Genomic DNA, 144,179 nt, shown 5'->3' with positions numbered 1-144,179 from the left:
TCTGCCCATTCTCCTCTGACCTCTGACATCAACAAGACATTTTGATCCAGACAACTGCTGCTCACTGGATATTTTCACTTCTTCAGGCCATTCTCTGTAAACCCTAGAGATGGTTGTGTGTGAAAATCCCAGTAGATCAAGAGCAAATTCTTGATAGTTACTGTGTTTTTTTAAATTATTTTTAGAGATAAGCAGCTTGTTCATTTATGCTTTTGAAGAGCTTATGAACCTTTGTTCTTGTCTCTAAAGCCTTTTATTGTGTTAACTGTAAAAGGTCATTTATTAAACTGTGTCAAAGAGATGTGCTCAAATATATCCTCACATTTCTGGCTTAACGGAACGTGCACCAGACCATGTAAATTAAATGATTGTGTTTAATTTTTATTTGAGGTCAGCAGTGAAACCAGACAAGGAGGGATTTTGTCTGTTTAATCTGCGTCTGAAATGAATGACCTGTTGAAACTGTTTAAAGCAAGTCAAACTGGGTGAATGGTTTGTCATTTAATGGTGAACCACATTATGTTCGCAGATTATCTTTTGGTCTTTGGAGGTCAGAACGAACACCAGAAGATGTAGATAATTAAAGACAACACTGCATGGTCTGAGCACAGACTGTGTGTTTAAGTTTAGTATAGAGATGTACGGAGGATATCTGTGTTTAGGGCAGATTGTGCAATCTTGAGGTCAAATTACAGAACAGCCTGTAGTCAGAGATTAAAGCAGTTTAAAATGATGTTATGAGGACTTACTGAACAGACTTAGACAGGAGAGTGCAAGCCAAATCACTTTTTATACTGAATTTGTTGGGATTTTAATGGGACTGGGATTTTAAGATATCTTTAGTTAGTGGTTTTATGTATCCTAAGTAATGTCTTGTGTTTTTCTAAAATGTTTGCAATGAAGTTTGAATGTAATTCAAACTTGACTTCTAGCCTCTCCAGCCTATGTATCGAAGTATTCATGGGCAACTTACTAAACTCCATGAAAAAACTACAGATGAAGATGATCTGTATTAAAGTGTGCGAGCGGTTTGAAGAACAATCTATTTGATTGTTCTAAAAAATTTCTGTTTAATTCATGGAGGCGCCATCTCACAGAGTCTGAAACCATGAAATCATCTCACCAACCACCTCCAGACATTTTTAAACTCACCATGTTTTTTTTTAGTCCTGCAGTGGCTCCCAGAGAACTCCAGGAGTTGCATGCACCGTTATGGTACTGTGTTGCTTACAGGCAACAAAATCCCGGAAATGTTAGTCTATTTTAAGATGTTTGCAATAGTGGGTTAATAAATCTTTGTTTGCAAAACAAAAACAAGCATGCATTAAATCTTGCATTAAAAAACTACCAGCAGCCACAACCATTAAAGATTCAAATAAATATGACTACAAATATACATTTAAATTACGTAAATGTAAGTAAATGCCTCCACTTGCTTTGAATGTAGTTAGAAAAGAAAACTTTTTATTAAGTTTTATTTGATAACTACTAATAAATAAATCAAACTCAGTAGGATTGTTAATTTAACTGTGTTGCAGGGCCTAGTCATCATTTCTCTGTGTCACAGACGTCTCCATCTGGACCTGAAAGCAGGGCAATAAAAGGCAGAGCAGCAGTGGTTGGATTGTTCTGTTGGCGTCCTCACCTGTGTCAGCCCACTCTCTCTGTAACATTAAGTCAGACCATCATTTTAATTCACGCCTCCCTGACTCAAGGGCTGCGTCACCGCAGCAGACTGCTATTCTGCAGGCGAAGGAATTAGTCCCAGAGGAGACGGAAGACGTATAAAAGCAGCTGTGTTGATGAAAAACACATTGATCTGTTTCCTTCTTGTTCCTGCCAAATTAATTGGAGAGTTGATTATGAGCATGTTTGCTCTGTATCTGTTTGGAAGCCTCATTTAGTAGCCCAGATATTGAATCACCCATAACACCTTAAATGCTGTTTTCTAAGAAGAAGTGGTCCTCCTGACACCTGAGATGGGGAGCTTCTTCACTAACTGATGAGCTGACAACACCTTACATCAGACTGCAAATCCCAGAAGAAAAGAAGGGGAAATTTCTCCTGGGACATGGTTCCTAGCTGTTAGTAATTACAGGAGAGTGTATGACAGAGGACACAGGAACAAAGGACACCAAGATATTAAAGGAACATGAGTGGGATTATTTCTTAAATTTATCAGTATATGGTAAAAAGCACATCTAAATTGTAACATATTAGAAAAGTCAACATTTAACACTTATTAAAACTTAAAAATGAGGCAGGCTTTTGCAGGCTCACATACTTTCAGTAAACAAAGTGGTGGGGATATTTTCAAGTTTTAGTTACAAGTTCACATACTAGATACTAGAAGAGTTGGCATATAGATCACATATAGGTTATCCAAGATATATTTAAGTTTTGATTAGGATAAATTCTTCTCTATCATGACCAGGCAGTGAATAAAAAGTTACTGTAAAGATTAGGTCCATTTTGAACAGGCAAAGGCAAAATGTTTATTTTGAGATTTTCTTTTTTTTACATATACAGCTGAAAACTCCTTGATTTAGCCTTAAAGCTGCAGAGCTGCTTTTGTTTCAGGTAAGAAACTGAAAAAGTTTAGTCTAACTGGACCATCAGAAACATATTAAGGGGTCCACGAAATGTCTCTTTAATCCAGCTGATCTCTTGCTGACTGAAATGTCTCAGTTGTTGTCCAGGTCTTCCTTCCTTTACTTCATGACATCATTGTGTACCACATTTGCTTAATAGGCGAGCCAACTTCAATATACAGATTGGGAGAAGTCTTTGTTTGTTTGTTTGCTTTCTTTTACTATTCTTCTTTAAAAAACAAACAAAAAAAAAAAGAAAGAAAAAAAAGAAAGCTTTTTAAGTTATTCCAGTGGACAGCAAGAGCTTCATCAGCCTGGAAAAAGATCTGTCTTATGGTTCTCTAAGTAATAGAAAAAATGACTAAACAAGCCATCTTATCCATTTTCCCCAACTGAATTTATACCCTGATCGATTTGCTAAAAAATTGAAAGAAGAAAAACAAAAAAAAAAAAACACTCAAAAAGGCCAGTAAGCTAAATAAACAGTCATTATCAATCTTACCATGTCAGTGGTGCTTTACCTTCCTGGTCTTCGGGGTTGTGTTGGTTCTGAATTTGAGAGCTGGTTGCTGCTCTGCTTATGTCTCTTACCCTCAGCTTACCTTGGCAGCATGTCTTTTAACCATGCTGCCGGTGGTTCCCCCACACTTTCCTCTCCATTACTGTTGTAGTGCCAAAATAAACACATATTTTTTTAACCCTCAGCTTTCTGGCTCTACCTTTATAGTTTTTTTTTTTTTTTTAAATTAAACTTTTAATGTTTAAGCATCCATTTTGCATTCATTTGATGAAATGACTGCATGTACCCCAATTAACCTGAATTAAATGGCCAGAGATATATTAAATTATTTGCTGGCCAAACCTGATCATAATATGATGGTTTACTTATCTAATTCTATGTCTAATATTCCACACTATGCGCCTGTTAATCAAAGAGCATACAAGTTAATTATACCAAACATTTTTCTTTCATATTTTAATGCTTTGTTTAATGCCCCTTTTTGATTTTACATCATATATATATATATATATATATATATATATATATATATATATATATATATATATATATATATATATATATATTTATTCATTCATCTCATACAATATGAGTTTTGTTTAATGACCTCAAAATATTTAAACTACTTATGTTCTGCCCGATAAAATTTGTTTAGGGATTTATTACTGCTATATCTTTCACAACTTGCTTAAAATCTTTAGGCTGAAATTTTTAAAAGGTGGAATTTTGGATGCTTTAGTTGATTAAATCAGTGATGGATTCAAAGATTCAAATGATCATTTATTGCAGATAAATCACATTAAAATATGATGCAATTCACTTATATCAAATCAAATCAAACTTTTTACAAACTATTTATAATGCACTTTCACATACCAAGAAGTACACAAAGAGCTGCACAGGTAAAATAATAATACAAAATAAAACATCAAACAACAATAAAACAAATAATAAAAGACAAAATATAAAGCTATACTGGTATGGATGCTAAACCAAAGTAAGCTAAGCTAAGCTAAGCTAAGCTAGTTAAGTTTTTGAAGAGCTTGTCTAACTAAAAAGAAAATTTAATTGTATAGCTTTAACTTTCCTTTTTTTCTAGCTATTGGTCAGACCTTCATTAAAAATTAAGTCAAAGGGGTACTCTGCTAATAAATCCTAAACTAAGCTAACATAAGCTAGTTAGCTTTTAGAAGAGCTTGTCTTTAAGTCAAATAAGGAACTAATCTGTGGATTTCACTTCTGTTTTCTCCAAATTCTTGGGTTGACTTTCTTGAAAACTGAATTGAAAAGCTCCTCTGATAAGAAATGCTAAGCTAAGCTAACTTAGTTAAGCTAATCTAAGCTAGTTAGCTTTTAGAAAAGCTTGTCTTTAAAAACTAAAAAGTAAATTGAACTACAGGCTAGCTTTCAATTCCCTTTACTCTAGATTATATTAGTCAGACATCCTTATAAATTATTTTTATGGTCTTAAATCTACTTTCATTTTCAGTGCTGGCTGTTTAGTTATATAAAAAGTCTGCAGGTGATCTCAGTTTGTGCTTCTCTTCTGGACAGTAGAATACAATTCATAGCTGTTGGCTGACAAACACAAACTGAGCTGTAGGACACTGAGGATCAGCCAACTGAGGTGGTTTTCCTGTAGGAGGTCTAAGAGCAGATAATTAGCTGGCTGTTGGCTCATTATCGCAGTGTCATGTTTGATCAGCTCTCTTCAGGGCAGAATAATGAGATCCCTGTGCTGGGCATAGACACTGGGAGGATGTAGCTGCCCCAAATCCGCAAACACACAATCTAACAGCAGGTGAAACTTACCTTTTTTGGTTTGTTTGTTTTACAATGGATTATATTTTTACAGAAAAGTGCAGCATTAATGATCCCTGAGGGATTTATGCCTCACGTTTTCCCCCACTCCCGCCTTGTTTACCACCAGACAAAATAAAAATCCACTGAACAGCTGGGGCTTCTTCAATCAAGGTTACAGCGGCAATCTCCCAGAATGCCATGCTGCGACATGAATCCTCCTCCCGGCTGACTTTCAGTGGTTTTAATCTCGCCAGGAGTCAGACACAGGGGAGCTAGTTATAGTCCTGTCTACTGAAGCTTCTCCTTAGATAACCAGACTCAATTTCCAAGCCTGATGACAATCTCTCTGAGCATGTCGGCAGGCCGAAGTAGAAGCAAAGATCAGGTGAAAGATTGCTGCTGTTGAGCAATTACTCTAAATGTTGTGTTTGCATACAGGAATTACTGCTGTCACTGCACCCTCATGCTGCAGTAGAGAGCCTATGCTATCATGACTGATTTCAGAAAAACACTACACTTTAAAGCAGAATCATCATACAGACTTAAAATGTTCATAATGACTTGTCTTTTCCTTTCTTTCTTAATGCTTATCAGGATAGTTTCCTGTGCCTAAACTAATTTAATGCCAAATTATTTGTGCTATTATACATATATATAAATAAATAAGGCCCAGACTAGGATTATATTTCAAAATAGACATGAGGCGGTAATGGATGATGATTTTTTAAAATTCTTAGCCTCATATTCATCATGTCCTCTCTCTCTGACATAGGTCATTTATTAGTATCCCAGTGGGATTATAAAATAAAGCCAGTGGGAAAACTGATCTTTCTTCTCATCCCTGCCTCATGTTGTTGCACATGTACAGGACTGAAGAGAAATCAGGTGAAGGGTGTCTGGATCTGCAGCAGTGAACATCTGCCAAATGGCATGTGTGCTTTTCACCAGCAGAGAAAGCGACCACCCCCACACAGGACACAGCACTCCAGCAAATGAGAGCAACTCACACAGCAGACACAACACCGTAAGGACACGTGCACTGAAGGAAAATAAATTGTACACTGACATCGCTCTAACTCTGCCATCATTTTCTTTTTGAGTGCTTCCTTGACAACAGCACTATGAAGAGAAAATGTTTTTCCATCACTGCTCTTTTCCACCAAAGGCACCTAGGCCTTTGTCTAAAACCAAAATACTAATTAAAGCAAGTGTTTTATAATTACCAGTAAAGGAACAAAATCATAAATATCTCAGCCTGTTTACATGTTGCAGGATGTTGACAAGAAGGATTATAATGACTGAAAACGTCTCCTGGCTGCAACAAATGCCATGGCCGTGGACAATAAATTAACCTACAATCACACACTAAGCTTGTAGCTGTTGTACGAGCTGATCAATTAAAGTAAATCAGCATCGATTGATTTTCAGAGACATTCACGCATATAGCTGTAGCTGCTCCTCTTCCTCTTTAACAATAATTCAAAATATATCTAAGTAAGTAGAAATTATATATAAAAATATCTAAATAAAATGTAGACATAAAAATGTATATAGATGAATAGAAATGGGAAAAAAGTTAAAAAGTAAAAAGAGCAGAAGATTGCAGCTGCATGCATAAAACTTCTGAAAACAAAAAACAGGGTTATCTCCTGAGGGAACTTAAAATGAAAAGAATTCCAATAAGCAAAATAAATGGAAGAAAACAGCAGTGGCCATCTGGTCGCTTACAAAAGGCAGGGCTCGGCGCCCACACTCCAGTCAGCAACCTTTTGATACACTAACGATGTAAAACCCATATAGGAGGTTTTTAAAGCAACTAGACTTTGAGGTTGTACGACACGCTGATGCAAAGCCCCAACAGACCAAAACAACGTGAAAACAGCTGTTTGGTGAGACTTATATGAACCAGAATCATAAGGAGTAAGAATGGTGACCTACTTCTTGCTACGGTAGCCATGAAGGGACACCCAACTTCCGGTTACATAACTATGCTCCCTCCTCCTCAGTTTTAGATGCTCAGGGAAAAGAGGAGTTGCACAAACAATAAATTTATCCCAGGAAACAAGTACAGGGTGGAAAATTAATCTAGAAATCCAGGAGATGTAGGATGTAAAGAGTGGCTACAGTCTTTCAAGAGTTATAAGACATCTATTTTAAAAAACTGGTGGAAAATTCTGATTTTAAATGTGGATAGAAATCTTGCCTCTGCATGTGTGAAAGACACAGAAGCTTTTTCACAAACTCTAGGATTGACATTAAAACGGTAAGTGGCTAAACTAGTTTTAGCTTGAATCTACATATTCCCAAATCCATGCTGACGATTCCAACGCTCCCTGTTTGTGGAATAAACTTTCCATCAATCAGCAAAGATGCTGGCAGCTTGTAAAACCTTATTCAAGACTTATTTTTATTCATTAGCACTGTGTCCTTCTTTGTTAAATGCTTTATTGTTTTTCTAATGTTATTTTAGACTGCCACAGACTGCTACAGATAGTGTGTTTGAAACATGGATGTAGGGTGTAATACCTGCTTGATCCATGTAAGGAAAGTTTTGAGTCTCCATTAAATCATTTGTGAGGTTGCAGATGTTGACTTGAGCTAAATAGCTTTTACCAAGCAGTAGGGAAACATTTGGAAACCTTTTAGTTGTTGTTTGCACCCTGCAGTGTACTTCTTTACTTGATCTTCAGCCATGCAGAGTTTGGAGTGTATTCAGAAATGCAAACCTACTTATGGGTAAGATGTGTTACAATCTTTCAACCATTTCAACTCTTTAGAGGGAGATTCATCCTATAAATAAAGGCAGCTGGAAAAGATTAATTGAGCTAAAGACTGACAAACAAGCCTATGTCATTAATTCTTGTATATATTAACATTTATAAAACAAAACAGGACATCTTTCTGCCTCACAGCAGCTGTAGTTTGAGACTACGAGGCACATGGCTGATAGCTACCCTCAAGTAGATGATTATAATATTCTGCCTTTGCGTTGCAGTATGTAATTAATGCATGTGCATGAGCACGCTCGTGTGATTTTCCTCTTTAACGTGGATTCTCATGAATTTGTTGAGGCGTGCATGGCAAGATATTCAGGATGTTTGCAGCTTTTCTGACTCTGTAGCTCGCTGGTTGGAATATTAACACATCTGATTATCAGCAGCCTGCACAGAAACAAAGACTCAACAATCCAGCTTGTTTCCAGACTGCTGCTGTTTCAAGTGCCCAAACAATTCCTCTCAGACTGGATTCACACATTAACAAGTACACCAAACTCCAGAGAGAATTTTTCACCAGGATATAAAAAAGGAAGCAGTTTGAGAGACACACATGCAGATATATATATATATATATATATATATATATATATATATATGCACTTTACAGCAGGTTTGCTTTATGAAGTATCACTATGAAAATGTCGCTGAATAAAAACAGTATACTGCAGAGATGAACCCAATAAATCCTCAGTTTTTAAAGATTGCACCAGCTGAGGAACCTAAAACAAGAGTGAAGAGAAAACTATAAAAATAAAGGAGTAATGTGTATGTAGACTCAAACCATATGATTTGGTTGGGTTATATAATCAGTTAAATTGAGTTTACCTGTGGGCAATCTAAAAGTCACATGATCTCATTGTCTCTACACCTGCGAAAGGCCCCAGAGTCTGACACATGATGAAGATCATGGAGACGTCCAAACAGGTCAGGATAAAGTCACAGAGAAGATAATTATTATTATTATCATTATTATTATTATTATTATTATTATTATTATTATTATTGTTAAAGTTTATTGATTGGTTAGCTATTATGAAATACAACAGACAAAATATTAAAAAACAAGATCAACTAAATGAACTGAAAAGGTGTAGGCTGAGGGAAAACACCTTTTAACAACAGAAATACATGTCAGCCGCCATATTTGTGCCATCGTTTTTACTACAGCTTCTCTGTAAACTTTGTACTGGTTTGTTTGATAGGAGATAGAGCACCGTTTGGGATAAGTAACACTTTTATATGACCATAGAAGAAGACACATGTACACATTGTTGAAGTATTTACCTGTAGTCATTGCTGCAACTGAGGCTCATAGATGAAAACTTGTTTGGAAAAATTTTGGCCACTGATGGCCACCATCCATTCATGTCCGTGTTTGGCATTTGAAAATATTTCTATGCTCATCTTTAGCATTTAGATGTAAGTAATTCTTACACATTGTACATCTAGCTGAGTAGACATTACAATGAGTGTACAATAGCTTTTACCATTTTGTCTCCTTTATCTACCGTTGCCTTTATTCAATTTTAAATTAGTCTAGTTATGCTTAAGTACTAACCCCTAATGTCAGTTACTAACCTTTAATGTATGTATATGCTACTGGATACTTGAATTTCTCTCAGGATCAATAAAGGCAAGGCAAGGCAAGGCAGTTTATTTGTATAGCACATTTCATGTACAGGACAATTCAAAGTGCTTTACATAAAACAAAGATATTACAGATATTTAGAATCAACACATAATCACAATAAAATAATAAATTACATTAAAATGATTAAAAGCAAGATAAGTTAAAAGAAAAAAAAAAAAAAAAAAAAAAAAAAGTTACCGTGCAGATTTCATGCATAGGCACATGAAAAAAGAAATGTTTTTAACCTGGATTTAAAAATGTCTACATTTGGGGAAAGTTTAATCTCCACTGGCAGTTTGTTCCATTTGTTTGCAGCATAACAGCTAAATGCTGCTTCTCCATGTTTAGTCTGGACTCTGGTCTGGACTAGTTGACCAGAGTCTTTGGACCTAAGAGCTCTGCTAGGTTAAAGTATCTATCTATCTATCTATGTATCTATCTATTTTAGCCATTGACTCCACAAAAACATAATAAAGATACAGTATATTCAACCTTAAATAAAAGGTGCATTTATGTTTTGGAGGACAGGAACAATAAATACCAGGTCCGTTAATGTCTTCTTTGCTGGTCAGAGTTAAAGTTAAATTCATATAGTTAACTATAATTTTCATTAAATCTCTTGTTAGTTTATGCATGATGGGTTTAAATTGTGGTTTCATAAAGTTGGTCCAACAGAAAGCTCAGTTTGTGTGTGTTGTGGATGACAATCCGGTCTTATGATTATGATGGAATATGTTTGTCAATTTTTGTTTTATAATTGTGTTACTTAAATGCAATTATGAGCTTGCCAAATTAATTCCCACAGCTTCATTTGTTTGTAATGTTGTGTGGTGCAGTAACTGATGAAACAAAGTCACAGCTTATTAAAAACTGAAGAGATGCAGGTTCTGTTTATTATTCCACATGTAATGGATGAAAATTAATTGGCTTGCCCTAAATAAACCTAAACAAAAGCAGACTGCCTCTGTCTTTAAGCAATGACCTTCTAAGACTTTTTAAAATAATTCTGCAGATTAAGAATTTCATCTCCAGAGCCAGTCAGGTAGAAGCTGTATCTGCTTTGAGGACACAATATCAGCGAGTTCATCCAATTTCCTCTTTAGAGGACACTGGTTGAGAACTGAGCATCACATGTTCACCACATTCAATCCTATCATGAAGGGTTTCTTCAAAGTTGCCGAGCAGATGATGGTTGCCGGCTTTATTCACACAGTGTGGTAAGTAGAGGAGCGTCTTTGTGCTGCAGCCGGTGACTCAGAATGCAGCTCTATGAAAACAAACGCTGAGTGAAAGGCCACTCGCATTTTAAAAAAAAATAACCGAGTTCAACAGCTTTAAAACTAATCTGCGGCCTCATGTGGTGGTGTAACAGGGACATGAGTCAGATCTTAAATGTTAATACTGAAAGATAATGTGAATTTTTAATGCTTTTTGCTGAGAATGTGGGGACAGTGTGTCCTCGTAAAACAGATTGGTTCATGCTCAACTAGATTAATTTTAGTTTTTCAGTATCAGTAAGACGGGGAAGCCAATCAGGACTGAACTGATAATAAGGTAAACATCAAATAAAAGAATGATGTGAATAAAGATGAGAACTTATATAAGAGAGAAATTATGAGGCTATCATTTTAATGATGGACTGTGATGGACTGGTGACCTGTTCAGGGTGTACCCGGCCTCTCGTCTGCTAATAGCTGGGATGGGCTCCAGCTTCTCGGTGACCATGAATTGGGCTAAACAGTACAGAAAATGATAAATGGATCATTTTATTAATGTCTGAATTGACACCTACTGCCCACTTTCTTCAAGTTAACTCTAAATTTGAATCTTGGGGGATAGAGATTGGTCCCAGACTGAGGAGATATGGGATTGCCACTGGTTGCAGAATCTCCTCTTCATATCACTCTGCATTAACATTTTCCTCTAGTGATGATTAGCCTTGTTTTTCCAGCGAGGGGATGCCGCCCCATCATCACACTGCCTTAATCAAAAGCTGCAATTAAAACCAAAGGAATCTGACAAGGATAATTTAAGGTGCATGACACCAACTCTTTTGATTTGAAAGTCCGCTTTGTTTGGGGAGGTGAATGTGCAACTGAACTCTGATTCGGATCAAAGGTCTGCCTACAAATGCAGGTCTTGGTCAGCTTCAAGTGAACCAAATACAGAAAGTGGACTACAAAGCAAACAGAGGGCATTGTGGGTAAACATAACCAAAAGATACACACATATAGGACGGCATGTGTAGGACGGGAGATAAGATCCTTTATTGATCCCACAGTGGGGAATTTTCACTGTGAGATCAATAAAGGATCTCAAGAAATGTCTTGTGGTCAGATGTAGAGAAATTCAGTAAAATTTTGATAGAAATCAAACCAATGTCTTGAATCTGATGCAGCTCCTTGTTTTGTTCCTACATTAACCAATAAATGAACAAGTTTTCTTCTCTGGAGGAGAAAACGTTTAAAAGAAGAAAAGAAAAATTATATGCAGCGCCTCTAGCACTACATGACAGCACCTGGGTCCAACTGGACTCACAGCAGCCTGACTACCACTTAATCATGACGTCCCATCTTGTTTGAATTCTTGCTTGTTGGTCTTACTCTCAAATGTAAGTCGCTTTGGATAAAAGCGTCTGCTAAATGACTGCAGAATAGAAGATTGGGTTTATTTAAGTATGTGTAGTAATAAAGCAAACTCAGGCTGGAAGAATGTTGCAGCCCCCAGCTGAACCGAGTCTCTAGTCGTACAGAGTCCAGCAGATTATCCTGGTGTGTATGCAGCTGTTATCTGTTTATTAGTTTCCTTTAACTCTGCATGAACTTTTTACTAAACTGGCTTTCTGAAATAAACCCAGAGTCCAAAAAGCTAGCCACACCTATTAACAACAATCACAGGACGAAGCGGAGGGAGAAAGAGGTCGGCAGGTGCCGTCTCTAACTGAGGGGTGTATCCAGCTCTTAAACTACATTTAAGGGTGTGTCCTGTGTGGTAGTCAACAGGTGTGTTCACCATTGTACTAGCCTGTCAGTGAAGCTAACTAGAGATGTGTCTAGCTTGTCCCTGATTACTTCAGAATGATACTTAAATCCCTGTACTCATGAATCTTTAATTTTCATATTTAATGTTCCACTAGTTCTTCCTGTTTCCAGATTATTTTCTTTTTTTACTTGGTACTCTGTTTCAAAGAGGACATTTTAACATGTACATATTGTGAAAAGGTACATTTTTTCCTGTCCTGATATTTCTCAACCTAAACCAAGTAGTTTCTAATTCCTAAACCAGGTGATTTGTTTGTTTGTGTACCATAATGACATCAGAAGCTAAAGTAGTAAAACTGAAGTAATAGTAGAAATGACAGGTTGGACAGGAGATAAACTTAAATCTCAGCTAGCTACATCAGCAACAAATGTGTAAGTAAATTCCCAGCGAAACTTCTCCAGCATCCGGTGATGGACGGAAATCTTCAACTTTTTAAGTCGATAGCTGCTGGTTTAGTTAAACTTTTTAAATCTAAATCTTTACAATAGAAATGGATAATGCAAAGTTAGCACTGATCTGTACAGACATGAAATCCTTATGATTGTAAGAAACCAGAAAGATTTTTTTTTTTCTTTTACAATTTGGCTCTTGTATTTCTGGCTTTTAAGAGACGGGGGTTAAACGTTAGTGGTGTGAAACTCAGCTGGGTTGTCTTTCTGTAAGCAAACCTGCAGATTGTGGACAGGCATTTTCAAATAACTGGTCATTTTAAATTGACTACAGGTGCAAGTTTGGATATCTGTCTCTCTGTAATGGTCATGTGACCTGAATGGGATGAAGCAGGTGTGTAAAACAAATGGAATAAAGTGAAAAAAACAAAAAAACAAAACAAAAACATTTTGAGCATCTTAATAAGATTTTTGCAGAACTGCACACATAACCAGTCCTGGTGGACAAATGTCAGCGCAGCCCCAACTTTTCTTTAATGAGGCATAAAATATAATTGTTTTCCACAAATTACATTCTGGTATTCAAATAAGGACACGGTTGACCAATCTTCCCCCAACAGCAAGTGATGATTGGAAAAGACTGCACTCAGTGCACCATTTGTAACCTTTCTTGTCCTTTTTTCTTTTTTTCTTTTTAAATAAAAACCAGCATGCCAAGTGCATTTTTCAGGCATCAAACTAGAAGCTTTCTGAGCTTTCTGAAACATTTCACAGCTTCTCTGAACTATTTAAGGCTACCAGCATGCACATTTGTCAAGGCCAGTCTGAGATTTTCCTCCTGTGGACCTCAGACCAGAAAAGTCTATTTATTTATCAACTTCATTAGCGGACTGATGACTAGAAGCTGCTGCAGTGCAGTCCTCTGTAAACAAACAGCTAATCTAGCTTGGCTGTGAGCAAATTCAGTTGTATTTATGAAGCAAGAAAAATACTGTCATTAGTCTCTGCTGTCAGGAATAATTCAGCCTTTTATCTCGGCCCTGCTGCTGTACAGCTGCAGGCATTAATTCATGCAGAAATAGAATGGCCTCATGAAATACAGGATGCTCTCTGAGCACATAAACAAGACAGGGAATGAATTTGCATCAGTTTCCATCACTGCTGAAAAGGAATAAAGATATCCTGACAGGTTGCTTCATTGGGCAGGGAGGTTATTCTTGATGAAAAAAGGACTGAAATAATTAATCCTGCAGTCTTCATGTCTAACCGAAAACCTCCAGCATAACAGTGTTCGATGTGTAAAACTGAATAATTTGCAGTTTAAATGTATTACTGCATCTGATTACATCAAATTTCAAATGTGGTTTTAATTCCAATTTGGTCTGAAAAATATCTGTTTTATTGTAAGCAGCTCTCAGCTCCATAACAAACTGAAATATCCATCCATCCATTTTCTATCCTCATATCCCAAAGCAGGGTCACAGGGGGCTGGAGTCTATATCAGCAGCTACCCGCTGAGAGACAAGATACACCCTGGACAGGTTGCCAGTTCGTCTCACTGAAATAAAATGACACGAAAGTGGTGCTGAAGTGCAAAATCCAAATGATTTAGATACTAAGGAGATGAGCTGCAATGCTGTTTTATCTCCTTTAACATTGGAGACGGTGGCTCAGTCATCACAGAAGGAAGGATATACTTTGGTCTCACAACTCCTTTCAAGCACAACTTTCAAAGTGATTTTCAATTATGTTTATCTAGTCGTACCAACTGTGATTCATTGTAGATAAATATAAGGAATATGTGCAGCATGTGATGTGTCTTTTCCCTTTTCTTTCCCTTTTTAACTATGAATCTTTATAATAAAGTCACATATTTTCTATTATATCTCAAGACATGATGTACAGCCTCCGTGTAGCATTGTGATGAGCTTGTATGCAGAATATTTATTGAAGATCTGTAGTTTCAGTGCTGCAGACCTGAATCATAGCATAGTGTTTGTGGTTGATCTCTCATAGCAGAGTGGTCGTCTTTCTTACGTCCTAAATTTCTTCTGTCCCCTTTTCTTATCACCGTGTTGTTTTCCCTCGAGCTCAAGGCAAAAAGCTTAGGAAAGACAATCAGAGCTCATATTTTTACTATTCGACTATACCTCAAGTCCTTTGCAACATCCTCCCTGTGGTGTGTACCGCCATAACCAGTCCCCTTAAACTAAAAACATGAAAGCAACTTCAATGGGAGGTTTTTGCCACCACCCACAACATAATATAACATATTAAAATTAGATTCCTGACTGGAAGTTAAGAGGAAAAGCAGAAAAGGGTGATTATACCTCTTGTTTGGGATTCAGATCACTTTAGTTCAGATGGACTTGGACTGGCCAGATCTGGACTACCACTACCATGGATCTACCTTGGATCAAAACGTGAGCCATAATCCATGTCAAACAACTTATTTGTAAATCTGGACTTCTTTAAAAACACAGAAATCCAAATTGCACCAGTTTTGTACTTAATCTGGTCTGAAGTGCTATTTAGTTAAAGAAAAATAAAAAAAAGTGGCAAAAGGTTGTTTTCATAGATCTTTGCTTTAGCATGTTTACACATTAAAAGTAAGACATTAACCAAACTTTTAAAAATCATGTAAATTATCTCAGTAATATGAAATCAAAACTTTTAAAACCACACTAACACACCCAGATAAAATGGCTGGGGGGGTCTTACACATACACTACACTTACAGTACCCACCCCAGCTTTGACCCAGAAGATGCTGGCACAGAGAGAGCCCTTAAAAACAAAGTAACTGGAAGGTACAGCATACATCTTTTTGTAAACAAAGTATACAGCATATATAAAATGCCCCCCCTCCCCTCCTTAAAACAGAACAGCGTACCACCTGGCATCATACTGATTTGGTACAGACTTGCTACTAGCTAATTTGTTTGGTTGGTGGTGAAATAGGTCAAACAAAAAGACCACTACAGACGAAAACCACCTTTTGTCACATACTGCAATCAATAACACTGATTTCTAGAATCTCCAACCACATCATACCATATTTCAAGCCTCTCACGTAATAATGTTCTTCATCTACTTTTCCACTTAACTTTGACTGTGAAGGGACTTGTCCCAGACTCATCTCAGTGTCCTTCTATCTGGCTTTATAATGCAGACAGTACCAGTGTACTATGTCTCATAAGTGGGCAGCGTAGTAATATTCACGAAGATTTTGTGTTGTCCTTGTCTAGTTGAGTTATGTCTTATCCTGGGCTTTTATTACTAATTAGATTGTAGTTTTTTTTTCATAAATTCTGTCAAATTCCTGAGTTATCACTCCTAGGTATTTTACTGACTTATCAAAAGGCCAAAAATGAGGGGACGTGGATGTAGAAATTTTAGAGATGGAGTTTATCATAACTGCACTGAGCTGTAAACAAAGAAAAGGATTAATATTGTAAAAGTGGTGAGGTGGAGAGGCTGACGGTGGATCAGCAGTGTGGCGCTTTGCCAGCGGCGGGACACCCTCGGCGGCCTGCTCACCAGTCCAACCACGCAGGACCAGGAACACCCAGCGAGGCCAGACCGGGTCAGACAAAAAAACACCTCACAGCAGAAAACAAACAGGAAGGCAGGACAGGAATACAAACAAGTCTCAGAGTTTGAGGCCTGAAGCTACAGAAAGAACAACAACAAAAAAAAAGTGTTCTGTTTATGGCCACAAACTAAAATCTATTGTTCAAATATTTGTGTCCATAAACGACTTTTTCTCCTTTTTATGTCCTTTATTAAACAAAGAGACTACAAAACTGGATCAGAACCATGATTCAAGCATTATTCGGTAAAAATAAGGTTTCACATCATAAATCCGCTGATATTTTCATTTAATTTCATTAACACGCAGATGAGTCAGTTTGCATTTTTAATTAAGCCTAAGAGAAGAAAAAAGGAAACTGTGAATGCAGCATGAAATAGAAATTAATAATCAGGAAAAGAATTGCATAAGCAGGAAAGAAGTAGAATCATGTAAATATAAAAAGTGGCAAATCCTGCAATAGAAAAGTATTCAAGTGAATTTGGTGAAGAAATGTGTGCTAACGATTCAAAGAAAGAAGCATCTTATTATCTAACCTAACAACACATGTCTAATTATACAGAAACATGCAAACATCATGGCAGTATGATAAATATAGTTTCCAGGAGGCCCCACATGAAGAGGACACACACTGGCATGTAACAGAATGCATACATGCACTGTGATCTATCATTTAGATAAGTATGAAACACATTTAAGAGTTAAGAGTCATTTTCAGGACTCTGAGGACAAAAAACATGAAATAGCTTCAGTGTGAAAAGTCCTACGTGACCTCCTGTCATAGTCCTGTTTCCGGAAGAGAAGAGAACGAAGCACACACCTCGGACGCGTGAAGACCCTGTTAAGAAAATGATCCAGAAATAAAACCAGCTGAGAGACGTGACTCAGTGCATGCAGCATGCTAACACTTGTAATGATGCTTCAGATGTGTGTGTGTGTGTTTCTGTGCTGTGTGATGCATTCAGGGTTTGAATATTTATGTCGACACTTCATACACAACAATTTTACAGGTTTTTCAAGCACAAATTACAACCACACAGTTAAGGTTAATGCAGCTCTAAAATAAGAGTCATCTCCAGGAGGAGATAGTTAAATCACAAATATTTGTAAACTCAAGCAGCTGATGAAGATGATGCTGCAGCGTCTGAAGCATGAGTCCTGTAGTAGGTGATTCATGACATCTAGTGGACAAATTCTTTATTCATCACCACAGTTTAGTTTTGCTGCTGTTGACCTACAACCAAAGACAAACATCCATCCTCTGCTTTGAGTCTGCTTTTTATGTGTCTGCCACTCATTCAGCTTTCCCTAGTAACTGGTTGCCATGACGACAGGTCAACACTGTAAGCAAGGAAACAATAAATTGAAACAGAAGAAGAAGAAGGAGAAGCAGTAAGGATTAAACGTGAGTCTTTTATAAGGTTTGAAAATAATTAAGAATAATAATCATAGATGAAACTACTTCCCAAAACACACCACATATATGATTTAGATTTAGTGATTAAAGCCGGTGTAACAGATTCTGTTTGTTCTAAAGAAATGAAATGGACTTATTGCTGATTATTTGTGCATTTACTTGTATATTTTCACCAGGTAATTTCAATTTAATGTCACATTCATGAGTATTTTTTCCTCACTTTTCAGAATAGATGTATTTATTCTTTTACAATGAAAACATTGAGGTCTACCAGGAGACGGTGACACGTATGAGTATTGTTCATTCCCAGTTTTTCCTGCAGTTTAGTTTCTTCCATTTATGGTGTGAATACCACGCCACAGAGAGAAACTGATCTTACTCGAGTCAGAATAATCATTTGAGCACCCTTGTCTCATTTTATTCAGTATTTTGATGTTTATTAAACTAGCAAAGTTTAGCAGAGGACACTTTAAAAATTTAAAATTAGATTTTATTTTATTTTAATATGATTCAGTGTATTTTAATTTTATTTGATTTCTGTTAAAATAAAATGTTTACATTTATTGTATTTCTAGATATTATTGATATTGATATTTTTCCTGATCAGTCACAACTGGTACCAAAAACTTCACATTCTGCTGCTGGTTTTTGGCCCAGTGGTTGAGGAATTTAATGGTGGGCTCATTTTAAAGGGGACCTGACATGAGAAAATCTATCAGTTAATATGAACTCTAGTGAGCTGCACCTTCCTCCTGCCTCCACTTCTTATTGTAACCACCAGAGGGCGCTCAGACCAAATATACTGTTTGGATTGAGGCTCTGAACATACCCCAACTCGCTCTGTGCACTTCCCTGGCTGTAGAAACTTTTCCTGCAGCCACAGTAAGTATGAAGTGACTGAACCGGCCGGTGTGATGAGTTGAAGCGTCTGGGACGTCCCTCAGACACCGTCAAGGGGATTTGGAAACTCTCAGGAGCTCAGCGGGAGTCTGTTCAGTAGACATGACCTGTGTGTTCGCCATAAGCAGGGATTACACACCTCATGTCAGACAGCACTCACACAGCTCCCTGGTGGCTTAACGTAAACAACTTAACAGCAATTTTTGATCAATGAGGCATGTTTACTCCAGTAATGGGCCTTGACATTCTTTTGTTTTAAATTTCATGCCTCAACTGCTTGTCTATTCAGCATTGTCTTTCAATTTTAGGTATTTTTGAACAATACAGTGTGACAGTTTCATAGTTGTCTTATGGTTACCAACCTCTGGGTCGAGGCCCTACAGAAGGCCACAGTATAAATCAGCAATTTACACCCAGTGTTTGAACTTTTAGTTGTGGTTGTTTGCTAGATGTTGAGAAATTCGATCCTGTTGTCCCTGAAACTTACTGACTGAAAATTCTGGAGAGAAAGAAATAAAACTTTCTTTGGGTGTCAGATATTTCCTAAATGAAAGCTGTAAGAAACCCAAATGTTAAGGAAAAAACAACAACAACAAAAAAAAAGACTTTTTATCCAGCTAGGGCTGTAAACCATGTTTCCAGAAAAGTTGGGGAATTTTTCAAAAGGAAACAAAACCTTAAATCGCCCATTTAATTATTTAACCTGTATTTAACAGATGTGAAACTTCTTTACTGGCGAGGGTTTCAGGATTTGATATAAAACCATTATCCACCAAAGTTCGTGTTTCCAAGCAATGGTGGTGGTGGCTCATGCCTTTGTACCAAATAATCCTGAATAAGTTCCAATAAGATACAAGATATCACTGAACTTTTGGCATTAATAGAGAAGAATATTGTAGTTTGGGGAAAATCTCAGCGTGTATGTGCAGAAATGGCACTGAGTTTTCTGGACACCAGCTCATCTCAGATGGACAGAAAGACAGTGGACACATGTCCTCTGCACAGATGAGTCCATGTCTCAGGTGCTATTAGAGTGCTAAAGATGAGAAGGATCATCCATGCTATCAGAGAAAGATGTGATGGCATGACGGAGCAACAGTATCTACAACATGGATGAATTCATATTCGTGCAAAGGTGGATGCAGGAATGTTGGATATATATATATATATATATATATATATATATATATATATACTGTCTTTAACCAGGAGGTCTGTAGTTATTTCAGCAGGATGTCAGACCTCATGGGCTTCACTTGGAAAAATGACCACCACGGATCACAGACCAGAACCACTGGTGCAGAAGGAGCACATGCTGCGGGATTTCCTCCAGCTGAATCGAGTTCTCGCGGGATCAACAAACTTGTCTTTCAGAGTCTTGCTGGCTTCTGATCGCATTGAGAAATGTTCCCTGATTTCAATTCTCTGGCTGAAGTGGCACTTTCCAGTCATCAGTATGGAAGCACAGTCCAGATGCCTCCAGAACAGCATCAAAACAGAGAAGAAGTTCAATGTATTCATCTGCTTGATGTGTGATGTGAAGATGGAACACTGTGGATTTTCTGTTCAGCTTGTTTGGACTGACAAATAATTTAAAATGAATGAAAATTAAATACTATTGAATATGACATTATCATATAAAAAATAAATAATAGATTATGAAGGATGAGCCTGTCAGTCAAAATGACAGACAACGAAAAAGTCTAGCACCACCTCTGGTTAAGTGGTGTATTAATGTTGTCAAGGTAGCTTATGCAACGGAACATGAATCCAAGACAAATTTCCCTATCATTTGTGTTTTGTATCACATTGTATCGTACCATACCCTACCATACTGTATCATACTGTATCGTACTGTATCGTACTGTATCGTACTGTATCGTATCATGCTGCATTATGTTGTACTAAATGGAAATGTATTGTTTCGTACCGTATCATATATTGTACTGTATTGTATCAATAAAAAGTATATATTTTAACTATAACACCTTGAATGTTTCTTTTCTTTTCTTTTGTTTTCCACTTTCACTCAGCATTGCTCCCACACTCAGATCCTCCTCCATGTCCCTCAGCTCCGTCTTTCCTCACACACCTTTGCCTCTGGACAGGATTTCCTGTCTATGTCTGACATTTAGGACTGGATCTTAGGACCCCCTCCCCAGGTCCCAGTCCTGACACTGATAATGGGACACTGACTGGTGCTGTGAGTGAGGAAGCTGGGACAGCTCAGTGTTTAACTGGCCACCGTAGCTTTGTTTCCTGCCGTCATTGTTTAAGATGAGCAGGAAGGATGAGCCATCACAAAACCATCCTGGCTTTTCTGTCCCTTTGTTGCTGTGATGCAGCCTCAACTCCCTTTGAGCCATTTACCCACTCTGTAAATCAGGAACCCTGAGCTTTTTAATGGTGTCTGCTCTGTCCCAGAGGAGCAATTCTCAGCTCAGAGTCTCATTTATTGTCAGTGTTTGCTTGTTCTAGTTGTTCAGGAACAGAATAAGCAATGCAACAAAAATGAAGAGAGGAGTTAAAAGTTTTAACAAGTTGAAAGAGTAAAAGAAACTGACAGGTAAGCAGATGAAATGTTTTCTGATATTTATCTTTACCTTCAGTCCAACTTGCAGTGATTTTTCCTCGATGATTTCTTCTCTCACATTTTCCACACAGTGACGGCCTCAGTGACATCACATTTTTCTTCATGCTGTCACGTGACCACATGGCCAGCATGAAGAAGAAGAAGCAAACAAAAGTCACCAAAAAGAAGCTTAAAAATGTGGGTAAAAACAAACCAGCCACTTTATTTGTCATGTAATGAAATTTTTAAACCACCATGAAGTACTGTACTCATGGTTTCTGGTTTGTTGAATGTAAACACAAAAATGTCACATTATTGACAATACGTGTATTAAGAAGGTCAACATCACTGCCATGTTTCTACAGATGAGAAGCAGACGCTGACTTAAACAGCTACCCTGCCATGTCTGTGCCAGTAATTTGTTTTTCTAGTTATTTTTGGGTAGAAAATGTAGAACTGTAATCACAGGTCGGAGTCATACGTTTAGAGCAAACATCTGGATCTAAATAGATGAGATGGAACTTTATATAATCAGTAGATCCAGCAGGAGGAGCTGGGGGTGAAGACGCAGCTTTCATTTTAGAGGGGAGGCTTCACCTCTCAAGTTCTGCTTAATTTAATGGCTAAGATTTCTTCTGTGTTAAAGCAGATTATAACTCCTCCCTAGCTTAGGAACTTAACCTGTTAAAACCTGAGCTACACCAACAGCTGCATCATTCCAAAGAGATATTCAGACTCATCCTAAAATGAGTTGTTTTTTTAAGGCAAGCTTTTTTTTGTGCTATGAGCCATCTTCATTTATTCTTTACCAATAACTCATATAAGGATATTAATAAATCTCACAAGAGTTCCTTTATTCTGACTCCAAAAGCATTCAAACAGACCTTGTGGCTGCAGAGATTTACTCATTTAATTATATGTTTGTAATATTGGCACAAACAATACTTTATATTGTCAGTCAGTATGTAGAGCATCTTTGTATTAAATATGACCATTCACAAACATTTATAGGAACTAAAATTCAGCTAAAGTTAAGTTTCCCTCAAAGTTTGAGATGTTGAAAATAAAGATTGAAGATTAAACCACATCTTCTGTAGAGGTTTTTGGAGTTTGGTGACACAAAACCACAACTTTTAGTTGTTTTTGTTCAGTTCAAGTTAAAATAATTGTAAATTTAATCTGAACGGCTGACCATTCTGACTGTTTATGACCATTTAAATATTTATAATAACGCAAACGAGTGTCATTGTAATGTAAGATTGATCTAAAATGCGGTTAAAGGTTTTTGTGGACCGACGCGAGCTGGAAGCTGAGAGTTCCTGGCAGAGATGATTCGGTGGTTTTCTGATCGCCAGCAGCAGACTGATCAGCTGCTCAGCAGCGGTGACGCAGACAGAGGTGGATCAGTCAACATGGAGGATTCTGAGCTGGGTAATCCATCTCTGCTCTGCAGGAAAGACGTCCCACTGCCCTTTCGTTCTGTTAGCAACCAGTACAGCACTTTCTAGGATGATGTCTCTGTCAAATTTGGGTCTTGAATCCTGTTTTTTAAGCTGCTCTGCATGTCAGACACAAATTATCCTGAAGGAGAGACAGATGTGACCCAACATGCCACAGGTTGTACTCAGGTATTTATGGAGGTGAATCATATTTTGGTAACGTGAGCTGAGCCTTGTTTCCTCTCATAAGCCTCCTCCCTTCCTGATACGAGTGGCTGACTCTGGGAAACAAATCCAGCACAATGTTCCTTTTGTGAGTGACAGTAAACTGTTCCTTTGTTCTGAGTTTTCAGCTCAGACCTGCAGCTTGAACTCAGGAAAATGAAAGAGCAAAACGTTTTTGTTTTTTTTTAAATATCATCTCCTTTGTATTTAAACTTTCATTATTAAAGTTTCTTGGTCATCTGGGCTCAGAGGTCCATCACAACGATGACTTGGCAGCTGTTGTTTGTCTTCCAGGTAGTTGTGAGCTAGTTTAGACAGTAACAAAGCATTTATAAGATGATCCGATGACGTCATGGAGCCATGTTTTTTTTTTTACTATCTGTAGAATAAGGAACTTTCTGAAGAAAAAGATTAATGATCGATTCTACCATCACAAACCATTAAAAATGAGTATTGCTGCAGGTTTGATGAAGCTGGGCATCCCCCGTCAGCCGTCTCAGCTCCACATGCTGACTCAGCAGCTGCAGATCTCCAACAACATCAATTATCACGACTTCATCAGAAAAATTCAGACACTGAGGTAAAACATGTCGTTTCACATCATCTGATCCTCAGTGTTTGGGTTTTATTATTTTATTATCCTGTCGTTTTTGTTTTGTTTTGTTTTTGTCATATCTGCCAGGACGGAGGGCCGCACTCAGATGTCAGAGGACTTTATAAAAACACGAGGAGCAGCTGAAGCTGAGAGCGAGTCCTGTTTGGGAAGTCAACACCAGCCAAACCCTGAAAACCACAGGTATGCAGCGTCCATCAACACACGGCCGAAAACAGATCAAAAGTGGCAGCGTCTGTATTTGTTTCTATAAACGGAATATAAACAGAATTAACTTAATTCTTTTATTTATTCAATTTTCATATAATTTATTGTTTTTTTTTTATATATATAAGTTTCAGTTTTACTTCTTTAAACAGAAAAACTATGTTTTTTAAAAAACTAAAATTAGTATATCACTGGTTTTACAGTGGTTACGTTCATTTATTTTATTTTTTTATCATACAGGTGAAACTCAAAAAATAGAATATTGGGCAAATTTTTTTTCAATAATTCAACTTAAAAGGGAAAACTAACATATTAGTTCAGACTCGTTGTATGTAAAAACTGCGATATTTGAAACATTTATTTGTTATAACTTTGATGATTATGGCTTACAGTTTAAGAAAACCCAAAAATCTAAAATTAGAATATTACATGAAATCAATAAAAAAAAAAAAGGATTTTGAATACAGAAATGTTGACCATCTGAAGAGCAGTCATGCAAATGAACTCAGTACTTTGTTTGAGCCTTTTCTGCATGAATTCCTGCCTCAGTGCTGTGTGGCATGGATGTTATCAGCATGTGGTCCTGCTGGGGTGAAATGGAAGACCAGGATGCTTCAATAGCGGCCTTTAACTCTTCTGCGTTACTCGGTCCCACGTCTCATCTTTCTCTTGGCAATGCTTCATAGATTTCTTATGGAGTTCAGGTCAGGAGAGTTTGTTGGCCAATCAAGCACAGTAATCCGTGGTCATTGAACCAGGTTCTGGTTCTTGTGGCAGTGTGTGCAGGTGCCAAGTCCTGCTGGAAAATAAAGTCAGCATCTCCAAATAGCTTTTCTGCTGAAGGAAGTATGAAGTGCTCTAAAATCTCCTGGTAGACGGCTGCATTGACTCTGGACTTAATAAAGCCCAGTGGACCAACAGCAGCAGATGACATGGCTCCCACATCAACAGACTGTGGAAACTTCACGCTGCTCTTTAAGTGTCTTGGATTGTTGCCTCTCTGTTCTTCCTCCAGACTCTGGGAGCTTGTTTTCCAAATATGATGCAAAATCAGCCTCATCAGTAAAGAGCACTTTGGACCGATGTCTCAACAGACCGGTTTAATTTTTTTCTTTAGTCCAGGTAAGACACGTCTGACATTGTGTTTTGTTCAGGAGCGTCTTGACAAGAGGGATACGATGTGAAGCCCACCTCCAGGATCCGTCTGTGTAGTGGCTCTGGAAGCACTAACTCCAGCCTCAGTCCACTCCTTGTGAAGCTCCCCCACATTTCCAAACAGTCTTTTCCTGATGATCCTCTCCAGGCTGCCATCATCCCTGCTAGCTGTTCCACATTTTTCTTCAACACTTTTCCATTAAACACAATTTTTATTGATGTGCTTTGATGCAGCACTTTGAGAGCATCCAGCTTCTTTTACCTTCTGAGCTTTCCCTCCTTGTGGAGGGAGTCAGTGATGGTTTTCCGCACAACGGTCAGGTCAGCAACCTTCCCCATGATGGTGAATTCTACTGAAATAGACTGAAAGACAGTTTAAATGCTCAGCAGTCCTTTGCAGGTGTTTTAGATTAATTAGCTGGTTAGAGTATGGCTCTTAGAGGCTACAATATGGAACTTTTTGACACTATTCTCATTTTCTGAGATTTAGATGTTTGGGTTTTCATAAGCTGTAAGCCATAATCATCAAAATTATGACAAATAAATGCTTGAAATATCTCACTTTGAATATTATGAGTCTATATAATATTTACTTTTCTAAGCTGAATTACTCAAATAAATTAAGTTTTGTGCGATATTCAAATCTTTTGTTTTACCTGAATATACAGTATATTATTGTAAAAATAAAAAAATGTAAATGAACAAAATAGTAAAATTATGAAAAGATGTAGCTATAAGAAATATTGCTGAAACTGTGCTTATTTGTATCAAGAAATTTTACGTTGTCCACGACACTTTCTAAAATAATTTATTAAAAGTGAACATCTTCTTAATATAATTGTACTTTTTTGCATTAAAGCAAAAGAAAAAATGAGGAGTTTTCATTATTTATAAGTTATTATGCTGTTATTCTTTTGGCCCAGCCCAGTCATGATCAGATTGCTCTGCATGTGGCCACCGAGCCTAAATATAATTTGACACCCCTGATTTAGGGGGTACTTGGTTGGAAAATTATTCCAAATTGAATAAAATGTTGGAAAAAAAGAAGTTTGAGAACCACTGAGTTTTACTATTATACTATTTATATTGTCCCCATTTTACAACAGGGGAATATAGTATTCTGTGTAATAATAATATAATAAAACTACTATTTTATGCTGAAGTACATTTAAATTGCTGGTGTTTTGCTCATGAAGGAATATTTTGCCATTCCTCTGATTCTACTTTTAATCCTCTGAATGCTTTGTCGCTGTTAAGCACAGACATCACATTTAATGGTTTTTAGAGTTAAAAAAGGAGTAACAGCTGGTGTTTACTTCATATACGATATAATAAAGCCAGACAAACAGGTCGCGAAGCACGGCGGTTTCAACTGAACTGGAATAAACTGGGAACCCCATGACAAACTCAATCAGGCCACAATGACATTCAAAACAGAACCTCCAGGAGTGAGGTTAACCAGGCAGTTATTCCTGACCTCTCGGCAGTAAATCAAGCTGTGACTCGCCTACTGGAAGTCTGCTGCACTCAGACACCCAAAATTACATCTCCAGGGTAAAAGAAGACACAACAGCTCAGCTAACAGGTGGAGCTGCTGTTTGTTGCATACTGTTACCCTGCAGCACAAAGCAAAACAATTCTATGTGAAGAAATGTGGGTTTTTTTTTTTGCATAAAATACAATCATGTGGTTTAATTTAACATTTTTATTATCGCCAACCAGCAGCTTCATCCGTCTGAACGTCAAGCTGATCCCCTTCGATGCAGCCGTGGCCCACCCAGGAAACTTTGAGGTGGTTTTATTGAGCAGAAGCAGAGTTTTCAGTCTGGTCCGGATCATCCAGGACAAGATCCCTACCTGCAGGCTGGAGGTTTTCAGGAGCAAGGTCCCCACTGAGGAGGTCCGCCTGAATCCAGAGAGCTCACTGGAGGAGTGTGGCTTGAAAGAAGGACCAGAGAAGAGCCCTCCAGAGGCCACGGTGTACTACAACTACACCCTGCTGTTTACAGACTGTCCCATCCTCAACTGTGACCACTACTTTAGGTCAAAATTAAAATCCTCTACATAAAGATGAAGATAAAGACACTCCAGTAATATGTTAAAGGAATATTTACAGGTCTTAAAGGAGAATTTAGGTCAGAGAGCAGCAGGGGAGCTTCACAATCAGCATCTTACGACCTGCTTACACTTTAAATTTCCCACACGGGTGTAATTCAATTCAGAATGTGCAAGTCTTTACACCGTCATTAAGCAGCACTTTAAAATCGATGCCTCATGGGGGCCACAGAGGGTGAGCTGTGCCCTGCTGGAGTCAGTGGAAAGTGCTTGGCTGGTGGAAACCACAGAGCAGCTATAAACAGCAGCCTCTAAAGTGTGCCATGCAGCCGACACACCCAGCAGCTTTCATGCTGCTCCACCCCGACCAGCTTGCAAAGTGTCACACCGACAGTTGTCAGAGACAAAATGTATTTATTCCACAGCTTCAAAAATACGGAGCCATATAAATATAACAAAACAGAATACTTAGTGGGAAGTTTAACACTGTTTACACAGACAGACTTTAGATTATCGCTGCAGCAGGTTTGGTTACATCAGCTGCTTCCAGATCAGTGAGATGTTTAATGATGACGGCAGCTTCGGCTGCTCAGGTTAAAGGCCTGCATGTGTGCGCAGCTGACACTCCGAAGAGGATTTTCATATGTACAATGGAATATATTTCATCTAAAGCTAAATAAATGGGTTTTCTGTTGTTGGTTTTATCTACAGGTGTAATCTTTAAGGTATTCATGAAAAAATACATCAGTTTTCAGCATCTTTCTGTTTATTTTGCAGATCAGTTTAAACCTTCTAAAACCCGAGGTCGTTAAATTAGGAGACGTTGAGACGAAAGTGACGAAGTCAGACCTGTTTGCACTAAAACCCCCTCACTTTAGAGCTACAGCTGCATCATTCTAAAGAGCTTTTCATACTCATCCTGAATGTGGTTGTTTTAAGTTTTTTTTTTTTTGTATCATACTTCATCTTTATTTCTTCTTTACCAGTCAGGCCTAAAAACAGGTACAAGTCTCAAAGGGTTAAATATAACAGAGAGAGGGCGGAGGACTACTTCTGGTTGTAATATGTGTTCATTCGAGCAATTAAAAATAAAAAATGTATAACTTAACCCCTTGATGCCTGAAACACTTGCCTTATTTATTTATAAACGTATCTATATGTTATTTATTTCTATATATTGTTATTATATTTTATTTTACTCCAGCAGTTTTTTTCATTTAATTTTTTTTTGTTTTTCTTTTATCTAGTTTTTATATAACTGAACATAAATTCAGGTGTTAAGGGGTTAACATGCTTGAATATGAGAAACTGGAGCTTTTCTTTGGTTTTGGGTTCAAACTTCTCCTGTATTGCTGTCATGTGTTTAAAACATACTGACAGGTTTTTTCACAGTATTAACGAATAATAAGGAAATAAACAAGCAGTTACCATGGTAACCACCGACATAAGTATTGTGACTCCTCTGAAGTCATTCATTAGTCTTTTTTGTTGAAGAAATTCAGATTATGCTTTACTGTAACCTTCTGAGTCCTAATCACAGATGTATGATTTGTTATTAGACACATATTTATGATTATGCATATTTTATAATATATGATGTAGATATAAATATAATTTTAAATTAAATAACAAAGTCTCTTTTTACACCAACAAATGGCAGTGTGAGTGTTCAAGGGGTTCCAGTTTTACAGAATTTAATATTATGGTCTAGACAACCAAATATGTGATGTCTTTGAACTATTTATTGGTTTTTCCTAACCCCAAAAAACTAGAAGAAATCTCTAACGCAAGTCAGGCTAAAGCTCAGGTCTCAGGAGGTTAAGACTATTTATAAAGTGTTTTGGTATGACAGCTGTGCACAGATGCTGAGTTGTTTTCTTAAATATTAACTGAGGCAGTAGGAAAATTAAGAGTGGCCCAAAGAATAAAACGATCCGACACCTCTAAGGAAAACACACATGAATCCTATGTTTTGTCTTTGACTAAATAAATGGATAAGTAGCTTTTCTTGGTAAAATATAAAGTTTCACAGTCTTTTTAAAATGATCTTTTTTAAAGTAGAGATTTAAAAATGAGTTCAGAATAATTCCAGTGAAAGCCAGGCAAGACTGATCCCAGAGTCCACGTTTCACAAGTGTAATGCTGGTTTTTGTCCTCGTTGTTTACGAGTACGGGAGCAGAGCTTGCTAGACAGAAGCTGGAACAGCAGAAAGGAGCTTCTAAAAATGTTGCCCTCAGTCTGCCAGCAGAACGCCTGCAGTCTGTTCGGTTTTAGAGATTTGGTTTTATGGAGATCACAGTGACTTTGGTTGATTGCCTCAATTCGCTTTACACACACAAAAAAAAAACATCTCTATTCCACCACGGGTTGGAAAAGAAAGCGTAGGGAGTGCGTTTCCTTTGGTCGGGGAATCCATCCTGTGGCAAATACTGACTGGATGTTGCAGGAAGGAGGAACCTCAACTCCTCCAGTATTCACTTGATTGTTCACCAGCTCTTCCCTCAGCATTTGGTTGTGGTTGACGGCTTGCTGCTTGTTTTGGAGTCCATCTTGGCAACGAGCAGCCTGAGAGAGTCTCCAGATGATCGAATCAGCTCTCTTCCACTGAAATAAATATGGATGCAACAAGCTGTGAGATGGGTGCTTTAGTTATAGAGTGACACTTCCTGTTTCCACTGTTGGCATTAAAGAAAGTAAAGCTGATAAAAGGCTTTTAAATCTTAAAATTTGTCATGTTTTTTGCTGATTTTTTGCAGATCTTTCATTACTCACATGCTATAATCCATCCCAACCAGGCTGATGCCGTTCACTGCCAGGATGCGATCGCCTGTCCTCAGTTTCTGACACTCAGCAGCCGGAGAGTTGGGAACCACCGACTTCACATAAATGCCACTCATTCTCAGCAGAGTTTTCTACATGAACAGAAAACACACAAAAAAATGTTATTGAGAACCACTACTGTTAGCTCTAATTTGGTGACATAGCATAAAGAATCGGGTGTTGTACCGTTCCATCCACCAGCGCCAGCCCGAGACCATGAGGCCCTCTGTGGATCTCCACGGTGAACACTTCCTCTCTGTCTTCTGCTGTTTCCACAGTTTCTGGCTTCCTCTCTGTGCCTCCAGTCACTGAACAAACAGAAAACACATCAAAAAAGGAGTTTGACAGATGATGGGACGACAATGTTTAGAAGTCTGTTCCCACATTGGAGCAACTAAATCGGCTAAAACTGTGGTCTTAAATGCGTTGAGTGCAATAAGTAAATGTTACGGCTGTCACCTGTGCAGCTAATCAATCATCTGCTATGCATGTGTTTGAAGTGTGAATCCGCCCAAGCTGCTGTGACATATTTGGGAAAGCAAGTAGGTCGGGGACAGGTACGTCATCACGACGCTAAAGTCACTGTGATCAGTCAGAGTACTGTACTACAGATACTCAGAGTATCCCACACCAACGACACAACGTGAGGTTTTTAGGCAAGGTTGGCTACTATAGAAACCTGTACGTAACTTTTCTGCTATTGTCCACCCGTTAACCGATCTGCTCAGTCTGAAGAATGACTTCCTGACAGATAAGTGCCAACTAATTATTTTGAATCTGAATCATCAGATGAGCCTGAAATCATGACAGGTTGTCTGTTTGTTGTGTCATTCATTCACATCCACAGCAACTACAGCCACAAAAAACCTGTTCCCAGCCCTGCAGCCCCACCCTTCCTCCCCCCACACAGCTCCCTCCACCTTTTCCCAACATGCAGCCCGTCTGCCCCCCACGCAGGACCTGCCCCGAACAATGCCACTGCCGATTAAGATTCCACACGCCAACCCAGCTGTAAATTCCCATGATGGATCGGCCACTGCTCTTTTCTCTCCTGACATCACCACCTCTCTGTAACTCCTCTGACCAGATTAAAGGATTACCAAACTTTGAAAATAACATTCACCCGCCACTCAGAACCACCAGAAGCAGATGCTTCGGAGGCCGAAGTGCGGCTCGATCTGCCGAGCTGATGATGCTACAAAGCTCCGGATGAGTCTGTTCCAAAGATGTAAACATGATGGACAGCATTTATTTCCTCTTAAGAAAAATGTGTTGATGCTAACTTACATGGATTATGAATTTCGTCGTTGAGGAAAAATGAAGACACGTGGCAGATCTGACTGCTAAGAAGTTCATGACTAGTGTTTTAATGGTTTAATCTATAAAACAATCACAAATCACAGAAAATTAAGAAAGTGACTCCCTTTATGTTTGATCGCATTAAATAAATATCTTCAAATCAATGTATTCTGATTTTCTTCTCATTAGCTAATTAACCAGTTTTTCAACAGCAGTTTTTCCAGTGTATAACAGCATTAACTGTCCAGATTTAACTCTACCTGCCAGAGAGGACTGAGACTGTGCCAGATGGCTTGGTTTTAAGTAATCCTTGAGGCATTTAGGCAAATTGCTTTTAATAAAATCACTGAGAGAAAACACAAAACAGCAAGAGCCAATGAGAGTAAAGACACCTGATTAAGATCAACCAAATCCTGCAGCTTACACCCATGCAAGAGCACACAACCATACAGGGGGTCTGTCATGTAGCACATTAGAACGGATTGAACCGAGATCACATGAGGCTGGAGGTCTGGTTCAGATCTACATACCAGGGTCTCCTTGCTCCTGAATCCAGCTCTAATCAGCCTGGAGGGGCTTGTTTTTCACTTTTGCGTGTACAGATTTGGTCAGTTGTCTGCTAAAGTTTCATTATTGCTTTGAGATGGACTTTTATTTATTAACGGGCGACCTTCTTGCTGTGAGGCTGCGGTGCTAACCACCACACCACCGTGCAGCCCTTATGAACCATATCTGTGTTTAATTATTTTTTAATCATAATCACAGATATCTCATTTGTCTACACAAGCTTCCTTTTTTACCTGCCATCAGGCTAAATGAAATTTTCTGTTTTAAATGATGTACGATTCATCTATGTTTCCACTAATGACACATTAATAAGATCGGTTCATGTTGACTCATATTAGAAGCTACTAAAGGATAAAAAGAGGATTTACATAAAGAAATATTTGACCGTGGAGGTGAAGTGATGGCGAAAAGTTTGACATGGAGGAGCAAAGTGTGTAACTGTGTGGACACTACTCAGCACACTCTTAATTTTAAGTCTTTAAAACATAGAAGGAAAGTTAAATTCTTCATTTTTTTCCAAACCATCTTTTCTTCTGCTTATGTTGACGCGTATGTGGAAACTGGAAAAGCTGGATCCAGATATTGTCAGTTGCTTCTGTTATGATGGGATAACAAATCAATTTGTTCAGCTGATTCCTGATCCATTTAAGTTACGTCTCACCTGCTAACTACAACCAACCAGCAGGAGGTGATTGATGTATTTTAGCTTCACCTCTCTAGGAAGCTGTGATGTTGCTCATCTTTATTTATAGATGGGTGTTAACACATGTCATCAGGTCAAATTGTGTAGTTTCCATAGAAATGACCAACAATGCCTCAAACATGACTTCAGCTCAGGCTGCAGTATTTTAGTTTAGCACAGAACATTCAAAAATTTCTTTTAAAGCAGGTCTTTTGGTGACTCCCTCTCACTCCTACAGATGACCTCATGACTGAGGCGTCCATTAACAATGGGGCTGGGAGAGGAAGCAGTCTTTCCTTTGCGCAGAAACCCACCCTGCACAGCCTTCCACTTGAAATTCCTGACCTCCAGAGTCAGTAAGAGATGAAGGCAGGGTGAAGCCACTCCATTGCTTTTATGTTCGGGCACCTTTATGTGGACCTGATGGAGACAAAGCGTGCAGCTGCTCCTCAAGGTCAAGTCTCTATAGACTTAACAGCTTCAGTGAGAAAGAGGACGTAGGAGAGTTTTTAGGAGGAATGAGTCCTGGTAACTTCATTCCGGACAGGGTTGGTGTTAAAATAGCAGAGCTGTTAGTCATTTGAATCAAAACCTGCTGCGTTCTGAAGCCATGAATGAGCCTTTCTGTTGCTGTTGGTGTCTCATCATGTGCGGTGCCAGTGTGGTTCATTCTCCCTTTCATGGTTTCTGCTCTTACTCTCTGTCTGCATGACGTCAGATCTCAGTTAATGGCTTTCAGCTTTACTTCAGCGTTAAAAAATCTGTGATGTTATAAGCTTTTACTTTGGTGGAAACTTCAAATTTGTCAGAGTAGATATTATCTATTTAATTTATCCATCTCAGCTTGTAATTTCCCCAAATTTTTGGTGTGATTTTTTTGTTACCTTTCTGTAGCTGGCGTGCGCCCTCCTGCAGATCAGCCTCCAGTTCAGCCAGCTCCATCCCTTGTGGGGTGTTGGGTGGGGTGAGGAGGCATGACGGGTCCAGCGCCAGGCTCTTGTGGTAGCCCATGTCAGCCCGTCCGGGGAGGGTGTTCTGCAGCTCTAGGCTCTTCAGCTTCTGAGCAAGGACTTCTTCGCAGCTGCTCAGGTCACCATGAGATCCTCGGGTTTGAGCTGGTTCTGCAGGGGAGTTACAGTCTGAGTCTTGCCCAGGTTCAGAGACCACCTGATGAGGAGGCTCCTGGAGGACTCTTATTGAAGATGATGTTGCAGACTGGCTGTCTGTGCTTGTCCCATTAAAAACCTGAGTTTGGGTAAAATAAAGTCAATCAATAACAGATGTTGAAACATGAAAGCATCTCATTTCTTGAAGTCCACCAGCCTCTACTTGTGCTGTTGGGTCAGAGAGCTCGTTACCTGTTGCTCCACATTGTTTTCGACTTGTGTTTCACTGCAGGAGGGCCGGCAAATGAACTCTTGCAGATGAGCGAGCTGTTCAAAAAGGGCCGCCTCCACGATGGGTTTACCCAGCTCCAGGTAAAACGTGCTGCTGGGCAGGATGAGCGGCGGGTGGTTGTCAAAGCTCTCCAAGATGTCTGCTGCAGAGAAAAGAACAACCCTGATCTTCAGTTTGGCTTTCTAATGAAATTCAATCCTCTACGTTTAACTAAGCTGCTGCTTTTAGCCTAATGGCCAATTAAAAGCAGTAAATTGAGGCTTTTCAAAAGTAATTTTTATCTTTTTTTATTATTTGAATTATTTTAAAGGGATATTGCATTTGTACATAGTCACAAAGGTTTGTAGCTGATGCCATGCAAAGAGAGTTGTAGCCAGAGCTAATTCTCAACTCCCATCCCTGGTTGGGCCTTTTTACACTACAAAGTAGAACGCCCCAACTAGTGAAGCTGATTGGTGGAGGCAGGCTGACAACAAAGGATAAGAGGAACACTCTCTGTACATCCACATTAATCCGATTCATTTGCAAAGAATTTCTTCTCAGTTTTTGCTCTGTATTTACATCAAGAAGCACAGTTTTGTTTGGTGAGCCAAACAAAAATAAACAAAGCCTCTTAAATCCTGCAGCACAGCCTTTATTCTATCAGCTGATGTTGTGACAGCACAGAGCTTTCCTCAGTGTTTGAGTTCAGCTCTTTATCTCTTTATTTCATGATGTCGAGAAACTTATTGGAGCTCCTGTTATTTATGTACAGGTCTTGTGCAGGCACGCATGACGATGGTCAAGTTAGAACATGCGTGCTAGACAATAGGTAATTCTAAGTCCTGCTGAATAAAGAGTCTGGTTATCGGAGTTTACTGTAAACAATATCATCCTGAGGAAAGAAAACAACACTTTTAGTGGCAGAAAAAGGTGCAGCAGGTAATTTTCTTCCAATAATTTACATGGATGTTGCTCCGACTGCTATACAGCTTTATCATATTTATATTACCAAATATAAGTTTTGATAAATTCAGTCCAGCACTAACTCATATAAAATTATACAATTATTTTCTCCATCAGATGAGCCGCTCAAATTACCCGAACATTTATTTTTCTGATAAATTAACTGCTCTTTCTGCCACTCACCCGTCCTGATGGCTTCCTTCGTATCGTCCGGTGTTGGGCTCCACCCACTGGGGCAGGCCTTACCGGCGCTGTACTCCCTCAGCATGTGGTGAAGCTGGGCAGGTTTCAGAGCAGCGAACTCGGCTCTGAGAGAAGCCCAGGACGCCTGGATGAACATCAAACAAAAAACAGAGAACACAGAGCCCTGAGAAAACGAGGCCAAGCTTATTCTGAACTTAAAATGTGAGGCTGTGAAAACACTTCAGTGATGGTTTAGTGTTAGGAATGAGGCGCTGAAGCTCTTTGTAGTCACTGTGAGAAAAAAAAGTAAGTTCCCAGCATGTTTTTTTTTCATATAAGCACATATTGATTGCTACTTTCATTTGCATGTATAGGATTTAAACAGTTGTTTGTCCCTGTCTGATGTGGTAACAAAGCCCCGTGGGAAAAGTCTTGGTGAGGGAAAAAGTGGCACTTTAAGTGTCTTGTGCCCCCCCCTCACTGTAATAAAAGTTAAGTGCGGGATTTCACTTAAGTATTGCTAATTAGCTAATTTTCCTTGTGTGCCCTGTGAGAAGTGCCAACTTTTCATGAACCCTTAGCTCAGGTTCCTGTGGAATTCCTTATCATGATATGATTATTGTCTTACAGCAGCTCTCACTCAGCCACAGATGAGGAAGACCATATTTGAACTTTTGATGACTGTGAAAAGTAGCTTGAGCATGAGGAAACAGGTGAGTCATCATGTGATTACTGCAACATAAACATTACAAGCACTATATAGTTCATTCAGCCCGTTTCCAGTTGAATTGGAGGAAGTCAGGCTTTACCCAGACATGTCGGGGCCACTGCACAAAAAAACTATGAATAAAAACCCTCACTTACAATCCAGACGCCACACTAAGCCCAGCAGCAGGTGAAGTTTCGATTTTGCTCATAAACAACAGAAACCTAACAACATATGTCTTTGTTATGTCTGAGATTTAATGTTTGGCAGCTATAGTCTCCAAAAATAACCCCCCCCCCCCCCTCCTCTCTACATGTTGTGTTTTGCAAACTGCTGCCACATCCCTCTGGTGTAATTTACAACCCTGCCAGTCAGTCATTTCAGTTACTGAAAACCAGGAGCCACAGATGGAAAAATAAAAATCTGGCGAGGGTGTGTGCTGTTTTGTAGCAACCACAACGTGACCTCATGCCAGGGCAGGGATATATAAAAAAACTAAAAAAAATACAAAAAACAGCAGCCTCCTTGCAGCCGTCTAATCGTACAGAGCCTTTGGAAGCTGAGCTGGCGGGTGTTTTGATGATGTAGTCATACAGTGAAAACAGGTGTCAAACTCAGTGTATGTAAAGCCTCAAGCTTAACCCAGTTCCTCAAAATATAGACGATCCCTCTGACATTTACACTCAACCAGCTTAAGCGATCATCTGTTTAACACCGTAGTTAAAGTAACAAACAGAAGTGAAATAGCTTTTTTCTATTCATACAAACCCCTAACCCACTCAGCCTTCCTGATTAAAATACCTTTCTATCCTTAAGTAATGTCCCTCCGACTTAAAGTAATCCCTCGGTACGGTATGCCCCACATCAGCAAGTTAGATACTTTACCCTTAACCCATCTGTCTCTAAGTCTGACAAAGAATCAAACATAAGAGTTGATCTTAAAATCTTACTTGGAATGACACAAGAGATAAAGTAGGTTACTTTTAAATACATGGGGTTATATAAAGCGCATGACTATGTCACCAAAAATACACTCAGCACTTTTCATGTTGTCACATTTCAAGTGCTGTAAAGCTGTGACTCAGTAAGAAGCTTTGCAGGTCTAGATGGCCAATTATAAAAGCTCTATACTTCATACCTCAGTTATCTTATGTGCTTGTCTGACTCAGTGATCAGTAAGAAGTGGAGTGTGAGCTGCCTCTGTCTGTTGTGTAAAGTGTAAATTAGATCGGGTAACTAAGAGAACAGTGTGTTTAAGAAGGGATTAAGCTAACAAGCTTCTGCTGCGAGCTCAGGCAAACATCTATTTGTTCTTTTATGTACGGTGTTGTTAAAGTGGTGAGAGGTGTAATTGTTGAACACAGGGCCTGAACTGCAGGATTTAAAAAAACTTGAACATTCAAGCTCTTGAGCTAGTAATAGGTTATTTATTAATGTGGTTAACAGAATCTCAGTATATGATCTGAAGTAATGACCTTGCCTTTGGAAGCACAGTAATGCCATTTTAATGTGTTGACTAACTGTTCCTGCAGGCTACTTCCTTGTTCTCAAGGATACTATGACAATAAACTGTAACTTACCTCATCATTGCAATACTTTCTCAGCATTTATGGCATTAATAAACACAATGTTTGACAACAGCAAAGCTGGTGAAAACAGTTATTTTGCTGCATTGGTTTAAAAAGAAGTCTAAAGCTAGATCAGTTGTACTGACACCTCTCAGACAATGGAAACACTTGAGCTGACGTAAGGCTGACTTGGCTGCTGAGGCAACACCCGGCAATGGTAAGACAAACAGGAAAGGAGAAACGGATGTCCCCTGACCTGCAGCAGGGTTTCCTTGGGCGTGGCCAGTAGATTGACAGCAGCAGAGAGCTTCTGGAAGAACTCGGTGGCCAGATCACCCAGCCCAATGCTCTGGATCCAGTCCATCAGCAGGTCCAGGTTGGCTCGGATCTGCACACCACGGGACCACTGATAGAACCCGGCAACAGATCCTGACACACAAGAAAATCTTAATTTAGAGACGTGTATTGCATGCTTGATGTTTTTTTAGGTCACTTTTTCAGGCATTAAGACACAATAACAATCCTTTCTAACTAACTAAGACTCATGGGAATGTCTGCTTTGCAGAAACATTAACATGGGTATCTGAACCACATCCAAGAACAATCCATCCATTAGCTGTTGAGAAACCTCAACCAAATTTTATGGTTGAGTTAGATGAAAAGGTTAGCCAAACATAATCAGCATTCATCCCCTGAAGACGACAAATATCTGTACATTATTTCCTGCAGGATGCTGGACGATGAGCTGGGATTTTACCTCTCTCCATGAGGGCGTTGAACAGCGACGCATTGATGAAGAAGAACAGGTATGCGCAAAGCTGTAATGAGATATCCGGATGCACCTGGAAGGCTGTGAGCAGCTTCAGCGCCTCCTTCAGCACCTCCAGGATGCCGCTGAGCCCGTCGGGAACTCGCAGCTGACCATTCTCTGAGAAGGGGTTTCCATCCAGCAGACCGGACAGGGCTGAATACATACTCTGAAGGGAGAAGAAGTCACTTTTAGCCTCTTCTACAACCTCCACTGTGAACGCACCATGGAGATTAAACAGTGAAAGGCTGATGCCGGCTTGCATGAGTACATATGCAACATGTGGTGTCCAGAGACACAAAGTTCCCTTCAGGATTCCTGTTTATATTAAAAAAAAAGTTAGAGGGACAGAAATGGTTGTGATGAGAGCAGAGTAAATGACACAATGACTAAAAGAGAATGAGTATTTTATGAGGAGTACAGAAAACCTGTTTTGCAACACAGTGGATGAATAACACTGTCATAGTTACAATGAAGTTTGTTTCACTTTAGCTGCCAAGAATGAAGTAGATTACAGTGTATGCTCAAAACATAAGCAATGATGTTATTTTGAGCATCAATCGCTTGCTCAGTTGTACAATTACTAACACAAACAGCTAATCTGCCATTTACATGGAAACAACTTATTGCATTTAGTCATGTAGTCATGGTCAAGACAACTTAATCAAGTTCAATCTGAGCATCAGAAAGAGGAAGAAAGAGGATTTAAGTGAGTCTCCATTTCAGCTCCACATTCAGATGATAGGCTCAGAATTTGGTGGAAACATCATGAAAACATGGATCCCTTCTGCTTTGTACCAAACGTTCAGGTTGCTGTTGGTGTAATGGTGTGGGGGATATTTTCTTGACACACTTTGGTCCCCTTAGTATCAACATGACCTGGTTTAACCACCACAGTCTACCTCAGTATTGTTTCTGACCATGTCCATCCCTTTATGACCACAGTGTAGCATCTTCTGATGCTACTTCCAGCAGGATAATGCACTATATCACAAAGCTCAGATCATCTCCAAATGCTTTCTTTAAAATGACAATGAGCTTACTGGTCTTCAGTCACCAGATCCCAGTCCAGTAGAGCAGCTTTGGGATGTGGTGGAACGGGAGATTCTCATCATGGATGCAGCCGACAAACCTGCAGCAACTGTGTGATGCTGTCATGTCAATATGGAGCAAAACCTCTGAGGAATGTTTACAACATGTTTTTGAATCTATGACAAGAAGAATTATGGCAGAGACAAAGTAGGTCCAACCTGGCACTAGCACGTATATGCTAATTTAAGCTAGCTTTGTAACATTACTGATAGTTTTTACAGAGCTGATGGTTACTGGTTAACAGTATTAGTTACTGGTCAACAAAGATTATGTAATGTAATGTCACTTAAATATGTCGCGTTAGTGGTTACTTTTAATAGCAAGTATCTGTGTTGTAACATAATAAAACAATTCAGCACCTGCTAGCAATTGTTTTATTGAACATCAGCTCTTATCACTACTTCTTCTGCCTCAGCTCTGCAGCTGTTTCACATCTATGACATTAGCCACGATTCACACACACCAACACACTGTCACTCACACACCTTTATCAAATAATGACTTCAGACAAGCTGAAAGAGGCCATAAGGTCACAGTACTGCTGCATGCCTAAGGCAGCAGGTCAGCAGGTGTTATCACGGAGACAGAAGAGGACAGAGGATTTTTATCAGCAGAGGCTGTAAATGGTTGAAACGCTTTCACATGAGAGATTGTCCTTCTTTTTTATTGTTTTTGATAAAATATCAGTAAAATGATCCAACTCTTTCTCTAGCATAATCATAAATTGTCTAAGTAGGATGAAAAGGAAGAAGTTAAGGAATGGTGTCTGTATGAACATTCAGTCAAAGACAGGAAATTAACAGAAAGATTTTTTTTTTTCTCTGATGACAGTTTGTCCTCTGCAGGAAACAGAGCTGGGAATCCTCCCTTTCGTTTTTACAAAAAGTTACCATCAGAAACATTTGTATAACAGAGAAACAGCAAAGCATAATTAACAAAAAACGCACACATCGCTGCTGCGACTACAGCTGAGCCATGAAAGCAACAGCCATTTTTGAAACAGTCAACAGATTTATGAGACTGGATGACGCATGAATTATATGCCTTGCAGCAAAATCATTAGAAAAATCTGTGAGTATTCACAACAACAGAACAGACTGTTCCTGCTTCCTTCCCCACCTTCCTTCAACAGTCACTGTGCAGGGTGGTGGTGTTTCTGTAGCTATATATGCTGCCACTTCACAAACAAACAACTAATAAAAGCCCTCTGCAGTCTGGTTTGAGTTATCTCCACAGACACAATTATTTACGGTTAAAAAAAATCCTTCAATTATTTAAAATCCTTCTTTGATCACTGACATCACTTTTTAAGCTGCTTCCAAACTGGTTGTAGATTTATGCTAAATGCAGAGAAATGTTCCTCCTTTATTCCTTTGTTGACAATATGAACCTTAATCATTTTTTCAATGCAAAGATCAAACATCTAAGTCAAGGGATCTTAAGTTAAATGCGTTTTGGGGGCTTGAAATGTCTGAGCTGTTACGTTAACAGGATTTGGCATAAGACAGATGGTTTTAATGAGCGACTTCAGCGTTGGAAAGTCATATAAATTCAGCCTAGGAGCCTCCTGTTGGGCTGTAAAACATCAGACATCCATGTGTGCCAAAGCAAAGTCTTTAAGTTACTATGAAAGTACAGTAAGTGTCCTTTATTCTCAGGAGTTTCTCCATCTTAGTCATATTTTCACTACGAATGGAGATTTCCTCTGTTGTGGTGGAAACTACGTCCCTTTTCATACTCAAAACAACAACTAACATGTAGATGTCAGATGTTTTTAAGGATAAAGCTCTGTAGTAAAATACAGACTTTTACTACTTCATGTGTTCACATTGTTGATCTCATCAAATGAAGTATTTTATTATTCCAGCCACTTGTAACCTTGAGATAGAAGACTGCCAGTGTTTATATTTCAGGGAGTGGAAAAGACATCTCGTTCACTATCTCACAGGCCTTTCCTGACCGAGAGTTTGTGTTTCCATTCTGTTGCCGTGTTTTATGTCTGGAATACATTCAATGAAAACAGAATATTGTGTTTACACAGCCCGATTTCCTGCTTCATGTTTGAGAGACGCTCAGGTTTCACAGGTTAAAAGGATGTCATTATTATGCGAAGGCTTAACTCTCGGTGTGTGAGAGCTGACCTTTGTTAGATAGTAGACGGACTGCTGGAAGGTAAACATGATGACTTCCTCCAGGACTGTCATGGCTTCCTCGCAGGCTGTTTGAGTGGATGTCATCTCAGAGGCCAGCAGATCTGAGAAAACACACAAAGCATGTCTTGATAATCCAAACACACACCGCAGTTCTGTGAGCTGTGGGCCTGGTGGACACAGTAGCTACCTTCATCGTCCTGGTCCTGCCTCCAGGGCAGCAGCTGAGGGACCTCATGCTGGATGAAATGCAGCAGCTCGATGGAGTTGGCCATCCACAGCACCAGCGGCTGCAGACCTGGGATCAGCTCCTCTGTGCTGAGCAGCTGAAGCTGCTCCGGCTGTGTGTCACCACAGCTCCTGTAGAGTAAGAAAATGCAGTGAGATATTTCTTTCTGGAAGACCTTTCACCTGTTAGAGTCCCTGACGGCTATGAAATCCCTGATCCCACCTCGGACATCTTTCTGAGCTCTGTGGTAGGCTTTAATGAAATCATCATCTGAGTAAAATCCTCTGTGACTTCTTTGGTAATCAATTATTTCTGTCATTCTGTCATATTAATTTAAAACAAACAAATATCACCACATTTTAATGTCTCAGAGAAGTTTGGTTTTATGGTTGACATCTAGTGATTTCAACCATCAAATGAACAAGCCGGCTCTAAGAGACGATTCTTTGTATTAAGTGAGAAGAGCTTCTGTCAGGGAGAACTAAATCTTTAGAAGACGCTGGACTTTATTTTGATAGTCACACCACCCGGCCAATCACATGTGAGGAACGACTAGGATCGTACCATTCTGTGAAAGAAGGAAGGGGTCAGAAGGTAAAGGTCAGGTACACAGCGACAGAGAAAGGAAGCAAGATTTAAATTATAGCTGCGTTTGGGAAAAAATTAAGAAATGAATAGAACAAAAGTGTCATAATTTTCAAACTTTAGCCTTTATTTATTTGATTTGTTTGTTGAAGTTCTGTGTTCAGTTCATTTAAAAGTTTGATGAAAATGGTTATTAGTGATTGTGGTTTTTTTTATGGAAAATGAGGCATTAATGAAAAAAACTAAATAAAAAATTACTTGCTAACATATTTGCTAAATTAAAGGAGAAGCTGAGTGATACAAAAAAAAGAAAAAAAAAGAAGCTATTTGGGAGCCGGAAAAGAACAGGCTCTGGACTTCCCATCACTACTAACATCCAAAAATATGTCAACAATTTATGAACCGAACAAACGAGAAAGTTGGGCTTTGCTCCTTTTATATACACACAACAATCTTTTGGTGTTATCTCTGTCAGTGTATACTTGGATTCATGTATTTTGATTTAACTTCTTTTCATATTTTAGCAAATCAGCTAACTGCTAAACAGTCCGTCCTATAATTTCATGATTTTTACACTGGCAGCTGTTTTCAGTAGAAGTTGTAAGGTTGAATAACTTTGCTTCCCTGCTGACACCAATAAAATGTAATCCAGTGATGATACAGCAAACTTCGTAAGCTTTGTGACTGTGTGCTGCATCTAATCTTCTGGAAAAGACAGACTGAGAAGGTCTGTTTGCAGAATCTGGATTAAAGGAAGATTGTTTTGTGTTGGAGCAAATCATAACAGGTGTGGTGTCATACATATCAGTAGTATCATCTTAGATAGCAGCTGATCATCATCACGTATTTCTGGGACGTTGTGGAAACAATTTCTGGACTCACGTTTCTGGCTGGATTGATGCAAGTTCTTTGGTCTTCTCCTGAAAAGTTAGAAGCCATAAATAAAATTCCACTGCATTCACTATTTTATCATTATATAATTACTTTCTATTTGTTGTCACACTCTGAATACAGTGTTTATTACAGAGATGATTTTTATTTGAGATTTCTTGAAGCAAAAATTCAGTTATCTGATGAAAGCGTAGTTTCATCCTTACCCATGTAATGAGCTGGATCTGACTGGCTATCCTGAGCAGCAGCTGCCTGAAGTGTGTCAGCTCAAACGTGGAGGCCGAGTGTTGGATGCAGAGGCTCAGCAGGAAAGCAGGCGTCAGCTTTGGTTCATCCCCGATGGGTTCCACCATGTCCAGAATCTCCTGCAAGACTCTTTCCTCCTGCTCCAGCTCGTAGCTCACCGAAGCCTCCGTGCCCTCCAGGTCTCTCCAGCGAGGAGCTAACAGACTCCTCTGGAACTTTTTTATGGTGACAGAAGAGCCACACGACAAACAAGAGGATAAATTCTTTGAGTCAGAGTTCGGGCAGAGTCTTGTCACCCAAGGAGGGGTGTCCAGGGACCCCGACACATTGGTGGGATCCTTAAACATGAACAAGTAGTGTTTCCCTAAGCCCACCAAGTCTCCCGGATTCAGTTCCACCTCCTCTTTAAGAAGGAAACCGTTTCGTGTCACGGGGGCGCCATGGAGGGGCTTCAGCATCGTCAGTGTCTTTTTGTGCTCTCCTGCCGAGGTCTGGCCGTTAGATTCCAGGCGTCTGACGCAGCAGTGCTGTGGCAACACATCAGGAGCAAAAAGAAGGATGTCCACCTTCAACCTCTCCTCGTCTTCGCCGTTGGAGTGCTCCCTGCAGCAGCCAAAGATGGTGGTGGTCCCGCTCATCAGGTAGATGACAAAATCCTGCAAATATCAACAATTATACAGAAATAAAACCTGTAGAAAATATTCTAAATGTTGACTGAGGGACTGTTTTTTATGTATGATTATATTTGAAGTTTTCATAGACATCTTTTGTTCGGTATATACACCTAAAAACTGTATACAGGAAAAGAACACGGTACTGTATATTAAATAGGTATATGGATATATAGTTTATTGTATATGTAGTAAATTGTATAAATGAGTAAAACATAATTGTTTATTAAACATGTGTAGGACTAGATAAGAATTAGCTTTCTCCTATATTAAACATGACATTTTAATGCAGAGACAGTCCACAGGAATTGGATGTAAGCTGTAAACTATTTATACTGTCTGTATGATAGCTTTTCTTTTATTTGAATAATTTTATTTATTTATTTTTTCTTGCTTTGTTTTAATGTTTGAAATAAAGAGTTCATTCTTTAATTTACTTTTTAAATTGAACCATGAGTTTGGTTTGAGTTAAAACTAAAAGTATTCAGTTTATTACCACAAACTTTCATTTTTTTACTTATTTTTTATTCACTTATCTAATATTTAATAGTATTTTATTCTATTACAATCTTTTTTTCCCCAGATTTTTTAATATTGTTTGTTGTTTTTTTTTTGTTTGTCTGTTTTTTTTAATAATTAAATTCAGGTGCCAATGGGTCACAGTCACTATTAACTGTCTGTCAAATCCACAACCAAACACCTCCTGTCCACTTTCTTTTAATCCCATATCCTTGAAGGAAACACTGTTTGTTGGACGAGATTGAAACTGTTATGTAACATGTTGGAAATTAACCAGTATTGGGATCAGCTGATAAAAATACAACCTGCTCAGGCGACACAAGGTGAGACGTTAATGGAAGGACTTACTGGTGCAGGTAAAGTCCATGACATTAACGTCACCACGTTAAGACTATTAGTCGGGCCATGATAGCATATCATCTGAGCTGGTTGCTTACAATACCTTGTTTACACAAAAAGCCATTGGATAAGTTACAGAAATGCTGTTATGATATAAAGTGATTGGACTAATGCTATTTTATAGGTATCCTTTATGTCCACTCAAGCAACAATTAAAATAATACTTTGGAGCGTCCTGAGTTACGTTCCTTCTGTCAAACTGACATTTTTCAATAACAAGCCCAAACTTCAGCTTTCAGTTCCTGTTTCTTGACCACTGAAACATCCCAGCCCCGTCCTGTCTCTTTGCTTGGCTTTGCTTTGACCTGTTGTTAATGCTCTCAGTTAGCTGCAATGATTCCAGCATCCTGCACAGTCAGCGATCTCCACCAGCAGGGATAAAAAACATTGCGAGAAAGAACTTCCTATCCTTGAGAAAGAGCTGGACGAAAGCCACACCCTCTGTCTCTGCTCTTCTATGAAATATGAGCTATATAAACAAGTGATTTAACAGTGATGTCCAGGAAACAAACCTTCATTTAAACTCCCATTTACTGTACTGATACGTTGATTACAGTACACTGGAAGTTTCCGTAGTGCTGTCCCCTCACTGGCACTAATAACAAACCAGCTTATCTTGTCTCTTGTATGGAAGACTTAGCAGATCACCTGGTCCTAACACACCTCTGCACCTCAGCTCTGAGAAATATACACTGATACCCAGTGATTCCTCTTTTTAAGTCCTTTTATAACACACAAAGCCTGATTCTCTCACTCTGGGATTTTCTCCTTAAAGTTCTTAACATAATACGATCAATCCAGCACTGTCATGCACTTGTTTCCACCCTGCTGTTTCTGTTAAGCCTGAGTGTCCTCTGTTTGTTAGCGCACTACCAGAGGAGATCTGATGAGGTCTGAACCGAGGGTCCGCCCTTCTACAGGGTAAGATCTCCATTCAGATCTACACATATTTAGATATGAGAAAAATATTCTAAGAGTACCAAGAGTTACTCAGCTACTACCATGTTAGTGTTTCCGCTATGAATACACATCATCTTTCAGTAATAAACATTTAATAACCAATTGAAGTTGCTGTGGTGAATTAAAAAGCACTTGAGCCGCATCTTATTCATTATTATTTTGCTTCCAAGCAAACTTTGTAAGGTAATCACGAGCAAAACTTTCTGAAGGTCTTTCTCAAAGTTTTTTTTGGCATCTGTAAAAAACAGCAACACAGCTGAAAACTTGGCACATCTCAGCATGGTGTGCAGTGTGTCTGAGAAAACTGGACAAGTGAAGGACCAAAGAAGAAGTGTCTGGACTATGAAAACGATCTACAGCAGATGAACAGGATCTAAAACGGTTTAGAGCCAAAATTCAGGATCACCTGGCTCGTTACAAACCAACCAGATTCCTCAGGTCACCAGGGTCAAGTTTACTTTCTGTTCCCAGAGTCAGAAATGAACATGGAGAGACAGCGTTCAGCTTTTATGCTCCTCGCATGTGGAACAAACTCCCAGAAAACTGCAGGTCTGCCCAAGCTTTTAGCTGCTTTATACAAGATTAAAAACTTTTCTATTTGCTGCTGCCTTTTATCAAAACAACTGTTAATACTTTACACTGTAACTTTTAATTCTTGCATTTCATCTGTCTTATTCCAGTTTAGCTTTACTTTTGATTAAATTTCTTTTATTCTTTTTAAGTTTGTTTAAATGCTTCTTTTGCACCCTGTTGCAGTGATTTAATGTTTATGTAAAGCACTTTGAATTGTCTTGTACATGAAATGTGCTATACAAATCCATCCTTGCCTTGAAAGTGATGTCTTTTAGAAATAAGAACCAATCCAGCATAGACCTGACACAGCACCTGAGAGACGCATCTGGACCTTCAGTTGATCCATATGCTGTTCATCATCAGAAATCATCTAAAAGAAGGGGTGGCTGTCAAGAAACCATTCTTAAGGGAGTGAAACAGGTAGAAAAGACTGAGGTATGCCACATGACACAACAACCGGACTGAAAATCAATATCGACAGGTCTGATAGAGGGATGACAGAGTCAGGACTTAAACATTATTGAAGCAGTGTGGGATCATCTGGACAGAGAACGGAACAAAAGACAGACAACATCCAAAGAAGAGCTTTAAAAAGTCCTTTATGAAGCCTTGAGAACTCTTCCTGAAGACTATTGAAGGAAATCACATTAAAGCTTGTCTAAGAAGGTTCAGACTCTTATAAAGAATGAAGCTGCTCAGACCAAATATTGACTTTTTTGTCTTATATACTGTATTTCTTCTTATGTTTGTGATTCAATAACTTGTCACACCTATTTCATGCTCCGTTGACAATATAAAGTAGAGGCCAACATAAAAAGCAGAGATGAAACCCTGAGGTTCTAAAACCAGACACCCCCCTCTTCCTGCATGTGCCTCAAGGTCCTGTCCAGGACCACAACAAACAAAACTGTGGACAAGAAGAAGACCTGTTGGAATCCAGCATGCACCATAAACAAGCTCAACTCTCTATTATTTAGCTTAGAGACTTATAAGGTTTGAAAGTCTCCAGGATGACAAAGTCCCACCTGCTGATTATACTGAGGTATGCCAGTTAATGTGACATAGATTAAAAAGGGATTATAAATCAGGATATTTAAATATCTGCTACTTCTAGTTTGGGAATTCTTTATATGTTGTTGCAAAGACACAAATTACAATAAGTTGTCTGTGCCTCACCTGTCTGTGGCTGTAGCCCTGCAGCAGGAGGAAGTAAGGGAAGTCAAAGGGTGGGTGGATGGAGTATTGGGTGGTGTTGTCGTCGCTGCTCTCCGTCTCTTCCTTTTCCATGCCAAGCCGCAGTACTTCCTTATCAGCCTCCGCCTCCGGATCCTCTCTGAGCGCGCTCTGCTGGGCTCGGTTGGCCTCCTTCCCCATGGCCGACAGATCCATCTCACTCAGGCTCCTCCAGAACCCGATTCCATCCACATCCTCCCCGCTGCTGTCCACGAAAAGGGAGGCCACTCTGGAGCGGCTCTTCTGCAGCTTACGAGCCTGAGCATTGATGCCTGGATGAACAAAGAAGATGCCGTGTTACTGACTGCATCCATAGTGCATTCATCACCTAATTGTCTAATGTAAAATGTCAAACAAATACAATAAATCATTGAAACTGAACAGTAAGAAAGTTTGGTATTTTTCACTGAACACTTTCAGCTCTGGATCATCTGACTTCAATGGCTGGGAAAACATAAACACAAGGAAAACATTTGTTTATAAAAAATTATGTTAGCAGTGACCAGAATTCCCCCTGAAATCACCCTGCTCAACTAAACTGACTCCAAACATAAGGCCTAACTCCAATGGCACCAACTCAAATGCAACATAACCAGAGGAAGACGAAGGAGTAAATGTGCAGGGGAAAATGAGGCATTTTCCTCCTCTATCTGATACCAGCGGCCGCTCAGTCGGTCTGACGTAACACAAACACTATTCAGCTCATTTGGAGCCATTAAGCGCAGTGGAATGTCCAGAGAGCCGGGCTTCACACCCGCTGCTCTGCTGCTCTTATCAGCTGTGGAAATGGGTGTTTTCCACATTGTTCAGAGCTGCTCTGACAGACTGGGCTCAGTGCCTAAAAACCCACGGAGGTAAAGGGCAGCTTTCCCTGTCAATGAGAGGAGGTCGAGGAGGAGGGTGGACCATGGACAACAGTGCCATGAGAACTGACTGATGGAAGTGTCTGCAGCCCTCGCTGCAGCTACAGTGTAAAGTATTTGATAAAAAAAATACTCTTTTGATGATGGTATAAATCCTTTAATGCAACTTTAGCCCCATATGAAACACTAAAACTCTCAGACTCATGACATAAATTTAAAGTACAATCTTTTTTTATGTGTTCCCTTAACCTTTTTTTATGATTTAGATGAAAGGATCTGTTGTCATCACATATCATCCTGAGTATGAAGCTGCAGCCAGTCAGCAGTTAGCTTAGCCTGCCACAGACTGTCAATAGGGGGAAAAAAAGTCCTGGTTCTGTTTAAAGGGAAAAGGAGTCAATTACTAACTAAAACATTACAAATCTAAAAAGTGAACCATAGAAGGAATTACAGGAAATTTGTTGTTTTTTTTGTTGTCTTCCAAGTAAGAGCAAATACACCGGGATTTGAACGTGGAGTTGGGTGGATACTGGATAGTTCTACTGTGAGTTGGGTGTGTGGAAAGGAAATCCCCAGAAAACCTGAAACACTCACTGAATGATGTCTTTTCAAACATCAAGCATCAAAGAAAATGTCAGGGTTGTGATTTTGTTTGGGGGGTAGGGGTTTGAGCTGGCATTAACCTCAAGCTTCAAGTCTTTTTTTCATCATATGCCCCCTTAAAAACTAGGTTATATCAATCAAAAGTGAAAGCTGTGTATCAGCAGAATGTCAGTAAGTTGACCAAAAGAACTTTTTCCAGGGAATAGGATGTTTTGACCCAACTCTTCTCTGGGAAGATACCTTCCCCCTTCCAAAAAGGGGTCTGTTTGGGAAAAATATATTTATTACAGTACCCAGTACTTTCAGGGTGAGGCCTGCAGAGCTGAGTCTTTTTTTGACTCCCACCATTTATTGTTGCCTCTTTGTCTCAATTAATTCTAAAGATAGTGGACTTTAAGCAACTTTAAGTACATCAATCTCAGCAATTTCCATTATTAAGCACACAGAGAATATTCATCCATAATTACTACCCTGCTATTATGAGTTCAGTTTTTTTTCAATTCAATCAAATGAGTGAAAAAAATATGCAAAATAAAACTTTTCCAGTTATTTTTTCCTATCGCAGCTCTGACCTCGATAAAGTGAATCATCAGTACAAAGTCAAGACCTGATGAGAGCCGCAGCCACAGCGCTCGGTGTGCAGGAAGCGAGCTGTGATAGAAAATACGACTCAGCAGTGAGACGACACATTCTGGCAGCCACCAGCTACGTGGGGGGAACTGCCCGGTGCCTTGAAGATTTGCAGGGACCTGATGGGCCCTTGAAATAAAACAAAGATAAGAGCGGGGCTGCTCCGACCCCCTCAATCCCTAACTGCACCTTTTGTTTCCTCCTGACCTCTCTCACATGCTTCCCATCTCCTCCGCTCTAACTGGTGATAAGCAGGACAATGAAAGCTGTTAGCTCGCAATAAGAGACACGGATAAAGCCTCCCCATGCAGACGGAGTGATTGATTACCCAGGCGTAAGGATGTTAGTCTCTGAGTGTCTGAGAAGACATGTATACCTGCTGTGACTGTGTCTCTATCCTTCAAACTCTGCTCTTCAACATTCGCTCGCAGCTGCATTTCAAATCTTCTGGAGAAGCCTTCCTTGGGTTTCCACAGTGACTGCAGCATGAGGGGCCTCTCGTTGTCGCCAACAACTCTGAAGCACTCCCTCTTCCACTGATTATCAGCATCAGTCTGACCAATCACGTCACACAGCACATAGTCTTTGGCATCTTCTTTTTCCAGACAGTACCTGAACAACAAAGGCGGATATTCAGGCAGAGGGATTATGAGTGGAGGGATGGAGGGACTTATGGAGTTTACTTATTGTGTTTGAGTCATAAATAGCTACTCTGACACAGTTTGTGGTTTATGTATGTATATATGTATGTATTTATGTATGTATATATATATATATATATATATATATATATATATATATAAAAGAAATTTTTCATCACTATATTTTTTCAAAGCTTTTGCATTTTGCTTTTGAACAAATTGGAGCCTGTAAACATGCTGTGCCTTTGTGAAAGCATGCTTTTATAAATGAAAGTTGGTGGTTGTATGACATGCTTCACATGCATCTTCTGCAAACTGATCCCATGCATACTCATCAGTCCAAACTTTTATCTTGTTTTAGGGAGTTTGCCTCACATGTTTTAGCACCATCTGAAGCCTCTCACCTCTCTAAAGCTTCTTTCACCAGCTCCTTTGCGCTGGACTGTGTGGTAGCCAGCACACTCTTGTAGTGGGTCCCATGACAGATATCACTGCCAAAAATTTTTAGGATCCCAGGGACAGACATTTGGCTGGACAGCTCGGCTGGATCGTCCGCAGACTGGAGGTCTCCAACCAAGCTCCCGCCACTGCTTGTCTGGCCACGACGGCTGCTGTCCCGCAGGTTGGGACTGTGGTTGAAAACAGTCGAGAACCTGTTGTTGTGGCGGCGGATTTTGCTCTTGGCCGGCTGCCGGACACCCACGCTCTCAGTGGAGCGGACAGTGCTGTCCGATTTGTTGGACCTGAGGGGAGACAAGATATAATCAGCCATTCAGCACATGCACCATGCATGTGGCTCCTGTTTATCTAGAGTGGCCCTACACTTTCAAATATTGTCAAAAACTGACCATTATTTTCATCTTTCTCTTAAATGAGAAACTGAGTTTGGTTTGACACTTCACACTTACAGATACAAAAATAACTTCTTCTGAATTATCAGTGTCCTTTATGCCATCTGATTCACCACATCAGACATAAAACATGAATGGGAAGGGAAGAAAACTAATTTTCCAGTTGTTAAACCCAGTCTCCTCTTCACTACAAATAACATTATGCTTAAGCCTGTGCCTTTTCAGTCACTACCTAATGTTAAGACTGTTGACTAGTTTATATTGTCTAGAATGTTTATATTTATTGTATTGTGTGTGATGACTGAATAAATACTACTACTACTACTACTACTACTAATAAAAAGCAAAGAGACGTGTTGGTTAATAAGATTAGTAAGCCATAACAAAACAGACATAAAAAAGGTACAAATTGACAAAAGTGAGCTTAAATACTCCTGAAATAATATTGTAACTTGTGTTTATTGCTCACTGTTTAACTTTCTGGATATATGTTTTATTACAACAGCAGATGGCGAATATTGTGACAGTTAAACAGAAAAGGATTATTCTAACTTTGAAGCATATATTTGTTGCTTTTGAGCTTGTGAGGTGCAATTATAACGAATAAACGTGTAAAATGGTAATTAACGCACTTTATCATAAAGAAAAGTTGCTGAATAAATATTGCTATGAAGACTGACAATGTACAGCAACAAAATTGACTAAATTGTCACTGCTTGTGTTTGTCAATTATATATATATATCTATATATATATAGATATATATATATATCTATATATATATAAAATGTTAATGGTGTTAAATCAAAGCTTTCCCTCCGTCACAGACTTACTGGAGAGATCCATTGCTGGGTTTCCTCCCCAGTTTAGCCAAGCGCCTCTTCGGAGAGCGGATGAGTAAACCCACAGGAAAGTTCAGGGCTTGTTTGTTGGCGTGGCTGCTTCTTTCCTCTGAAATCATTTTGTTATTTGTTTGTTTTTAGCCTTTACATGAACATGACCAAACTACACAGAGAGGCGAGGTGACCGGGACGTAGCATTCTGCGCAGCTTGCTAACGAACTTTGAGGAAGGTGAGAAGTTTCCCGGACAAGAAGCGCTTTTCAAGAGGAAATGTCCACATTTAGTTTCCTCCTAAAAGAAATAAACAAAGGGGAAAAATAGAAGAAGAAATCCCATGTAAAAGAGAAACCCCTATGGCAGCGCCTCGGCGTCCATTAGAAACCATATAAGACCGTTATTCCAAGTGTTCGCTCAACATTGCTCATTGAAAACCTAAGAAGTCTAAATCAGATTTTCTTTTTAGAATAAAATTCCAAAGGACATGAAAGTTCCGCGGGAAAATGGTGAAAAGAAGCCCAGTCAAACGCGGTTTTATCCATTTCTGAGTGAGGGCTGCAGCAGAAGCAGAGAAGTTCCAGCCCGGTCCATGAGATCTGTTGACTTCGACGAGGAGCGCTGAGGGACTGAATGAAACGAATCAACCTGCTGCGGAGCACGAGCTCACTGGAGCTACCCCAGCGACGTCACGCGCCTAGCCGTTGAGGAGGCGGGGCGAATCACACACACATGCGAAAAGATGTACTGCTATATTTGTGAGGACACACGCTGATTTAACATATTAAGTTTATTTATCTACCTTGAATTCCATCATACGTTTTCTACAATAAACGAGACCTAAACTAAATCCTAAAATATACTTTAAAACTAGATCTGAACTCTCAAAAGGGACATATTTTAAACATACAGTTTCTGAGACATTTTGCATTACTTTATGGTAAAAAACTTAGCTCAAAATCCTGTTAAACACAATCTGATACTTGTTTTCTGCCCTCTGATAGATACCAGGACACAGAAGATAATAATTTTAACATGTCACATGGTAGAAAATGTTAAATATCCCTCAAAAAGTTTTTAATTTTGTTTTGTTATATTTTAAAGGTCAAATAAAGATCTCATATTTTACAAAATAGACTTATCCTAGCATTTTTTTAAGGATTAGACCTTGTAGGGTTAAAAAGTGAAATCTTGCGGACCAGCCAAGAGGGCCATACAATGCAGAAATGTAAAATAAGAATCATTATCTTTTAAGACTGATCCAAACCAAAACTTGATTTGTACTCCCAAACCTGTGATGATGTAATGAGCCAAATTGTCCCTTGCTTTGTCAAAAGCAAAAAGAGTTCAGATAACCAACCAACTTCTCACTGAACTGAAAATACTTAAATTCAAAGTTCTAGGTGACCTAAAGCAGCACAATTTATGTACAGTGAAATTAATCACAAGGTAGCACACAGTATCCAGGGGTTGTTTCAGTTTGGGGAAAACAAATATGATCTATAATGAGGATTTACGTTTTATAAAAAAGAAACAAAAGGTAAGAACAAATAAAAAAAAGTTCCATTGCTTTACAGCCCATTCATTTAACCCATGGAATAACTTGAGCAATGAAATTAAATCATCAACACAAATGTTCATCTATAAAGTCCTTGGGACTGTATTATTTTAATTGTAAATGAACCTATATAAATGAATGTATCGCTCATAAGTAACACTGCTCTGATATACTAACATAAAAATAATAAATGTGGGTAGGTCTTGAAAAGTTCTTACTTTTGCCAACTCTTTTTATTTTCTGCTGGAAGTTTTCATTATGTGTTTTGTTTTCTTTGTTAGTGATTATAAAGTTCTGTTTGATTTATTACACCTTCTTCTGTTTTATTATATTTTTGCATTGTTTTCTTTTTATTATATTTAAATAAATAAACAAATAAAACTGAAACTGAACCAATTTAAAGACCTCTTTTTTATATGTAAAGTGCTAATCAGTTGATGAACTGTATGTTTGGTAATTACATTTGGTCAATGAGTTTCACACTAAACAGATTTTTACATTTATTCATATTTTAAAGTGACTGTTTAGTCCTCCAGATGAAAACCTGCAAACAACTGTGAGCCACCTCATCCACTTAGAGACATGAAGCAATATTATAAATAGATAAACATAAACTTATATAATGATATGTCTTCACAACATTTTCCATCCAAATGGAAAAAAAAAAAAAATCAGTCCATATGCTTGTTGTCATTTTTCAGATTTCTATGTTCACCAATCATATTGTCCATTTTTCTTTTTTTTTTTTTGCTCCACGTTCCTAAAAGTTAAACTAATAACAGAAAAAATAAAGTATGAAAAAGGTGAGGATAATTGAAGAATTCTCTTAAATTTGGTGAGATTGAGGTAAAAATGAGGTACAAAATAATTTTCAAGCACAGTATTTAGTCCATCTGACAAAAATATGAAAACACTTAAGTAATAATTTCAGAGGCAAAAGCTCTGAGCCTTTGATTAATTTAACATTCATTCTTTTTTGAATGCAATTAGACTATGCAATAAAAAACAAACAGGTGATTAAAACTCACTTTAAAAAAAATATAAACTACTATTCTCACGCTGAACATAAATCTTTCTTTCTTCTTTTTTATGTTATAGTAGCAGTTTATATTAAGGACAATAAAAAGTTCCCTACAACCTGTACAAGCTGCAGCGCTGAGGGTGAGGCGGAACTAGAGCACCACCTGGTGGTAGGAGAATGTCCTGCAGCAGCAACAGACCCTCATGACAATAATAGCGTTTAATTCATGTTGTTTTACTCAGCAGGTGTCTACACCATTGACCTTTAGAAGATGAAATAAACACTGAACATTTAATGTGTTTATTTTATTTAAACACCGCAGTCAGTAAAGCTTTGTTACAAGTATAATTTAAATAGTAAAATACAACTAAGAGCCAACTCGTTCTCTAGATGCAGTGAAGGTCTTCTTGCAGTTAATCCTTTCCCATGTGTCATGTTTGGATAAAATACTGTGGAATATTCTGCTCTTTAAAAATTTTACACTATTTCAGACTCCTCTGGTGTTGAATATTTTGGTGTTTATTTGCTCAATATATTCTATCAGATCCGCAAGAATATCATCTGAATGAGATTGTACCACACATGTTACCACTCTGTGTCTGGGCAATCAGCATCCTCTCTAACAGACATCTATAGAAAAACTCACCAGCTGACATGAGTTGCAGTTCTGTTGGTATTTTAATAACAAAGTTAAAAATTCTTCTGTTAAAAATCTCTGTCTTCACTTTCACATTGTGACATGCTTTATTTTACATGCAAATCCACCTTGATATATTTTTATGACTTTTAGATAAACTGTAAGACTTAATATCCAGAAACACTGCAGAACTGGAACAGGGTTTTGTTAGTTGCTACATTAGGGTGCTACATTTAGTCTCCTTTAAAGATATATATATAACTTAGTAATTTATTAGCAGAAATGCTAAAAAATGCATCAGTTGCTGCTTGTTATTGATTTATGTTATTCCAGACTAAATATGTGGGGTTAAAAGACTGCTGATGCAACATACTGAGACATTTGACTTCTTTATGTGAATCTGTAGTGTTCAAGACACTTATCCAAGTAGATGTCTCGGGTATTTAGTCTTTGTTTCCATTGTCTGAATATTTTTCATTCAAGTGTCAGTATCAGGCCTCGAGTTTAAGTTTTTTCAACAAGTTGTCTCATGTATGCTCCATCTCTTTCAATTCTGAACCATTTGACTGTTATTTCCATGCAGAATGAATTCCTTCTCTCTAAACCAGAACCAGTCATCAGAGTTTCTGTGCTTAACCTGCATACACTGATTTCAAGCTTGAGGTGCATCACTATTGATAAGTAGACAAGGCTGCAGAGGGTTGTGTGTGAATTGATGCTGCCATCTGCTGGTCATATCTGGAAGTTTTAAAATTATTATTATTATTATTAATAATAATAATAACAATAATAAAATATTTGATTAAATTTGGTTTTGCTGTTTATTTAGTTCATATCTAATCTTGAGTGATCATTGATTATATTTAAACTTAGAGCACCTGGGATTATTTTTGAATATGCCATAGAAACACTTATCAGTGACATCGGACACACATTGCTAACATGTTTTCAGACACAACCTAAGTTTGGAGTAAGTGTTCAACATGAGAGCCTTAGAGAAAGACCATCCATATTTATGTTCTTTCACAGTACTTGACATGGATCAAGTGGTTTAACTTTTGTGTGAAATAAACTTAACAAAGTTATTCAACCATGAATGTAGATAAAGAACTTCAGTGTGGCTGACGGTGTAAGTTAATACGTCAGTAGCTGGCTTCCAGCTCCACCTGCAGAGCTTCTTTACAAGCCCAGGTTCACTCTGTCAGTCTTTCACACACAGATAAGTGTGTGTTTATCTTGTGGTATTGAGTAACAGGGCAAGGGGCGGATGTGAGATATCCACCTGCAGCTGCTGCACGCAGCAAGCGGTTTAGAGATTCAGGGCAGACACACATCTTCACACTTTCCTGCAAGCTGGCTGAGCTGTCACACAGAGTGCAGATCAGGGTGCGTTCACTCTGATTATCTACAATCTGTCAGACTAGCTAGACTCTTGCACTGAGGAGCTTCTGTCATGTTGCAGCCTTTATGGAGGTGACTAACCTTTTCTTATGTGATGCAGTTCTTATCTGCAGATATGAAGCATAAATGAGCAAAAACACTAAAAATATCCTCAAATCTTACAATCTAGAAGATCATTTAACAGAAAAGATCTTCTGTGTAACAGGAAAAGAACGAGCAAGTCAAAATAAATAAATGACATTTTCTTGTTTTTCAAATGCTAAATATATTTCCAGAAGGGAGAAACACTGATCATCTTTGGATATATTGTCCAGCAAATGAACAGAAACAGAAAGAAAAAGACTGCAAATGATTTTAACTTTGACAAGAACTGAATTGAATGATTTATAAAATAAATAATAATTAATTCATTTGAACCAAGATTAGGAAACTACTAAAGAATTTCCATAACTGCAGCTGTTATTGGATGTTCCCAGTCTGCAGAGGTCTGTTACCAGTCATAGAGAAAACTGAGCAAGGCCACGCCAACCATTGAACTCCCACGGCTGGTTTAGGGCAGATTAATAACCTTTAGCAGAATAAGCTAACAGCAGAGATATGTTTCCATCTCCAGGAAGAAACCTTTGAGTTTTCATAAACTGACTAACCTTTCGGGAGCTATGACGTCACAGTGGGCTCAGACAGACATCATAGAGGTGCTTTTCCACACAACGTTGCTCTCTACGTAAGAATTTGAGAAATCTGATTGGTTCTTGAGTAGATGTGGAAAGAGTGTGGCAAATGTTTTTCACATGTAAAACTGAAATAACCCACACTCGAAAAGTCCATTTATTCCTGTACTTGTTACAGTTTCAGATATGGAGATACAAGTTACAAACCTAATGTCCCCGTCTCAGCTCCATACAGCTGTTAATCTATGTTATTTCTGATAGAAAGATGTCAGGACACACAGTACACCTCGACTGCAGATCTGCAGAACAGTCAGGGTGCTGATGCTAGCCCATGATCACCACTGGAGGACTTCTCTTTCAGATCTGTGCAATGCCGACCTGGTGAAGTCATGAAACCCAAATACCTTGTAGGAAGAAGACAAACTGAGAAACTTCGGTCCTGCCATTCATGCACCACCTACTAAAGCACATAGTAACTGTATTCTCTGGTGGCAACAGCCTCTTTCAGCAGGATGACACTGAAAAAATAGTTCAAAAGTGAGTTTAAGATGTTGAGCTGGCCTTTATATTTTTCAGATATCAGTCTGATTTAGAATCTATTGATATGCACGACTAACAAATCCCCTCCATGGAGGCTTTGCAATAAAACTCACAAGACTTACAGGATCTGTTGCTTCAGTCGGTACCAGAAACCACAGCAGACCTTCAGAGGTTTAGTAACGCCCACATCTTAAAAGGGTCAGAGGGATCGGTGTGTATATAGATCTTATCAGGAAGCATGAAGAGACTCATGCTCATCAAGCTACGTATGCTGCATCATCACTTTTGTTTTTGCTTCAGTTCTTTCTAGTTTAGTTATTTCCTCATGTTGGTCTATGATTCTCAAGTTTTAAGAATCTGGTTTAGTCTTGTTTATCAAAACTTTCATGTGTTCAGTTTGATTTGCTCCCTCCTCCTTCGTCATTACCACCCTCTGCATAAATACTCCATTTCTTTTCTTCATCATCACATCCTTGTCTCTGCTGTCCCAGTTTGTCTCCATGTCTTCCCAGCTTTACTCTGTCTGTCTTTTAGCTCATCAGAAGTTTTATTTCAGTTTGGTTTAAATATTTCTTATCTTATCATTGCAGCACCTTTTTGTTTCCTTTCATAAATCCGTCTGCCTTTTCATCCCTCAGCTGGATCCAACCTCCGTCTATAATGTGATCACATGCTTACTGTGTTTAACCAAGAATAAAACATCTGAAAAAGTAGAAACTGTTTTAGTAAATCCACTTATTTTTTTTCTTTATTATACCTATTTCTCTTTATGTTTTTATTGTTTTGTGTGTCTTTTACATCTTTTAACATTTTTCATCACATTAAAAAACCTGAATTTTCAGGCCAGTGAACATCTGTGGCAACTTGTTCATTTTCATGTAAAAAAAAAAAAAAAAAAAATCTCCAAAATGGCCGCTTGGACACAGTTTGGGACCATTTGTTCTAAACGTTTCCCTACTGCGGGGACCTCAGGTTTTAAAGGGTTGATGGATGCAGGCTTTCTTTATCTTAGGTGAAGAAAATTGATATGTTCTATGTATAAGTTTTGTATAAACTTGCTGTATTTTCATAACTGATGCAGCAGCATCGTGTCTGATCTAAAAATGAGTAACAAACAGATCAGAGTTGCAATATGTTCAGGTTTGTTTATTTTATTGGATTGCACATTTGTTTAAGGGAATTCTAATGATAATTTGATTAAAAAAAAGACATCTGTCATGGCTTGTGTAAGACTGCTGTTAGCTGTAACTGACAGCAAATATATTCATTGGAGATCCAAAAAAGGAAGAAACTAAGAGTTAAACAGAATTTCTGAGTACAATAAACTAAGAAAGTGAAACTGTAAAAAAGATGCAAAATATAAGTATTTTTCCCTCAGTAACCCATGATGATGACGTAAACGTTTGTCAGGGCAGAAATGAGCTTTGTCATGCGTAAATGTGAACCACCCTGCTGGTTATAGAGTTTTCATGGGCTACATCCCTGCTTTGCTCCATGACATGTTGCTGATAATCGTTGTTGTTTCATAAAATTATTAAAATTTCTCCTACTTGACATTTCCTGAAAACTATATAAAACATTTACTCTAAAATATTATGCAGGTGTTTTATGGTACTTTTCTTTATACAACATCTAAATCTATTCATAAATAATAAGAAATTAGTTTCCAAGTCTGAAACATTCAGGTGTGTTGAGCTAATGCTGAGGAGGAAAGACATCAGCAATGATCTTAGAAAAGCAATTGCTGCTGATAATATATATATATATATATATATATATATATATATATATATATATATATATATATATATATATAAAAGTTTATTTCTAGCCATTTAAGGTATTTTCCTGCTGTAACAGACAAAAAGAAGGATCTGATTCTCAGTACTGAAGGAGGAACTGATGTTTCATGAATGATAATGATCTCTAACTTGTGCAAATATTCAGTTTCTGAATCACCCAGACAAGGGTAATCACCGCGGCAACAACCCAGCAAATCAATCAGGTACAGCCCCACGGCATGAATGATCCCCATGGGAAACATATTAATGTTAAACAATCAGACCAAATAAAATCAACAGTTATAAAATATAAATAAAGGAGTTCATAAAAACAACACACCTTGATAAAACAATACAATAAAAAACAGAAAGCCACATAAATAGGTGGTATTTAAAATAAATAGAAAAGCATATAATAGTAATAATTAAAAAATCCATAAAATAATGATAAAATAAATAAAATAAAATAAAAAATAGGCTAAAATGAAATCAAATATAAGGTCTTGAGCCTCTTTTTAAAAACATTAACAGTCTCTGCAGTCCTGAGGTTCTCTGGCAGGCCGTTCCACAGACGAGGGCTGAAATACTGGAACGAGGCCTTACCAGAGGTTTTGGTTCTGACTTTGGGAACAATTAAAAGGCCGGTACCAAAGGACCTCAGAAGGGTTCATATTCTAAAAGCAGGTCATATAAATAAGAAGGCCCAAGTGAGACGTTTATAAACCACTAAAAATCAATGAAATGGTTGGGGAGCCAATGCAGCGATTCTAAAACTGGTGTAATGTTTCTCTGGTCCTCATCATAAGATTGGTATTAGTATATAAATGAGTACAACAATGTGTTCCACCTTTACATGACACACACATCAAAACTTAACACATTTCCTCATGTCTCCCCTTGTTTTGATGCTCCATCGCTTGTCTGCCGTCTGTATTTCATCACCCATGTTCTAGTATTGTTGCATTGTTGTTTATTTATGTTTTCTAATAAAAATAAGATGAAATAAAATAAAATCCCTGTAGGCCAAGTAGAAATATAAGCAGTAAGAGAAAAAGGATTTGGGGCATTACACTTTTCATATTAATTCCTTGAAGTGAGAGCAGTACATCAGGTTTGAGTTTCCACCAAATGCACAAGGGTGGAAGAGGGACTTTAAATAACTGTTAACACACTAAATAATTTGTTGGTATTAGTTCATTAATAATAATAAAAAAAAATAAAATAAAATAAAAAAAAAGTGTCATTTTCACGTGCCACCCTTTTCCCAGCCTGCCTGGCCCCCTCATCTAAAATTTTCTAGACCCGCCCCTGGTTGTTGGGGAAGAAGAGGACTCTGATGGACAGGAGATGGCAGATGGGGGAGAATAAGATCACATGACTATGGTGGAGTTGAAGGAGCCATGCCAGGAGGATGTTGTGGAAAGAACTGGACAAACTGGTATAGTTATTGCTGCCAAATGTGCTTCTTCAAGCTGTTGAATCAAAGAATGTATTTAATTTTTCACACTCTGTTTCTTTGGTTTAATTTTTGTTGAATACATAATAATAACAGTATCAAAACCCTATGCTGTTGTTCCAACAGTAGGGGGCGCTGTGCAGAGCTGCCAATCAGCAGCTTTCTGGCGTTAAGCGCACAGACGGAAGTTAAATGCTTCATTTTGGAGATAGCCGGTTCAGTTCGAGTAGCGGCAGCATCTTACCGCAGACACTGGGAACATTTTCATCATCTTCTGTCTTCAGTCGACTTCTGCCTTTCGCCGCTTCCTCAGGACGCCTTCTTCCACTTCAAACCTAGACTCTGATTTGAGTTGCGGACATTTATGCGCTGTCAGGTATGCCGCTGCGCTCACATTGCGGAGGGAGAAGCTGCGAGGCTTAGAATAAACTTCATCCAAGAGCGACTGAAAGCCACAGAGGAGAAAAGGTGAGCTGGATAATGATCATATCAGGAAATATAAGTAAATAAAAAAAGTTCAGTAGAACAAAATCTCCAGGTCAGAATAACTTGTTTAAACAGTTAACTTCTCTTCCTCTTTCTATTTCTCTCTGTTTCTCACTTCTCCGTCCTCCATCTCAACTCTACACACAAAAGCAGCACTTATTATTATTCATAGCCAATAATCAGGATATTTTTAGGTTAATGAAGTGCTTTCAGAAACCTTTCCTCTCATTATAAGCACCATCAAAGTTTATGAGCTTTCTGAGTAAATCCTTACTGATTTTTTAAGGTTGCACCGCAATCAGGGCTCTAACAACTTTATTTTAAAAAACGCTGCAAATAATTAATCGGGAATGTTATTTAATAATATTCTACTGAATACTGCTATTTAAATAGGGTTTGTTTGCTCCTGGGCTGCATGCTTTCCCACCCTTCACTTTGGGGAAGTGGTTTTAAGAGTTTATTATAGAGACAGCAGAGCGGCTCATCTCTCGTGCCTGAGCTGCGGGCATCCATGCAAGCAATCTGCACCCTGTGGAGGAGGAAGTGAGGGCTTGGGTGGTCCATCATCTGCTGCACAGCTCACAATCAGGATCCTTATTTTCTTCTGTAACCTCATGACATGTTAGAGCTCCTGAAAGGTTTCATATTTCTAAGTTAGGGTTCAGTTTTATGGATTTTCCTGGGTTGTAAGAGGAGATTTAATTCATGGGTACATGACACTGAGGAAAAATAAGACGATGTTGGAATGTTTGGCTGAAAAGTATTAAAAAAATTAATAAAAAAATAAAAAAATGAATAAAATTGTTTCTCTAATCTGGTGCTTTCTTTTTGGCACCATGTTTCATTAAGACTGTCTCTTGGTCAGTTTATTAGCCGGGATCTGCTTTTCTTTTAGATGACTCTTCTCAATTTGTGTGCTTTCTTTTGTTTCAGAGGGTCACATTAAAGAGAAACAAAATGTTAAAAGTGGGTATATTGTTCTGCATTGAGCCTTATTAAATGCAAACTACAGATAAGTGGATTTAAATACACAATTTGTTTTCAGTAAAGATTTAAATATTTCCAGAAAAGCCTCCCAAAGAACTAAAGCTGTTTGTGTTGCAAAACTTTCCAGACAGTAAGTTGCTCTTCTAGTTAAGATGCATCAATATAAATAATCCATTAATATCAGTAAGAGGGAACGTCATGTACTTTTACTCACATGAGTTTGAGTATTTTGGTATGTTTTTGCCACTGGGGCTGGTTTTGACAGAGTTGAAGGAACAGGTCTCAAACATGAGAAACTTTGACTCATTGATTCATACTTGTTGCTAATTTATGTTTATTATAATGATATATTTTTGTCCAGGGCTGCTACTGAGGATCAGTTCAGTATGCAGTTATAACCTTAAGTAATGGTTCTACTGTATTATTTGTTTGGCTTGAGTTTCTCCAGACATGGTGTCTTTGAATGCCACATTTTGGTCAACCAACCTTCCAAATTAAATATCACAAAGAAGTTGACTAAATACTCATATTTAGGAGATAAATTTGTTTTAGTCACTGTTTTGCATTAAAATATAGATTTTAAATAAAGCTAATTTATAAACGATTGACTAAAATATGTTTAGGGTTGTAATAAAACTTGAATATCTTTAAACTCTTGTAATAAATAAAAAGGTGTCAGTATTTTTCTGACAGCTGCTGAGGACCATCAAGTGTGAAATACGCTCCAGTCTGAACTCATGCATTTGCATGTGTCTCTGCACACGAGGCAGATAATGATGCAGGTGCATCACTATGAGATAGTAAAATAAAAAAAAAAAAAAAATGAAACCTGCATGCAGCACTGTACAGCTGCTATAGTGCACAATCTGTTATAGAAACTACAGCAGTGGTTCTGAGGAATTTAACTTAGTTTTGTACCCTGCATCCCGTCTGATAATTACTGGGATAGACTTCAGCCGCGACTCTGGACTGAGCGGTATAGAAAATGGATGGATGGATAGTTTTATACAAAGTTTTATGCTCGCCATATTACTTAAAACTTTTGTTGAGAGAAGTAGAGGAGAGTTGGATTATTTTCTAGCAAGACAAAAGCCAAATATTCACTGGAGAAACTGTCAGTCATAAATAAATTATATGTTTTAGTGGCAGCTTTTGACATTATAAATACATAAAAAGAGAAAGAGAGAGATGGAAAATGGAAAATGTACATAATTATATAAAATATTCTTTAATTGTCCAAGATATTTAGACGTTTTTAGCCAAAAACAACTTGTTAATGGAAAAAAAACTAAATAATTGTTGAGCTTAACATCAAGTTCTCTTAAGCAAAACAGTGACATTTGAGTTTAAAGCTGCAAACTCAGGAAGCTGTCTTGGTTTATGTTCTTCTGCTGAGACGCTGACCAGCTTAAAACCAACATTTGTGGTTTGAACTTGTTTGAAAAACCAAGACAGGCTGTTGTAGCTGCAGGTTTGTTATTTAACATAACACAAAGAGAAAAGGACGCGAGAGAGAAATAAAGCTGCCCCATTTATAACCACAGCCAAATCACAGATTCAGGTCTTCTATCGAGACCATTCCATCCATTATCTTTGTTCTTTATATGTGCGATTTTTATGCTTTTTTTTCTTTTTTCTTTATTCTACAGCACTTTGGTCAGTTGTTATGTTGTTTTTAAAGTGCTTTAGAAATAAAATGGTACGGTTTGGTATCAGTGAGATCCAGAATGGACTCACTAATGTGCTAATGCACTACTAACAAATAAAAAAAGTGCATCAGCTTGGAGAACATTAACAGTGTAAATGTCTGAACTTTGCTTTATATTAAATGGGAGCACGCTTAAGATCTTTATAATGTTCTTTTACGGTAAATGGAAGGGTTATAAATCAGATATGAAGAACCAAAAGAAAAAGTCCTCAAAGTGTAATGAACTAAAATTAAACTAGATTCACTTCTGCAATAAAACATGAAACATGTCCACATTATCTGTGAGAAAGTAAAAAGCAACATGCAGTCAGCAGAGATTAGTGTGAAGTAGCAGCTCTTTTTCTGGAGGACTAAATACTCCAGAAGCTAACATTCATAAAACAACACACTTTATGAACTTCCCGAGACTTTAAACTGACTAGAAGAAGACAAAAAGGAAGTATGGACGGGAACGCTGTGGATGTTTATGTTCTCACATGATGTCTCTTCAATGTATCTGCAACATTTCAAATCTGCAAAGCTCCTCATTGCTTTTGGGCTCCTTCTTTTTATTTGGATTCCAAGTAGTGTGTGAGTCTATGTCATCCTCCACCTGATCTTGGACCCCCAACAGGGTCCCCCAAAGAGCACAGGGACTCCCCGAGGCTTTGACTGTTCAGAGCCAGTGTGATTTAAATTATGTCCACACATAGTTGAGTTGAGTTGTAATTGCTTAAGTTTTTTTTTTTATCTATTTTTTTCTCACAGTAAAGGAATCAGCCAGAATGCATCATTTATGTTAAGAAGCCGCTAATAAAAACATAAAACCAAGTATGGTTTCAACACAAAGCGGGCAGGCGTCCACAGCTTTTTGATAGTTTGATGCAGGGAGCCCTTTAGGGAAAATAGGTTGGGAACCACTGTTTTAGCTGAATCCAAAACATCAAGCATGACAGGGAACATTTAGAAATAGGGGTCACTTGAACTTAAAAAAGCCCCCTCTGTCATGACTATACGTTCAGTTGCCTTTAACCACAGAAGAAGAAGGTGATGGCTTTGTAAGAGGAACCTCAAACAGTTGACATGAACTTTAAAATCGTGATAAAACGGTTTTGTTTGTGTCATTCTTATGATTTTATACGAGCATTTGAAGGAAATTTGAACAATTATGCAACATGATCAGTTCAAATAATTGGAATCAGGTGATTATGTAATAATTATGATATATATTTAAGAAATGAATTCAGTGAATTTTTTTATTTACTTTCTTTCAATAAATATTTTTATCTGTCATATATATATATATATATATATATATATATATATATATATATATATATATATGCATATATGCATGTATTAAAAAAAGTTAAAAAAAAATTTTAACTTTTTTTTTTGTCACAGCATACAATTAAACGTATACTTGAATTAACTGAATATACAATTAAATTAAATCTGCTGCTCCACTCAATGCATTGGTCAATCAATATCAATACTATTGACAGTAAAAAGAAGGAAATGTCAATAAAATGATTATATATGAAAAGAAGTATACATGTAAGTCAGAAATGAGCTATATGCATTTGGCAGAGGTCACTTTATATTTAGGAGGTTGCATAATTGGGAGGAAGTTTATCTCAGAACATTGGAAAAGAAAATTCCCCTTGCTTAGAGGAACTGGTTAGCAGTAAAAAAAAAAAAAAAAAAGCATGCAAGAGAGAGAGAAAAAAAATCTCTTTAAAATCTCTTGTTTGTTACCAGTTTTAAAATGCACATGTTGCTTTTAGTCAGTGTCTACAATGTTGTGATTATGATCACCATATTGTGTCATTGCATAAGCAAATTGTGACTTCTTAAGGTAATTTATCTTCTTTGAGTTGTTGTGGGTCCTGCTGTCACACGCTTTTCAGTCTGGCATTCTGACAGTGGAGTTGCATGACCAGCCCAAAACAAAACACATCAGGGATTGTCAAGTCCTATAATGCATCTTGTGGTAACATGATGGGTTATGGTAATTGTTTTAAGGGCTGTTTCTTCAAATGACTTCTCTTAGACATTTTCTCAGTTATATGAGATATTTACAATAACTTATGGGTACATCTGGGAACAATAAAAGTAATATTCCTAACCTGTAAAGGCAGGTGGAAGTTTTTACCTGAGTGTGATTCTGCTGAAAGTCTGTTGCCTACCATCTCATGCACACTCAGAAATGGGGGCCTGAATCAGAAAGAAGTTTTAATGCAATCTGTTAGCTTCTTAGCTAGGCAACCTTTCTATGAATGTAAAAGACATAAATACCATTATAAAGAATTGGACTTGGATTTTATTGGGTTAAGTTGATTTTGACTGAACTGGAATGATTCTAATTTGGGATGTGCTTTGAGCTGACTTAATATTTGCTAGCCTATTCATTTTAGCATTAACGGCTAGGCTAGCATAAGTTAGCTAGTTTTAGCTAACGTTAGAAAGTTGTTGAAGAGTAGCCTAGGGACAGGCAATACTAACATTTTTCCCGTTAATACAATACCATTGGTTTATCATACCTTTTTCATCAATACCGGTACCAATGTCAATATTAATACTTCTTGGCCCTTAAAGGAAAATCATGATTGTACACTGCATTAATATCTTTATTGCCAGGTCAGTATAAAATATGAACTCAAGAACATCAGTACTGTACAAGCCTGTGGGGGAAGTCTATGATCTGGGGTTGCTGCAGTTTGTCAGGTCTAGGTTCAGCAACTTTATGTGTCCAAAGATTGAGATCAGCTGACACCTAAATATATTGAATGAGCAGGTAACTCCATCTTTCCTGATGGCACGGCCATATTTCAAGATGACAATGCCGAATTCACGAGGCTCAGATTGTGAGAGTGGTTCAGGGAGCAGGAGACTTTTTTTTTTTTGGTCAGGCAGTGTATAATTATGAAATATTCTTTAAGAAACATGCAGGTCATCTTGAACATTTTATCCGTTAAAGAGCAGTTTCGACCTATTAAGAGAAAATTTAAAGGAAAAACATGCTTTTGTGATGATCACATATGCTTTTGCACATTTTGGTTTCTTTCTTCTTGTTAGAGGAACATCCGTTGATTGCATCTCTCTGGAGAAACTCTGGTTGGCTCAGGTCCAGACTTTGGGTGGTCTCTAGGACTTAAACAAAGTTTTGTGTTGTGTTTCAGTTCCTTGTCATGTTTAAATGTTAACCTTTGCTACAGCCTATGATCTTTACTTCTTTGGAGGTTTTCTTTCACTCCATTCACATTAATATCAACAGAAAATACAGGTACATCTAAAAAGAATTAAAATATCATGAATAAGGTCAATATTTGTTGTCACTCATTTTAAAAAGTGAAAATTATGTATTTTATAGATTCATGAGATGGAGTAAAATATTAAAGTCCCTTTTTTAATTGTGATGACTATGGCTTATAGTGAAAAACAAAATTCAGTGTCTCAGAAAATGTGAATGTTGTGAAATGTTTAATTTTGGAAAGTTGTGGTGTCACACACTAATCAGCTAATTACATCAAAACACCTGCAGAGCCTTTAAATGGTCTCTCAGTCTAGGTCAGTAAACTACACAATCATGAGAGTTCACAGATGTCCAGCCACAAAAAGTTAATTGCTAAAGAAGCTGGTTGTTCAAAGTGCTATATTTAAGCATATTCGTAGAAAGTTGATGACTGCAGCCTTAAAAGGCTAAATCCATACAAGAAATTGCGGGAGAAATTTTTATCCATACAAACAGAAAGGTGTAACCAAGTATTGAGTGCATAGGAATGAACAAAATTTTCAGAAGTCTGACATTTCTGTTTAAAATATCCTTTTTGAATTGATCTTATGTAATATTTTAATTTTGTGAGATTGAATTTTGGGTCATAATCATCAAAATAATAAAAAAAAATAATAATAATGCTCAAAATATTTCACTCTGTGTCATGAATCTAAATTATTTATGGGTTTCACTTTCTGAAATGAGTGACAAAAATATTGACTTTTTCATGATATTCAAATTTTTTGAGACGCACCTTTAGTGTGTGCCTCATCGATGCTCTGCCCGTCATTTGTATGAAATTTGATTCCAAACATGGCCTAGGGTTTGGCCCAGCTTTCCTTTATTGAAGCTAGTAATAAAGACTTAGTTAACTCTAGCTATTTAACTTTTTTTTATGTTGTTGGGTGATGAGCATTCTCAGGTTACAGCTCAAAGAAGAAAGCTGCAAGTTTGCAAAGTGCTCCACAGCTGCATGAATGCAGCAAAGCCCTTTCTCTTTTTTATGTTTCTCACTATAAATTAACCACATCCTCCATGCTATCACCACAATATGAGCAAAGCTTTGTGGGAAAATGAAACGCCCATGATACAGCAACTGCTGTCATGGGATTCAGATCCTTCAGATCCCCCTTTGATAACTGCAGCAGAGCTTTTATTGGAGAATTAAATTTTCTGTAATGATAGCGTGACCTCCTTCCTGTGCTTTTTGTGCAGCAAATGGCTGTGAATGGAGAAGTATTTAGCATCTCTTCCCAATTCAGAAAAACATTACAAATGAATTTTTCCAGTTCCTTTTACCGTTGGCTTGTTGACTCTGTTATCTCTCATTCATACTGCGTCACATGATGGCCCATTGCGTGGATCTGAGATTTTAATAGTTTCCTGGAAGAGCACAGACAGATTTATTATGTTCCCTGCCATTGTTTTGCTTCTTAAAAGCAGGAAATTCTGAAAGACTGATAGATTTTGGTGAAAAGAGAGAGTTTTATATCAACACCAAATCATGAAAGACTTCTCTGTCCAGAAATAATCAGACTAAAATGAATCACAGAGATCTTTATTATCTATTTTATTGCTTTGTGGTGATGTGGTGGTTAGCTCAGTTGCTTAATAGAGAAAAGGATCCTGGTTTTGGGGCTCTTCTTTGTGAAGTTCACCTGTTCTCCCTATGCATGCATGGATACTCTGGCTTTCTCCTACCATCCAAAGACCCACAAATCAGGTTAATTGGTCTCTCTAAAATGGTTGCTTGTCTCTCTGTGTTGGTCCTGTGGTGGACTGGAGACCTGTCCAGGGTGTACCCTGCCTCTCACCTAGTAGCTACTAGAATATGCTCCAGCCCCTCCAGCAACCCTGCATTGGGAAAAGTGGGTATAGATCATAGATGGATGTTCTAAATGTTCAGTATGTTAAGTCTCAAGTTCTAAAATTTGTAAATAGCTGAAAGTTTGTTTCATAAATTAACCATATCCTCCATGTTATTTTACTTTTTCAGCTTTGGTTTGTGTTTAAGTGCTTTACATATATATATATATAAAGTGATGATGATGATGATTATAAAATGTAGCCACTAATTCTTGTTCCTGTTAGTTCTTGCTGTGAATTATCATTAATTCAGATCCACTATAAGACATGAAAGACAGTAAACAAACAAGATAATTAAATCATGGCCATGCATCACACATACTGCACATTGCCTAATGTTCACATAATGTGTTCATTTCAAAACATGCACATTAAGCCCCTGAATTTATCATCTCTTATCAAGCATAAAGACCTAAAAGATAGCAGAATATAATAACAGGCCATCTTGTTCTATAATATATTGGATCCTGTGCCCATAATAAAATTAACATGTCTCTGCAACCACAATGTCTTATGAACATGTTAAATATTTGTATCTTACAGATGAGGAGTGAATGAAGATGGCACATAGCACAAATAAAAGAAGATTCAGGCTTCCTTTAAAAACAATAAAAGAAAAGAAAAAAATTCTGGAATAATTTCCAAAATGCCCACTTTGACACAGTTTGGTAGAGTTTAGTGCCATTAGCTCACAAAGTCCACAAATAGGGGACCTCAAGTTTTAAGGGGTTAATAGTTTGTGGGTTTTGAATTGTGTGCATGTCCTCTCCAGGGTTGTCACAGACTAAGGCAGCTTGTCTGCACCTTGCAACTCTTGACCCACATGTAGCTCCTCAGATACGTGGACAGATTCATATGCATTCCTTGACAACGATACCAACCATATGTTTAATTTGTGCTAAGAAATGAGCAAAAACATTTGCTAAAGAGTACCAAGATGAAGACGATTTAAAGAAAAAAGAAAACATTTCAGAACTTCTGTGAGAAGCTGAATAACGCAGACATGCTTTAAAGAAGCAGATCATGTCCAGGTTTTGTTGCAACTCAGGAGATAGTGAGGCCGTTTAAAAATGGAGAATATACTAAAGGATCAATCATTATAATATTGGAGCATCTATTCTTGGACTTTAGAGACATTTTTCTCTACAAAAGACCATCAAGGACTGGACCATTAAGATGATGACAAGAATCTAGATTCAGCAAACGGATTCACCTTCAGCAGACTCAATAATTTATTTATGAGTTGAGCAATGTTGAAGATATTGAGCAGATGCTGTTGCTGTCTTCAGTATGTGAACTCTGAAGGTGCACAGGTTTGGCGTTTTCTATTGTCGTGACTACTGTAACGCCATTACTTTTGTCAGTGACTAATACTCTAATGCATTACTCTTTAAATAAAGTAAGTTAGTTACCGTTACTCTATGGTGCGTTATTTCGTTACTAGCAAAATTAATACATTTTGGCCAGCAGGTGTGAGCTTCTTCCTGTTTATGTGACACTGCCTCACCTAACATGGGCTGTTTTCTGTTAAGTTGTGTGTAAATATCATCAGTCGTGGGTTTTTGGATTTTTCTTAAGTGTAGCTGCTTACTTTGGCTTCCTCTGCTCCCTTTGTGAAGCCCTCCTGATTCTTTTCAACCCCTGGATGTGGAATGGGAAACATGAACGCAACAGTCCTTTTTTCAGAAACTTTGTTAACAACCCTGTTTCCTTGGTTACGACAAGCATCCGAAACCAGCACACCCATACCCACACAAACACACAACTTCACTTGACAAAGAAACAGTGACAATGTCCATGCAAATATATTAATATATAAATAAAAAATATATAATAAAGAGTAGTAAAAAGATGGTGCATGTAGGGCTCAACATGTAGCATAGATTTGATTTTTAAACAGCTGTCACATTACTTTCAATTTCTATTTATTTATTTATTTCAAATAATCTGCTGGCTTGACTTAAACAAATTAGTGTTGAAAAATTACTTAGTGTTTGTTTTATATTTCGTACAAGTCTTAAGATATAAGGATATTAAGAAGAGGATTTTTAAGAATGTTCTTTTACAAAAGTAACTAAAAAGTTACTTTTAACAGTAATGAATTACTTTTTGAAGTATGTAATCAACAAAATAACTGAGTTACTTTTTGAATAAAGTAACTAACAAGTTTAGTAACTAACTTTTTTCATTAACTTTTCATGACACATAAAAAGCAATCAAATATGAAGAGTTAAGTTATTCTTAAGAGTGAAACAGGTTTTGTGGCTGTAAACTATGTTTACTTAGTGGGGAAGGTGGAACAATGGCTCTTTTATTAGAAAACGTTGCAGACTCCTGGACTAGGCAGACTCTAGCCTGTTTTTGTTGAATTTTGTTGAGTTTGTTGGGTTAGTTATCTATTAATTTCTTGTTTATCCAGGTTATTTCTTAGTCCACAAAAATCTGAAAGAAGTTATTTTTCTGATCAACATTTTAAATGCTAAATAGTGTTTTATTGTGGACAAAATAAGAGGAGATTAGGCTTTTAGATTGAGAATGAGACTTTAGAATAATCTGAAATGCATTAATCTGCAGGAAATACACTATAATAAATAACAGGAATGAACAAGTTTCTTTTTGTTACTCACTTATTACATCACATCATAGACTTTATGTTGAAAATAAAGCTTCAAAAATCTTTTCTTTTCTCTCTCTCTCTCTCAGGGTAGACTTTTAGAAAAATGTTAGCCTCACAATTTAAGTCTGGACCTTTTATCTGTGGACTTAAAGATGAAGCCAGTTGATAGGTTTCAGTCTAAAATGATCATCAGATGGAAATGACAAGCTGCTTCTAACTTTATGTAAAATGCATTTTATTTCTCTTCCTTCCTGCAGAGAGGTCCCTGTCGTTGACACTCATCTGATCACCTTACTCCTTTTCTAAACCACTCTGTAACCTCCACTCTTCCTAATGGAAGCCAGAGGAAAGTACGAGTTTGCTGCAACAGGAGACGATGAGCTCAGCTTCAGAAAAGGCGATATACTAAAGGTTAGTGCAGGATTAAATCATGAAATCATCCTCTGTGCTCATTTATGACTATGTGACACCTCTTCTCTCTGTGTTTCTGTTTTTGGACAGATATTAAGCCTCGAGGATGATTGGTGTAAGGCTGAGATGGATGGACGGGAAGGATTCGTACCTAAAAACTACATTGAAATGCAAACACCAGAGTAAGAAACAGCTGCACTAAAGCTCAGTGAAAGCATAGAGGCTTATGATGCTACTGATGCATACCATTTAAACTCATTTTAAGTTTGGATAAAACACAGTTTTAGTGATAAGATGTTGTAAAAGGGGGGGGGGGGGGGGGGGGGGGGGGGGGGGGGGGGGGGGGGGGGGGGGGGGGGGGGGGGCACACCTAAATCATGTTTGCAAATGTTAGCTAGCGTGAGAAACAGGAAGACTTTATTTGAGGTTTTGCATCTAACACTGTCAAACAGCTTGTGTGGTTTACAGTAGATCATAAGAAAGCTTCTTTCTTCAGGTGGTTTCAGGAGAACGCTAGTCGCAGCAATGCAGAGGATATCCTGAGGCACAAAGACGTGGGATACTTTGTGATCCGAGGATGCCAAAGCTCCCCTGGAGACTTCTCCATCTCTGTCAAGTAGGTGGAACAATGTCGTGAACTCTGAGCTACATGCAAGCTTTAGCATGCAACAAGCTGGTGTGCAGTGGTGCTAAGATTAATGGAGATTTGTTACTATATTTATGTCAAGTGAGAACGACAGTGGTTTTATATTCTGCAGCTCTTTACAGAACATCATGGCAACGTGAGGCACATGAAGGGAAGAGGAGCATCTCTGGTTGCTTAAAATGCCCTCATCCATTGTGAGGAGGCTGCCGGAGTGGCTCCCTAGTTCTAGTTCTGCTTAATAGCTTAATATATATATATATATATATATATATATATATAAAAAATCTACATTTGAAATGTTTGGAGCAATGGAATAACTGAATTCCTGCTGAGTTAGAAAAAGGAAAATAAATAAAACCCCACAATACACATTGTAGGAGCTGCAATTATAAATATGAGCCAACACTTCTCATTTTTAAACTCTTTTTATGAATATAAGAACGCTTAAAGGCAAAGAACTGTTTGAATCCTTTGACTGTATATGATAGATTAACATGCAAAGCCACCTTTTGGGGGGGGGGGGGGGGTGCTTTGTTGTATTTGAGCGTATACTGTATATATTTAGATGTCTAAAGCCATATCAACCCAAAAACTTAAACAAATCAAAATCCTTCTCTGGTGTTTCATTTTCAGCCCCTGAAATCTGAAAGTTTGACACTGTTTTGGTTTGATGTGTAAAATAATGTCACTCCACATGTTCCTCTCTCTGTTATCTCCTCTAAGTTTAACTACAGATGATGACTGCCATTTACTTAAAGTCTAAGCACAGCTGAAACCGTATTGTTGTTGTTTGAAAGGAAGCAAAAAATACTAACAAGAGTTTATAAATCTCATTTCTGAGGTACAGTGAATGCAGCATCATCGGAAGGGCCTTAAACAAAACACAAGGGTTGTGTTTTTTATTGCTTTAATTCATGGGTGGCCAACTATGGTCCTCGAGATCTACCATCCTGCAACTTTTAGATGCAACCCTTCACCAACACACCTGAATCAAATGACTGGCTCGTTACCAGGCCTCTGCAGAGCTGAATGACATGCAGATGACACCTGCATATATATATATATATATGTATATATATATATATATATATATATATGTGTGTGTGTGTGTGTGTGTGTGTGTGTGTGTGTGTGTGTGTGTGTGTGTGTGTGTGTGTGTGTGTGTGTGTAATTTATATTGTGTCCTCTTTAAAAAGTCTGTCTGCAAACTGAAAGGTGATCTCAAAGCACTGTTTTGTTACAAAGTCAACATAAAAAATATGCAATCAATGTTTTATGCCTTTTCATTTATATTTTGTAATTTTTTACCATCTGGAAGTTCCATTTCCCAATTTGTCTTTGAATGCACAGTTGTACAGTAGTAATCAGTAGAGAAAAACAACAATGAGACATCTGTTTCTGAGAGTTATGAGACCCCCTAAAAAAATCATTTTGGCATTTCTGCACATGATCAGTGATCAATCAGATGGAGGTTGTACAGTCTTGGACCACAGTAGACCAGATCCAGATCCAGAACCACTGCATTTTGCACATGTGGATCGAGGATTCTTTAAAACACAGTTCATGGTTAGTTAAACATAAATGACAATTATTCTGTTTTGTATTACAGCAGGTTAGCTATTCAAAATAAGTCCATCTTAGTCACAGGGTAACCATGGCAACATGGTTTATTGATTTTAAAAAAAGGAGCAGACAAAGGGGTTTATTTATCTGCTATGGTGTTTTGAGACCTTCAGACTAATATGAGACATCACGATCGCTAATTAAATCTGATAAGGAAGCACTTTTGGCATGTGGATCTGAAATATATTCAAAGTAAATTTGGGATGGTGAAAATGAGGTGGACCAGGTCCAGGATGTAGTTTAGTTTTCTGTGGTTCGTTTACAAGCTCATTAGTTAGACACATACTGGAGCAGATTCATGTGTCACTGCACAGTAAAAACATATTTATGGCAAGTTTAATCCAAAAGGTCATCTCTGCTCACTGTTTGAAGATGACATGACACAAATCTTTTAATAAGGCCACATTTCCTTAAAACCCAAATTCAAAGTTCCCCCAAATTAGGTTTCACATCCAATTTAAGTAATGAGTCAAACAGGAAGAAGTTTAGTTTCTGTTAATGAGTAATTAGGCATTATTTGTACAGGTAATGTTACAGTGAGGACACTGAGTCAGCAGGGTAAGCTGATGTCGTGTGAAGCTTTATTTGTTCTCTGCTAATTAATAACTGAGTTCCTTCAAGTCATGGCCGAGTTAAGCTCTTAGCGGTAGGAATTTATCATGTCAATCCTGAAAATACAAAAACGCTTGAAACAAAATAGAAATAGCTGAAAAACAAAGTTGCATTTATTCATGTATTTTCCATCCAGCTTAGTCCAGTTCAGGGCCGTGGAGCCTATCCCAGCCGTTATGAATGTTAATGAACAATTATTACACTGATCAGAAACATGTTTGATTAATCTTTTACAGTGTATTTCTTATCAGGCTGTTGATTTGGTTGTTTTTAAGTCAAAAGTGTGACTAAAGTCTGTTAAGTTAGTGGTCTGATGTAACTGTCAGTATTATATTTCCCCTTCACGCCCATCAGTTTACAGAGTATTGCATCAAAAATAAAACAAAAAGCCCTACTCTGACTCATCTTCTCACTCTTTTAGCTTCTTCCATGAGCTGCAAACTCTGCACGGCTTGTATTTGCAACCAGAGGCAGCTGCAGTGTAAACAGCAAAACAGACTTTTCAGCCAGTTTACTTTAACATGGCGGCAATCTGCGAGACCACCAGCTTAGTTCACTCTCAAAAAACTCTTCAATATGTCTCAGGGGCTGTAAAATGACAAACACTGATAGCTTAAATCATCATACCTTCATGATTTTGGTTCTATACACAGTAACATTTGTGAAAAATGTCTCTTCCCTAATATTTACAGTCCAGTCTTTCACCAAACCTTCTTTGCATGTTTTTGTGGTTTTTAGGGTCAGAATTGCTTGGTTTCTTACATGTAAGGGCATAAAACTGCATTCATAATTGATTAATTTTCTTTGTTTTCATTCAGAGTGAATGAAAAAATTCAGTCATCATCATCGTCATCTGTATGATCATCAGAATCAGTGTATCAGTATCCACTGATACTGATGATGGCGTATCATCAGTATCAGTGATTACGCAATGTTCACACAATGATCAGGTTATCTCTGACGTCCATTATGATTCACCGCAACAACTGGTTTTAGCTCCAGTTAACTGTGATGATGTAGTTTTGTATGTTGACCAGCAGAGGACAATCCAGCTGAGGAAACAAATGAAGGTCTGGGATAAAAGCAAAGGAGTCTTTAAAGAGTTTTTTCGTTTTTTCCCCAATGTGAGGAGTCTTAAGGATAACCACGCATCCACTGATGGGTATGAAACTGCTTTCATACCAGCACAGACTGGATTACTGTCCAGATGGCCTCAAATCAGCTGCGTCTCTGTCATCATTTGTTTGCTGTTTGTGCACAGACGAGCCAGACTGACAGAAATCCTTATACTGAGTCTCCACAGACAATGGAATTAATAAAGGAGAAATAAGCGGATAAACAAAACTAAAGTAGGCAGAAAAAAGCTGAGCTATAAATACATGAAGTAAAATGATAAGTAGAATTAAAGCTTAACTTTGAGAGTGACATTTTTGTCTCAAAATAGTTTTGCAGCATCCAGTGTAAAAGAATAATTTGCTTCAGACGAACGAGACAATACTTCATTTGTTTTATGTTTGATGGTCTAATTATAATGAGTAATTACCCTGGACAATACCTCACTGAAATTCAACAGGTCATTTTAATGATATATCAATAAATATATTTAGCAATATTTAAGAATATGTATAAAAATGTCTACAAACACATTTTTAGATAGTTTAGGTAAATGTTGGAAAAATAGCACAATATTGGAAAATCCCTGTAAATATATAAAAAAAAAAACGTAAGTTTTTCAAAAGTTCTAAAATCAGTATTTTTGAAACCTGTCACAAAAAGTAAAAAATATAATAGAAAATATTTTTAACGCGTTTTTATTTTCATTTTTTTTTTGTGTGTGTGAAAATAAGCTTTCTAACAAAGGTTAAAAAAAAAACTACAAAACATCTCTCCAAATGTTGCAAAAGACATTTAGAATATTTTTAGTTTGGCTGTATTATCCCTAAAATAAGTAATAAACCATTATTAAAACAATAAATAAATAAATAAGTGGAGAAGTTGTGGCTCAAGTGTGCAACATCAGGTTTAAATAAGTTGGGAACAAGCTTCCTCTTGGGTATAAATGAATCATTTGGACAGCCTTAAAGCTTTTTAAGAAGAATAAAGTAAAATTTTACATGATAGTAGAGCAACAAAGGAATCACCGTTTCTGTCCAACAAAAACTGGATTTACAAAATGCCTGTATGCATGTTAGTCTGATCAAAATCATGGAGCTCTGCGAAGCTCCTGCATGTAGAAGCTTCAGAGTGGAAACTTGCACACAGACTGGCTGTGTATGTATATATATATATGTTATTTCAATGCAATTTTTAGTTATTGCATATTCATCTGACATTTGATCTTCCTCAGACACGAAACTGACGTCCAGCACTTCAAAGTGATGCGGGACAACAAAAGCCAGTACTTCCTGTGGTCCGAGAAGTTTGTCTCCCTGAACAAGCTGGTGGAGTTCTACAAGACCACCTCCATCTCCAAAACCAGACAGATCTTCCTCAACGACGGCAGCTCGGAAAGCAGGGGCCGCTGCCTGAGCCAGGTGGAAGATTACGTCTTTGTTTAATCTTGTTTTATGAAAGAAAGAAAAAAGAAAGAAAGAAAGAAAGAAACCTAAAAAAGTTTGATATTCACTAAAAAGAGTGGTTAAGTATAGAGACCTTTGTGTCCATAAAATGTTAAAATGCAGGTACCAGCTCATGTTTGGAGCACCTGGAGTTGTGTAAAACATATTCTGGAAATTTTAAACTGTTAAACATAAATAAGTCCTCAGATTTTTACAAAGAAACAAATAATTTTTTTCTATTTCAGATGTTTTACAGAATGATTACAGCTGTAATCGACCGTGTATAGACAGGTTTAAAGTGCTTAAAATCAGCCGTGGGAGGATCTCCCAGATCACCAAAATGATCAGAAACAAACAGCGATGAGAGGGGGAGTCGCCAACGATGTTCACTCGATTGATCGTATGCACGGGGAGGGGAGGGCAGGAAGTGAAAGCAAGACGATACGCTTCGATGAGGAAGCATCGAAGTGATGAAAGGAAGGCGTGGGGGAGGAGTACCATCTGTTTCTGAGAGAAAACACATCAGATCAGACAGAGTTGTAGGTTTGTTGATGAAACAGCAGCATCACAGTATAAAAAAAATCTCTTTACTAGTTCTCTGCTTTTCTTTGGTTCGGCGTCAAAACATCATATAGAATGACTTGTATGTGCAAACCTGCTCGGCAGTAACAAGAATCCTGGCTCTGAATCTTTGGTATTCATTTTGCTTAAACTTATCTTAAAGTTTAAGTTATTAGTTATCTTAAAGTTTGGACTTGTGTTTGTTTTAAAGATGATATCAGATTACATTTAGCACATAAGAAATACCAACTTTGGCAAAACAGGAGCTAATTTAGTTAATGGGTGATTAAACTTAAAAAATTAATTATTATTATTATTATTATTATTATTATTATTATATAACTTATAACAAAAACATCTCAATTTAACAAAATTGCCTAAAATAAAGTTGAATCAAATAAATAAAATTGAACTGAATTGAATTGAACTAAAGGTACTTTACAGATAGTGCAATTCAATACAATTTATTGTCGTCCAATTTAAGTCCACTTAAATCCACATTAGTCCAGTTTATAATAACTGTGTTCATGTAAATCAATTCATCAAAGAATTGCCCAGATAAAACTACTAAGCAGTCGTGTGGTTTTTCTCGTAATCATGTGTTCTGCTTCTTTAATCTTGGGGTTTCCTCATAATTTTGAGTCTTTTTTCCCCTGAATTTTTTTTCTTGACCACATGAACATTTCTCATAATTCTAAACTTTTAAACCTCAATTCTGACGCATTATCTCTGACTTTAGATTTTTCTCGTGTAAAATGTCTGATGGTTTCTTGTTTTGTGTTTTTCTCTTTTTTTTTCTATTTTTTGCTCCCATGATACTAATCTCATAGTTTAAACTAACTTGTAAAAGACACGTTTTCATGTCTGGGCTGAGTTTTGTCAGATTAACTCGAGCAGGAACAACAGAAATGTGTTTTTGAGAATCTTTCATGCACAGTAATGTGCAGGATTTTCACACCATCGGTTCCAGTAACTTCCACCTCCTTTCCTCGCTGCACCTCTTTCTGCTTCGGTTGATTCGACTTGTTTGTTTTCTCTCAGCCGTGCATTGTAGGAAATTCACCCTTCTGCTGCACATGCACCAGAAAAAAATGACACATTGTGTGTCTTGGTATTTGGAGGGAAACTCACCCAAGTAGACACACAATGAGCTTAGCATACAGTTTATAAGCTTAGACACACAAATGGATGCAAAACAACTAGAAATACTGCAGACAGAGACGAGTAAAATGGTTGTAGAATAATATGAGCACAGAGCAAGATTTTCCTTCTTTTATATTACAAGAATGTTTAATGTAAATACAGTTTGCTTGTTACATCCTAACATTATGTTAAAGTTTGCATTCAAGCCTAATTTTGTCAGTTTTAGTCTATTTTTAGGGGCTGAAATGAAAACTGCAAATCCTTTTAATTGTGTTGATTTACTATCTAGTGGAGGGGTGCCCAAAGTTGGTCCTCGAGTGCCGCTGACCTGCTGATTTTCCAATGTTTCCTGCTTCAAAAGACCAGACTTAAATGAAATATATCCAACAGCCTATTAAATTCTGCACAATGACTCATCAATTGAGTCAGGTGGTTTTGGAGCAGGGACATATCAAAAACCTGCAGGATTGTGGCCCTTGAGGACCGGAGCTGCACACCCCTAATCTAGTGCTTTTCTCAGCAGGTTTAATTCAGTTATATGAATTAATTTAAAGTTCTTTCTTTCCTGTTCTGTACTTTAAAACCCGCAAGCCTAACATGAAAACCTGTTTGATTTTTGAACATATAAATAGTCGAGAGCTGCCTTGTTCGTGATGCACATCGACGTTATCTGCATCCTGTATGCTTCCTTCCTGCAGGTGAAGAGGGGAAGTTTGCCTGAACAGTCTAACTCGGCTGCATCCATCGCTGCATCGCCCCGTAGAGCTTCAGACCAGACTCACAGCCAGATGGTACACGTCACTGTGTTTATATTATTTTATGCTGACTCCTGATAAGTCCTGATCATATAAATACCAAATACTTTGTAGATAAAGTCACCAGAAAAGCTTTTGGCCTTTAATATTTACAGTTAAAACTGCAGAGTTCAAGCCTCAGTATGAGGAAGCAGAGGACACACTTTGTTGTCAGTAACAGCAGCATAAAGTGTTGCTTTCTTTTGTCCTCCAGGCTAAAAAAATTGGTCTGGAAGAGCGAGCTCACACCATAGGCCACACAGGAAGAAGCAGCCCTGTTAGCTCTGCATGTCCTCCTCGCCGCAACTTCGACACCATGCCTCTGCCTCAGGTGAGCTCTCCATCAGTTAGGACAAAGTACAGAAAGGTGGTTACCATGGTCACCATCCAGACTGCTAATATCAGCAGTGTGTCAGCTGCTGAGTATCACTGTCTAATAATATCACCTTAAGGAAGCATGTACAATGTGAAAAATATTGGTCCAAGAACAGAACCCTGAGGAACTCCATGACAATATAAAGCACTAATGATTACTTAGTGTCATGTTCATTTCAGAGGTGGATGAACCGAAAATGTAATGAATCAGACTTCATTTTTAAAGTATCGGGAATGAAGATTGCAGATCTTCTGGTGCTTACAGAACCATTTAGATTTTTAAAGCACTTCCTGTCAGTCACATTGTAGATACTTAGAGAAATACATTTGAAGCTGGGCTTCCCCCAATCTGTCAAAGCAGGAAGTTGTTGCATAAAAATAAATTTGACTAGAAAGCATGCATCCATTTGCACAATGGCTTGCATCATAAGTCAGGGGGTTGCACCAAATATTCTGCCTTAGATGTCTCTTACAGATGTGTAGGTTATTAGCTTAAATGTGATGTGCACCTGCATGTAGTTCAAGTGGGATTTCCAAAGTGCCCTCCACTAGGCAACCGCCTCTCAGGTATTGACCAGTCCTTGTTTTCCTCCCACAGAGGGCCTCCACCATGCAGGTGAGGGCACTGTATAACTTCAATGCAGAGGAAGAAGATGAGCTCGCCTTCTCCGCCGGTGACATCATCGAGGTTATAGACCGCTCTGACCCATCTTGGTGGAAAGGGAGGCTTCAGGGAAGGAGTGGGTTGTTTCCTGCAAACTACACAATACAGCTGTGAGGAAACACCCCTTGGCAATGCCTTTACCTTACACCTGGGCATATTCACACACTCAGTCTATAGGTGTGCCGGTTCTCTGCGTGTTTCTGAAAGTTAACACAGTGCCAAGCTTCTAACCTGCTCTGCAGAGGACTGAGTCATAGTGTTCATACATGCACTGCCAACAAGTGTGACTCCTTCAGGGTTTGTTGAACATTTGTTTGCAGAGGAGCAAAAACACACCTGCAGGAACTTTTGAAACAGGAAGTGCTGCGCATGCATCTGGCCCTGAAGAGTGTTATCACTGTTTGTCTTATGACATGTTTGTCAGCAGGTATTTATTAGCTGAATGCTTGTTGTCCAGGCTGCTGATCATTCCGCTCATGTTTAATCTCAGTTTTTACAGCAACGATGGCATAAAAGTTTAATTTTCTTCCAGCTTTCTTACCAGGAAATAAAATGCTTTTCTTACATTTTTCAACCCAGTAGTGAGGGATTTCTGTGGAAATTCAACTTGATCTACTTTATATTTGTCTTTCTACAGACAGGGTTCGTCATCCTTCATGTTTAAACTTCTGACATTTCCTGATATATGTTTACTTTGGTACAGTCAAGTAAAAAAAATATAATTTAAACTGCATTCACTTCTGAGGTTTTATAAAATGGTCTTTAGGATGATACCTGATGGTGGCATTGTATTAACACAACTGAATGATGCAAAAACTGATTTTATAAAGGTGTTCACACAGATACTGATCAGGATGTCATGTGGATTCAATCTAACCTGATTTATTTTTACCTTTTTAATAGCTGAGGGAGCAGTAAGGATGGACGTAGCTTTTCACATATTGACTGTAGTTTGGTTCATGTAAATGTTTTTTGTGTGTGTGACCGGTATAAAACCTTAGAACTGAAGGAGGTTAGACTTTTTTTTCCCGTGTGACCTTTTTGTGTAACGGTTTTTCTCTCTTTTTAGACCTATTTTCTTTCAAACTTTGTTCAGCTGCATCAAGTTACAAAAACTAAACCATGTAAGGAGAGTTGGTCATCAAAATAAAAGCTGCATAAGTGCCAATTGTCGATCCTGATTTTGGTCACTGTGTTTACTAAGAAAAGAGTTGAGGTACTACTTGATTGTTTTTGTTCACATTAGACTTTATATCAATCATTTACCTGTTTCATATTTAAAGAATTTTTTTTATTATTGTTTTGTATAAGCAACCAAATTCCAGAGCAATTGGGATGCTGCGTAAAATGTAAATAAATCTCATCAACACATATTTTATTTCCATTAGTACATAAACAACATATCAGATGTTGAAACTGAGAGATTTTACCATTTCATGGAAAATATTGGTTGATTTTTAATTTGATGGCAGGGGCAATGAAAAGGCTGAAAAAGTAGTTGGAACAAATCAAAGACTACTAGAGGAACATTTATTAGTTAATTAAACTAATTGGGAACAGGTCAGTAATATTACTAGAAATAAAAGGAGCATTTAAGAGAGGTGGACACTCATAGATCAATCTGTAAAGATCAATCTGATGCAAACCGTGCCTAAAAATGATGGAAGAATGTTTTAAACTTTTTTACTCTAGATGTGTTGTCAAACTTTCAAAATGAGCCAATATGTCCATGAAAGAGTGAAATGTCTCAGTTTAACAACTGATATGTTGTCTATGTTCTATTGGAAATAAAATATGGGTTTATGAGATTTGTAAATCATTACATTCTGTCTTTAATTACATTTTACGCAGCATTCCAACCGTTTTTTTTTTTTTTTTTAGAATTGTTGCACATTTAGTTTTTTGTGTGATCTTTGTTCATAAAGCTAGTAAAGTTTAGTTTAGGTATTATTATTATTATTATTATTATTATTATTTACTTTAAATTACCTCTGCTGTAGGAGTGGTTTCAATGCGGTATTTTAACTTCAGGTGGAGCACTGTTAGATAGTGACATTATTACTTAGTAAAAGTAAAGTTCTAAATACTGTCGTTTTTAAGGTTTTTTTGCTGCCTCTGATTACTTTTACAACGTAGTCATTCATTCGTCTCATTCAGATGAACCTCCAGCACAAATATTCCTCCAGTTTATTCTGAAAGTTTTCCAGGTGGAAGATTTTCGCCAACGTGGAAAACTTTTTTTTTTTTGCCTTCAAGCCCCGCCCCCTGCCTCTACCTGCGCTCCTCGCGCACCTGTCGGCACAGTTCATCTCGGTTCCGGATAACAAACGGTTGTTGAACCAGAGTCGACAGTTGCAGGGGGGGAAACTTTCCTCGGTCATGGCGGAGTCCCAGCTGGTGTGCATGGACGATGAGCACGTGAACGAGAAGGTCCCGGAGTCCCGACCGGAGTTTTACTACAGCGAGGAGCAGCGCGCGGCCCTGGAGCAGTTGCTGAGGAACGGGGACGGAGCCTTCAAGATGCGCCTCAAGGAGGACAACATCAAGGACTTCCTCTGCGCCAGGGAGGTGAAAGCTATCCGTAAAACTTTTAACGAGTACGAAACGGACAGCGAGTCCGAGTCCGAGCAGGAGAAGCCCAAAGAGGCCTCCAGCGCGGACTCGGGGGTCCACTCCACTTACTGGCCGCAGATGTCCGACGCAGAGGTGCCCTCTCTGGATATCGGCTGGCCTGGCAGCAGCGGCGTCTACAAGGGGGTGACCCGGGTGTCCGTGTACACCCATCCGCCTAAAGAGCCAGGGCCGCACATCAAGGAGGTGGTGAGGAGACTCATACAGGGCTCTCATAAGGTAAATGCTCAAGGCAAGGTATATACCCATAAAAAGAAAAACAATAATTTGAATTCACTCAGTGGTGCTTTTTTTTTCTGGACTTTTTTATGTTTAAAAGGTTTGACTTTGGGTGTTCTCCTACATTCTTGCATTTAGTAAGACTGTGAGTTTATGCGAATTTTAAAATTATACTAATTTCTTTAAAAATTTGACCCAATTACTGAATCAAACAACTCGTCCTATTAATGAAACGTAGTCCAAACGTTGTGCACTTAGAATTCAAAGTAAATCTATTACTCCTATTTAACAAAATGATGAGTGTTGGGGGAGGAAAGATAAGAAGATTAAGAAAAGTTTGAAGAGATTGTTGGATTTACTAAACTTACAAGCTTCAGTTGTGTAAATGCTTACTTAACTTGATTTGACTGCAAAAGAAAGTCCCTGAGCTAGTTGGCCCACAGCTGGCTTAATAACCATTAAATATTCTCAATGGCTACGTTCACACTGCAGGTCTTAGTGCTTAAAATGAGATTTTTTATTTATTTATTTTTTTTCTTCAATGAAATCCAAATTTGTTTTTGCACGGTTGTTAGCATTATCATTTCAGTGTGACCTTCATCCCACTGAAGTGTGAACAGTATGTGGCCATGAAGTGACACGTATGCGCAGAGGATAACATGACGTCACGTAGTATTTCCAGATGTAATGGATGCTTCATGTCTGTTTATCAATTTGGAAGTACTTGCCCACCCTGAACCGATTAAAATGATTCCCAATGGATGAATGAAAGGAGGAGACTGAGAAAAAGGAGAGCACAAATGTTAACAATGGCATTTTGTGGAGCAGTGGCTCCTACTTCGGTACAGAGGCATGTACAGACACTGCAGCCGAGTTCGTCTATGCAGAGACTTGCACTGGTCCAATTTTACCAACCCAAACCAAACCCGACCCATGAGCATCTTCCAGTGAAATCTGGACCCGCCACGACAATGTAGGATATAAAACACAACACAATTCTAATTATAAATACACCCCGACCTTCCCTTCATTGCATTACTTTGCTTAATTCGTTCATATTTTTAAAGTGAAGGTGTTGTTTTGTCATTTTTTATTCACATTTTTTTTTTTTAAAAAAGGAACGGGTAACAACACAGTAAACATTGTGAAACAACAGAATTATGATGTGACTTCTGTGACATCAAAGTCAGATGAAATGAAACATGACCGTTCAGACTGAGGTCGCCGCCACACAGATCAGATACAAATCTGATCTAAGACCACATGTGAAAAGTGGCCTGGGTTGGATTTTTAAAAATCAAATTTGCACCATTCAGACTGTCACCACAAAATCCGATTTGAGTAACATATGGGCAAAAAAATCGGAACTGAGCTGCAGTGTGAACGGAGCCGGTGACTGACTGCAGGTGATCACGTGACTGTGAATGAGCCAATCATCTGCCAGGCTTTGAATGTCACCTTGAAACTGAGCTGGTTGAACTGGATAACTGTTTTAATTGGAGCTAAAAGTTTTATTCAGATCATTTTCTATTGCCCTTCCTTGGCACTCTAGTTATCAGAAAAAAATGAGACTATAAAAAGGTTTTTATTTTAGATTTTTAAAATCTTTTTGTGTTTAGCTTTAACAGAAGCGATTATGTTGGTGTAGACTCCAGAGCTGAGACAAGTAACAGAAAACCCAGTAGCCACACTTTTACTGATCACGCATGCTTTTGAATAATTTTCCAAGTCGAGAACTCCCACAATTTCTCTGTTTTAAAAATCTCATTTCTCATTTTTTATTCAGTTGCAACATTTTTTTTAACATTTGATCAAGTGAGTATGATTTTAACTATAAGAATTGATCATATAAGGAACAAATGTTTACAGCGTCTCTGTTTAAAATGAGAAAGTTTGCATATTATTTGGTTTTAGCTGCAACATTTGGTTGCACACCTGAAACGGTTCTGTGGACTTAATCTGAACATTTTAAATGATTTTCAAAATCAAACAAAAGTTTGTGATTTTACAACAAAAATGATCTCAGAACATTTTTTGCAAAGAACAAACACGCTGATTTACTTAATTTAATTAATCAAGTCAATGAATTGAGTAAATCAATTTAGTTAATTTCATCAGTTGATTAAGTTAGTTAATTGGGGCTGCACGGTGGTTAACAACGCAGCCTCACAGCACGAAGGTCGCTGGTTTGAGCCTCGGCCGGGGGGAGGTTTGAACAGTGGCCTTTCTGTGTGGCGTTTGCATTTTCTACCCCTGGCTGTGCATCCTCCAGCCACTGGGATGTGTTAAATGCAGAAAACCAATTCCCCACTTGGGATTAATAAACTCTTGTCATTCTTATTCTTTTTGTTGTTGTTGTTATTATTAAAAATAATTCAAGCCTAATGTAATCCAGTTCAGTCTAGTCATAATAAATGAAAGAATTTGTGTGGTATTTTTACAGAAACACCTGTTTTCTGGCTACTGAGACGCTGCTGTTATGCAAACATCTCTGGCATCAGATCAGATTTAGTCTGTCTGCTGTTTATTTCTTTCTACACTTACTTTTTTACCCTCAGTTTTGCTTTTCACTTGACATTTGGTTTAGTTCAGGGCTCCTTGGTGAGGAAAACATTAAAGTAGATTCTCTAGCAACATCTTAAACACCTCTTTTCCAGCTTTCTGGGCGATACATAGTTAAATTCAAGAAACCTGTTGGCCTTTTCATAACTTCCTTAGACATCAACCATCCAGATTACTACAGTTGAGTCTTCTGCTGAGAACAAAAGCTCCAGGCAGGTTTCAACAAGTTTAAATTCATCATCATTTCTATTTTAAATGAAAATGAAAGTGACAGTTCTGATTTTTAACCTGGACCCAGGAGCCTTTTAAGTAATTGCTACCTGATGCTAATTATCTTTAATATTTTTATCAGCATTACCCCCAAACTACCAGCAAGTTGATCATTTTGGAGCCAAACAACACCGAGGTGACCTGGATGAGGACACTTGTTTGATGGTTGGTTTGTTAGCAGGATTACACAAAGAGATTTAACATATAAGTATTACTAGATGTGCTAAATGACACGATACAGAAGCGATTCACTTATGGTGTTAATGATAATTTAAATCTATGGATATTTAAGTCAGTTTTGTATAAACTGAATTAACTGAAGAATGGCTGACCTGCTTAGTTAAGATGGATGTGCTAAGCTAATGGCCAAGTATTACTATGATTACGACCTGATGCAACATTTCCTTTTCCTTTTGAGCCTGGAGTGAAGAACATCACATCATCCGATTTAAGACACACAAACTGCTCTAAGTTTAGAGGAAACATTGATAAACATGTTTTAAACCAAAGCAGAAGGTTTAAACTCCGTTACACTTTTTATCTCACGTTTTCAGTTTCCACAGCACCTGAGAAATAAAAGGTTTTATTAAGCTGTTTTAGATTTTGTAGAAAACTTTGCGGTCATTTTGTGTTTTTTCTTTTGAAAGAAAGTATCAGGATGCAGTGGGCTCAAGAGAAAATAGTTTTCATTGCATTTAAATTGGAGCTTTTTCTTTCACCCACTTTGTGGTTTTGTTTTTATAAATGCTTCCTTTGATACAGTTCAGGAAAATCAGCCTACACATGCTCAGCAAATTCATAACTTGCAAAGTCATGCAAATACATTTATGCTGCTTTTAGTGATTGCTTAAATTTAAGTCAAAATTCAGTTAAAATACCTATAAAACCTATGGTGTTTAGGAAATCAGACATTATACCTGCAGAAAGAAAAAGAAAAAAAAAAAAAAAAAAAAAACAGGGAAGGGTTAACCGGGCAGGTAGCGATAATAAAGCCAACATAAAAAAATAAAAGAGTTGTGTGCAAGTTTTAACAAGCTGAGTCATCTGTTGCAGAGAGACTGCTGCTGTAAATGTCAGCTTCACATCAGGACATGCACAGAGACTCAGCCTCCCCCACAATCTCACAGCCTTCCACCGCTCTGTGTGATTGGCTGAACTCTCAGGTGAGACTGACCAGTGATTGATCTAACAAGCAGCTTCTCCTATTTTCCTTAACATGGAAATGAATCCAGCCTAAGATGTGCTTCCAGAAGTTTATTCTGAGCCCTGGCAGCCTCATTAATCAATCACATGCTCACAGTTTCTCTACCTGAAGGAATCCTGCCAGACACTAAATTTCAAGAGCCAGTTGATTATAAAAATCAAGATAGAATCCAGATGTGGCAGGTGGAGAATAATCTAGTCACTGATTGGGCTATATTTAGAAGGAAAACTTTAGAAAATGTCACTAAAGTTCACATACAGTCCTTTTTACTTAACTATCTAAATATTAGTCATTCAGGATAGGTTAGCTTATTTAAATCTTTCTTAAACCTTATCAAGTTAAAAAAAAAGTCTCAGCTTCATTATCTTAAGAAGACCAAGATCTGAGGTTTGCTAGAGGAAAAATAATTAGCATGAGATGTTACTCAACCACATTAAAACAGTGTCTCTACTTGTTCCAAAAAGCCACATCGGAAGTTTTTTCATTATATCCCTAATGAAGAAAGACTTCAAAGCCACAAGCCAGGACTAAGAAGGAAAAAAACTGCAAATTGCAATTACAGTTTGTCTAAATTTCAGAAATATCGCTTTTATATTGCAAAAACACTGTAATGGGAACGCAACTATAGAAACACCGACAGAACTCATGAACAAACCGAAGTAATATGAATACTCGGTAAGCAATGCCAACACAAACATACAGCCGCACATGTTCGAACCCAAATCAGACCCCGAAAATAAGACTGAACAACTCAGTAACCCTCAGTAACTCGGCAGCCTGCAGCAAGGAATGCAGCAGGACGTATCTGGTGGTAAATACTCTGCTTGCCATCTATAGTCCGATATAACGTTATATCGTCACTCGTCTTTGTAAATAACCCTGTTAATAGGTGTGCATGTGGCAAATGAACCACATTGTCAACAGAGGTGGAAAATGTCTGCTGCCAAGAAATAGATAAGCTAATGATGCTATATGCTAACACTTTCATGAACTGTTACACTACAGTTAGTTGTATTTCTAGCCACTCCATGTATATTGATTGTTTTACATGGCTAATCAGCTGGGTGTTTTTAGCTTGGTTGTTTGTAGCATTTCCATCTATTGCTAACTTTCTGATCATCATTACATGTGTGTTACCTGCTGGTAGCGATCGGGTAAAGTAAGTATGGGTTAATTTCGTTAGTTTGACCTTTACTCACACACTATCAAAACAAAACAGACAACTTATTCAGTTTTATTTCAGCTCATGGCTCAGGATTGGAAACGTGGCCCCTGATTGTAGGAACAGACATTGCAGAGATTTTTGCATTTGTTGCTTTACAAACTTGCGTTGGTTTAATCTCTTTTAAGATCGCAGGTTGTGGTCTTGATGCGAAATTTGCAGGATGTTGTTTCTGGGAAAAAGCCACACTTCTGAATCCCCATTGTTCACAGACAGTTTATCTTAATCTGACCTGTAGAAAAAGTATCGTAAAGTCGCTTATAAGATGTTATGATTGAGGCAAAGTGGGGAACCTCTAGAGCCCTTTCTTCCAGTTTCAGCTCCTTCATTAGAAAACATGACCTCCAAGAGCTTTTGGAGAAGTTGATGGCACAGATTTTTACTGACATTTTCCAGCCAGGATGGCGGATAACTGAGTGTGTTTTCATAAAACATGTACAAAGTACAAGTGTTATACTGCTTAGTCAGACTGTTTGATTGTAACTTAGACCTCAGATATTGTGAGCTACTGTTAATTGCACATGCAGTTTATTGCTTGAATAGACAATAAAGGAGACAGTTGTAAAGATTATTCATGAAATTTGTCCGTCCACAGTGAATGAATTTTCTTTGGGCCAGTAGGTTATTCAATGACGTACACTTCAATGTTTGTGGGATTTATACTTTTTGTTTGTCTAACCTTGTTCAGAGTCTGCTGGATTAGGCCCAAACACAAATACAGCAGATATGTATTAACCCTTAAAACTAGATTGTGGGCACACCAGAGCACTAATCTTTATTTTGTCAACAATTTCTCAGGAATGGTAGTGTAAAACTTATGATTGATAGCTTATGCTTTAGGTGATTTTTTAAAATGTTTTCTAGACATTTATATCCCATCCAAGAGGTGTACAATCCAGCTGCAAAATATGGCATTTATTCTGAGACTCTGCATGGTAAAGCCAAAATGAGTGATCCATGACGTCACATTTTAATAATAAAAAAAAATCACTACCACTATGTTACTCAGAGACGTCTATTTGGACCTGGAAATTATGATGAAGCCACTTCCTGTCAAAGTTTCAACCAACTGAATAGCTTACATTGACAGTAATGTCCAATAAAAAGCAGCAAACAAATGAGCAGAAATTCAGTGTCTTTCTGAAAAGAATGAAAATAGTTGCCCTGTATTTGTTTATTTAAAAGGAGCTGACACAAAGACGTTAGCTAGTCTTCCTTGGGATTCGTTCCAGCTGTATGGCCGGATTAAAGCCAAGGTGATGTTTTTTGTTGGTGACAAAAATGAGCCATGTTGGTTTTGTGAGGATAGTAGGTAAATAGTAGTATAAATAGCTGCAAATATGTAAATAGTTTCTGTTGTGTGTTTGTTTCATTGCCAATATTTTTTCTCCTGAAAGCGAAGACTTGAGAGGATGATGTGCAGATGAGAAAAGGCTTGATCACTGTTGATCTGTGTTATTTCTACAAAGTTCTGTTAGTAATAAATTCTGTTTTTGTTGTTTTGGTTGGACTTTATGGTGCTATATATATAAATACATTCATTTAACATAATTTTAACCTCGTAATCTGACAACTGAGACTGTACTCAAAACATGTCTGGATGTTGACTGGGATTAAAAGGGTTGTTTTTTTTAATGTCATTTTTTTAAAAAAGGGCTTGGAGTTTTAAGGGTTAAGGGTAAAAAAAATTTACACAAACATTTCAGATTGTATTTTAAGAATATAAAAACCCGGCGTGGCTGTATAACACCTGCCTGCAAACAGCCATTGTGTTCATATTCTGTACAGCAGATTATGCAAAGACGTGCTCTGAGAAGCTTGCACTAAATGATCCTGAATGCAGACACGTCTGTTGAAATAATGCAATATAATTCTTCTTGGAGTTTGTCCAACCTGTTTTTCACTAACGCCTCCAGTCATCACGGGGAAACGGGTTCTCCCAAAGTGTCTGATCCTGCAGGAAATGATGCGTTTTAAATATTATCCCATCACTTACAGCCAAGGTGAAAACTGGCAGGAGTAGTTCTGAATGCATTCATCAGTCTTACTGTTGCATACTTTGTGCTCTGAGAAGTTTTAAGACTGTAAAGTAAAATTTCAGTTATGTTCATTTAAATGGGAACAGAATTTGTAAAAAAAAGTAACTCACCACTAATTTAAGATCACAAGTGCTCTATTTGTACTTAAGTAAACAAGTATTTATTTAATGTTTAATAGTGACTGAGTCCTCCCTGGCCTGTGTTTCTCAGGCGGTGGCCATCTTAATGGACCTCCTGACGGACCTGCAGATCCTCCAGGACCTACTGGATGCCTCATCACGACGTGGGGTTGCTGTCTACATTGTGCTGGAGGCCAGGGGAGTTCCTCACTTCCTGGATATGTGCTCTCGGCTGCAGATTAACGCGATGCATCTGAGGGTGAGCAGAGCGCTCAGCTAACAGAGCATGACAGAGTGCTGAAGAAGGACGAGGCTCATTGTACACAAAGAGCAGGGAAACAAAGAAACAGTTCAGGATGTCTGCTTCTTTGCCAGACAATAACAGTGACTGAAGTAATTATCACGATTAAAACTAAACAATAAATTAAATGTCATTCTTTTGAGGGAATTCCTAACAAAGTCATCACAGAAGTCTGATCCAGTTAAAACACAATCAGTAAGTTGATGATTAACCACTGCTTTTTAAAGGTCAGCACTCCAAAATCAAAAAGATATTTAAAAGGATAATGTATTTCAAACACTGACTGATCTAAGATTCAGTTTAAACTCTTAAAGGGGGCACTGCCTTTTAAAATGAAAGGAAAGAAGCAAAAAAAAAAAAAAAAAAGCACACAAAGGAAGTAACACTGAGTCATATCACTATTTTACAAGTCGGATGGTTGTTGATGGGAATTATTTTCCCTTTTTTCATGGTTAATGTTGTGAAACTGCTTGAAACTTGATCAAGACATGCATATTAGATTTTATTTTCTTTAATTTAGTTACAAAATTTTGGCTAATGAGGTCAGAGCAGTTAATGTGACTTAAACTTAATGGATAAGTTGTTCAGACAGATTTCTAAAAGTAATGTACATGTTTCAGTTTAGGGCTGCACAGCTATGACCAAAATAATAATCACGATTATTTTGATCAATATTGTAATCACGATTATTAATCACGATTATTCACCGTGTTTGGAAAAACATGTATTTTTATTGCACCAATTATAAACAAACTATGTGGCAACAATTTTTTGTGAAAAATTAAACTTTAAGTTAGAATAGATGATGAAAAATATAATACATTTACCATTCATTTTTGAGAAGTTAATGTAAATTATGGGGCTACAAAAGATGCTAAATCAAGAGCCTTTTGGGAGCTAAAAAATCCGGCTCTCTGAAAAGAGCCGAACATCCCATCACTAGTACATACAGTTTTAAGGGATGCTACCATGGAGAGGGATGTTGTGAGAAAGGCAAAAATTGAAGAAAAGACAACCTAGAATGTTTTGAACAGCAAAAAAATTATAAAATTTAATTCTTCAGTCAATATTTTCTTTATTTTTTAAGTTTAAATTTTTTAAGTGTAATTGTTTTTAATTAGGAGTCTGCAACATGTCACAACACTTTTAACTTTTTTAATGTTTATGTCCACACTTTTCATTAATAAACATTAATATCTGACAGTAAGCCAGCGCGGGATCATCTAGCAGCAGCTTTGTACGTTTAATTTTCAGCCTGCTCATGAAACAGACGCGATCATCTCCTGCTCTGAATGCAGCTGCTGCTGCGTGAGGAACAAGCCTCTACTGGGTGCTTTTGGACGGGGGAGGGGTCTGCGCAGCACCCAGTCCTCATTGAAGAGTAAACTATACGCTCTTTCACGTCAGTCTCCAAAAGTCTCCAATATCACCAGGAAAAGTTGCTTGATTTGTCGCTTGTTGTTTTTTTAAAAAATAAGTTGCTAGAGGCGACTGACAACTCGGTAAATATAGCAACGAAGTTGCTACGTTGGCAACACTGACTACAACTAGTGTGCCTCTAGAGAGAGAGTGGCGCCATCTCCGTTCACTGCAATGGTTCAGTTTTTTCACAGCAATGGCGGCGTATGGAGCCCCTCAAAAGTTCCCGGAAGTTAGCAAAAGCTAAGCGACGGTCAATGTATTTCAATGGAGCAGATTGTCGGAGCTACACTTCTTCAAGGTAAGATGTTTTAATAGTCATATTTCCATATCAGTTGTGCATCGAAATCAACTTGACAGGAGTAAATAAATATGTTGACGGATTGTCACCGTCTAGATTAATATATTTAGAGATTACAAACCGATAAAAGTTTATGCTAGCACACTGATAGCAACAGATGCCACAGGCTGATGAATGTAAATTCTGTTCGTCAATATAAATTGATCCAACGCCGTTGATAGCGAGGTTAATGTGTAGGGAGAGCAATTGTAGTTACATTTTTATTTAATTTTAATGTATTTATAAGGCTGTGGAATAATGGACAAAGATATGAAAATGAATACACAGTATTAGATAGCACAATACTCTTAGTATATATGTTTACAATATTTGCAACTATAAAGCCTAACCTGTTAAATGTAACAAACATGTTAACCTTAAGAACTTAACAAAATATACAAATACAAAATAAGTGGCTGATTGTACTTGAATGCATTTGCTGCACTAGACAGCACTCAGTGTGCAGGATGAGAGCAGAGAAGCAGAGAGATGCTTAAGGGAAGTATATCACTCTTCCCTCGTGCAGCATTGTCCTGAAGAACTTTCAGCTGTTCTGGGGTTGCCTGACGTTAACTGGGATACTGTTCTTCTAAACCTTCCTGGTTTGGCCACTTTTAAGTGTTGTTTCCTGTCTTTTTTTTCTACATTCTGCAACCTCAACCATATAAATTTCTCTGTGATGTGTTCTTGGTGTTTAATTTAAAAATATTAAACTTCCCAATGATATGGTCTTTAAAAATGTGTAAATGCATTGTTTTAATATGATTACCTCACATATTTTTTTGTTTTTACAGTCCCTGATGGTGGTCAAATGTATCCTGCTGACTTTGGCCATCCATATTTTCCTTCTGTCCCTGTCTTTGGGGAAGCCATACATACGCACGCCTTTCTCTGAGCGATTGGAGCATCCCCATGCAGCACAGCATACCATGGTGAAGACTGTATTCAAGGATAGCAGAGAAAAGAAATGGCTAGACATGCTGATCTAGTCGAGTTTTATTGTAAAGGAATTCTTTTAGGTATTAAATGCATTTGGAAAACAAAGGGTGTTTGTCTGATTTATTATGTATATGTAGGGAGTAAGTCTTGGGATAGTTAACAAATAGTGATAGAAAGCCATGTATTTTCCATGAATTGAATTCAAAATTTTATTTATTTGCCATGGATTTTCTGTAAGAACACATTATATTGTGAGTCCAGACTTAGTTATCAGTCTGCCTCAGTCAAAATAAGTCTTAAGACTTAAAAGCAATTCACACAAGTAGATACTAATAAGTAAGAATAGATAACCCATTTATTTGAAATGAATTGGGATCTAAATTTTATTTATTGGATATAGATTTCCTGTAAGAACCGTTATCATTATGCTGTGAGCCTAGATTTATTGTGTAGTCACTTGGTAAATCATTGTCGTCACCTGTTGGTATGCCTCAGTCAAGTCTGAAAGATAAGTTAAAAAAACAGAAAATATTACGATTTACATGCTGTTGATGTCATACAGGTTTAGTAAACTTAACATGATTCATATCAATGAACACAACTATAAAAATATTGCAAAGCAAAGCCTTCATTGATCATTATTTACCGATTATCGTAGTTTTCTTATTATTTTGTATTGGCCGCCAAGCACTTCCTGGAACTTTTGGAGGCTACATGGACCACGTGATCGGCAAGCGTTTTGAGCTTCCGGTGGCGCCACTCTCTCTCTAGAGGCACACTAACTACAACTAGCTGTCAACTGTAAAAGCGGTGCGCCACTGCGCCCTCGTTATTTAGGCAGCTTAATGAAGCTTTGGCCTTGCATTCGCCCCCTGGTGGTTGGCAGACTACAGGTTGAGAATGTATGTGATCAGAGATGCATGCAGCAGAGTCGCATTTTGAATGTAAATATCGTTGACGATCAGATTAATTTAATTGTAGCCACCAAAATTGTGATCACGATCAAAATCCGATTAATTGTGCAGCCCTATTTCAGTTACATACTTGCATAAAATGGATAATGGGAAAGGTTCCTGTTGATCTCTAAAGCATATATAAATTTTCTTTTTAGCTTATAGAAAATAGGAGTAATTGTATAGAAAAAACACATTTTCCTCGTTATAATATGTAGCTGAGTCCATATTCTGGCGTGTTCAAATAGACTTAAACAGCTACTGGCCCGTTTCTAAACTCTTATGGTTGAAGTTTTCAAACACCTTAGGGTGAACAATTGAAGTATTTTTATAGCAACAGTATTCAATATAAAGTGAAATCTGATTTGGAATGATGCATAGCTCAACCACAGCAGGACTAGAAATTATAAATTCTTTGATTGAATCTTTAAAGCAGCCCTTTATTAGTGTATCAATAGCTTTCAATTCAGTGGATCATATGATATTAAATCATCTTATTAGTGCTGGATTTCTTGGCTCAAAAACTACCCAGCCAGTAGATGTGGGCAGACAAGAGGCCACTTCCGGTATCCTATGGTGTCCCTCAAGGCTCCATCCTGGGGTAACCTCTATTTGTTCTATATAGTTAAATGATTTTGTCTCAAAATGTCTAAAGTTCAATTTCTATGCTGTTGATACTGTGATATACAGCTCGAAACTCTGATCAAGCCCTTATTTGGCAAAAAATTGTATATGATACAGTTTAGTTAAATTTGTGTGACTGGAAATGTCTGTAGTCTAAAAAGGAACAAAACCAAACATGCTTTCAAATTCCAAATCAGAGATACTAATTGTGCCATTGATCATGACTTCTTATGGCTCTGTGATCAAGTTAATATCTCAAATGAATGCTTTGCTACAACTTCACCTTTTTTCAAATTTATACAATGTTTTGTGCTTATTTTTGAATAAACAGAATAAACATAACATCTACATGTTGTACACTTTGTATTGCATTGATATGTTAGAGACTATAAAAGCCATTAAAACTAAAGAACATCAAAATATCAGTCATTACTAATCAAACTGGGGCCATTATTATTGGCCATAAAGTTTCAGCAAGATTCTTGCTTCCAAATTATTATCGTTTTTTAGATGTGTTGAATGAAACCAGCTCCTTCAGATTCACCTATAGCTTTTCCCCCAGCTTTTGGCTGGCTTTAGGTATTGTTAAAAGGAACAAATCTTGGGAGTGAAAACAGGTTTGTATTCAGTGTTGACCTGAGTTTTTTTGGTCAAAATTAAGTTGTTTTTGCCTTTCACTACCAAAGAGATTTTTGGTGTTTAAGACTTAATCAGTAGTGTGTTGGGATTTATTCCTTAGGCTTCCTAAGGCTAATACTTTGTGATGTAAATGTTTCGATTGACCTCATTTTACAACTTCATCAATCTTTTGTGAAATTCATCTGTACATCAGGTACATATCTGTACCAGTCAAAAGTTTGGACACGCCTATATACACACCCGTGGCACACAATGTTTGCTTTTAATGCTACCATGTTGACAGGGTGTTTCTGTAAAAGATATTTAATTTCAATAAAACTTTTCATTATTAAATAAATGGTCTAGAAAAATAGAATTGAAAGAAAAATGTAGAACAAGATTTTTTCAGGAATTCCTGAGAATTCCTTTTTTTTATTTTTAAGGACTGAATTCCTTCATAAATTAACATTTAAACCTCTTGTAAGTGCAACAGAGCCTGAGAAGTGTCAGTAAAAGCTGATTATAAGTGAACAGCTGTGCACTGAGCCACACTGTCATCCTATCTCCACAGGGACACAATACCCAGCCTTATCTGCTGTATGCAGAGTTTTTACAGTACAGATAACTGGAACACTGGAATAGCTGCCTGTAGTGGTGTCAGTTGATACTCTGTGAAAGGCCTTTTCAGAGCACTGGGCGCTGTTACTCTTACTTCTTACAAATGAACATTCATAGATCCTGAGAACAAATCCAAAGAGAGTAAGCTGATGCGTCACCTCCATGGTGCCATTGACCAAAGCGGATAGCCTCCTCCCAATTTGTATATCTACGTCTCTTTTCTGCTTCTTTCTTTGCTTCTCTTCCCTTTAAGTAAACACTTCTGGCTAAAGGTTTTGAGTTAGCTTTTATTTCTTGAGAAAGTTGACTCAGCTCAGTTTGACTTGGCATCTCTAAGTCAATGTGTCATAAGTGACATTGTTTACTGAGGGTTACCTGTGTTATGTTAAGTCACTTCAATTGTGTAATTAAGCATGTTTTTCTCTGCAGAATCTTCGAGTGCGCATGTTAAGAGGTGCAGGGCTTGCCTTGTCGTTTGGCAAGCTGCCCGGATCCTTATGCTCCAAATACATGCTGGTGGATGGTGAGAAAGTCATGTTTGGGTCCTACAGGTGATTTTTTTTTAAGTTTTTGTTTTGTGTTTTTATCTGGTCAAGAGAATGAGTCTTCTGTCTAATGAGCTGTAAAATATACACCAACTGTAACAGCATGACCGCCTGTCTGCTGTCACTAAAAACTCAGAATCACAACCCACAAGACCTTTAATCAGATGCATTAAGCATCTGATTAAAGGTCTGACATTCATAGTCATGTGGTCTTAAAATGTGAAAGCTCTCTTTGAATGTATTTAGCATAAGAGCATTTACTCATTTGCTAATGCAGCACAACTATCCAGCTAGCTAGCTAACTCTAAGCTAGTTGTCAACTTAGCAACATGGATGCTAAATATTTTTCAGACCCTTTAGCAACTTCTTTTAAGAAGCTCCTTGTGACAAATTTAATAACAATTATATCCTGTAATTCAATACAATTTAGTAATGAGTATATGAAAAGTGAAATCATTGCCCCACAGCTGTAAATGATGGCAGCTTTTTGGAGCAATTTAGCTGTATTAGTATACGCTTTAAGCTACTGTAGCTCAAAGATGCAAACAAGTCTAAAATGTCAGTGTTGATGCAAAACTGCAACTACATAAAAGCCAATGAATAAACATGAGATTCAGTGTTGATGTGCGCAGTGATTACAGTCATAGCAAGGTCTTTTATTGCCTCTGTTTAAATCACTTTAAATTATTAACAAATGAGAATATATTTTTATTGATGCTATCCCCAACTCTTAAATTATTGCCCCAAACTGTAAAAAGTAGTTGGAAATGTAGAAATTCCACATTTCCAACTACTAATAGCTAGTGGTAGTTCATGTTTTACATACAGTGATGGTTTTGCTGCTTAAAAGTTTAGCTTGCTTTGAAACTGTTGGTATACCACATACTGACCACATCTATGATAAATCAGCTTTCAGTTCACCGTCATAACACTGTAGACTAAAGTCAAAACTAGACTGATTTGTGTCAAGTGAAGTGAGCACAGGTGTCCTTTGACTTTCCTGATATTGCATTATGACTAGCAGCGTGTGCTTTGAAAATGGGTTCTGTTTGCAAAAGTGTCTGTTTCCTCTGTGATTTTCAGTCTTGAAACTTTTTTGTGCCTCACACAACTTCTCGAAAAATGTTTTAAACAACCGTGTGTGTTGAAAGTGATGGAAGTTACTGTTTTCTGGTCATCACTGATGGTTAACAGAATTGTAAAGAAATTACCAGCAATGAATTTGTTGTAAAGCCTGCTCTTAAGTACAAAACTCAAACAAAATTAAAAATTTGTTTTTTTAACTCTATGCAAGTTTTAAGTCACTTTTTATTATAATTGGGAGATTTTGAGATAGATTTAGCTGCACTTAAAGTCTAGCTGTTTGTTGTCCCCATTTTCAACGTATATTAAGCTATTAGGCAGGCAGTGCAGAGTTCAGAGTTCATTTCTGTGTTCTGGTGACCGTTTTAGTCAGTAGCAAACATAGCAGTAGTGAACGTTGTCACGACATGAACATCTTAAAAAAGAGACATAAAAAGGGACAGCACAGAAGGCGATGGTAGTCTGTGCTGCCATTAAATATATCTTCTTTGTTCCTTTCGCCTGTCAGATGAGTTATACTGCGCAACACTGCCCCTGTGGTTTCAGGTGGTACTGCTGTTTGTTGCAATAGAGTATGCATCCACAAGCTCTGAAAACTGATATGAGGCTTTAAAAAAAAAAGCATTTATATAGTTATAATTTTTCTTTAGAAATTAATCATTTTTCATTCCATTTTATTTTTCAATTTTTTTAACTATTCATTAAAAAAAAAGATAAAATGACTAGTTTTACTTTCAGTTTAATTTCATACTCTATTCTCTATACTCCTCTAGCTTTACCTGGAGTTCGTCTCGGATGGACAGGAACACGATTACTGTGATGTCCGGGCATATTGTGGACTTCTTTGACAGTGACTTCAGGGAACTCTATGCTGTGTCTGAACAGGTGGACCTCTATAAGGAGTTCAACATCACCAAGCCACCGCTTCCTACACCCATCATGAAACCAAAGGTGCAGCACATCCGGCCTCTGCCTGTCTCCATGTCCCGTTTTCAGGTATCAGTTGGGGACTCTAGACAAATGGACCTGAAGGTACCTGCGCATAAGTACCACAACCCAAAGTACTCCCTGGTGTTTGGAAATAGTTTGGGCCTGACAGGTTCTCTGCAAGACCTGTCGACACAAAGGGACCAACCAATCAATGATTTTAACAAGGGAACCGGCTTGCAGAACAGCTTTCGTAACACCAACATGGACAACAGGGTCCCTGCTGTAAACCAGGTTTCCCCATCAAGTTCAATTTCACCTGGAGAGGAGGAAGGTGAGGATGGAAAGGGAGGTCAGAAGAAGAACCAGGTGGCTACAATAAAGAAGCAACGCAGCTCCTTCCGGCACTTCTTGAAAAGCAAAGCAATCAATCAGAGTACAGAGACTATAGAGGAAAGTGTGACTTCTCCTCAGAGTCCTACCCCCACTTGTAAAGTGCCTGATGTCAATGATGTTGCAGGAAATGAGTTTGAGGACTCGTTTGAGATCATTGAGAAACCAGGACCACTGAAACCACTGAAAACCAAGAAGCCTTCAAAGCTCACGCAGAGGAGCATGTCTCTGCAGACCATCAACACAGGAGATGAAGATGGTAAGTGATCATGTGCCTGTTGTTTGTGTTACAGGATGGAGATCATTTTCATTACTGATCAACATAAATGTGTCCATGAATAGCAGAATATTTATTTAGAATATTCAGAAAACATTGGAAGTTAGATTAAACAAATTTATAACAAATTAATAACTTATCCAAACCTGAAATTAAATTAAAATGATCCTTTTTAGGGCTTTAAAGGAGAGTTTGGTTGCTTCTTGAAAATCTTAGGAAGCCAAATTGGCTCTAAATGAAAGCTGAAGTTCTGTCTTCATAAATCCCTTCATTTAATTTTGTTTCCACAGGATTCAAATCTCGGCGGCGGCATCAGAAGAAGAACTGTATCCAGTCATGAGATGTAAACACGCTGCCATAAAAAAGAGATGTCATAGTTAAACATATCGCATCAGCTGAGTCACAGTATCGTCTTACTGTGACTAAGTGACGCCACTTTATCAGCAGTGAGTTCAGTGTTCGTCTCTGAGCTGTCATTGAAGTGAAGGTCACCACTGAAGACCAGTCAGTCTAAAAACATGTAGCCAATTAGTGCTAATACTCCCACTGCCATTATTCCATTTTCTATATTTTTTTTTATTAAGTTATTCTGCTTTTAAATCTTGTTTCTGTTTTACAATTCTTTCCTTGAACTTTAACAGAGATGTGGTGTAGGTGTATTACATCACACCTATTGCTTTGGTTGCTATAGGGACAGGAAAAGTGATCGGTAGCAGTGTTGTCCCTGAATGTCACCTTACCATAGGTCCTTGGTAACAGAAGTATCAGTGTGTGTTGTACAGGCTGTGAATAATGCACAAGAGCCTTTGTGCATGCACTTTGGGACCTTTCCAGATGAAACTTAAGCATAAAACTAGAATGTGAATCCTTGAGGATAATATGCGATGCAAATAATCCCTACAACGCAGCAGTAATTAGACAAAATATGTAATATATTAAGAATACCAGCATAAACTAGTTTGTGTGATTGGAAATCAGATAAAATTCCTCATGTTGGCAAATATGTGACAGATTTTTTTTAAATTAAGTTACAAGAGCTTGTTAATTATGTGAGGCTCGGCACACGCTGTTCTTAATAAAACACATTGTCTGATAGTCTTTTTCATGTCACTGTAGGCTTTAGTTTGTATCTCTGTGCATGCCATAAATAAAGATCCTTGAATCCTTGAATAAAAGCTTAAAACCTGAAGTGAAGCAGTGCTCATATTCCAATACTTGGAATCTGCACAGTGAATATATGAATTATTTTGTTTTTCTTTTCTTACATAAAGACTTGTTTCCATTAAATGATCCTTATTCTGTTCATGGTGCATTTCATTCTCCTCAAAAGCCAGATGTCAGAGCTGAGACTGGCCTTCAGGTTGACTTCATTCCAGTTAAAAGGTCAGAAAAGTAATGAGTATTCGCCAAGTCCACGTTATCAATAGCAATTCATAGTATATTGTGCAGGATTTTCTGCTTATCAAAATATCATTATGTAGTTTTGACCTTTTACAAATATTTTGGACTTGTTTTGAGGGCAGATTGAAATTTCTGGAGCCATCATTACTCAGCTGAGAAATCACACTTCACTACATTTTTTGAGTTGCACTTTAGGAATTATGTCAGGGAAGCTAAGCTAACAGCTTGTTAGCTTGATCAAACTTCTTTGCACGTCGTGCTGCCTCTCTCTGAAATATGCTGTAAGGGTTAAGATATTTCAATATACCCAAGAAAATTCTGAAAGGGGAAAAATGGAAGCCATAACCTCATATTTATATGGCGTCTTTCATAGGAATGAATGGACTTTTAGGGACATGCACACGAACAAACAGCATGTGAAAACAAGACTTAACTAGTCTGAAGTAAAAATTCAGTTAATGAATGAATGAAGCTTCTCTCCAAAGCTGCTTTTGATGATGAAGGATAATTTTTGGGCCATTCGAGATTCAAATAAATAAAAAGCAAAGCCAAAGCGTAGAAAGGATAAGTGGAGGGGCTGATCAGGGGTCCAGGTATATGTTGAGGCTGATGTGGAAGAAATACATCTCATAAATCCACTGGGAAGGTTGCTTTCTGTGGCCATTTCTTATTTGAGAAGCCAGAGCATCTCAAACCTTTTAGAAAAAAAAATGACCCCATTAATTCTATAAAAGGCACCTAGTCTTAAAGTTTGTGGAGAATCACATATCAGTCAATCTACAGACATTAGAATGCACATATGCTAATTATGCTAAAAAGAAGCCTGTAATTCTGCGATGACCTCTTTGAGTTTGGTAGTTGTAAAATAAGTAGGGTGTGGAAAATAGTTTAAGCATCAAATCTATCGGCCTGAACCAAACTTCAGATGTCTGATGAATCTAAACAAAAGGGTTATTAATTGGCTATAAGAGAAAGAAAGGAAGGTATTTAAGAGGAAATAGATGTCTAAATCCTGCATTGGTACTTATTCAATGCATTCAGCTTTGACTTTTATGTGAAAACAACAAAGGATGAGGTAAAGTCAGCGTTAACTAAATGCTCTTTTCTTGATGTTTCTCTAATATACAATGAGGCGAAATGTTGTGGGTTTGTGCTTCTAGGAAAGCAAAAAGCTGCTGTCACATCCTCTCAGAAACAGGAACTGCACAGGAAAAGCTTCTACCCGTGAGATCTGATTATTGCATTACTGAAAAGAAGATAAGTTTCCTTATTTCACATCATTCCTGTAATAATGTGATTTTTTTTTAGAGGAAAAACAGAAAACCTTTCATAGCTCACATTGTAAGCTAAGATTTAAGCATGAGCTTCATGATTTCCTGTTCAACAAGAGGGGGTGGAGTGATGATGTAGCACCATCTGCTGGAGAAAAAGCAACACAACACTTCAGAAAAAAAAGTTTATTGAACAAGTTCATAACATTCATTATTATAGTCATTAATTTAACAAATATAGACAAATAAAATATATGGTACAATTTCAAAGATTCATAAGTTAAAGGCTAAATATTTTTTTTCAAAGATTTTAAAATTGATATAATTTCACCACATATATCACATAATATTTACATGGAGACTGAAACTGAATAAATGCTACATATTCTCCTTCGACTGATTTAACCAGTAAGATTTGAGTTAAAATTTTAAACCACAGGTTTAAATAAACATATTTAGATATTCAAATATGAAATAATAAATCATCAGAGTTCCTTATCGACCATGTACAGACAACGAGCTTCGAACACAAAAATATTAGAGGCATATTTTCCTGATAATTTGTTGTTTTCAGTTTTTTCTTTTTTCTTTTTTCTTTTTGTTTTTCTTAAACATTTTGCATCTGCACATGCCATTGTTATTTGTGCTTTTCACATCCTTCATTTAACATATTTTCATGGTTGTTGCTGATTTTTCAGTTATTTAATTATTTTTTTTGTCTTCTTTAATTATCTATATTCTGCATTTTGTAAGGCTTTCTGGTTGTTTTACAAACTGGATTTTTGTTTCTGAAGTTGCCTTGGGTTCATCTCTTAAAATAATTTTTCTTCTATTCTTCAAATTCAGGGGATTTTTTTAAAATAATTTTGGCTGTATTTGAAAGACTCTTAAGCATCATCTACCACTTAAGTCACCTCATTTAAAGGTCTAAAGACCTCTTGGCTCTGCACTTGATTGACAAACTCAATAAAACACTCCAGATTCTCATCCCACCCCAAGCATGTAGTTTGCAGAAGTGATATAAAGAGTTCACACTGCAAGCCACAAATAGTCCATTTTGAAATGCTTGAAGCATCACTTCCCAATATGTACATTTCTACTAAATCTTTTTTTGTCTTAACAGTAATTTTATTCACAACTCATCTCGCATTGTCATGATGTCCTCTGTTTCAGTCCTACATAGAACTACTGAGGACCTTCCTCTTGCGTGCAGACACTAAGTCATGGAAAGGGTCCTTGGTGACGCTCGCCCTGACAAAAAGCATTGACAAGATTCAGGTAAAAACCTTAAAGAGAAGCAGCAGGTTTTAATTATTGTGTTACTTGTTACTTTTCATTCTATTCAGTGAAGAATTTCTCACATTTTCCTGGAATTCAGGGTCTTAAAAGAGTTTGATATCAGGAGAAACAAGCAAACCTTGAAGAGATGTGTCAATCCCTTAACTTGGCATTAATATAAAAGCTTCTTTAATACAAAGGTGTAACAATAGCTAGTTATTGTTTAGCTGTATGACCATCTGTTAGCTCTGAGCAGTTGCCAGGCACCCTAGATAAGACTCCAGAAAAAACAATCTGTTCAGTTCAGTATAAAACCTTATAAATAGGCAGCAGATTCAGATGTGAGATGACACACAGTTCAGGCCAGCTTTACCTCTCCTGCACTTGAACTCTCAATGTACTTTTGTTCGTGGTTAAAGCTCAACAAGTGTGACTCGTGGAGGCAAGTGGCCTTCATTTTGTGTCCTCCACTGCATCAGCAGCTCTCACCTGATGGCGTCGATCCAGTCGTCTCTCTCCTCCATGCTGGAGGCGCTGAGCTTATAAGACTGGTGTTTACCCTGCACCACTCTGCCTTTGTTCTCTGTCTTGCAGGCTTTAATCTTTTGTCCTTTAGGGTTGTATAACTCCAGACAGAACTGTTTAAACACACGTAGCACAAATACAGTGGATATTCTCTTTGTTTATTTTAAAAGTCCTCTGAGAACTCATTAGAAACATAGCAAGTCTATGATTCTATACAGTCTGTGACAGCAGGTAATGTGTGAAAACCAGAAGCTCTTACATACCTTTTTGCTTGATTCTTGTAACTTTCTGACGCAAAGGTTCTCCAGAGGAATGATCCCGATTGGATCTTTGTCCTGGAGGATGAAATAGATGTCAAACACAGACTGAGAATGTGATGTTTTCTGTTATGTAGCAGCAGAGAGAAAGAAGCTTACTGTGGTGTATTCAAAGTAGTATAAACAGCTGTCCGTCAAGATGAACCACCTCCTTTTCCAGGTTTTAATCCGCCCACCTTCAACAAGGATGAGAAATCAGAAACGGGGGCAGAGAGGCTCTAAAATCCTACTGTTGATCCGGTGTTTGTTGTTTAGTGTTAACATCATCTCACCCATTTTTAGGAGCCAGCCCTCTCTGTCTGGATTGAAAAATGTCAGTGTGAGATCATTCCCATCATCCTCTGGGATTTTAAACGGCTCACTGCGGATGCTTGCGTACAGTTTCTGGAAGACATTTACAACAAAGAAAAAAATTACTTGGTTTAACCTCAAAAGATTTTCAATGAAATCTGCTTTGGCTGAAGAATTAAAGCTGTTTTATGACGTAAGTCAAAAATTACAGCATGGAAATCATCAGATGATTTCATGACAACAGCAAAAATATCCTTGTTGCAGAAAAAAATTGGAAATATTTAACCCAGGAGAGGGCATCTAAATAAATAAATGGCAGGGACAAACCTTATACCTGCTCCATCCATCCATCCATCCATCCATCCATCCATCCATCCATCCATCCATCCATCCATCCATCCATCCATCCATCCATCCATCCATCCATCCATCCTCCCTGATTGCCCTGGAATCTGATCCACATGCTGCATGTGGTTCTATAGTAAACCACTGCTCTCTACAACAGACTCCTCATGCTAAGTTTCCTTTTAGTACCACATCCTGAAGGACTCAGTTTTTTTGACTGAGAGAGTGCATAATAACATTTAGATTTTTGAAATAGGGATTTCCATATTTTTGGTACTTTTAGTCTCTTTAGTCTTGTTTTTCTAACAAATCTGGCTTTTTATATAACACACCAATTTACTAGGATTAGTATACAAGTGCAAAAATCATTCACAATGCTGTCAGAGTCCACTCATTTGTTTATATATATATATATATATATATATATATTGATGTTTCAGCCTGATTCAGCCATAAGGAAAACAAAAAGCAGCTCACCGTGAGCAGCTCGGTGGGCAGGTCCTTCCCATTGTTGATGCCTCTGTTCATGGAAACAAACCTCTGCAGGCTGGGTTTGTCTTTCACGTTGGGGTTATGGAGACTTGTGTTGAGCATAATGATGGCAAAAGACAGGATGTAGCAGGTGTCTGTCAAAGAAAACCACAGTTATGTTTTCTTTTGGTTTCAGCTGAGCATTGTTTTGGCTGCCTCAGCACAGCGGCTCCCATTAAAAATAATAGGTTTGTGTAAACGCTGCTGGAGCAAAATCACTGAACAGTTATAAATGTTTAGATATTTCTGTGGCTTTCATAATGTTGAGATGCTTGTAAAGAATTTTGTCATCAAAAAGCAGAAATACTTTGTAATCGGACTGCATGTGAGACTGAAGCTGCCTCTTACCTGTGGACTGGAAGACCCCTGGGTTACAGTCACAGTAGCGAGTAGCAAACGCCTCCATCATTCTGTCAATCTTCTGAGCTTCTCCTGGAAGACGAAAGCTCCACAGAAACTGCCTACCCGAAAGCAGGAGTAAAAAGATCACAACCAAACCCTTAAAAGTGAGCACAAGCTGTATTAACCAGAAAAACAAGAGTAAAGGCGAAACTGCCTCAATGTTTCAGGTTGGCTTTAACAAACCTCAACGCCTGCACAAGATTCAGGTCGGAGAACTCATGCAAACCCACAAACGCTTTCAGTACCTCCAGATGCATCTCCTCCCTATGTGAAAATAAAAAAAAAATGGCCAATAAGGTGCAAGAAATATAAAACTAATAAATGAAAAGCACATAAACTCAGAACAATTTTGTTTTTGAGACAGTTTGAAAGGACGGAGAAATATTTTCTGCTGTGAATTAACAGCCAGGCATGAACAGGAATGAGAAATGGGCAGAATTATTTTAATCCCAATCTTCATTCTGTAGTCCCTCACTGCATCTTTACTAAAAACTAACCTTGCCAACTGGAAAATACAGAAAGCACACAGCAGCCACATGGTTTAAAATTGAGTCATGCATCAGATAACCTTTATCTCAACTAAATGATATCAGGCTTGTAAGCTGACTTGAAAACAAATTACTTCAGATCTGCGGAACATAAACTTTGTGATAACTTCTGTTTTTTGAACAGTTGCAAAAACTATGTATTCATAAAATTTTTCACATTCTATAAATTTGAATAAACATAAGCAGAAACTGGAAGAAGAGTGAATTCAGTTATTGTTAAATTAAAGTAATAAATAAATTCATATAATCTGAACTATGTTTAAAAAATAAACAAGGTCATAATTCATTAAGGACTTTAAACATAATTTATTAGTATTTGAGCTTTAAATTGTTTTTGTTTCAGTTTGATCTGTTTATACATTTAAAAAAGTGGATAAAGTGTGTTGATCCTTGAGGTTAGGAAGCAGTCATCTCTTGGACAAGAGTTGATTTGCCTGTTGTTTTGGGTCTTTGTATTATGCTTAACTAAATTGTTTCAAGTATTCTGTTTGTACACAGGGGCAGAGCTAGAGGGGTGGCCAGGGGGGCACTGACCACCTCTGAAATCTGATTGGGCACTCCAGGTGCCACCTCACTGGAGTCACTGGAGCAGGAGAACAAAAACATCTTTCCGGGTCTGCATGAATCACAAGTGTCATTACCAGTGTGAAGTAATTTCTAAGCAATTTCCTAATTAGTTATCCTTTAAAAAAATTACATTTTGCTGTTTTTTTTTCTTTTTTTAGAAAATATTTTGTTCCTGTGAAACTACAACTACTACTGTTATCTAAGTCTAATAACCTAATGTTAGCATGAAGCTATGTAGCAGTGCTAATCTAGTTATATGCTAGCAATAGATTAGTTTTAAGATAATGAAGGGAAACCACGTCATATTTAGTTTTCAATAAGTGTGTTTAGTGACTTCATATTAACTCAGTTAATCAAGATTTTCTTTGATCAAGAGATGACATTGTTGTGAAGTGGTGCTATACAAATAAAGCGGAACATACTGCATCCCAAAATAAAACTTATCATTTTATGGACCTTTCTGAGCTGGATGCAAATATTTCCACTTGCTGATCCAGATTATTAATGTAAAGATGTTTTATTTCTCATGTCTATGTGAGTCTATTTATGTCTATGTGAGTGTGTCCGTTGACAAGACAAGACAAGACAAGACAAGACAAGACAAGACAAGACAAGACAAGACAAGAAGAGTCTATAAATATATCAGAAAGAATGTAAAATCCCTATGCAGGTGACCTTTAATAGAAATATTTGGCTTTGAAGTTCAAACAGCTAACAGGTTTTACCCCGGCCCTCTCTGCTGTGCTTCAGCTCTGCCTGAAAAAACCCCTTCCTGTACAGGCAGCTGTTTTGTGAGCGCAGTCAGGTAACTATCAACACCATAGAAGTAGCAATGATTAACTAGAGATTTCTACAGATGCTTGCTAAGTGAACCCACAGTGCCAGAGTAAGTGCCATGACAGTATATTTTCTCCTTTTCTAAATCTGATCCCAACTCAGTAAGTACAACATACTGTACCTTTCTCCCAAGAAGTTGCCGATGGCGGTCTTATTCAGCCCCTCTTCTTTGTAAAGAAACTCTGCCACTGACCCTGCTTGCCATTCAAGAAGGTTATTTTCAACCAGGTAATGGATACCCTGCAGCATGAGGTAAATAAGAAGTCAGACTTGTATGAGCAGAATTCAGAAACTAGAGTGCTGTTGTCACAAAAAACTATAATCTTGAAATGATTCAAGACTAGACTTTTCTTTTTCATGTTAAGTATTACCCATAACTAATCTTTATGTTCTTATAAGCACTCAAGCATCAAGGCGTATTTTTCTCCCCCTTTTGAGTGACTGTCATTAATTAGCAGCACATAAGAGGAGAAGAGTCAGATGAATTTTGCATGCTGATACTGTTTCATCCTCAATGGTGCTCAGAGCCACATCTTCAAAACATGACCCTTAATGTCGAGAACGTACTCCTGCTGAGAAGTTCATCAAATCTGTTCCACTTAAATACCCTTTAACATTAAGAAGTCTCATAACTTTGCATCCGGTTGTGTTCTCAGGCCTCAGCACAGAGCATTTCCAGGCCGAGGGACTCGGCTGCACCCGAGGAGCCAAAGAAGAGGAACTATGAAAACCGAGGTCTCTGTGGTGAAGTGACGCCTCTGCCCCACTTCATGGAACAGGATGTGGTTTTTCTTGCTCTTGCTCATGCTCTACGTCTGTGTGCATAGTCTGCATAACCAAACTCACTCGCATCTCTTAAATTAACATCCGCTGTTTGAGAAATCGTCTAAGTTGTCAGAGCCCGATAAGCTAAAATTAGTGAAGCTTGAATTTCTTGACTGTGCCTTTGCATGGAAACTTTGCGTTTCCATGTAAACTGTTGAGAAAAATGACCTGAAAGATGACAAAACCAAACATCTAGGATATGTCTTAATGTATGTACTGCATTTAGGTCAAGTCATCGAACCTAAAAGCTAAAATACCATATTAGTATAATACCCTTTCACATTTACTATGATCCACTGGATTCTATTGGATATGTCATGGATGAACTGTAAAATAAATAAAGCTATCAATAGATGCAACATCATGATAAATAAAAAACAGAATGCAAAATACTTTCAGCTGGAGAAAGGACTGGACCGCTGGCAGGTCAGTCCGGTAGAACATGGCTTAGCGTTGTGTTGCTGAATTATGCAAAGCCTTTGCTTTCTTCTGGATAGGAATATATATGTTGTCTTTAAATCTATACCCTCAGCATTGATGGGACCATTCCAGCTGTACAAGCTGCCAGTTCCAGAGGCAGTAATGTACCTTCATACCATCAGAGATGCAGACTTTTAAACTTATTGCTGATAACAAACCATATATTTCTCTCCTCTCTAGTTTGAAGGACAAGCTATTCAAAGTTTTTCAAGGAATAGTAAAAAAAATGCATTCATGGATAACAATAATAACCATGTTCAGATGCTGATTTCTAGAAGTTTCTTTCTAAGCTGATGCAGTAGTTTCTGTAACAGAAATATGTTCATTTTAATTGGAGTGCTTCAAAGATTACAAAACTCCAATAATGAATTTTAGCTGTCCTTTGCTCACAGAGATTTCTTCGGATTCTCTGGGTGTTTTATGATGTTATGAACTGTAGATGATGGAATATTCAAATTTAATCTTGAATAAAATGATTTTATTGTTATGGAATTACTCCACAATTTGTAGACATGATTTTTACACATTGCTGAACTTTTTCCACATCTGTACTTAAGGGACTTTGCCTCTCTTAGGTACTCTTTTAAAGCAATCATGCATCTTTTGTAAAATGGTAAAATGTTGTATTTAATGGTATGAATAAACAACCTATAATACTGGTTGGGTTGGAAAAGTAGTTGGGATGTAAAGATAGGTCACAGTAAGCTGGTTTGATTCCTACAAAAGCCATTTCGGGAGAATCATTATTTAATTTAACATTTTAAAGTGGTACATTTCAAACCAAACCAGCTAGTTTTAATTGTTTTGGTAAAACCTAACTGAACCTATATTAAACAAAGGTAGCGTGGTAAGCCATCAGGTAGAAAGTCATCTGTCTGCCTGTTGAAGAGCATGTGGTCCAAGATGCTTAAACTAACATCATCTCTTATATTCCCTACTTGCAAGTCAACCAAATAATAATTTTTGGATCCATGACTGTGTATTTATACAAAAACATCCCACAAACTTACCAGTTTTGGGTCCATGTTAAATTTCTTTTTCCCACGAAGGAATTTTCCGCTCTTTGCAGCATTTTTACTGCAACAAGACAAACAGACATAATCTCAGTGATAATAGGGGGGAAAAAAAGCATTATTTTCTTTTAATTTCCTTTTGATAATTTCCATAAAATGTTTAATAAATGTGTCTTATATCCTCCTACTCCACCTACATAGGTACTTAGGACAGGATAGATAGCATGAGGTCTTTTATCTCTGCTCATGTGGGTGTTGGAGTGTGATGTAGCTGTGACTGGTGCTGAATTTAGGTAAATATGTTGCCACTAAGGTGTTTTTCGTTGTGTTTCAAACACTTTTTGTATCTTTTTGTCTCATGTGTAGTCTCTGGAACATTTTGAGCCTGTGTCATTTATAGGTGTTGGTTTTCCTTGAGCTCTGATTATGTTTTCACCTCTAGGTTTATTTTTCTCATTGTGTTTTAGGCCTCCTCTAAATATCGCCCTGCCATCTGCTGAGCCTTCAGTTAGTCATCACCACATGGTGATGCTGCTGGTCAGGACACTCTCGATGGTGTCTCTGTAGAAGGTGCACATGATGGGGGCTGGGGCTCTAGTTTTCCTTAAGGAAGCATCTTGAGGGGGCGGCATGGCTCAGTGGGTAGAGTGGTCATCCTGTAGCCCAAGGGTTGCGGGTTTGATCCCGGCCCGGTTGAGCTCATGTCAAGGTGTCCCTGAGCAAGACACCGAACCCCTAATTGCTACTGATGGCTCGTGGTTAGTGCCTTGCATGGCAGCTTCCGCCATCAGTGTGTGAATGTGTGTGTGAATGGGTGAATGTGACGTACATGTAAAGTGCTTTGGATATAAGTGCTTTATAAGTACAGACCATTTACCATTGTTGTCATATTTGTCCCCCGTTTTTCTTGTTTCACAGTTGTTGGTCAGGGTGGCTGCTCTCTTCTCATTATTTTTTTTATTATATACAATAAAAGTGACCCTTTTAAATTGAATGCTTTTCTACCCTTTTTTGTTTAACAGTGATTGTGTGTGTGGTTCAGATAGGTGCAGTGAGTACTCTACCACAGTAAGTGTTTATGTCCTCCATCTGCAACCACCTTTTACCATTTCTTGCCTTGATTCTTCTGGGAATTGATGTCTTAATTTGCTGTGGGTTTGTTGTGTACTAAATATTGTAATCATGGGGAAAAATCATTGCATCAGCTTCCCAATGACACACATGTTAGCTTGTGGATTTTGAGGGTATCCAGTAGTCTTCCTTTTTATGTTTGTGGTTGTGGAAATATCCTTTAGCTGATTGCTTGAGTCAGCTACATGTGCAAAAGTGGCTAAGCTGTATTTGTTGTAATAGATGTTGTGTTTACATGTTTTGCATTTTTGTATTTTTATATCTGAAATAGGAGTCTGGATGGTCTGGATCTGGTTTAACCTGTGGGGTTCTGCAATTTGGGGTCATTCATTGGTGAAGATACAGAAATGAATGAAAAATGAATGAATGAAATGAGTACACCTAAAATTAATCAGAAGTTTGAGTCTTTTGCTGGTTTTTACCTTAATAATTGGATTTGACTAAAATTACTTTGCAATTAATTAATATTCAAAATGTAGAAAAGTGTTATCAGTTGGAGAAACATTATAACCCTAATTTCCAAAAAAATTTGGGATGCTGTGTAAAATGGAAATAAAAACATAAGGCAATAATTTGCAAATCTCGTTAACTTGTATTTTATTCCCAACAGCGCATAAACAACATATCCAATGTTGAAACTTGGAGATTAATGAACCTCTGTCCGTCCTTCCGGAGCATTTCAAAGTGGCAGAGCCTCTCTGAAATGTTCTTTTTATACCCATTCATGTTATTGACCTTTTACCAATGAGCCTAATTAGACATCAAATGCTCCTCTAGTTGTGTTTTTACTCGCGCAATTTACTCCTCAGCCTTTTTGTCCCTGTTTCAACTTTTTACAGATGTGTTGCTGCCATCAAATTCAAAATGAGTCCATATTTCCCATGAAATAGTGAAATGTCTCAGTTTCAAAATCTGTTGTTTATGTTCTATTGGGAATAAAATATGGGTTGGGGAGAATTCTTTTTTACGCAGCATCCCAACTTTTTTTTAAAAAAGTTTGGGTTGTATGAAACCTAACTACTATGACCTATTTCCTTATGAATGAGACATTTTTTTTTCTTTTTTTTATGTTAGCTTAGTTTTACTTTCTGAAAGAAGCAACAGGAAGTCCAAATATAGGGTTCAGACGGCACAATGTCACAAAAGTTTTTGTTCTTTTTTCTTCTATTTCTTTGCCCGTCACAGTGACAAGTGAAGCTCAGCTGTGTTCCAGATCACATTGTCTCTTTCATAATAATCTGTGATTACCACCCACCAACGGTGACAACAAATTACCAGAGAAGTAGCAGAGATTATCTGGAAGATCTAAGATATTTGAATAAATCTGTGGGGTTGTATTTGTCAGAAGTGGCCATGTAAAAAAAAAAAAGTAGGTTTAAATGCTTTTCACATGCAGAGGCATCACATAATAGAGACTATTTAACTTCTGACAAAGTCAAACAGAAATATGAATCAAGCTAAATGCATGACTTGGTCAAACTGAGTGCTGAGTGGTGTGGGAGGCTAAAATGGATCAAAGTGCCAGTGAAATAGGAAGAAGAGGATGATTCACAGATGAGCTGCTGTAAAAATGTTTTCATACTCACTTCTGGTGCTTTGGCTCAGGGTTGTGGACAGCAGGCCTGACGTGGCTGATTTCCATCTCCAGCTTCTGCAAATGATGATGGTGATGTTAGTAAGGGGACCAAGGTTTGATATTACATCACAGCCAACCGCAGTCCAGTGACTCAAGGCCTATTTTTCCACCACTATGAGAAAAAAACCTTCAAATCCTTTATAATGCAATCAAAAATTGGTGAATAAAAGGCCTTTTGTGCTGCGGTTGCCAACAGTAGGTGAATTCAGCAGAATAAGGAGGCATTTTTAATAGAAGTCCTTGGTGGAATGAATTCACTGCAGTACCTGAACGTCATCAAGTAGTTCAAACTTGTGGATCTCTAAGCTGTCATCCTGCCTCGTCTTTCGTAGGATGTGTTTCGGTGGAGCTGTAGAGCAAAATACATCATCAGCAACTCTGGGTGCTGGAATAACACTCCATGAAACATTTAGTGCATATGCAGCAGTGGGGAGTATCTTGACAACCTGCCTCACACCTACGCTTGAACTCACTGATCAGTTTTCATCACAGCTTCATCGTTCACTGCAGAGAAGTGGTCAATGAAAAAGGCTGAAAATAGCTGCTTGCTTTCCTCCCTTTAATGAGTCAGGTTCATTTTGAGCACACTGCAGCCATCAAAGCACAATTCACACTTGTTTGTGGATGATTTTGTCAAGAAAACAACTAATTAAGCATGCTAATCTGAGCTTCTCTGTTCTAAAGTAGAACAATAGGTGAGTGACAGAGCTTTAATGTTACATTTCTTCAATTATACCTCATATACAAGTTCAATTTATCCTTAGCAGAACTAGCTTCCAGACAAAAACATACAGTTATTCAACTCAGAATTATTTGTTTTACCTTAATACAACTTTCTTTTTTTGTTCTTAATAACATAATGACTAAAAGTGAAAGATTCATGCTCATACCTTTTCCCCAGAGGAAGCTGTCTTTTCTGCATATGGCCATGTTGATGGTGGCGCAGAGCGACTGACGGCTGCACAGGAAACAAAACTGAGTGCTACAGTAAGAAGAAGAAAAAAAAGGGCCGGCGCTGCAATTCTGAGACATAAACCATGACACTTAACACACCCCGAGTTCGCTCTGAGCAACACCTCTGATGAAGATATGCAAAGTAGGTTATTGTTTTAAACTGCACCACACTGCCACACAATTTAATTCAGTTCTGTTTATTTTATTTTGCCAATTCACAGTTCCCAAAGTACAATTCAAGTTCAGTTAAGTTCAGATATGAGCTACAGCAACTGTTGAGCACGAGATTTTGTAACTTGGTCATTAAATGGTGATTATGATAACAGCACATGAGTCTAGACCAGGGATCACCTAATCCGGACCTCTTGGACCAGTGTCCTGCAGGTTTTCATTCATTGTGCAGGATATCATTGGCTACTGGATCCACTTAATTTGAGTCAAGTGTGTTGGAGCAGGGAAACATTGAAAACCTGGAGGGTCCTGGCCTGGGATGTCTGGGTTTGGTCATCCCTGGACTAGATCCTAAGGCAGTGGTTCCCAAACCTTTTCTGCAGAGCCCCCCCTTCATCGACAACAACCATGTCAAGCACCCCTCCTGATCCCATCACATGCACCTCGCTGCTTACAAAGGAACATACGAAGAAATGTGCCACATAATAGTCTTTAATTTATTGGCTGCTACTTTGTTAACTATAATTAAAACCGTGTCAGTGGCAGAGGGAGTTGTCAGTTCCTCTGCTATGGTGTGAGATATTTTAAACCTTTGCAAACTACTTCAGTGAGTTGAGTTCTGCTATTTACAACAGTTGAGTAGTTTATTTTGAAAGTGATCAACTGGCTTTTCTTGTGTTCAGGATGAGATCTCTCTATGTAGCAATATAACTTGTTTGGCTTCATACTGTCAGATGCTGATATTTTAAGACACACAACACACTGTGTCTCTCTTCACTACCCACCATTGACCATTACACAGGACAAGATATGCCTCATCATATTTTCTTGTCTTTTCTTTTTGTAGTTGAATTCTCGCTTGTTGATTCACCATTGTTTGTCCATTGGTACTTTAACACATTTGTCCATGTTTTGCTAGCACGACAAAATCTTTAAGTTTTATTTAGCCTTGTTGTGCCCCTCCTGGGATAACTCTCCCCCCCTCACCCAGGGGTCCCGTCCGATTGGGAACCACTGTCCAGAGGTCTAAGGAAAAGGTCTAATATTATTTTACCTTGGCAAGAAGTGTTAATTGTATCAGAATGACCATAAAGAAAGATGCATTGAAAGAGTCAGAGACTTAAACACAGAATGACCTTCACCAGTTACAAGATGTGAATCTCCTCAATACAATTAAAAATTTTTTTCAGTTGCCAAAAAAAAAAAAAAAACACAAACAAACAAGATCTTGGAAAATTTTATCCAAAAAATCTGGCAGTTATAAGAGTTTAAAATACAAGATCCACAAGAGATGTGGATAAGTTTATAGGGCATTCAGTGATCTATACTCAAGTGAAGGTGTTGACTAATTCAGTTTCATTAATCTATATTTTACTATATTATAAAAAGAATTGAGTTGGCTGAAGTTGCTTTAAAAAAGTCCTTTGTTGTGTGTCTTTGAATAAACAGGCAAAATAAATAAATAAATAAATGAATTTTTTCTCGTGAATCAAGTGGGTTGCATAGTGTCCAACATTTTATGTGGCTGCAATAATCAGAGTAGTAGCCACTAACGTAGAAGAAAAATCTTGAGGAAGAATTTAGGCACAAAAAACAAGCCAACATAGCCATACAATGAAAAACTTGAACTAATTTTGATATGGATTAGTCTGAATTGGATACATTATGATTGTTCTGTCAGCGATCTTCGACCATATTTATTTTCTTAAAGCAGATGCAGCCACTTATGTAGTCATTTCCTCCTCAAATTTTGATTAAAAATGCTGCCAAAGGTGTTCATAACTCTTCTATGAGACAGTATATCATAATAACTATATTAGGTCTACACATTTTTTTTTTTTTTTTTTTTTGGAACTCCATATGGATTCGATTGGATTTCCAACCCAAATTCCAGAAAAGTTGTGTCCATCTGTCTATCCAATATCTGCTGCTTATCCGGAGTCGGGTCACGGGGGCAGCTGCCTAAGCAGGGAAACACAGACTTCCCTCTCCCGGGCCACATTCACCAGCTCATTCGGGGGGATCCCGAGGCATTCCCAGGCCAGCCGAGAGAAGTAGTCCGTCCAGCGTGTCCTGGGTCTGCCCCGGGGCCTCTTACCGGTGGAACGTGCCCGAAACACCTTACCAGGGAGGCGTCCAGGAGGCATCCTGACCAGATGCCTGAGCCACCTCATCTGGTTCCTCTCGATGCGGAGGAGCAGCAGCTCTACTCTGAGCACTCCCGGATCACTGAGCTTCTCACCCTATCTCTAAGGGAGAGCCCGACCACCCTGTGGAGAAAACTCATTTTGGCTGCTTGTATTTGCAATCTTGTTCTTTCGGTCACTACCCACAGCTCATGACCATAGATTGTTGTGCCTTTCCTAAAATTTGAACAGAATGAATACTAAAAGACCTTAAAATCACATGAGCCAATATTATTTTTCCACACATACATAACAAATGTTATGTATGTATGTGTGGTGAGAAAGCAGGGTGTGTTAGACCAGGGACATATGGAAGACTTGCAGGACGAGGGCCAAGGTTCCCCACCACTCCCATTTGAAGACGTCTGGGCATTGAGGTTATGAGTTACTGGAGTTAAACTGTTGGAATTTGGTCCCATTCTTGTTTGATAAGGTTTCTAGTTGCTGAGGAGTTTGTGTTTGTCTTTGACGTATTTTTCGTTTAATGATGAACCAAATATTCTCAATAGGGTAAAGATCTGGACTGCAGGCAGGCCAGTTCAGCAACCGGACTCTCCTCCAACAAAGCCATGCTGCTGTAACAGCTGCAGTATATGATTTATGCCCAATAATCTACACCAGCAGTGAAAACTATTCACAAGGTAGAAGTTATAATGGAATCTTTTAAAAGCTTCACAGTAATGTGTGTCTATGGAGGAAGGAAACATGTAAACAGAACCGGTTTCCTTCATTTTTTGATATCAAGCCCCACCTAGTGGGGCTTTTCTCCTCTGAACACACACACTGATAGTCGTTATGTTGTATTGATCCTTCCAGGTTTCACATTTTTTTAAGAGTAAAACAGAAGTACTATCAGGCTCCAAGGTCATTTTCTTATGTCATATAACTTGTAGTAAAGGCACATTCTGTGTTTTTCTTATTGACACTTAATTCCACAAGAAGACCCAAACTGTCTTAGTTCATGTCTCTGCCTTGTGATGGTACAGCCGTTTTCTTCTCAGTAATTAATGCTGTCTAGAAAGTCAAAAACACAAAGTTATTTTCTGAAACAAGAGCTGGCTCTGCTGTTTGAAACAAACTCAAAGCAGAGGAAGTGGAACCAAGCAGCTGATTCAGAGCCTCAGTGATTTCCTGCAGCCACACAGTGCATGACTCAAAATAAAATACTGTGTGTGTGTGTGTGTGTGTGTGTGTGTGTGTGTGTGTGTGTGTGTGCTTATGGTAATAAAGGCCAACTTAATCTAGTCTTCAGACAACAGTGGACCTCTCTAGAGTTTTAAGATTAAACACACAGTAGTTGCTAGAACCAGTTAATTAACTGGTGCAATATTTTGTTACTGGGTAAATGGTTGAAAATCAGTCAGTGGTGATACTGGAAGTATAGTAACTGTATATCTGCTGGTTAGATGACTGTTAAACAGTTATTTCATTAAGATTACTACTTCCTACCATTATTACTGTTACCTTTGCAGGCTCTGTGTAGACGAATAATACATTTACTACTGTGATTTGTAAATGTGATTTCAAGTGCTATTTCAAAAAGAAAAAATAAATAACATTATTCATAAATTTGGTTAGAAATCTCTTTCTATTTCTAATATTGAAAAAGGTAATTCCTTTTTCCATGTCTATTGTCTTTCCCTCCCTGTATTTTTAAATCTTTTTTGCAATTGCATTTGCTTAATGGTTTACGCTCCTTTTAGTTTTTATGAGACACTTTGGGTCCTTGATGAATGAAAACCAAGTTAAACCAATCACAGCTGCTCCTTGAATGTAACCAGTTCTGGAGGAAAAGTGATACATCATCAGCATAAAGACTTATCTTATGTTCTATATTTTTGGCATGGATTCCTCTTTATCTTTTTCTTTGTCTTTATTTTGTCTCATGACAGCAGCTAGTGGTTCAATAAAAATAGCAAAAAGTGAGGGAGAAAGCGGGCAGCCCTGCCTGGTGCCTTTCTGCAAAACAGAAGCTTGGGGAAGTTTGATCATTGGTCTTCACACATGCATTTGGGTTGTTATATAATATTTTTATCCAGTCTATGAAAGACGGCTCAAACCCAAATTAGTTTAATGTTGCAAATAAAACACTTTTATTCATTTAAAACAGGTGACTCAAAGTAGCTGATGACCAATTCAAGATGGTGGCCACTCAGCTTGTCAGCTCCTATGGATGGCTGCAGTTAATGTGGCATCTAGTGTTTGGCTAAGATCAACTGTTAATAAACGTTGTATGTTAAGCAAGCAAACTGTATTTGATCATTGTCCAGAGAAAATTCAGTTCTTCACAAAACAATTCGCATCTATACTGTTGAAGTTAGGTGTTTCCCAAAGGTCTGCACACTTCGGAGTGTGCTTAACGTTCGTGAAATGGCCTACCTAGCCATTTCCCATAGCAACAACATATTGAATCAACACTGAATCACTTAAAACCTCTGAAAAACACGGACCAATAACACTGACAGTAAAAAAAAAAAACAAAAAAAAACAAAACAACAACAAAAACAAAAAAAAATATAAAAAATACACGTCTGTCCCCTCCTTTACACTGGGCGCATGTACGCCACGTTAAGGTTGCACCACGGTTTTGTTCCAACCTCTGTGGTGCAGCAATTTTTACCAGGAGCGTGTCAGGTATGGAGCGCCCATGAGTGCAGTCCACCTAGCATGATCCATGAGATCACAAAATAGCCGGAGGAGTGGAGAATCACCAGATTGGGCGAGTCAGGATAAACGTTTCGTCATCTATGATGGTAAAAGAAAAAGAAAAAAAAACACTGAGACCCCCTGACCAGTTAAACACGTAATGTTTATGTGGCAGTATGAGGTGAGTGGTTGCAGTATCAACCAATCAGCAGAGGGGGGCACCATATTTAAGCAGGCGTAGAGCCAGCTTTGGGAAGGTTCGTCTGGTCGACAGGTCACCTGACTTCCGGCTGTCGTGGAGATTATCACCGCTGCGCGTGGAACTAGCTCTCACACCAAGACTGCTGTGGGAAACTCCCGTGTTGTGCTGCCTCTCGCGCCGAGCCGACTTCTGTGTGTGGCTTCCGTGTGTGGCAAACCCCCGTCATCCGGGGGGAATTATCGGACGGCCTTTTTAACAATTTAGCTGCCTTCCAGGCGGCTGATAGTGGCTGTGGCGGCGTGTGGTGCTGGAGGATCTACAGCCATTCCCACATCTACAGATTGGCGTCCTAATTGCTGCTGCTTTGCTTTACGTTGTTTTATTTGTTTTAATTGTTTTACTACTGATTCTTTTAAATTGTTTTGGGACATTCTTATGCTCTGCCGCTCCACTAGAGGTCCGGGACGCGGCCTGTATTGAGGACTGGGCTGGATGGCTGGCCTCTAGTGTGGATGTTTTATGTTACGGCAGTTTAATTTACTTTGTTTGTTGCCCTTTTTTTTATTGTGTTTAATTTCACTGTTTTTAACAACTGTATTTCTTTTTATTTTAGTGGCCTGAGAGCTTGGAGTGGTGGTACCTCTGCGGTGCGGGTTCCCTTCCTAGTCTGATCTTCCCCTCATCTGCATGCTGGTCACGTTTGTCTGTGCTGTGGGACTGAAGTGAGCGTGAAGTGTGTTTTGTTTTGCACGTGTGATTGGGGTGGCCTTCGCTTGGATCCCCTCACCTCCTTTAGCCCACCTATCTCCCGGTAAGCCTCAGCCATCTTTTATTTTTTTAACCAAGGGTTTTGTTTTATTTACTTTAAATAAAGAGTGTTTAATTGGACGCTTGTCTCGTGCCTCCTTGGTATAACGGACCTGGTTGCCTTGTTGGAGTTTTTTTGTTATTCCCTGGGTGAAAGTCCCAGGGTGGCGTTGTCTGCACCTTTAACACATTATCTTTTTTTTTACTCCCCCGAGCTTGCCACATTTACATGGTTCAACAGGGCAAATCTGCATGGGGGGTTTGACTTTGACAAATACCAAAAGCTTTTACACTGCTCCTGTGTCTGATTACCTGTCTGCCCCTATCTGAACTGTGGAATTGACGCATTCTGGGTGTGAGTCAAAAATGGGCTCAGCACGTAAATTTAGCGTAACGCCGCAACAATGCGCTTCTGGGATGCTTCTGATACATGCTGCAGCAGACCCGGTGGTAACCAAACCATTGACTAAAAGGGCTGCGAATCGCGGAGGCCGCGGCGCAGCCGTAACATGCCGCACATGTACCTGTTAAAAAGGAGGGGTGAGGCTCCTTTTTTTTCCAGCCGGTACATGCTTCCTTAACCCCTTAAAAGTCCACGAATAACAAATATTACAGAATTTTAATTTAAAGTAGCTACCTGTAGTGCAGTTACTGATACACCTGAGGCCGCCGGATTCACTCACAGAAGAAAACATAGATCTGGAAGAATTTTGGCCACTGACATCCACCGTCCATTCTCAAATATTTCTGAGAATTTTTTAGCGTATTTAGAGCCATTACTATAGCCATTGTTACCAGAGGTCAGTAATTCTTTCAAACTGTTAAAGCTGCGTTGTGGACTTTTTTTAAAGGGGAACAGTGACATCTATTTTGGTGCATTCCTGGAGCCGTCACTGCCCCAACAGCATCTCAAGGCTGAGAAACTGCAGTATACAACTGTTTTTCCAGGAAGTTGCAGCCAAGTTTGCTGACTCAGCAAAAAAAAAAAAAAAAAAAAAAAAAAAAAAAAAAACCTTGTCTGAGGAATAGAGGAAAAGAAAGAGAAAGGGACAGAGCGAAAAAAAAAAAGAAAAAAAAAAAAAAAGAAAAATTGGAGATAAGATACGTGTTTTGATTGGCTGGAGAGAACTTGCACTACTGGTAGGATACAATATGGATACAGAATTTGCTGTCGATAAGGGGCGAATCAGTGACAAAATCTGTAAAAGATCTGTAGTGAGTCTTTGAGGTTGGTAGGCCAAAACATTAGAGGACTACATAAAACCCCACTCTTGCCAATCAAAAAGTTTTTCCACAGAAGCTACAGTAAGGACTTGCTAAACTAAGCTGGTCTGGGCATGCATAGATGTTCAGAATTTGGCATCACTTGCATGAATCCATGACCCAAACAGTCAGGTGTTACAGTCCAGGTTGCTGCAAGTAAGGCAAGGCGAGTTTATTTGTAAAGCACATTTCATATTCAAGAAAATTAAAAGTGCTTTACATAAAACATTAAAAACTTTACAGATGGTGCAAAGAAAGCATTAAAGGATTATTAGTAATAGTGTAGGGATTGTTGTTTTAGCACACTGTAAGCCGCTTGATTCTCATCCAGGAGAGATTAATACTATGAATGCCACAGCACGCATGATTTTACATTTAACATAAAGTTAATTATCTCTAACTTGAAAAATATAACTCTACAGTTAGAGACAAACTTTTTCAGTGCATACTGTAAATAGGCCAGCTGACACAAATACGCCTGCCGAGTCATTCTCGGATGGATTATTCAGAGTTGACCTTTGTCAAATTAAGCTTGTTCCTCTCCGCTGCCAATCATTAGGAGGGTTTGTTATAAGATGAAGCAATCTGCCAGCTGCAGCCTGCTCCATCTTCAGCTCTTTGATCCAGTGTTAATGGTTTCTGTTATTGCATTCTTCGTTCGTAATGATGAATACTTTGTTCCCACAGTTGCATATTTAGGACAGTTTGTAAAAAAGACAGGCTTGTTAAATATCAGCCTGGACTGAATTACTGACCAGGCCCAATGGATGCATGCTAGTGAGCCAGTCAGTGTGAACATCATCCACACAACTACAATAACACATAAAAAGAAATAGATAGATAGATAGATAGATAGATAGATAGATAGATAGATAGATAGATAGATAGATAGATAGATAGATAGATAGATAGATAGACTCATAGTTATGAGGAACATATCAGATGTCACTGTTGCACAATATTCTGAACAAAAAAACAAAAAAACAAAATGCTGAATTATGACACAAAATGATGCAAACAGGATAACAGTTACACAAAAGAATCTCAGTTACACAAAGTTGTTGCAAAGAGAATCAAATTAATTGCAAAGAGATGGGAAATTACCAAAACTATAAGAAACAAATGCAGAATGGAACTATTCTGCATGCATGGTAACATAGTGTGATGTTAAAAAAAGAAAAAAGACACAAAGCAAATGTGAAAGGGCAATGAAAATAAAAAAATGACTACTGGCAGAAAATAACAAAATGACCAATAAATGTTTATAAATGTAACCATGAAGTGATGCCCTGCTGTATCCTCGCTGCCTTGGCAGAGTTAACCTGCACCAGCTACCTACTAACAGAAACTGCACCATTTAAACCACAAATAAAGTTATTGACTCTGCTGAAAATGTTTCATTCCAGGCTGTGTATTAACCACCAAAACATTGCTGGTTTTCTCTATTTTCTTTCTTGTGGTGCATTTATCCTCCCAGAGATTAATGACACAGCGACTCTCAATCACTCAGACAGATCGTGGCTATTTTAAAATGACGCCTCCTCCTGCTGGGAAACATTTCTCCCTCAGCGGAAGAGAAACACGCCTCCCTCGCTGCTTGACATTGCCTCCAGTCGGTTTTTGTGCTGGAGATATAAGAAGATGTAATGGCTTGATTGGCTGCACCCGTGAAGATGTAGTCAGATATTTAGTGCTGGTTTTAAACTATCACTGTTTTATTATCAAACTTTTGTTTCCCTAAGCTGCTTCATTAAGTCTTTCTTTCATGTTGCAGCCCAACAGGATAGATCATAACACCAGACTACTGAAAAATACAAACCAACAGGAGGGATTTAAAATATAAATTCAAAGAGGACCAAACAGATCCAAAGTACAACAACATGAGAATCCATCACAACATCCATGTCCATGAGAAACAGCTTCCACACAGAAATCTGAGCCTCATGCTACAATGGATCAGTATGCAGGTCCAGTCTCTCTGAGCCTTACATCAGTCAAAGCAAAGCTAATTGCCTCCAAAGCGAGCTTCAGCAGCTGCGGTACCTACAAACCCACAACTGCATTAATTCTGGACCCGCCGCCTAAATCACAGGTGTGCACACAGTAGAGGCAAAAATTGTCCTTGATACTGGTAATTACTGAGGTGCCATCAGTTCCAATTTGAACCATTTAGGATTTCTTCGCTTGCACAAACACGTGCACAAAGTGTTTAGATTTGTCATTAAGCTTCAGCAGCAGAAACCTGCATCCCCTTCCAGCAAAGCCTGGCGCCCTTCCCCTTTAGAAGTTTGGTTTGTAACACTCCTCTCATCAAGCCACCGATTTAAGGTCTTGCCTGGTGTTTTTTTTAGTTGCCATAGTAACCTGATATCTGTAATGCAAATGTTGCTTTGTAAGATTAGAGAGCTTTAGGTAAGACATTCAGATCTATTTACAGCAGTGGCTTGTGGGCCGAGTGCAGATAGAACAGAGGACTTGTGTTCAGATGTATCTGGTCATGCATACATTATCCATCCCCACAGCGTTGGAAGGTCACGCAAAATATATCAGCGACTGAAAGACCTTTACATTGTAGAATATCCAATACACTTGATTAATAATATAGGTGGCTCATTGCCAGTACACGCAGGAAAGAATCTGCAGCCAATACAAAGGAAATCATAAATTATATCAGAGGTGATGAATAACACAGCTTTATCTGAAACTTTTTGTCTAGATCCTTGAGGTATAAAGCATGAAATCCAGATAGACATGAACTTATTTTCTAATGGTAATCATTAATAATAATCAGTAATAATCATTTCATTACTCAGATACCTGCAGTGGAGCATATCAGCCTTAGTTTTAACAAAGATTTTGGATTATTTCACAAAGTAGCGATCATGGATTAAATCAGTAGGTCCCAACCTAAAGGGATCCCCAAAGAGCTCAGAGCTCCATGAGGTTTTGATGTTTCATTCACCAGCATTTTGGAACTGGTTCTAGCCAAGATATGCAGAACAGCATCTCTGAACAGACAACACATCCAAAAGCTCACCATTTCATTTAATTTCATTTCTTTCCTCTGACAAATATGTAGTAAATGTAGTCATTCAGTGCTCAAGGCTGGATTATCCTGAATACATTTCTAACAATCATGAATAAATTCAATATCTCAAAGCAATGCATGAGTCACTGCCAATTACTCATCAGATTCCTGAGGACTGAGTCCGAAGTCCAGAAGAAAGAGCTCCTGAGCCGACTGAGATTTACCAGCCGAAGGTGTAGCTGTTATTGGACAGAAAGAAGCTTCTGAGCTCTCTAGCGGTGGACTCTTCAGAGTAATCATTCATGTCTTCCTGTGCACCTTTTGCTCACATTTCATTAAGGAAACAAATGAATGCTTCCCAGTTTAAACTGTTCTGACTCATTTGTGGAGCATTCAGGGACTTTTGAGGCAGCAAATTTTTTCAAGATCATCAGGAATGTTTAAAAAGCAAAATCTGATCTCAGTTAAACCACATGTTCAAAGATGCTTTTATTTTTCAGACTCACTTTTAATTTAAAGTAAGTACAAGTATAAACTGCCACCTTATCTGACCTTCACTGAAAAACATTCAAACAAATAATACAGACGAGAAGCACAAAGCACAGCTTGCCTTATATGCACAAAGATCAAGTTTTTCTCAAGCAAGATGATGTGAATATATAACACTGATGTAAACATTTGCTTTTTATTTATATATTTTAAACTTTCTGTGCATCTTTTTATGCCGATACAGTGACACAGTAAATCATCAGGGTTAAGGTAAAAGAGCAGAAGTAATAACAGGTCATGAGTCAAGTCTGTGCTTCTTTTTATTATTACACAAGAATGTAAAAACAGTCTTTCACAACTCGGTCTGATCCTTTTAATTACATTTATCTCTGAAAACAACTTATATTATGTTAGCTTTTTCCAAGATTAAATGGAGGCTGGTGAGATCAGAAACTGAACAGCTTTATGACTCTGAAGAGGAAAACAAGAGTTTCCCAAAGCATAGTTGGACCCAATCCCCCAAAGATGTTTTCTTTTCTTCATGTTTTACAATCAAAAGATGAGTGAGGAAGCCTGGAAGTTTGTCTGATCTGTGTCTGATCAGTGAAATGTGCAGCTTTTCTCCTTCTTTTGACTCAAACGACACATTCTACTGCATCTGCAGCGCATATATGTCAACTCTAATTCTGTATATGTATTATTATTAGAAGGTCTGTAAAAGGCTTGCATCATAACTTTACTAACTTATTTATTGACTTAAACATTTTGAAAAGACATTTTTTTTTTTTATAAACACCCTTACTAGTTGATAGTATTCACTCACATAGGTTCATTAGTTTTAGTTTGTTTTTTTACACAAATTTGAACAAAAACAACAGGAAGTCTTCTTTAGGTGCATCCATTGTTTTTTGTTTATTAAGATTAATGTGAATTACAAGACTGGAGTATTTTATTCATTCTGTGCTGCAGCAGTGTCAGATTTTGCATACTTGGAGATATTTCTGTTTATTTCTGCCTTCGCTCCAGTTCAGACGTGTTTCAGTGGTTAATTTGTGAAAACTGTGCAGAGTCAAAAAACACATTTGTTGCAGAATATGATAATATGAGGCAGTCATTGTGTTGCTGAAGTTCACACATGCAGCACAAAAACCTATCTCTCTAATAAACACTAATGCATTCTGCCTTTTTTCACTGTGGCCATGTCGCGGTGATCCTGCTTCAGAAATCAAGGACCCTTGAGTGTGATGAGCTTTAGCCTCAGAGAGACTCGGGACCTAAACAACCAGCTCTGTTAGAGGAGCTGACACTCTTCAGAAATATGTTGACAATAAATTAAAGCTAATATCTTTTACTGGTTGCTCACTTTGGGGGTTATAAAACAAGTTCCAGTGCAAAAAGTTCATTTGCAGACAGAGGTCCAGCATGTGGAGGCAGTCAGCTGAGCTAAATACAAAATAGGAGAAGGAAGGTTGAAGGTGAAGTACAAAAACTCGCATGAGAAATTAAACTTGTGGTTTTTCTGATACATGTTTACCTGTTGTGGCTTTTTGGGTCTGTGGATTTTGTTCTTTGGAACCAAAAAGAAAACTGGAAGCAGCCATTCTCTCATTATCTCCAAAATTAAAAAAAAAAGTGAAGCATCTTGTCGAGGCAGGTGATGTGGAAGAAATGGCTTGCAGGCAGAAAGTCTCCAGACACTACCTACATAATGTTATTATTTAGACACTACAAAGGGAAATAAGGGGCTGGTTTTCTGTTTTTGTTTGATGAAAAATGAAAAACAATAAAACCTAATTAGGTTGTGTGTTTTTGTATTTCATGAACTGTTTCTGTTTTTATTTCTGTTAGAGGAGTAAACCTTGGATAAGATGACATAGAAGTAAACCTTAACAAGGACCAAACTATCAGAATGAAAGTGAGGCAAGAACTGCTTCAAATGAGCATCCACTCTTTAATTTGCTTTTTTACTTATTTAAAATAATAATACCTTTTCTATTCTTTTTTAAGTGTTGATTTATTTTATCCTTTGTTTTCATCGACTCCTAGATGTATTCTTATTCACATGTAGCTCTTTTTGGGGGGGTTATTTATTATTCTTATTGTTTTTACTTTTTAACTCCAGTGTTCTCCTCATGAGGAGCCTCCACATCGGAGGCTGCCTGCTTAGTCTGCACAGCTGTTGCCCTCGTGATCGCCCTTAACTGAGTGGCTGGGGGGCCGTGCACGAATCTTTCAGATATTGTTTCCTCTCCTGGTTCAGTAAGGTGAGCCAGATGTTTATTTCATATTCTGCTAGAGGTAGAAATAGAGAATGAGAGTTGGGGCTGAATGGGGTTGGTGTGGATTTTTACTTTGCTCCTGTGTGTGAAGGATCGTGCTTTAATTAGGTGTGAGACTCCATTAAAAACAATTAATATAATAATTAGAGGTTTCATAATTAATTAATTAATCTTGATTAACTGCATTTTAATCACATAACAACAGTAAGTTTAAATGGATTTTAGTGGGCGACTGAATCAAATAATAGACACAGAAATTAACATTGTAAATTCAAGCTCTAATAATATCTGGAAAATGCATTCAATTGTGTTTTAATTCAAATAAGTAGAAAAAGAATAGAAAATATCCCTAGCTAAAAATGAACAGATCTAAAGTTAAACTGCCGTTGAAAGTACTAAGAGTCTACAACATGTTACAGTACTTTTAACACAAACTGCGTTTTCATTACAGTTTTCGCAAAATAAAAGCGATATTTCTAAAATTTCAACAAACTCCAGTTGCGATTTGTAGGTGTTTCCACTGAATGGTGTTTAGCACATTAGCCGTTATTCTGGTAAAATCCACTTTGAGGAGGAAGGAAATTTCTAATTCTTTGTAAAACTCTGCATTTCGCTGCTGTTTGCTATCAACAATGACGATAATATATTTTTCTTTAATTATTTGTAAAAAGATTTCCATTTCCTCCTCATACAGCACCATCTTTATTTGAAATGAACTGGTAACGTGACCCTCTACGTCACGTCTGGTGAAGTGTAAATGCGAGAAAAGTGTTTCCATTACACTTTTGCGATATACAGCTATATCGCGATGTCTGAAAAACCAACTCATGAGAGTGTAAAAACATTTTAGCGATATTTAAAAGTTTGTTAAAAATTTTGGTGTTTCCATTACATTTTTTTTTTTAATATTTAGCTTTTGCACAATTCAAGAAACAAGATTTTTATAGATACTTACAACTAAGGAGGTATTATAATAGTAAAATTAAACAAACCAATAGAGAAGAACACAACCCCTTAATAAAATTTTTCATAAAGGCATACAAATCAAAACTCTCCAGGGGGACAAAATCACAGTCATACAAATGTTTTTGTAGTCTAAATAATCTATTAACAAGCTATATTAAAGAAAAATGGATGAAGGAAGGAGCTTCAGCTATAACAGATGAAGAATGGGACCAGATTTGCGTATCTCAATGGAGGAGTACAAAATTTTATACATGGAAGGAATATTGTTGGAAAAATGTACTACGTTATTTTATATCTCAGGGGCACGGCCCACTGCTGAAGAAACTGTGGCTGCCAAAATGCCCGCAGTCATATTTTTTTGGGATGCCCAAAGGTTTACAGCTATTGGACAAAGGTTAAGGAAGTGATGCAGATGATTTTCAAAACCAAAATTTCTCTTGATTTCAAAACAATGTACTTTGGGTACAAGCCTCCACAGCTGAAAAGGGATAGATGGATATTTATGGAATGTGCTTCTAGTAAAAAGCAATAACTAAAAACATGGATGGAGCAAAGTGAACCGTCTGTTGAAGAGTGGAATGAGGTGACAATGGCCATATATAGGATGGAAAAAATAATCTTTTCTGTAAACTTAAAGAAAAACTCTTTCGTAAAACATTGGGAGAAATGGGAAGAATATACCAAACAATATATACCAAAATTTTTTTGGAAATTGTTTTTTTTCTTTTTCTTTCCCTTTTATTAATTTAATTCTCATTAAATGAGAAAGACAAAAAACAAAACAAACAAAAAAAAAATACAAAAACAAAAGGAGAATGTAAAAAGTCTTTATTTCTCTCTTTTTTTAGTTAATTAATTTTTTATAGTTATAATAACCGTATTGTTTAGATTTGAAACAGTTTTCTTTTACAATACATGGAATGTATATCTCAATAAAAATGGGTGTGATTTGTCTTTTGTAATGCTTCTGATTATTATCTGAAGGACCTGATGCAGTATGCCAGCAGGCTGTAAAAACATTACCTGCAGATTGCTCTCCACAGCTTCAGAGAAGCAATGCTGGCCAGCTAGCAGGCAGGCCGCTTGAGCTGCTCTGCTGTTACCATGTGGTCTGCTTCATAGTCTACATGACACCTATCAAACGCACCCTTCCTGCACACTGCTGCACACTTCCTGTCTTACTATCAGCCTCGTACTTGTTTCCGCTACCTTGCAAATACAAAAAGTTGCTTCCTTCTCAAGTCATCATTACTGCTGCAGCTCAGACTCTATATGCATCACCTCAACATCCTCTGGGGGATTTTTCCTCTGAGCTATGGAAGTGAAGCTTAACACATAATGTTATATTCTGTTTTAAACATTCATGTGCGTGACCTGACAGCTGTGGTGTTTGTGTTTGGGGGCGACATGGCTCAGTGGGTAGAGTGGTCATCCTATAGCCCAAGGGTTGCCGGTTCGATCCCGGCCCAAAGAACTAATGTTGAACCCCTAATTACTCCTGATGGGTCAGGAGGTGAACCACTGTGGGCACAATGAGCAAGGCCCTTAACCCCCCAACAGCTCCCTGGGTGCCAGAAAAATGGCAGCCCACATTGTAACTAGTGATGGAATAAAAGCAGAGGAGTAATTTTGATGTCTTTCGTATGATATTTTTTCATCTACTCTCCACTTTTTTCTTATTCATGAGGAGTGGGAAAAGGATCTATTCTGTACCTAAAGTTGAATTACTTCAAAAGATGGAAGAATGTATTGATAATTAACTCACAAGTTAATCCAAGAACATACTTGCTTTTTAACACGGTGATCGTGTCTGCAACCGGCTCTGTTGGAGTGGAATACTTCACATACCTGCTTGTGTATAGGCTGGTTACCAGAGGATTAAACTGGGAAGCAGATTAGAGACCAGATAGAGATGCTGACTTTGTAGGGTGTAAATCATGGCAGAGAACAAGCAAAGCAGCAGTATCACAGACGATAGGTAAATCCCCTAAAACATGCCACATCTTGTTATCAAAACCAAATGTCATTTATGCAGGTCAAATTGTTTCCCACACTGCCCCTAGTGGTGATTTGGATATTGCAGCTTGCAAATACATAGCTTTGATATCTGCTCTATTATATTAATCATGTCTAATGACATATATCGTGTTTATCTATATTCCAGCACCAAGAGCATGCAGGGTAACACAGGTGTGACCAGAGAAAGACAGTTGTGCATATGTGACAGATGAAAAATGAAAAATCTACTTCAGAAAAATTTCAAAAGTAGCCAAACTATAGTTTTCTAGTTATGATTTAATATTTCTTTTAGGTTTGTTTTGTTGATTTTGTTTGTCTTTACTGCTGCAAATGATATTTTCTGTACTATATCATTATTTAATTTTTGTGTAAATGGGTGTTTCCCAGAGCTCAGCATCATCTATTTGTCCTGAGTTTATCCTGTCATATGAGACACAAATAATCACAAGTAACACAAAAACTTACTTGTTTATTGTTTGATTGATCCCTTGTCTTAAATAAAGTAAAAAAAAAAATTTCCTGCTTTATGCCACCACTTTTCTGCTTATGAAAAACAAACAAAGAAAGGAAAGAAAATCTCTTTGTGCATCATAGTAAGAGAATTCCCATCATTTCTGTTTACGGCTATTACAAGTCACGCATTTCATGCAGTGCAGTTATAACAGGATGACTGTTTAAATCACAGTTGCGTAATAAGACATATCAACATCAAACATACTCACCAAAATATCCTTGATATGTGATTTTAAAATTTATTTGTCATAATTTATTTTTAGAATATTAAATAAAAAAAAAAACAGATTATATTCTTTGTTTGTTGTAAAGGCTTTAAATATTAACCCGTCAACACTCGATCCAAGAAATAATAGGCAGACTTTTCTTTATAAATCTGAAGTTTTTATTGGTCCTTTTAACAACTAAACTAAACTAAACTAAACTAAACAACTAAAGTTATGCAAAAGTGGAAGTGAAATCGTTTGAGATTTTTTTATTTTGGCAAAACTAAATAATTAAATGAATAAATATTTATATAAAAAAAAGAAAAAACTGTTTTGCTATTTTCACATTTTCCCTCTTTTAGTTTAAATTAAATGAATACATTAAAAAAAACAACAGAACTTCCACTTTTTCCTTTTTTTTTCTTTTTTAAAGAAAAAGACTAACAGCCTCAACATCCATGGATTTTCTGCTGATACTAGAAGACAGAGTCACGACCTCGCAGAACAAGTTGATATGCAGACTTCTCATCTGTGTTTCTCCTGTCAGTCCTTTGGGTTTGCCTCAAAGTGAAAAACACTGAAGTGATGGAAGAGCAGCCCACTGATCGAGGCAAACCGCTGTTTAAAATAGATGAAACACGGTGCAGCCACTTTCTCTGCTTGTTATCTGCTTCTTTCAACAGTTTTTTATACTGCTTCTTCTTAAACTCAAGTCGTATTGGTTGAATATGGACACCATCAGCTCTTACCACTGCATGTAAGCTCCTCAGTTGCAACAGTGGTTTTATTCCCTCATGCACTGTAGAAGCAGTACTCGACAGGATGGAGCTATGAGGCATATTTCAGGGGAAGAACAAGCAACAGACATGGCCACTGCAGTTGGAGGACTTGATGAAAACAAAGTCATTGAGCTCCTCTGCTTCAAAGAGGATCCTTTTACTCATGAAAATACATGAAGACTGAGCTCAGCATATACACCCAAGGTTACACTGATTGGGATAAAACATGCAAAGCCGACTGGTCTGCTTCCTGGACGGTTACACAATGGAAACTCCACTTTTGCATTGCTAATGAAGTCATGACAACAGGGGCATAAAGGGGAGAACGTGTCTATTTGACACTGTTTTTAATAGAACTGACCATTTGGGTTAAGAGGAAGATAACACAGTCCCCTCCTGGTGTTGTCTGAATAGAAGAGAAACACACATAATCATCTCTGCATCAAAGAAAGAGATCAATTTAGTCCAAACTGAACATAATTAATGCAGTGACACGTCTGTAAGCACATTATAAAGTGTACAAAATAGATTGGCATCCACTGAGATTTTGTAGGGTTGACACGGTAAAAACACTCACAAGCCAATATGACTTTTTATATTTAATAAATCCATTACTATGTGTGAGTGTGTGTGTGTGTGTGTGTGTGAATCCACTAGATCATATTCAAAGAATTAAAATCTGCTGCCATCCATTTAGAGAATAAAATGGAAATACACAGAAAAATCCAATTAACAGATCCAGAGAAACAAATATCCTCTTGATCTTGCTTTCATCTGCAAAACTTCATCTTGACACTTTGAACCCCTCCGAGCCGACAGAGGAGCAGAGGGCTCGTCTAAAGAGAAATTAACACCAAAGCAGGAATTAAATGAAACTAAGAAACAGCGTCGGGAAGGTGATAGCCTGAAAAGAGAGCACTTATCTTATCGGTGTAGCAGCTGGCTGCTGTCACAGCGGATGAGAGGAACATGGGAAACGGCTTTACTTTCTCATTTAGAGGAGGGAGTGAAAAGCACTCAGCGCAGGCAGCCGCCACACCTGAGTGCGAAAACAGGCTATAATTTCAAAAGAATGACAGACTGATGGAAACAGAAAATGTAAAATAAATTTAAAGTGTTTAACTAGAACACCTGTTAAATCTGATGCAATCAGCTCTGCCATGAGGCATTATAAGAGTCGTCATTTATCCGTCCATCCATCCGTCCATCCATCCATCTGTCCATCCGTCCATCCACCATCCATCCATCCACCATCCATCCACCCGTCCTTCTGTCCGTCCATCCACCCATCCATCCACCATCCATCCGTCCGTCCATCCTTCCATCTATCCATCCGTCATCCATCCATCCATCCATCTATCCATCAATCCACCCGTCCGTCCGTCCGTCCGTCCGTCCGTCCGTCCGTCCATCCATCCATCCATCCATCCATCCATCCACCCATCCGTCCGTCCGTCCGTCCGTCCGTCCATCCATCCATCCACCCGTCCGTCCGTCCGTCCGTCCGTCCATCCATCCATCCACCCGTCCGTCCGTCCGTCCGTCCGTCCATCCATCCGTCCATCCATCCATCCATCCGTCCGTCCGTCCATCCGTCCATCCACCATCCATCCACCCGTCCTTCCGTCCGTCCATCCACCCATCCATCCATCCATCCATCCATCCATCCATCCATCCATCCATCCACCCACCCATCCGTCCGTCCGTCCTTCCGTCCGTCCATCCACCCATCCATCCATCAATCCATCCATCCACCAATCCGTCCGTCCGTCCGTCCGTCCATCCATCCATCCATCCATCCATCCATCCATCCATCCATCCATTCATCCATCCACCGTCCGTCCGTCCGTCCATCCATCCATCCATTCATCATCCATCTGTTCATCCATCCATCCATCTATCCGTCCATCAAACCATCCATCTTCAACTGTTTATCTTCCTGGTAGGATGTGTCTGAGTCTCGTCCCTTGGGAGTTTTTCATAGAGCACCCTGATCAGATTCCACAACCAACCCAACTGGTTCTTTTCAATCTGGAGGGGCCTCATTCCGTTCTGAGACCCTCCTGACTGACCCTCAGCTTCTCTAGGCTTGGAGACACCTGGGATGGACCATCACACAGTAGAAACTCATATTATTGTCGGACCGTTCAGCACTGAGGTCCTTTATAGAAAAAAATTAACACCATGTGCTCTGGGCCACAGACCAAATGTACCATCCAGACAATTCTCAGTAACAAGTGTAAAACCCAGGTTTAGTGATGGTACAGGGTTATATCATCCTATCATCCTTGTCAAAGCTCGTTTACTCTTCTGTGATGACAGGATGTATGTTTATTAAGCTTTTACACAACATAAGTGGGCTTCAAGACCACATCTGTACTACAAAACAAGACAAAACACCATTGCACACATAATGAGTGGCTGAGGAAGAGGAGGGTATGGGTGCTGATCTGACCTACTTGCAGTACTGATGTGTCCCCAGTAAAAAAATGATGGAGGATTTTTAAGTTGAAAATGTAATGATAACTCTGTGCTGTTTGTGCTGTTTGTGCTTTAAAACATGTTTGCAGGAAAAATGGGACAAATGAACCTGTCTTGCTTCATTGCTTAGTTTCCTTAACGTTAGGTAAGGTTAGAAAGTAATCACACATTAACAACAATTTCAGTATGTGCTGTAAGCCTGAAATGCAGAATATTAATTAATTAAATCAAGTTGCTGGGATAGAAATTAAATGTCTTGTGTTTATTTGTCTGGATAAAAATCTGTAAATAAGAGTCACTGGATTTCTTTTTTAATTTGCATTTTCCATATGATACCGTTGTTTTCTGATTCAGGGTTGAAACGTCTGCATTATACAAACAAACTGTAAAAGAAAATGTCGTACATCTGCTCATCAACTGAACCTCCAAAAAACGTGGGTCAAACAACAAGACGATGGACCTTAAGCACACAACTCATTCTGCCGTTAAGGAAGTATGAAGTTTTGAAGTTTTGGAGTGTGCCGACTCAACGTCCTGACCTTAATCCAGTAGACATGCCGTGGAAGGAGCTGAAGCGAGCATTGATGAGAGGTAACGCAGCAACATCCCGAGCTGAAGCTATTCTGCATGACTGGACAAGGATTCCTCTCAGCTGATCTGCAGGACTCATGAAAAGCTGCTGGAAATAATTATCTGCAGTTATTGCTGCTCTGTGTCTATACCACAAGTAAATGAACAAGTCCATTATTTCCATCTCCTTTGTACCTATGTATAAATACAATCATGTTTTAGGTCACAAAATTTGAAGCATCACTCTAAATAAATCCCATAATGCCTCCAAAATACCTGGAGAGGGAATCCTTTGCTGTATTGTGAGTTTTGTTTTGAGGTTAAATGACTCATATTGTTATCTAGTTCTAAATAATTGAGCATTGATTTAAACAAGTCTGAAACAAGCTCACATTTAAGAGCTTAGAAAACTAAACAGCAAGAGCAAAACAAATCTGAAAAGCAAATGTGATTTTTCCACTAAATGTGTGCCTTTTCCTCCCAAATATTCTGCCCAATATTAATGGAAATGTGTAATGGTTGAGCAGCTGTCTTTACATAAAATGAAAAGACGTGTTGCAGATGTAAAGCTCTGATGCCTGAGGGAGTGTGAGATTGCATTTGGCTCAATGTTAGAAGCTTTATTTGGGTTATTGTTATCCTTTCAAATGAGGTAGAAATCCATTAAATGAGCTCATAAGAAGGGGGGGAGGGGAACACACACACATTATTCCTTCTTTCTGTTATTCTACTCAGAAACAAAGGCCAGAAATGTAATTAAGTGTAGTTTAAATGAGCTTTGCTGAGATGTGCTATTCATTTTGTTCTTCCTCCCCGTCTGAATAATTTTCTCAGTGATTGTTTTTGTTATCCAGAAGCGCAGAGAGAAGACAATCAACTATTTGGATGTAAAACCCGGCCTCTGCTTCTCTATATGCCCCCCACATACAGAGAGAGGTCAGATATGCTGCATCTTGTGCCAACAAACCTCAGCAAACTTTAAATTGAGGTGCTCTACTTTCTGCTGAATAACTGAAGCTGCCAATTGAATAAAAGTGATGCTGCACACATGATGTCAAGGTATGTATTTTATATGAATATTTTATTTTATTTCACACTCTGTGTGAACAAGCTTATTCTCTTGCTTATTAAGAATAAACAACACCCTGGAAGAGACATGTTATGCCTGAGCTTTCCTCCATTTGCTCTTATATTCCTTGTGTTTAAGCTGATGCCTTATACCAGTTAAACTGTGCATACTCTGTGTTTATTGAACAAGTTGTTAAAAAAGCGAGATGTCCAAATTATTTAAATCTTCAACACTTTCATTGATTTTAAAGACTTATCAGTTTGATAATTTAATGTATTTGTCTATATAAATTTAAAAGTGTAATATGCAACAAAGGGAGTTAATGGTAAAGGGGATTCATAGCATTCTTTTAAACAAATTGCTCTAATGTGGTGAAATCAAGATGATTTTTATTTTCAGATAATTCTATACAAATAATTAACAACAGCCAAATGTTTTTTGATGTGTCTGTAGCGCATTCAGGTTTTTAAATCTGAAAACAACTGTAATATTAGGTCTAATTTATGCTGCCTTTACGTACATAGATAGGTACGTCCAATTCATTGCCCCCATACTCCCATGCACGCTTTATGTTGGTACAGTTGTTCGCCAATATGTCCACTAGAGGGCACTGCGGAGCTCAGAGTTCACCTTGGCGTTCTGATGACAGTTTTAAACAATAACATGGTGATGGCGGACGAGATCATGATATTGTACAGTCTCAGGAAGAGACATAAAAAGAGGCAGCACAGTGAATGATGGTGGTCTGTGCAGCCATTAAATACATCACAGCCTCTTCTTCTTTATTTCTTTTGCTGGTCACATACTATACTGTATAACACTGCCCCCACAGTTTTTAGGTGGTACTGCTCCGTTTGCCATGGCTGGGTGTAGATCCACAAGCACTCTGAAAACAGACCAAAATATGCACTTTAAAGGCTGCAGAAGAAAGACAGAAAGCTTTTAAATGTGTATATCCATACTTTACTAGTCAAAAGTATTTAACGTAGAACATAAATGAGGCTTTAGCTAACATCCACCCAGAAACAGAATTGATTTTGTTTTTAAAACATTTTCTATAAAGATGGAATTTTTTTTAAGAAAAGCCTAAAACCCATGGAAATGCTGTAGTATGCATGCCAGACCTGTAGCACTGTAATGCTGCCACAGGAATACACCAAAAATAGAAAACACGGAGCATACAATTTAAAAACAAACAAATTAAAACACAGTTGCTCTCCTCAACATTTCATTACACTGTCAGGTGGATAAATATTAAATTCTGTCATTGCATTTAAAGTATTTGCAATATTATCAGATATAAAAAAAAGCCAATTAAAGCTATGAAAAATCTGAATCCCACCTCTTACTTTTCACAGTGGATTGATCCACTCAGCAGACTCTCATACTGCTCTCCAAATTACCTCAGACGTTGAGAGAAAACTTAATATGTCTTACTCCAGCTTTGCTCTGTTGTTTTAGCTAATAACAGATGCCCATCTTTCTAATCTACTGAAAAAAGAGATGAGCTGAAATGCACCAAAACAACAATGTATAATCTTTTATTGATAAAACAATAAATCAAATACAATACATGGGACTTTTGTGGAACCAAATAAAAAGGTGAAAGTCGAGGTTGACGAGTCTTACTCAAGTTTAATTGATAGCTGGGCTTCTATTGCTGTCATAATGGGGAAAGTCAAAGTTCACTTTGGTCAGCGAACTCAGCATTCAATATAATATCAGGTATAAGTCCTTGTAGTCTTGTTAGAGATGGCGGAGCATTGGTAAGAAGATGCTTTGTTGAGGTAAATATACAAAAAAAAATGTATCAGACATGAGACACAAGACTAAGAATCTGTACACACAAAAGAGTTAACACCACACTAATGACTAATCAGTCACTACCGTTTGGCCCGAATACTTAATTGACGGCACTTTTTTTTTTTTGGTACCTCGGGTTTGGTACTGTTTGGTACCTCATGTTTTTTGGCTTTATATGCAACTGAATTGGTGCAGAGACTTGATCCCTTATTGTTTAGAGAAAGAAGAACAGCCCCCCACCCCCTTTTAGAAACTAAATGGAGACAAGGTCAGACTAGAGATGAAAAGAGAATGTAATGACTTAAGAATTTTTGTCTGATATCAAAAAAGCATCAATGCTACTTCAGACTCCAAACCTTTGCTTTATTTGGGTTTAAACTTGTATAAGTTTGCCAGTTCTGCTTTGGTAAAAATGACAAAGAAAACGCAAACCCACAGATAGCAGCTGAAGAATTAGCTGAAACTCATCAATTTTTAAAGTTAGATAGGGCTGCAGATTCAGCAAATGATCTTCTGCAATTCTGTACATTTAACATACAGCTTTTTCTCCTCAACATGCTCTCAAATGGTCATTGCACACATTCTAAATCTGGTATATCAACGTGAAATACAAGGCTTTTTCCAGCTCTGAGAAGAAGCTTTTGCCTTTCTCTTTGCCTTTTATTTACTAATTTACAGAAAGTCTAAAATACAGCCTAGAGATGGCAACAGCCTTGAATCCCATTAACCAGCTAAAATACTGAATGCAGGAATCTCATTAAAAGATACTCTTTGTGTTGTGGCACAGTTTTCATCCACAGCTCCTTTCTGACATCTGATTCATCAAAGTCTTTGCATAACTATTTAATAAATGGTTGAATAGCAAAAAAGTCAAGAAGCCTCTCCCACTCCAATAGATGACGCTTTATAAGTCAGAGGGATGTGTCTTCAGCGGCTGCTATTAAGCCTAATATTCTCCCACATACATCCGGCATATAGCCTCTTGTGGTTATGGAGACGAGGTGAAAGAAAGAATCTGATATCACCTTTAGGAAGGCAGGAGGTTTTAATTTGACAGCTTCATTGGCTTTTTTTGTGGAGCTGCTGTCCTTTGTTTTCTTTAGGGAACATTTTTCCAATAACATTATTTGTAACAATGAAGCAGACAGGAAGGATGTGGGCAATGTTTGTGACCTTTCTGACGCTGTAGGAGTCAATCCCCTGAGGCATTGTGCTGCTCCAGCTTTACACAGGGGTGGTAAACTATAGGATAAACAGACTGGTTCAATAAATTGCTCAGATGGCTTTCAACACTTAATAAATGGTTGAGAAACCTTGATTTTACTTGGTATGACCAAGTTCTTTTTATGTGAGCTCTAAAGATCACCTTGAAAAAAAAAGGACTGTAAAAGCAAATGACGTATTGATTGTTTGTTACAGTAACCACACAACGATTAAAGTTACAGAACTGTTCAAGCAGCACTACTGAACTTTAGCAGATTTTTGTACTGTGACGCCTGACGAAGGCTAATTCAGCCTCATATTTCCAAGTCTCATGTTTTGTGGTTTTTAACGCGTAAAGAATCTGAATGGAAATGTGCAGTTAATCACAAGGTTGTAAAATCGTCAGATTTTCTTCAAAGTTTCAAAATCTCTGCTAATGTGAAGAAACTTCAGATGTCAGAAACATGCTTGAATGTAAAATGTACAGCCTGTAAATGCTTCACACCATCGGCTGTACAAGCTGTATATAGTTAAAAGTAGTTCACCATGCGGTCCAGAGGACACTTTTGTATTTGCTTGATCTAACGCATGCCTTGGTAACCTGGGCCAGCATAGACATCCTAAGAAAACAACTGTGATACTGTGTAATCTGAAAAGTTGTGTTGAGAAATATTTTAGATTTTACACTGTGCATTGTAAAGTAATTAATAAAAAAAGGTTTTTGTCAAATTTCTTCTTCTTTTTTTTTTTTTAACCTGTCCTGCCCAGCATCATGACAGCAGAAAGATGGTCTGACTGCCATATTCTGCTAAACAAATTTAGCCTTTTGGATATGAGGCTCCCCTCGAATCTTAAATGTTATTCTTTATTATTCTTTAAAAATTTGTTTTTGCTTATAAGTGCTGTTACATTGTTTACCAACATTTACAAGCAAGTCAACATCGAGTCATCGAATGTTTGATTTTTTTCTGACTCCCTGCTCTTCCTCACAATCAGTTACAGCTTGTCCCGAATCACCAACAAGAAAGCAAGATTTGTATACACAGCTCTACAACCCACTGATTTTTTACAGGGATGGGGTAATTCTTTAATAAAGCATGATGTTCATTTTGGAAATTAAGGGTAGGGTTGAACAAGGTAGACATTAAAACAGGATGTGCTTGAGGCAAGGACACTATTAACTCATGTACTATTCATGAAGCCATGAACTCACAGGGAAAACCTTTACTGTGTTCACAGATCTATCTATCTATCTATCTATCTATCTATCTATCTATCTATCTATCTATCTATCTATCTATCTATCTATCTATCTATCTATCTATCTATCTATCTATCTCACAAAAGTGAGTACACCCCTCACATTTCTGCAAATATTTAATTATATCTTTTAATGCGACGACACTGCAGAAATGACACTTTGACACAATATAAAGTAGTCTGTGTGCAGCTTGTTTAATTAAGTAAATCTACTTTCCCCTCAATATAACTCAACACATGGTCATTAATGTCTAAACTGCTGGCAACAAAAGTGAGTACACTCCTAAGTGAAAATGTCCAAATTGGGCCCAAAGTGTCAATATTTTGTGTGGCCACCATTATTTTCCAGCTCTTTTTTTAACCCTCTTGGCATGGAGTACACCTGAGCTTCACAGGCTGCCTCTGGAATCCTCTTCCACTCCTTCATGATGGCATCATGGATGTCAGCTCCTCCACCTTTCATTTGAGGAGGCCCCACAGATGCTCATTAGAGTTCAGGTCTGGGGACATGCTTGGCCAGTCCATCGCCTTTACCCGCAGCTTCTTTAGCAAGGTAGTGGTTGTCTTGGAGGTGTGTTTGGGGTCGTTATCATGTTGGAATACTGTTTCCAAAGGCAGGGGATCATGCTCTGCTTCAGTATGTCACAGTACATCAGGGTTCCCCAATTAGTTCTCACCGAGGGTCAAATTATGACCAGGTTACCAAGCTAAGGACCAGCCTCTGTTTTTTTTTTGTTTTTTTTTCACCTTATGGTTGTTTATTATATAGTGTCGCAGGGTCTGCACGGGCTGGACACTTTGCTCTCGTGGGCTGGATTTGACCTGCGGGCCGCTATTTGGGGATGGCTACAGTACATGTTGGCATTCATGGTTCCTTCAATTAAATAAATGAATTGATTGTAGGCAAGACACACACTTGGCTCACCTGGTTGCCACCACACACACTTGAGTGGAGCCTGTCCTGTTAAACCTCTAAATGGTCTTGGCCACTGTGCTTCAGCTCAGTTTCAGGGTGCTGCAATCTTCTTATAGCCTAGTCCATCATTATGTAGAGCAACTACTCTTTTTCCAGATCTTCAGAGAGTTCTTTGCCAAGAGTGGCTATGTTGAACTTCCAGTGGCTAGTATGAGAAAGTCTGAGAGCGATGCCACCAAATTTAACACGCCTGCTCCCCATTAACACCTGAGAACTTGTAACACTAATGAGTCACATGACACCAGGGAGGTAAATGGCTAACTGGGCCCAATTTGGACATTTTCACTTAGGGGTGTACTCACTTTGTGTTGCCAGCAGTTTAGACATTAATGGCTGTGTGCTGAGTTATATTGAGGGGACAGCAGATTTACTCTATTAAACGAGCTGTACACAGACTACATTGTGTCAAAGTGTCTTTTCTGCAGTGTTATCCCACAAAAATGTATAATTAAATATTTACAGAAATGTGAGGGGTGTACTCACTTTTGTGAGATACTGTATATGTACACTGTCCAAACACAAAGCCTCCCATAGGACAATTACTAGCAACAAGTGTTTTAACTAGCTGATGAGTGAGCATCGTTTCATTTCTGAAACAACCGCCATAGAACAGAAGTGAACAGAAGAGAAAAGGAGAGAGTGAGGAGAAGAAAAGGGAGCAAAGATACAAAAGATAGAAAACAACCACAAACAGAAAAAAACAAGACAACCAGCTTCTACACCTGTAGAGAAACAGAAAACAAATTAAGCCATGTAAACAGTGGGCAATGTCATGTTGGCTATACAGCCATCTTTTTTTTCCATAAAGTGTATTTTTATTAAAACTGAAAGATTTATGTTTCTCATTGTGATCAAAAGAAGATAACAGGATTTAGAAAATTTAGCATTTTAATCCAATGACAAAATCTGAGTGTATCACCAAAGTTTTCCCAGGATAAGTTTCTTTTTCTTAAGACAACAACAGATGCTGACTGAGCTTTTTGATCAGATTGTCCTCTAATCATCAAGAACATCTGAGCAGATTTGTTTGAACTGGCCACATATCCCAGATGTTTTATACATATATATATAAAAAAATAAAACAATATATAATATATAGAAAAAACAAAAAACAAACCATTTAAATATATAAGTTTAATATCAAACATCTGTTTTATTTCACCGACTCTAATCCTGTGGTGTATTGGCCATAATGTCCAACTCACCTCATACTTAATTACTAACTTTTGTTTGAACCAGCCTGAACTTTGTTCTTTAAATCTCATCTTTGTTCTGTCATTCTCTCTGAGACTATCTTTGTGCAGCCCATATCCTCCTCATCTCTTTCTCTTTTATGATGCCCCAAAAAATCACATCCAAAGTCTCAGCCAGCTGTAAACTCATCCAGACCACCACCAGCATGTAGACTCTGAGAGGGTCCTATTCCCTCCTTCTTTGTTCAAATCAGTTACACCATTATGATCCATCTGAGTCACAGACCTAAAATGTTTTAATTTAGCCTTTTGAAATAATAATAGCTTTGAATTCTCTGTATCAATGAGCCCGTGTCTCACCTTCTATACATTTTTGACAGCTTTCTGTTAGATTGATCTTTTCTATCCCAGTAGGTTTTTTTTATCTTTTGTGATTCTGGATAAGAATTTTATTAGATATTTTCCCTGTTGCAGTTACTTTAGACTTGTTAAAAATATAGGTCTTTGTACTGTGAAACCCACAGGTTACACTTTTCTGATATTAACTGTGAAGTATGAAACATGAGCAAAATATAGTCAGTTATGAAGGAATTTCCTTCCGTTTGGCCACATATCCACTGACATGCATACACTGTCTCTGCAACAGATGGGGTTATCGTTGCTGTTGTCATGAGCATCCAAATGACAATGAAGACCTCCTTTGTAGCCTTGAGAAATTCTTTATGGCAGAGCAAGGCCTCTTTGTGAAAGCAATGAAAGAGGTGATAATAGTGTGTCAGGAAAAAAAAGTGTTATTTGTTACTCATCTTGACATAACAACCCACTGATCTGTTGCCTCAGTGGTTCTAAATTCACAGATCCGAAACAAAATGGTTCACAATCATCTACTTGGCACTAATCAGACAGCAACAAAGCAACTGTCTACAGGAAACGACAACAACAAAACACTTCTTTTATATATCACAAACAATAAAGTCTGTTTAAAAATCTATTTTTTTATTGCATTATAGATCAGCATGTTAAAGATCAGCAGTGTTAAAACAGATTACTATCTAAAATGACCTGATTATGAAGACTTACCCTCAACACAGCTTCTATAGACAGCAGTTTTCTTTTTATGTCTCTTAAAGTCAAAACAATCATTATTTAAGAAATTTTGTATTAACTAA

At 37.9% G+C, this 144,179-nt stretch overlaps 4 protein-coding genes across 5 annotated transcripts; 2 read left to right on the top strand and 2 right to left on the bottom strand.

Moving 5' to 3' along the window:
• Nucleotides 1–27,820: 27,820 nt before the first annotated feature.
• On the bottom strand, nt 27,821–52,508 carry si:ch73-281f12.4 (RA_Radil_like and Myo5p-like_CBD_Rasip1 domain-containing protein). Its single transcript, XM_041973098.1, has 16 exons — nt 51,872–52,508; nt 50,593–50,931; nt 49,924–50,159; nt 47,395–47,723; nt 43,057–43,752; nt 42,842–42,879; nt 41,336–41,505; nt 41,137–41,249; nt 37,853–38,072; nt 37,352–37,524; nt 34,822–34,966; nt 33,654–33,835; nt 33,180–33,540; nt 29,934–30,055; nt 29,700–29,839; nt 27,821–29,531 (listed from the first exon to the last, which is right to left on the bottom strand). The coding sequence occupies exons 1-16, from the start codon at nt 51,997–51,999 to the stop codon at nt 29,429–29,431; spliced, it is 3,495 nt and encodes a 1,164-aa protein (XP_041829032.1). The 5' UTR covers nt 52,000–52,508; the 3' UTR covers nt 27,821–29,428.
• An 8,632-nt stretch (nt 52,509–61,140) lies between these two features.
• grap2a (GRB2 related adaptor protein 2a) lies at nt 61,141–82,419 on the top strand. The gene is made up of 8 exons (XM_041975030.1): nt 61,141–61,407; nt 72,117–72,270; nt 72,361–72,452; nt 72,767–72,886; nt 77,499–77,685; nt 80,112–80,204; nt 80,422–80,538; nt 81,181–82,419. The coding sequence occupies exons 2-8, from the start codon at nt 72,193–72,195 to the stop codon at nt 81,358–81,360; spliced, it is 867 nt and encodes a 288-aa protein (XP_041830964.1). The 5' UTR covers nt 61,141–61,407; nt 72,117–72,192; the 3' UTR covers nt 81,361–82,419.
• Nucleotides 82,420–83,521: 1,102 nt separating this feature from the next.
• On the top strand, nt 83,522–103,366 carry fam83fa (family with sequence similarity 83 member Fa). 2 transcript variants are annotated; one of them, XR_006008736.1, is made up of 6 exons: nt 83,522–84,096; nt 91,604–91,771; nt 97,754–97,875; nt 99,726–100,531; nt 100,840–100,995; nt 103,111–103,366. XR_006008736.1 is itself a non-coding variant. In XM_041972333.1 (5 exons), exons 1-5 carry the CDS (start codon nt 83,626–83,628, stop codon nt 100,887–100,889), a joined length of 1,617 nt encoding a protein of 538 aa, XP_041828267.1. In that variant the 5' UTR covers nt 83,522–83,625; the 3' UTR covers nt 100,890–101,763. The 2 variants fall into 2 exon arrangements, 1 of the variants encoding a protein (XP_041828267.1); XM_041972333.1 differs by lacking the exon at nt 103,111–103,366 and having other exon boundaries at nt 100,840–101,763.
• A 26-nt stretch (nt 103,367–103,392) lies between these two features.
• LOC121631436 (cytohesin-4-like) lies at nt 103,393–114,927 on the bottom strand. Its single transcript, XM_041972343.1, has 13 exons — nt 114,838–114,927; nt 114,214–114,296; nt 113,898–113,962; nt 111,178–111,244; nt 108,984–109,102; nt 107,094–107,174; nt 106,857–106,969; nt 106,455–106,603; nt 105,614–105,725; nt 105,441–105,517; nt 105,288–105,359; nt 104,989–105,137; nt 103,393–104,472 (listed from the first exon to the last, which is right to left on the bottom strand). Exons 1-13 carry the CDS (start codon nt 114,875–114,877, stop codon nt 104,397–104,399), a joined length of 1,203 nt encoding a protein of 400 aa, XP_041828277.1. The 5' UTR covers nt 114,878–114,927; the 3' UTR covers nt 103,393–104,396.
• Between the last annotated feature and the right edge of the window lie 29,252 nt (nt 114,928–144,179).

The sequence above is a fragment of the Melanotaenia boesemani genome, chromosome 2 (assembly GCF_017639745.1).
Source record: "Melanotaenia boesemani isolate fMelBoe1 chromosome 2, fMelBoe1.pri, whole genome shotgun sequence".
Lineage (NCBI taxonomy): Eukaryota > Metazoa > Chordata > Actinopteri > Atheriniformes > Melanotaeniidae > Melanotaenia > Melanotaenia boesemani.
This window is presented reverse-complemented; position numbering and strand designations above follow the sequence as displayed.

Bases quoted from the DNA above. Each gene is read 5' to 3' on its own strand.
- fam83fa (XM_041972333.1), top strand. From the start codon at position 83,626: ATGGCGGAGTCCCAGCTGGTGTGCATGGACGATGAGCACGTGAACGAG. The intron at 84,097-91,603 runs GTAAATGCTCAA...TGTGTTTCTCAG, and splicing joins TCATACAGGGCTCTCATAAG to GCGGTGGCCATCTTAATGGA. The intron at 97,876-99,725 runs GTGATTTTTTTT...ATACTCCTCTAG, and splicing joins GTCATGTTTGGGTCCTACAG to CTTTACCTGGAGTTCGTCTC.
- grap2a (XM_041975030.1), top strand. From the start codon at position 72,193: ATGGAAGCCAGAGGAAAGTACGAGTTTGCTGCAACAGGAGACGATGAG. The intron at 72,271-72,360 runs GTTAGTGCAGGA...GTTTTTGGACAG, and splicing joins GAAAAGGCGATATACTAAAG to ATATTAAGCCTCGAGGATGA. The intron at 72,887-77,498 runs GTAGGTGGAACA...GATCTTCCTCAG, and splicing joins GACTTCTCCATCTCTGTCAA to ACACGAAACTGACGTCCAGC.
- LOC121631436 (XM_041972343.1), bottom strand. From the start codon at position 114,877: ATGGCCATATGCAGAAAAGACAGCTTCCTCTGGGGAAAAG. The intron at 109,103-111,177 runs GTAAGTTTGTGG...CTCATGCTGCAG, and splicing joins TTAACATGGACCCAAAACTG to GGTATCCATTACCTGGTTGA. The intron at 106,604-106,856 runs GTAAGAGGCAGC...TTTCTTTGACAG, and splicing joins AGGGGTCTTCCAGTCCACAG to ACACCTGCTACATCCTGTCT.
- si:ch73-281f12.4 (XM_041973098.1), bottom strand. From the start codon at position 51,999: ATGATTTCAGAGGAAAGAAGCAGCCACGCCAACAAACAAGCCCTGAAC. The intron at 50,160-50,592 runs GTGAGAGGCTTC...TTTGTTGTTCAG, and splicing joins GTGAAAGAAGCTTTAGAGAG to GTACTGTCTGGAAAAAGAAG. The intron at 30,056-33,179 runs GTAACAAAAAAA...CTGTTTGTTCAG, and splicing joins CGCACGCCAGCTACAGAAAG to TGACTGGAGGCACAGAGAGG.